Here is a 113,785-nt window from a genome sequence, read left to right as displayed (position 1 = left end):
TGGTTGTTGTATGTTCAAGATCCCACTGATACTCTATTTCTGATACTATATATTTTATCTTATATCAGTTCCTACCTTATAATATTTCCAAAGTAAAAACGAGAAAACTTTACGCTTGATACATTAAACAATTGCAGTAGGCAACATCCACTTAAAAAAAGCATATTTTTTACTTTAATAAACATTTTCAGGGATTTTCACTCCTAACCAACAGTTCAAATAATAACATTTTTAAATTTTGCTTTCCTTATATAAAATATAAAATATTTTCCAACTCTGAGCTATGATGGATCAACAACAAAAGTAAAAATTAGTTTTTGATCCTGTGCACAATAGAACATAGTAAATATTATTTGCTCAAAGCGTAAACTGCACCATTTTAGGAAAAATATTGTAATATTTTAATAATACTAAGTTAACGGGCTATAACTCTGTTTGTTTTGCAGGATGTTGCACAAAAAACCAAAAAAAACCCCATAAACGTTACTTCATGTACAGATCCAGTATCGGAGTTTAAAAAATTATGACTTCCATGTAAACTTTAAATTTCCAGTTTGTGTTTGCTGATATTTGTTAAGTTGAGAGAAATGCTGAATTTGATATTACCTGCCATTAAAACAACTTTACTGTCTCTATCCTTGCTCCTCATCTGTAGCTAGCTAGATCCTGAAGTACAGTGACCGCAACTTATGGACATCTGTACTTGTTTCAGTGTTCTGGCCAAAAAGAACCCTCCCCCAAAAAACAACCAGCACACTTTAACCCCTAACTATGGCGCAATAGTCACAATCAAAATAACCCATGGTGATTGTTACACCAATAGCATTGTCTTTTGTGTGTTAATATTTAGTCTCAAATCAGTTTAATGTTGGAACGTGTGGAGTGACTTCCCTCAGATGTCTTAAACTGAAAGTAACAAGCCTGTTTTGAACATGTAAGGTGTACAGATATCTGTTTAAAAAATGTAGGGAGTAAAACTAAAGTACAGATACCTGAAAATTCTACTTAAGTACAGTACACCTCTTGAACTAATGCACCCCATACCATCAGAGAGGGAGATTTTTAAACTGAGCACTGATAATAAGCTGCATGGTCATAGATGTCCACTGTGAACAACAATCATTGAACATATAACCAATTGTCAGCTATCTACAATGCAATTTTGAGATCCCTTCCTGGTGCTTCAAACCCAACTTGTCATTTCAGCTGAAACCTCTGGTGGTCATGACCCATGCCTTTTTTCACACCTTGACTTATGTGATGAGGCTCATGATCATTAGTGGGTCAATGACCACTCCAGTCGCTTTTCTTTCCAAGCTCCTTTGAATACAATGACATTGATGACTTTGAACCTACACAGACACAAGCTGGGCAGTTTTTGTCTCTTCAGTCCTGAGAATGTGGCGTCTTTTCAGAATCTGAATACTTTATTTGGTCACTATGTGGTCATAGTTGCTCCAAGACAGTAAGAACTAACTAAACTAAATTAAATAATATAATATATTACAAAGTTAAAATCTAACAAAATGGCTCTAATAGATACAAATAGCTCTAATGATAAATATCCCAGTATTTAACACAAATAACATATATATATTTGGCATTGAGGTGCGCTTTTTATCATACTGTATGTTCTGTTATCACTTATGGTGTGTTCACACCAAACGCGATAGACACGACCAGAGCTTCAGGTTTACATGTAAAGTCAACGGAGGAGCGCGATGAAGCGCGACTGGGGGTCGCGCGAAACTTCAGAAGCAGATTTGCGTCGCGAAAATGCTTCTCTGCCTGATTTGCGCAACCAAGTAGCGCGACTGACGTGTTTCAAGCGCGAAGTAAAATACGCGTTGCAGTTTGTGTGGTGCATTTTGTGCATTCGCGCTTTATCGCGTCTACCGCTCGAGTTGGAAAAATCTGAACTCCAGCGTCAAGTTGCGCCGCGACAACCAATCAGGAGCCTGGTGATGTGATGCTCTGACCAAGTTCAAAGGGGCAGGTCCAGCCAAAGCCATTCATTCTAGCAATCAGTAGTTTTCTGATGAGGCAGCAGGCTCTCCAGGGCAGAAACAATGTTCTTATTTTTCTCCTCCTTCTCCCTGAGGCTCTTCCACTTTAAGCTGGGTTCTTTTTATTCCTGTCTCTCTGTAAATAGTTATATTTTCTATATATAATGTTTTTCTGTTTGAGCATCTTAATATTATTTCAAATAAATTTTTGTAATGACTAATGTGTAAAGCGTCCTTTACGCCGCTGCTCTGCTCTCCACAGTGAATAGAGAAGGGAGACTCTGTCTTCAAACGCTAGATCGACAGCTGCCATCTTGCAAACATACCGTCTGGCACTACTTCCTCCCACATTTCCGCTTCACGCGCGTGAAAATTGCATATTTAAAAGCGCGACCAGTTCGCTTTGGACGCGCTTTGAGGTGCGAATGTGCACGCGACCAGCTAGCACGCTTTTTCCCTGTTGTTTTGGCATTGGCTACGGCCCACAGTAGCCCGTGTTACTATTCTGAATAAACACCAGTAACCGGAACGCCGATTGTCTGTGTCTTCTGTCGGAGGGACGCTACTCTGGTGTCAGAAGTGAAAGTGAAGCTTCGCTTTCAGAGTTATCTGCGCTCGTGCCGCCCCGACTCACGGCATCGGCTGTGGACGCTGGAGATTTTTGCGGGACTTTGCGGAATGCTTCCGATGGATTGCTTCAAGCTCAAGCGTGAACCTACAGCAGAAGCTCACGGACACGACTACTCCGCCGGGGACCGGAGGTTCGCGGAACACAGAGAGCGGGTGAGACAAACGACCGCGGATATGGCGAGAGAAGCCGGCTTTGCATCCTCTCACCGTTCGGGTGGCCAGCGGAGCTCATTGGGGATTTCTGCAGCGGCTGAGAGTGTGGAGAGAGACACGCCGATGCATAGAGGCACTTTTCACGCTTCCATGAAGACCCCCAGGTATGATGGCAAGGCTGACTGGGAAGCTTTTCATGCACAATTTGAACTGTTGGCCAGGGCTGGTGGGTGGTCTGCTGAAGAGAAATCCCTGCAGCTAGCTATGTGCCTTACTGGCGATGCCCTGTCTAGCTTGCTGCTTTTGAGCCCAGAGGGCAGGGGGGATTATGATGCTTTGGTCAGGGCTCTGAAGAGGTGGTTTGGTTCTTGCTCTGCTCTGAGCCTGCTGCGCTCCGAACGGTGCAGCCGCCACCGCCGACCAGGAGAATCCATTAGGGACCTAGCTAATGACAGTGAGGGGCTGGTCCACCGTACCTATGCCCACATGCCCCCCACCATCCAGGGTGAATTAGCTTGTGACCACTTCCACAGATGCAGGACTGTGAAGGACTGGCCCTGCTTCCTGATGAGCTGCGGATCCAGACACTGTTAGCTCACCCTAAATCCCTTCAGGAGGCCCTGGAGCTGGCTACAGAGAGAGAGTTACTGTGCGCTGGGGCTGCTAAACCCCTGACTGAGCTGACCAGGCCACCGCAGACGGGGGCTACAGGAGGGACTGCACCGGGCGCCGCAGAACCCGCATGGGTGGAGTGATTGACCCACTTGGTGAGAGCTGTCACGCTACGTGGGGAACAAAGGCCGAGAAGAGGGCTGAGGGTCTGCTGGGGATGTGGACGGCCGGGTCACCTAGCCCGAGACTGTCCCCACACCCACCCAGATCAGGGAAACGACATGGGGTCTGCATAACCGGGATGATGCAGGACCCTGGGGCTGCTGTTCCGGGAGGAACAACCCAGCTCAGGGCCCACGGGGTGGACAGGTGGAGCGGCTTGTTTTGTTGGGCAGGACTTGGGTTGGCAGCTGCTGGTATGCCCCATTAGTTGTGAATGGACTATGCTGCTCAGCCCTGGTGGATACCGGGTCTTCAGCAACAGTTTTAAGACCTGATGTGGTGGGAAGGGGGGATCGCATCCTCCCTACCATGGTGAAGCTGCGGACTGTGACGGGAGAGCGGGCCCCCATGCTAGGGAAAGCACTGCTCACCCTGAGTGTGGGGAGGAAGTCAGTCCGCTGCTCTGTATGGGTTGCAGACCTGGAAGACTGTATACTGGGGCTGGATGTACTCAGGGCACTGGACTGCGTTATTGACACGAGGGGGGGGACGCTCTCGTTCCCTGACGGTGGTGTTGTTCGGATGTTGAGGCGGCCACCCCAACCTGATCACCCTGCAGCCCATGCCCTTTCTGAGGGCATGGGCCAACTCCTCCCCAGACCTGACTGGTAGTCCGGCCGCCCCCAAGGACCCACTTACACTGACCTCAACTGCACCCCATGCTGCTTCATGCCCTCCCCTTCTCCCTAAGGAACCGCCGGACAAGGGCGGGAGAGTTTCAGCTGTGAGGAGGGTGTGGGAGGAGAACTGCGATGGACTGACTGCTAGCGAGCAGGGCCTGCTCTGGCAGCTGCTGCTGGATTTCAAGGACTGCTTCTCCTTCTCAGAGGATGATATGGGCCGCATTGACCTCATTCAACATGACATCGATACTGGAGATGGACAGCCCATTCGGATGAGGCCTAGACGCCTCTCCCTGGCCAGACAGGCTGCAGCGGAGAGGGCTCTGCGAGAGATGCAGCGTGCTGGACTCATTGAACCATCCACCAGCCCCTGGGCCGCCCCGGTTGTTATGGTTCCTAAGAAGGTGAAGGATGAATGGCGGTTCTGCGTAGATTTCTGGCCTTTGAATAAGGTGACAAAGAAGGACCCATATCCTTTACCGCGTATAGATGAGACCCTTGACACTGTGGCGGGATCCTCATGGTTCTCCTCCCTAGACCTACGCAGCGGGTACTGGCAGGTACCCCTCGCACCAGATGCCGGGCCAAAGACTGCATTTATTACCAGCGGAGGCTTATGGCAATTTAAAGTTCTTCCTTTCGGCCTCTGCAATTCCCCTGCCACATTTGAGAGACTCATGGCTAAGTGCTCACTTCCAGTGAGCTTCCAGTGCTCACTGGAATTCCCCGCGGAGAATGCGTGGTGTACCTGGACAACATCTTGGTCCATGGTCCTTCTTTCCACGCTGCCCTTGGGGCCCTCAGACGGGTCCTGGAGAGGGTATTGGCAGCAGGGTTAAAACTCAACCTAAGGAAATGCTGCTTAATGCGACGTGAGGTTGCGTTCCTGGGCCACCGACTGGGGGTCGGGGGGGTCGGCACCATGGATGATAAGATCCAAGCTGTGAAGGACTGGCCCACCCCAAGATCTGTGCAGGAGTTAAAGAGCTTCCTGGGCTTGGCGTCGTACTACAGACGATTTGTAAGGGGTTTCTCCTGCATAGCCACGCCACTGTTCCACCTGCTCCAAAAGGGTGTGACCTTCCAGTGGACAGCAGGCTGCCAGGTAGCTTTCACCTCACTGCAGGAAGCCCTAGTTGGGGCCCCAGTGCTCTCTCCGCCTGACCCCACTCTGCCCTTTGTCCTTGACACAGATGCCAGCAGTGTCGGATCTGGTGCAGTGCTAGCCCAGGTGACACCCGGCGGGGAGAAAGTGGTGGCATACCATAGTCGGGCCTTCAACAAAGCTGAACGCCGCTATTGTGTCACAAGGCGGGAGCTGCTCGCAGTGGTATGTGCCATACGCCACTTTAAGTACTACCTTGGGGGCCTCCACTTTACGGTCAGAATGGACCATGCTGCCTTGCAGTGGCTCATGTCTTTTAAGGAGCCAGAGGGGCAGCTAGCACGCTGGATTGAGGAGCTGCAGGCTTATGATTTCGAGGTTGTGCACAGACCTGGGGCCCAGCACAGGAACGCAGATGCGCTTTCCCGCAGACCCTGTGCCCAGGACGGATGCTACTACTGTGAGAAGAAGGAAGCTCAGGAGGAGGACCAATTGGTGCCCAATGTAAAGTGTGCTGTGACGGGGGTGGAGGAACGACCATCCTGTCAGAGGCTGGTTGCTGTGGATGCAACGGAGTGGCGACATCAACAGGAGGAGGATGCTGACATCAAGCCAGTGCTTGGGTGGATTGAGGAACAGCGACAACCCCAATGGGAGGAAATCGCCATGTTGTCACGGGCCACAAAAGGACTCTGGTCCATGTTTAATGCCTTGCGGCGGCACGATGGAGTGCTGCAAAGGGGCTGGAAGGAACCGGCTACGGGCGAGATGAGGTGGCAGTTGGTTGTCCCGTGGGCCTTGCAGGAGATGGTGCTTCACGCAGTGCATGGGGCTCCAGGGTCTGGCCACTTTGGTGTCACCAAAACACTCCGCCGCCTCCGGCAGGGGTTCTATTGGGCCCGACATAGACGGGACGTAGAGGACTTTTGCCGCCGCTGTGACAGCTGTAAAGCATGGAAGGGACCCACAGCCAAATCCCATGCCCAACTGCAACAGTTTCCGGCAGGGTACCCTATGGAGAGGGTGGGGATGGACATCCTGGGTCCTTTTCCCCGCACAGAAAGGGGAAACCGCTATATCCTCACAGCTATGGATTATTTCACAAAGTGGCCAGAGGCATACAGTTTACCTGACCAAGAGGCCGAGACAATTGTGGATGCTCTGGTGGAGGGGATGTTCAGCAGATTTGGGGTGCCTGAAGTAATCCACACGGACCAGGGCAGGAACTTTGAGTCTCGTGTGTTCGCGGCCATATGCGAGAAACTAGGCTCCCATAAGACCCGTACAACACCCCTCCACCCACAGAGTGATGGACTCGTTGAGAGATTTAACCGTACACTGGCAGAGCAACTGGCGCTAGTGACGGCTAAACACCAACGTGACTGGGACAGTCATGTTCCCCTGGTCCTCATGCCATATCGTTCGGCGGTCCAAGACTCCACTTCGTGCTCCCCTGCCCTCTTGATGTTGGCCAGGGAGATCAGGACTCCAGCGGAGATGATGATGGGCCGACCCCCCGATGCTGATGGTGACCAACCAGGTCCTGACTATGCGAGGAAGCTCCAGGATTGCATGGAGTCTGCTCATGACTTTGCTAGGAGGGAACTGATAAGTGCGGGGGCGCGGCAGAACAGGAACTACGACGTCCATTCCAGAGGCCGACATTTTAACATGGGGGAACTGGTCTGGGTGTACAACCCCCAGAGGAAAAAGGGCAGATGCCCTAAGCTGAGCAGTGACTGGGTTGGACCCTGTAAGGTTCTGGAACGTCTGGGGGAAGTGGTGTATAGGGTACAACTGCCCCCAAGGGGACGGAGGGTCGCCCTGCACTGGGACAGACTGGCCCCCTATCGGGGTGCGGCCACTGCACTGACACAACAGGGTGGGTCGCAGACAGACCTGGACTCCACCCCTGCAGACGCTGCCACCACCATTGTGACAGCCCCTACTGTGAGCCCTGTGAGCCCTGGGCCCACAGCCACTTCGGACATGGCCCCTCCCCTACCTCCGTCCGGGCGCCTTCGCCCAAGGAGGCACCATAGACCACCAGGCCATCTGAGAGACTTTATCCGCCCTCGTGGGCGAGGGACCTTGAGGGGTCGGGGTCGGGGTAGTGTAACGGACTGGGTTACAAGTTAGTTGACTTTTGTGTTATCAGTGTTTTGTGTTCAGAATTGCCAGTTACTTATGGCATAGTTGGACCACACCCGCAGCATGGTGATTTACTGAGGGTCCTTGAATGTGCAGTAGTCTAGAGGCCGGTTGGCCTGTCAATCAGATCAGCTACCAATGACAGAGAGTCTGGAGGAGAGCATGTGTGTGGTTGGCTGAGAGTGTTCGGGGGGCGAGGGTTAGAGAATGGTGTGTGTGTGTGGCGAAAAAAAGGAGGAGAGAGGGGGATTGTTTTTGTTGCTGGAGAGCGCGCTTTTTCCCTGTTGTTTTGGCGTTGGCTACGGCCCACAGTAGCCCGTGTTACTATTCTGAATAAACACCAGTAACCGGAACGCCGATCGTCTGTGTCTTCTGTCGGAGGGACGCTACAATATCATTCTGAGTCAGTTTATTATTCAGTATGTGTTTACAGCACCCTCTGTGGTTGCTCCAAGTAATGCATTTTAGAAACGGCATTATTTTGAAAAAAAACTTTGAACAGGAAGTCAGCTCAGTAAAGCAAAGCAAGTGAGGAAAAAGAAGGGAAACATACCAGCACACAGTTTATGGTGTCTTTTTTAGAGAAAATACTGTCTACATCTTCTGTTTATGGTTGTATCGCCGGTATGTACTTAAAGTATAAGTTCTTACTTTGTTTTTGTGCAATATGTTGCCCGCTAATGGCTGTAAAGCTAGTCCCTTTGTTAAGCTACTTACCCGCGATTTTGGAGGTCGTCTGGGATAGCATCGATAGTACAAGTTTACATAATTAGACATATGACATATGCTATGTAGTAGCAATGTGGTATATAAATGCATATTATGCTGCACATATGTATATCATGACTGTATTGTTTGTCTTGTTTTTAGTTTCATCCTTTTGAATGTCAGTAAACCTGTTGACAATGTCCATCGGTCTTCAGAGTGGTGATATAAGAAAGGTGTTAACGCCTCTGCATCAGACATGCACCCATAACAGCATACTGTATAACTTGTTATTTTATCTATAGAGGATGTGCAAATATTAACGGTGTGCAACTATTGCATTCTGTACTTGTCCGCTAGATGGAGTTCAGGCAGGAATGATTTCCTGTGTCGTTCAGTGGTCCTCTAGTCATCCACTTTGTCCACATTGACCCTGCTGCTCGCACCAGGTGACACAGGAGTCCACCACAGCCTGCCACTCCACCTTATCACTCTCACTAATGCAGTGGTTCCCAAACTTTTTTTGCCAGGCCCCTCTTTTTTTACAAGAAAATGTTCGCGCCCCCACCACCTAACACCCCCGCACAAACACATCCTCCAAACACACACACCCATATTTTGTTTACAAACTCCATTGCGGTTTATTTCACACCTCAAACATTTAGTAAACAATTAAGCAAATACAAGTAAACGGCAATAAATTACAGGTAGTAATAAAATATACTACTAACTCTTTTACGCTACATCCACACCTACACGGGTATTTTTGAAAACTCAGCTGTTTCTATGCGTTTGGGCTTTTCGTCAACACATAAACGGCGTTGCGATTCACCGAAAACGGAGATTATTTAAAACTCCTTTTTTGCGTTTATGTGTGGACAAGGATTACAGAGTTTGTCACGCAACGTCAAAGGTATGTGCCTCTTTTCACGTCACGCTGTGCGCCACGTTATTGTTTACATGAGATGAATTACAGAATGGCAGATAGAGACAAAATACTGTTACTGTTAATCTGACTAGTGATGCGCGAATCATGAACGAATCGTTCAATACTCGAGAATCACTTTACTGACTCGTGAATCATGATTCACAAGCGCAACTGACTCACTGACTCATCCCTGTTGCTGTTAGCAAACTAATTTCACTAGTAGAAATATATCTAGCTTATAATTCAAATTGTGAAGAAAAACACAACATCCAGTATCTTAACAAAAACATTTCTGCTCTGAACTGGAAGAAAAAACCTTGAGTAGAAGCTCACATCAAGACAATAGCTCCTCGGTTTACAGTAGCAACGCTCTGCTAACATGCTAACAGCACATTTGAGCTACTCACCCCCTCCATTCCTGCGCTGAATCGTAGGGGAAGCAAATCACTCATGACTCACTAACCCCCTCCCTCCTGTGCTGAATCGTAGCGTAAGCAAATCACTCAGGACTCACTAACCCACTCCCTCCTGTGCTGAATCGTGGTGTAAGCAAATCACTCAGGACTCACTAACCCCCTCCCTCCTGTGCTGAATCATAGAGCTAGCGAATCACTCATGACTCGCTAACCCCCTCCCTCCTGTGCAGAATCATAGAGCGAACGAATCACTCACTCACTCACTCACTCACCCCCTCCCTCCTGGCTCGCAGCTACTTCTTCTTCTTCTTGGTTGGCAACCAATGTTAAGGCGCACTACCGCCCCCTGGCTCACAGCTCAGTGGACATTTAGATGAGAAAATATATATTTGACACATGTAAGGAAAATACTAATAAAATAAAAATAAACAAAAGAAATGTTCCCTTTAGAAATTCTTTTGCTCTTTTTTGCTATATAAAATAGTTGTTTTCTTTAAGAATCACTCATCTTAGCAGTAGGATTTACATTAAAAGAGAAACAAATTAAGTTTGAGTGAAAATGTACATTTTTTGCACTCTCTGGTCAACTGACTCAGTGACTCAAATGACTCAAAAAACCCGATTCACTTTGGTGAGTGACTCATTAAAACTCGATTCAGTAAAAAGAATCAAATTTACCATCACTAAATCTGACTATCTTCAGGTTTTACACGCTTACATATACACACACAGTTACTGTCCCTCCGTTTAGAAAGGCAGAGGCGTCACGGTGTAATTATTTTACCTGTAGTTGTTTTTTTCCTGTGTAATAATATTCAACATTGCTGTCAATACATTTTTCAAAAAATGCCTCTCTGTGCAAAATGGGTTCAAAAACAAAAACAGCTGTGGGAAACTGTTTGTCCGTGATTTGAACCGGGGGAACAAATTACGGCAGGATCAGCCTGATATTATTTGTATCCCACTGTAACTTTACTGTATAAAGAGCTAACATGTCCAAAATGTCAGGAGTAGTTAGTTATTACAAGAAGTGTTTGTGAACTAAAAATCAAGAATGTGGGATACTGTTTGTCCATGATTTGAAGAGCCCAGCGCGTGCTCCCGACGCAGGGAAACTAATTTTGCAGGGGAGACCTACCTTGGCACTTGTGCAGGTGAAGCCAAAGGGAAGATATGCTTCACCATATTTTCTAGTCTTTGGCTTGGAATGAAGTTGATTTGGAAACATATTTGGCGATACTTCATCTCCTGCTTTACATTTATGTGGGAGCCCCGTCAAAAACCTGTCCACAGTGTCCAAGCGCTCTTTTTTTTTTTTTTCTTTTCATACCGCGCCCCCCCTGCAATGGCTCTGCGCCCCCCCCTAGGGGGCGGGCCCCACACTTTGGGAACCTCTGCACTAATGCATCAAACCACCGCAAAATCGTCAGAAAATTTCTGAAGATGGCAGGTCTCTGTGCAGTGGCTGAACTCTGTGGTGTAGAGGGTGAATAGGAAAGGGGAGTGGATCGTCCGCAGAAAGACTTTTAAGAATTCTAACAGTTCTAACAATCTATTTAAATTGAGCTTTGGTCCAGAGAAGATGGATCATGTTCACATGAAGCTTCTACTTGCATTGATTTAGCTCTAACCTGTGTTTGTGAATCTGACAGCAAACTGTTTCGATAGAAAGTCATTTCTGGAACTGTTTCTGAGCACATGAAGTAATTTACATGACAGAATTATGCCTGTTTTTAATGCAATGCTGCCCGAGGCCCTGAAGCTCATGAGTATCCAGTATTGATTTTCAGCCTTGCCACATACACAGAGAGGTTTCTCCAGATTTTTGGACTCTTTTGATGATATTGTCTATACAATTTTATATGCCCAATACTTTTTGAAAATTCCCCCCAGCCTTCTTCAAGTCCATTTCCCAGTGGAGCTGAGGAGTCGCCATCATCATATCCCACTCACTTGTCTCTTCAAGCTAGTTAATTCCTGGAAATTCCTCCACTCCACCACCTACAGGCCACAAAGAAACCTGTTAACCTCTACTGGACCAGATAACCTTCCATTCACAAGTAAGCCTGACATACTCTTACTCACCATTTGGAACCACAACTTCTTTTCCCTCTGGATCTAACGCTCATCTCCTCTCTCTTAGTGGATCACCCTCCTGAGGCTCAGTTTCTGCCCCGACACCCAGCCACTTCCCTCCAGAGTCTCTCAGTCTCTCTTATGTGTTGAAATCAGGGTTTTCTTGTGAATCGAAAGTCTCAGCTCAGTTGTGTGTAAGAGTCCACTCTTTTATCAGTCAGCACCATCCTAACGTTTTTGACGTGTTGCTGCCATCAAATTCAAAATGAAGTAATATTTTCCATGAAACAGTAAGATGTCATAGTTTAAACATTTGATATGTTTTCTATGTTCTATTATGAATAAAATATGGGTTTATTTACATTATTTACTTCAAGTTTTTTTTGAAAGTGGGGTTGTTTATAATGTATGTACTGTATATGGAAATATTATCGTTATTATCACAGTGTTCTGGGATGGTGCAATGTTATTGATTTATTGATTCAAAGATTTATTGATTCAAAAATAAAAATACCTTACCTGATGTAGGGCATATTCATGCCCCCATCCACCATATTTCACTTTCACGTCACTGATCTAGCTCACAGCTTCACACCGAGTGTCCGACTTTAGGAGCATTGAGGAGGAATGAATCTCGTCTTTTGTCTTCCTCCTGTCACCTTTGTCTTTGTCCTCGGTGTCTGACAAGCTGACACCAAAGCCTTGTTTCATCCCTGCTCCTCAAGCTGCAGATGACACTTCACTCAAGTAGAGAATGAAGTGAGGGAGCAGGTATGATGTACATGTATTTCATCTGGAGGCAGAGAATGGGGCTCTGCAGAGACAGAAGATTGGTCGTTGTGAGAACAAAAAACATTTCAAATCTCCACAAATTAGAACACTGTTCCTATTCTTAAATTTTCCCACTGGCTAGTTTATAAATTATTCATGAGCCTTGGGCCAAAATCTAATAAAATGCAAGAATATAAATGCATTAGGTCCCTTTAAACATTCAAAGACATTAAAAAGACAGTAACTAAACATAGTGAAACTGCTTGTTATACCTACAATAAACTAGTTTCATAATGTCACAATTTATTCTGTTTTGAGAACTGAAGCTGTACCGAAAAAGCACGTCTTTAGATTATTAGTATTAGTGTTAGATCTATTAAAAAAATCTATGTTTTTTTTTAAAATAATGTACTAAAGTATTGCAATATCATTTTAGTTAACAGTACATACTGTATATAAAAGACGGATGTAGCTACCATGATGTCACTTACTGGTGGCTCAAGTGCTTATCAGTCCTTACTACTACTATTTTATCATATTGTTTTTGGAGGTAGACAGTATTTGGATGAGAATTAAGCTGTTGCTTAATGCTAACAAGGATGCAAATAGCATCCCTAGTCAGGGTAGACCTTATAGATGCTAAATGCTAATGCTAATGCTAAAAGTTATAGAACTCGCTTTTATTTGACTTAAGGTCTGTGATTGCTATATCCCAGATTATTTTAGCACACTAATTTACTGTTACTTGTAGAAAGTCTATTTTAGCTCTTTGCTAGAAACTTTGCCTTATATGTTAAGGTACTATCATATTTTTTGCAGGGCTTTTTTAGAGCAATTGATTAATGAATTTTGACTAACTAATCAGTTTATGATGTCTAATTATATAGACATATATAGCATATTAAATGTTTGGTTTTTTTCCCATTTCACCTTTCATTGATTTGAAGCTTCAACATTTGTGATCATTGTTTTTTAAAGAGAGCATCTAGTGGGTCTGTGGATTCTTTACCTTGTTTTTTTTTTTTGTTTAAAATGCGTTTGTTATTTTTTTTCATCTATTTTATTTTAGCCTACATAAATGAAATTTGGTTGGCAGCTATTTGTTATGTAAAGCATGCAAAATTGAATATTTCACAGTAGCATGCCGTGCACTTTAGTGAAATTGCCAGAGTGGCTAATTGACTGGTTTAATACAAGGCCATACTGTTACAGTGAAAGAGTGATTCAAAGAGCATATGTAAAGGTCAGACTGTACCACTGCTGTAAATGGACATCTGCTAACAAACATGCATAAAGGTGAATTTCGTTACTCAGAGCAACTCAAAAGGCTGCAGTTTACACGAGAACTTGCTGTGCACTCAAGAGGAAAATTACCTTAACAGTTAATTACATGGTGAAACATGAGCACCAATCTTTAAACAGCCCACTAAGTTAGAGATAGCAGATACAGTGTGGTAATGTACATTAATTAACTGCCCCTCACACTTTAATGCAGTTTAAAGGTAATAGATGTCCTCAGGTGAAACGTCTCTGCTTTGACAAAGGCATATAAATTAACTTTAATATATTAATTCATTTAGATTTTTTTTCTTTATCGTAAATCTCACAAGAGGATTTTATTACACTGATACATTGGGTGGTAAGGAATTAGAGCAGGAAGGTTGAACATTATCAAGAGGGGCAGTTTTTAAATTCACGCCTCTTCTTTTCATGAGGTAATGGGTTTGAGTGAAATATCTCTCAATTCTATTTAACTCTAGGCTTGTTAAGGAGGCGAACAAATGGAAATTATTAATCTTCTGACAATGTGGAAAGAACCACTTAGACATACACTCTGGAGATATTAATTAGTATTTATAATTAAATACTAATTAATATCTCCATAAATATCAATATAATCTCTCAGGAATTTTTTATGCTAACCTCTGAGGACCTTTAAGGGAATGGACAAACCAGTAATTCATTTCAGTTCAATTTTATTTCTTTAGTGCCAATTCACAACAACTGTTACTTCAAGGCATTTTATATTGCAAGGTAAGACCCTGAAACGAGAGAAACAATCATACTCCATTCTGACAGGAAGAAACTTTTGGCAGAACCAGGCTCAGGGAGGGGCAGCCTTCCACCACAGCTAAAGGGAACAGAGGGAGAGGGGTTATAGTAGTGAGGGAATAAGGAAAGCCAGTGGTCTGTGCATATCAGGAAACAAACGTGGTCTAGAGGAAGGAAGAGAGGAAAAGTAGTCCAGGCAGCATTTTCCAGTAATCACTGCAAAGACGTTTTAAACTAGTGAGAGGGAACCTCAGAGTCTGAATGCTTACTTGGAAGTCCAGGGTTATTCAGTCACAGGGGGATGTTGAAACTGCCACGGTCTGGGTTTGTGAGGGAGAAGGAGCCGACAGAGGGTGAGCAGCCAGCTGAGTAGCAGTGAAGGTTTGAGAAGGAAGTGCTGCAGAGGAAACTGTTGGGTGAGTATCCAATCCAGGTATGATGAGAGGTCACCAGTGTTCTACGGAGGAAGGTGGGCTTAGCATGCTGGAACTAGTCCCATGACCAACAGTGGTATACACTGGAGACAAGGAACAAAGCCATTAGTTTATGAAGGAAATTTTCACAAAAGGATAACCTAACCTTACAACACAGAGTTAGCTGATAATCTGGCAAGGTTTGAGTGGCCAAGCTGGTCCATTTGTACTGAAGCTGATTAGAGTGACGATACACAAGTGGTCCAGCCAGGGAGAGGAAAAGGTTCAACTCAGTTAAACTTTGATTGTGACATGCGTGAGTATTTCTCACCAGCCCACTTGTGCTGTGCTTTCTTTTGTGCTAAGAGGATAATAAGGTAAAATAAGATCTTTAAGGTATAATGGGGCTTGATTATATATTCAATTATGATTTTAACAAGGCAATGATAAGATGCTAATATGGAAGAAATATCATCTGTCTTTCAAGTCCCAGTCAATACTCTCGCTACAGCGTTCTAGATCAAGGGAAGTTTTTGGGGGAAGTGTTAGAGTAAAAGTAACTTCAGTTTTGTCTGAATTTAGAAGTAGTGCCATTTAGGTCTTTATGTCTTTAAGACATCCATGTAGTTTAACACATATATTTTCGTCATCTGGGTTCATAGATAAATAAAGCTGGGTGTCATCTGTGTAACACTGAAAATGTATGGAGTGTCTTCTGAAAATATTATCTATTGGAAACATGTAATATTGGTCCAGGCACAGAATCCTGTGGAACTCGTGAACTCGGAACTCGCTGTGACTAGCTTTCGTGTGATAAGAAAACCGATGTAAATGCACAAACTGGAATCTGATACATATGATTCAAACCACTGCAGTGGAATTCCTTTAATACCATTTACTACAGACAAACCATGTAATGTCTGTAGCAAAATATTGTGGTCAGCAGTATCGAGTCTGCACTAAAGTCAAGCATAGAGATGAGTCCACTGTCAGAGGCCTTAAAAAGATAATTCTTAACCTTCACTACTGGTGTACAATGTACTCTAAATCCTGACTGAAAGTCTTTAAATAAACAATTTCTCTGCAAATGATCAGTGACCACACATGCTAACACCCAGCAAGCTCATCAAATGTTTCTTACTTGCATAGCCCCAGTAAATTTAATGGTAGGTGGGTTTTAGCAGAGAGTATTTTTAGCCTCTATCTTTGTACCACACAACCTTACCGTACTGTTGAACATAATGGACATGATGATGATTAACGCTTTTAATAATTGTGTAATAGGTCAGTTTCTATCGATCTTGACTAAATTATTATTAAGTGAAGCGTGAGTCTATTACTTATAGCTGATTTTGTACTTTAAGTAATTTTAACTCCAGAATATATTTTAATGATACACTTACTATTTCACTGTTTGATCAAATTAGCCTTTGTTTTTGGGTTGGTCGTTGTTAACATAAATAGTATAAATCATGGACTTATGGTTTAGAAAAATGAAGCCAGATTTGATGCTAGGCCAAAAAAGCCTTAATATAAGCCACACAGACTGCCAATCAACAGGCAGAGAGGCATGCTCTGTTGCTAGGAGACTAGAGAGAATACTTGCCCAATGAGATTCTGATTGGTCAGTCATTACAGGCCACTTATATAACTGACACTGAGGTTTTTTGGTGAGAATGATACATTTTTGAATCAAACATGTTATTAATTATGCAAAATAGGTTAAACTTTAAATGCCTAACAGGAGTAATGCTACAAATAACACAAATATATGTATACTGAAAAACCTGAGTAATTGCATCAATTAGGTCTGTGTAGCACCAGCTTCTCTCTTGCTGTGCGTCATTAAAAAGGATTTTTGTTGTGAAGAGCTGGCCTTTCAGGAAACACCTAATTGCTATTGGCTGTTACATTTGCAGTGACATTTATGAAAACTTTATGGACAGCAATCCCTCCAGCTTGTGACATTTTGGATTCCTTTTAAAGCGGTGAATATGGCAGTTTCTGCTTTACGGGCCACAGGACTCAAAATGAAAATGACTTCAGCTCCCAGTTTCACTGGCATAGATCACAGAGTGATGAGAGAAAAGAGATTGACGGTGTTTTCATCCTGTAAAAAAAGGTCGTCAATGTGTAGAATAGATAGAGACAAAGGGTCTTGTTGGGTTTTTCAAAAGTTGTTGAACTGCAGGTAATTGAATTGATGAAGTAGAAGTAAATAGATGTTAAACTCAACATGTAACTGTTACATGTGATAGTGTGGTGCCTTTGGACTGGTGTTTGATTTGGATGTATGAAAAAAAAATCACTTCCAAGGGATTCCCACCTACTGCTCTTTGTGGATTTACACAATGAATTCAACATGATGTAAGCAGATGTTTTATCAGCTATCCTGGCTGAATTTCATTTCTTACTCTAATAATATACTGTATACTGTCTTTAGAGTAGACTGTATACAGTTGGTATAAAGGTGGAACTCAGTAAATTAATCTAAGTATCATCATTTTAAATGCAAATTAGTCTAATTACACTTGACATAACCCAGCACGGACCAAAAGCACCACATCCACTGTGCACCAGTCCAACACAGTCCTTTGCCACAGTACTGCAAGCTAACCTGTTTATCCTGCACAAAACTGCAGAATATTTTCATACAACATTTTAATAATACAGTTAGTTAATATACTTAGTGTGTTTTGCAGGATGTTTCACAATATAAAAATACATAATTTATCTAATTAATTTATTAAATAAATCTGCAGTTGATCAAGTGTCAATGAGCATTCGCTACCTTTAAATGCAACTTTTTTCTTCTCCTGTCCTGTCTTTCTTACATCTTTCACACTCTTTTCTCTTCCTGGAAATACAGCAGCTGGACCTTTAGCAAGCAAAACACTGCGTGACAAACTGTACACAAATAGTTTTTTTGTTTGCTGATATTTGTTTAGCTGATAAAATTGCATTTGAAATTACCTGACAATCAAAAAATGTTACTTCCTTTATCCTCACCCCTCTTCTGTAGCACTAGCTGAATGCCAAAGTATCTTGGCCACAACTTACAGACACCTGCACACATTCCTCCCCACTTTAGCCCCTGGGAATATTTGACACTGCTGAACCAAAAGTAACACGCCAGTATTGAAAATGTAAGACATAGAAAGTGCAGATATTTGTGTAAAAATATAGGGAGTAAAAGTACTTTTTGTCAGAAAAAGAAATACTCAAGTAAAGTATAGATACCTGAAAGTTCTACTTGAGTCCCACCTTGGACTGGGATAGTTACAGTTCAACAAGAGGAGAGCAGAGGATAAAAGTCATAAAATATGGTAAAAGTTCTAGATTTTGTGTTGTGTGATGTAGCAGAGTGCTAGAGGGCAAAGCTGTAAGCAGACAGTGAGGCAGTGTTTTATAGACACTCTTACAAACCAATCTGGGGATATTTAATCAGGGAAACATTTTAAAATTAATATGGGTCCTGGCAGATACACATACACAAATCATATTGATAGAATTCATAAAAACTGTTTTAATACAATAGTTAATGAAAATGGGCATTAATTTGCTTTTTTCCCCCTTCTGAATTCTTAATAGCTGATGATATTTTGTGCTGCATTTGAACAGTGTAATGGTTTCATAGGAAAAACGTTGCCAACTTAGGACACAGAAGGCAGAGAAAGAGTCCAAAATCACTGTCTTGCCACATTCTCATTTCTCAAGTTGATTCTGTTCATGTGGACGTAGCATTTTCAGTGGGGGAAAAAGATATATCATCCATCACTTGACTTCTTCAGTCTCAGCTGACTGCAGGTGTATGTGGTTAAATGCCAAGAGGACTGCAGTGAATTACACATCTTGAAATTCAGTCAGCCTCTGGTTAGGCAGATGGCACAACACAGAAGAGCTACCTCATCAGACCACGACTCCGCAGCCTATTCACACCTACAATCCAGTGGTCACTCTTTCAATGATGAGGAATTTACACGTTCTGAAAAGAAAGGAAAGCTGGTTTAAACATTTACCATTTACGTGACGAGGGAGTGATCATCTCTGAACAGAGGAAGGGGCCTTAAAGTGCATATTTCACTATTGCAGCCATTCCCCAGCTCTCTGTGAAAGTTACTGTATTCAAGGCCACTGATTAATGATCATAGCCATTGTTAGTCAGTGGTGCTAATTTCAGTTATTATGCAAATGTACTGTTTATAACGTTGGAGAAAGTCTCTAATCCTGTCAGTCAAAGGCTAAATACAGAAACCCTTCCAAAAAATCACAAATGAGGAGTGAATTAACAAAATAGAGAAGGGTAATTTGATACAAAAGAAAAGACAAAGAAATCGCTAAGACTACTAACTAACAAACTGTCTTGAAAGCTTGACAGATGAGAAAGGCAAGTGAGAATGGCAACTAACAAGAGTAAATGGGATTGTATAGAGTGAGAAGACAGTTCATAATTCAAAAGAGGTGAAACTGATGAGGACGGGACAGGCAGTTACAAAGTAGAGATGGCACGATGCCACTTTTTTATGTCCGATACCGATACCGATATCATAAATTTGGATATCTGCCGATACCGATATGAATCCGATATAGTGTGTTTTTTAATCAATAAAACTGTTTTTTTAATATCTTGCTGCATTTTGTATAAGTTCATACTCAAGTTTAAATAAACAACAACACTAAAGCTATTCTGTTATACCTGTATGTAAAAAATACACTGCACCCAAAATATTTTATATTTCAGCAAAACTGATCAATCTAATAAACTTAAACCTACTCCATCCTTCCTCTTCTGGTATTTTAAAGAGTACTTAGCAGAAATATTAAGCAACCTAACTAATAGGGTTGCAAACTCCCAACAAAAAAAAAAATAGGGAACCACCCCCACCCTCCACCTCATGATGCTTAATCGATGTAATCAACTTTAATTTGATGCAGGGTGAAAAAAATGCACAGAATTAAATTATTTTTCAAGAATAATTAAATAGATTCAACATCTTTCTTCAACAGAATTGCAGACTGCACAGATGGTACTTTCCCAAAGGAAAAAGTACTATAGCTTACTGGGTATATTAGACTTAACAGTTACTATATACAGTAATGGACTTCTATACATTTTACATCAGATTAAAACTTTGGGTGTAAGATTCAGATAATTATTTATTAAAAGCGAGACATTTTAAATGAGAATAAGAAAGAAAAGTATGTCTTTGTGCCCCTTTTTCCTGTTCATGCCCTATCGGCCCCCTGGCTAAACTTTGCTAGATCCGCCCCTGCACAGTTACCAGCCGTCAGCTACGTGAAAAAGGATCCTGGTGTAGAAAGTAATATTAAATACATTCTAACAGCAGCTTATCAAGGTTAAACGTGCTGCTGTTGTTCAGCCGCTGGTTTCCTCTTTCTGGTGCAAAGTGGGCCAAAAACAAAGAGAGACGGACTCTGGACAGAAAAGCCGATCAGCTGATCATTAAGCAGTTTCACGATTGAAGTAGCAGCAGGAAGGTGAGGGAGAGAGAGGCAGTCGCTCCATATATCGGTTGTTAAGCTTAACATGGGAACGCTTTACAAACATTCAGAGATGAACTTACACACTTGCTTTACTTCTCTCTGGGATAACTTCCTCGGAGATGAAATGCTGGTTTGGTAGGGAGGCTACAAATACACACAGCCGCTCTATCACATGAGGCATACTGCTGCAACGTGCTACGGTTATGAGCCGAGTTACGCCGTGTCGCAAGTTTTGTGAGGTGTTTTTTTTTATTTAATAATGTCGGGATTACATTTTAATTTCTCACCGATATCCGATCCAGTAATTTATGTCAGTATCGGACCGATACCGATACGTAATATCGGATCGGTCCATCTCTATTACAAAGTAGGGATCTTGGCAATGGCATTCTTGACAGGAAGATTTTTAGTCTTGTCATTTTCCTGGTTAAATAATAATGATATGGGTCTTTAAACGAGAGGTTATTGTGAGTTAGTTAAGAACAGGTTTCTAGTCAAACAAAGTTACAGGACATGAAATTTTTCTTTTTTTTACCTCAGTTATGAAACCAGGCTTATTTTCTAGCTAAGATTCGTCCTAGATTAAAATAATTTTCTAATCATCCAGAGAATTCCCAAAACATTGAATTTGTTCAAAATTTCCATCACTCATCCAAGTGACTTCTTCAGTCTCAGCTGACTGCAGGTTCCCCAACCTTGCAATAATAATTTACTGTTCAGTTGTTCTGACAACCTGCTTTAGTCATAATATTGTGAACAATAGAGATGACCTTTAATCTTTGCATCAAGGCAAGGGAGACAAGGGTGAAAATGAATGAATGATGAGAAGGTGTTGGACTTGTTGGCTTCATGCTTTCTACTATAGATGGACAACTTCATTCTCAACATTTAGAGCTACTGCAAGGTACCATACATTCTTTAGTCTTTAAAATTTTGTGGCATGAATTTGTCTCATCATTTTATATAGAAAAACTTTGATATGTTTGTCAATGGAGACAACGGCTCACATAAAATGGAGCATGAGGGTATGTAATCACTAAAACATCGTATGTGTTCATGTACATTTAGAGATGTCTACTCTGGTGTCAGACAATCCATCTAATTAAGTTGGCGTGACAGCCATGGCGCATTAAGCCAGTGGGACTCTGGCTTAAGATATATGTTCCTGCAAAATAATGTAGTTAGTAAGCTAATTTATATACTGAAACAGTGTCACTTTCTGCCCTTTTAGTCTATATTAGTGTTTGCTTTAAAGCGTCTAAGGACTGTAATCTGACATCAGATCTGCAGTTGGGTCTTCTTGCTTTGCTGGGCAGGTGGACTGTTTTCTCTGCAGTCACCCCACTGCCTTCATTAACATACTGGATCAGATTATCATTACATTATGTATTCCAAGGACAGGCCTGAGCATGATGGATGATTGGTGCAGTCTAGTAATCTTCACCAAGGTGCTTTGTCCAGCCTTGTATTGCTGCCTCGAAATCTAGCAGCAGTGATCTACGCACTTCTCTGCTGCTCCAGGGTCAAAGGCTCAGAGATGTCTTCAGTTTACAGAGTCTTAAATATTAAGTAAAGGTACAGATAAAATATTTTTATACATTCTGCAAATTTTATACAAACATGTGCATGTTTGTTGTTTTCCAAAATAATTGCAATAATTACTTATCCTAAGCTTAGGTGGAAGTATGTAGGTATGGATGCTTGTTTCTGCCACTGGAGATAAATCTTTTGTGGTCCATAAGTCAAAATGTCTGGTTAGTGTCTTAAAAACTTTATATTTCAGAACTGTGATTTGGGTATCTCAATATTTTGATTGACTTTACTAACAAGATGTTCATGGATCAAGTGACTTAAACGAGCTATATGTAAGAATTTAAGCATATGATAATCAACATTAAGCAGAAATTACCAACAGACTGTAACAGTTTTGACAAGATGTCTATGTATTGTGTTGCAGAGATAGCTACTGAAGTTAACTCTTACCCGCTGTCATGTTTCATAATCCCTATTTACAGGAATTAAAGTGGGATAGAATGGTCCCAAAAGGCATTCCAGCGACTGCAGCTAATAAATACTTCAAATATGTAAAACTCTCAAGCAAATTCATTTTTTATATGTTCCAGCCTGGTGGTCCTTACAGCCGATACCATGCACGAGTTAAGCAATCCCCATGCCTGCACACACTGCAGATCCTTATTGTGATGTTTACAGAGATTTTATTTTGAAAGGTCGAATGTAAGGGAGAGAAAACAGGAAATAAACAAGTTACCGCTGCAGATTGGTTACCGCTGCAAGCCTGAGAATTAAAGAATGTAACTGAGAAATACTGAAGGTGTCATCATTAATGTTTGAGGCATGCAAACATTACATTGGCGACGAGAGTAAAGGCTACAACCAAAACAACACGAAGGAAGTTTCCCTACCCGGAGCTTAGGAGACAAGAACATGGCTGCACACGCTACTCCACTTCCACCCTTCGACACGGAGACCGACCTCGGTTCCGTCGGACCTCGCTGGACGAAATGGCTTCAGAGGTTTGAAAACTATACCACGGCAATGAATATTACTGGAGATGCGAGATTAAGAGCATTACTGCTGCATGTGGCTGGCGAAAAAGTGCATGACGTATACGACACGTTAGCAACGGATGGCGACAAGTAGGCAGATACAAAGCAGAAACTGTCAGCATACTTTGCGCCCAAGAAAAACGTGCAGTATCAGATTTATCTGTTCAGGAAAGCGGTGCAGGAATCAGGTGAAACGTTGGACAACTATCACACCAGGCTGAGGATTCTAGCCAAAAACTGTGAGTTTGCAGACATGGCTGCAGAGATTAAAACACAAATTATCCAAAGCTGTACATCATCACAGCTGCGTAGAAAAGCACTCAGAGAACCTGATTTAACGTTGGATGATCTATTGAATCATGGCCGTGCATGTGAGTTGTCAGAATTGCAAGCTACAGGGATGGAAGCTGACAAGACAGCTGCAGTTAATAAAGTACAGCACGAAACAGGCCGTGACGCCACGACTAGAAACAAATGGACACCCTCATGGCAGCCGAATAACCGTTGTCGAAACTGTGGAGGCAGATATCCTCATGAGCAAGGCTGCCCAGCCAAAGACAAAATCTGTAATGCTTGTGGCAAATTCAATCATTTTGCAAAGCAATGTCGCTCAAAGAGAAAAGAGACACATTATGGAAAGAAGTATAAGAGAAACCTGCCACCGCAAACTGTTCATCAAGTAACAGACAGCGCTGCACATGTGGAGACAGGGCACACATCCAGCAGTGATGACGCTTATGTATATGTGGTGAACACAGCTCAACATCCTAAACTCCCACACACTGAAGTCAGAGTAATGGGCACCCAGATACCGGTGCTAATCGACTCTGGGGCCACTGCTAACTGCTTAACTGAAGCCACCTACAACAAACTGACACCACGTCCTATGTTAACTTCTACAGACATCAAAATCTACCCATACCACTCATCTACGTCTCTCCCTGTGTGTGGTGCGTTCAGGTGCAGTGTGGAAAAACAAGACAAAACAGTTAGGTGTTCCTTCTTTGTCATTAAAGGAGGAGGTTTCAATATTTTGAGTTTTGAAACCTCAAAAGACTTGGGACTCCTTCATATTGTCACTGCGGTCACTTCTCAGTCTCAACGTTCTGTTGCAGACAAGCTAGTGGAACAACACCCAGAACTTTTCCAGGGAATTGGGAAACTCAAAGATTTTCAAGTGAAACTGCACATAAACACAGATGTAAAATCAACCTGTCAACCACACAGACGTGTTCCTTTTCACTTACGTCAAAAAGTGGAGGACGAACTTCAGAAATTGGAAGCTGATGACATTATTGAAAAAGTTACGGGACCAACACCATGGGTTTCACCCATTGTAACACTGCCAAAACCAAAGAATCCAGACGAAGCACGGATATGTGTGGACATGAGACAAGCAAACACTGCAATCGAACGTGAACGACATGTCACACCCACGATTGATGATGTAATCCATGAGCTGAATGGATCTACGGTGTTCTCAAAACTTGATCTCAGGGCAGGATACCACCAACTTGAACTACACCCTGACAGCCGCTACATTACGACATTCACTACTCATCTGGGACTTCGGAGATATAAAAGACTGAGCTTTGGAGTCTCTTCTGCAGCTGAAGTGTTCCAAAATGCTATTCATCAGACGCTGCAAGGACTGAACGGAGTCAAAAATCTCAGCGATGACATTATAGTTTTTGGCAGGGACCAGGCTGACCATGACAACAATCTTACAGCTCTCTTTAAGCGACTCTCAGAGTCAGGTCTTACTCTGAATCGAGAGAAGTGTGAATTTAATAAAACAAAACTTGAGTTTTTTGGTTTCATCTTCTCTGCAGGTGGCGTTTCAGCAGATCCTAAAAAGGTTGCAGCAGTTCAACACGCTCCCAACCCGAAAACACCTGCTGACATCAAAAGTCTCCTTGGCATGGCCAATTACTGCTCGAGGTTCATCAGGGACTTCTCATCGATCTCTGAGCCACTGCGCAGGCTCACACACAAGGACACCCCTTGGACCTGGGGTCAGGACCAAGAAACTGCGTTGCAGGCACTCAAGGTCAGTCTCACAAGCGACACGACGATGTCCTACTTCTATCCCAGCAGACTGACTGAACTGATTGTTGATGCTAGTCCAGTAGGACTGGGTGCCATTCTCTGTCAACAAGATGAAAAGGGGATGAAGCACATTATTGCATATGCAAGCAGAGCACTGAGTGATGTAGAAACGAGATACTCGCAAACTGAGAAAGAAGCGCTTGCCATTGTGTGGAGTTGCGAACATTTCCACTTGTATGTTTATGGACATCCATTCACACTGGTGACCGATCACAAGGCACTCGAAATCATCTGGAATAACCCAAGATCAAAACCACCTGCCAGAATAGAAAGATGGGGACTGAGACTTCAGCCATATAACTTCAGAGTGGAATACAGAAAAGGTGCTGATAATCCAGCTGACTTTATGTCACGTCATCCAGTGCCAACACAGGAGAATGAAAGTGCTCGTGCATGTAAGGTTGCAGAAGAGTATGTCAATTTCTTCTCTTATCACTCCACCCCAAAAGCCATGACACTTCAGGAGATAAAAACAGAGACTCTGAAAGACCAGGTTCTGCAGGAAGTCATCGGTCACATCAGAAACAACACGTGGCATCTAACAGATAAATCCCAGCATGCTGACATTTTGAAATCATTCAAACATGTTCAAAGTGAACTAACAGTAGCTGACTCATCTGACTTCATACTCAGAGGCACAAGGATAGTTATTCCAACTGTCCTGCAAGAAAGAGCAATACAACTGGCACACGAAGGGCACCAGGGTATCGTCAAGACCAAAGCGCTGCTACGTACCAAAGTATGGTTCCCAGAGATCGATCGGAAAGCAGAATCTGCAGTTCAAAACTGTCTGCCATGCCAAGCCAGCACACCTGTCACACACACTGATCCTCTGCAGATGTCACCATTACCCGAAACGCCCTGGCACAGTGTCAGTGCAGATTTTTATGGACCGCTCCCTACGGGGGAATACCTGCTCGTTATCACAGACGAGTATTCTCGCTATCCAATCGTTGAAAGTGTACGTTCAACATCAGCATCTTCTGTTATCCCAGTCATTGACAAAGTGTTCTCTATGTTTGGAATCCCAAGGACAGTAAAAACTGACAATGGTCCTCCTTTCAACAGTGAGGCGCTTTCACAGTTTGCAGACTACCTGGGATTTCATCATCGCAAAATCACACCTTGTTGGCCTCAGGCGAATGCTATTGCTGAGAGGTTTATGAGAACCCTAGGCAAAGCACTGAGAGTTGCCGAGACACAGGGCACACCATGGAAACAGCAACTAAACATCTTTCTTCGTGAGTACAGATCTACACCTCATAGCACAACGGCGAGCTCACCAGCTGAAATATTGTTTCAACGCCAGCTATACACCAAGCTCCCTTTCTTTAACACCACTCCACAGAAGTGTTCAGATGCTGAAGTGAGAGCGAGGGATGATAGTGCAAAGATCAAGATGAAGGCGATCGCAGATGCAACCCGTCACGCCAGACCACACTCACTAAGTCTAGGTGACACAGTGCTGCATCGCCAACCCAAGCACAACAAATTATCCACACCATACAATGCAAAACCCTACAACGTGACCAAGGTTAAGGGTTCTGAAATTACAGCTACAAGGGATGGACACTCGATTGTCAGGAATGCATCATTCTTCAAGAAAATCAGACATGGACTTGAAGATGCCCCACCTGTACGGCATGTCGACCCCGCCTTAACAGACAAGCCCAGATACCCAGTCAGATCAAACAGACGCGTACCTATGCATCTGTCTGATTACATCAGATCTAAGACTTGAATATCTGAGTGACCAGTTAAAGGTTACGCTGTGTGTAACATGTTTGATGTTCCTGAATCTAACACTGTAACCTGTATTCTATTGTTGAATGTTGATAGTGTTTAGTCAGAGATCTGCGAAAATGCAGTGCTGTTTAATTGATGTTTCGGTGTGGAGGAACTCAAGTAATAAGAACGTTCAGTAATTTCATTGGGTGTCGTTGTCATAGGTTCAGATTAGTAATTCACCTCGCTGTGTACCTAAGTTTGTTAAAGAAAAAAAAAGGAGGTGATTGTGATGTTTACAGAGATTTTATTTTGAAAGGTCGAATGTAAGGGAGAGAAAACAGGAAATAAACAAGTTACCGCTGCAGATTGGTTACTGCTGCAAGCCTGAGAATTAAAGAATGTAACTGAGAAATACTGAAGGTGTCATCATTAATGTTTGAGGCATGCAAACATTACACTTATGAGATTTGTTTATGTGTGCAGATGAATATTAAGTAGCAGTCACACAAAAAAGAGTAGCTAGCATAAACAGAGTAACTAGTTAATAGCGAACCATTTCTCTTCTGATTCAATGTGTTTGCTAGCTAAAGGCAAACTGGCTGCACTGTCTGCACAACAAATAAAATGTTTATGTGTGATAAGTTGATTCTCAGAGATAGAGGAAAAAAGAGGGGACAGGAGGGAAGATGTGACTTAAACTTGATAAACTGGAAATTTAAATCACTATCATGTAATGTCCTTATATATGCTGAATCTGTTTATGATGTGTTGCCTGAGTTGTCTGATTATTTCATATAGCGAAATAGCTTTAAAAAACAATAATTTCATGTTATTCCAAGTACTGGATGGCAAGTGCAGGATAAAATGGACAGTTTTCATTGTTGTTGTACAGTGCTGTAATAGACTGTTGCACAATACAAGGCAGAGTGTGGTCTCAGCAGTGTTGGGACTAACGCGTTATTAAGTAACGCGTTACAGTAACTACGTTATTATTGTGGTAACGAGCACGGTAACTAGTTATTATGCCAAAACCAGGAACGCGTTACTCGTTACTGGGATTTAGATAGGCTCGTTACTCGTTACGTCGTGTGGTGGATATCGCGGAGCTTCCACAGATTCAATAACATTAGCAAGTGGGGGAGGCCAGCAGGTGGATGAAGGAAAAGGGAGGCAAGAGGAGAGACCCGAAGCGGCCGCCGGTCCGCGTGTCAGGTGAACTGAACGTCAGGTAAGAAGTTATGACCTGCAGTCTGTCTGGGTCAGATATAAACCAAGTTTAGGTGGAGTTTATTTTCGGTATGCTGACATTTTCGTACTGCGTGCTAGCTAGCATGACGGAGTTTCTATACAGCTGTGTGGGTGCTATGTTACTGATGTTGAACTTTATTTTGTTCATACGGTTAATTATTAGAGTTGCCAACCGTCCCGTAAAAAACAGAATCGTCTGGTATTCAGAGAAAATATTACGCGTTTCGTACTGAGGTGAAAAGGAACACAGTTTGTCCCGGACTTCAGCTACAATGAAAAAGACACAAAGCTGAAGCTGCACAGCTGCCTCTTCTCTCATTCTCTCCTCTCCCGTTTCTACTTCAATCACGAAACTGATCAATGATCAGCTGATCGGCTTTTCTCTCTTGTTTATTTATCGCCCACTTTGCGCCAGAAAGAGGAAACCAGCGGATGTCGCGTTAAACAACAGCAGCACGTTTAAGCTTGATCAGCTGTTGTTAGAATTGATTTAATATTAATTTCTAGTATCAGCTGATGTTTGCTGGAGCCACAGCTGTAAAGCTGCTGGTCATGATATCGGTTTGGTTATCTGGTGAGAGGAAACATGCAGATGAAACCAGGAGATGTTCTTACTGAATCATCAGAGCTGAACAGGTGATGTAGAAACAGGTTTACCTTTTAGGTGACATGAATGAGTTGAAGGGAAGTTATGAACTGTTTCTGAGAGACAAATAACACCAGGATCCTTTTCTAAGTAGCTGACAGCTGGTAACTGTGCAGGGGTGGGTCTAGCAAAGTGTTGCCAGGGGGGCAGGTAGGGCATTAACAGGGAAAGGGGGGCACAAGGAAATAGTTTTCTTTATTATTCTCATTTAAAATGTCTCGCTTTAAAAAAAAATAATTATCTGAGCCTTGCAACAAACAATTGATAGATTGATACATATATACCATCAGAACAGTGTACATCACTGTCACAACAGCGTTTATTTTCATTCAAAGTCTTTATGATTTTTCCTATAATGGCGGGCCGGTCTCTAGTCAAAATGCCCAGGATGATTTTTTTGTCCCAGTCCAGCTCTGTATGCAGCTCATCTGCAGTCTGGTGTTACCTACATCTTCCTATTCAGAAGGCAGAATTTCCAAGTTCTGAGTACAATCAAAAGCACCACGTGTCACGGCTGGGGCAGCAGTCGTGTTGAGGATGAATGAGGACCCAAAATGCAAGCAGCCGACTGGTGATATGAGTGAGGGTTTATTTACAGGTGGCAGTGGCAGAACAGGCAGTGAGGAATGACAAATGACTAAAGAAACCTAAACTGGGAAAACTAAAGAGCAAACCTGAAGTCATATGAAACGGGGAATGCAGAGAGACGCAGATTAACGCAGAGATACACAGAAGAACGCAGACAAATGCAGACTACACAGAAGAACGCAGACAAACGCAGACGAGCCCACAACGAGCACAGACCGACACCCACTAAATATACACACACCAGGTAATCGGGTAATCACACACAGGAGGGGAGAACAGCTGATCCTAATACACACGATGACTGGAGGACAGACACAGGTAGGGCTGATAAAACACTAAACTTCAAGTTCAACCCTAAACTAATACAAAATCAGAATAAACACAAGGCACAAAAATGAACTTCAAGGAAACACAAAACGCTGGGTCAAAATGACCCAGGATCATGACACCACGACTGCAGTTTTTGTGTTGGATGTAAAAAGTAGGCTAGAATCATGGCGGCGGTCAACGACGGTCCAGGCGTGGGATTTCTCTCGTGGAAATGTGCACATTATTTTTTCCTTTCTGTTGGTAGGTGGCACAGTGCACTTGTGGCAAGTAAGCAAGCTAGAAGACTGGCAAACTTGCTGGGTATCCAGTTACGGAAGCAACACATTAACAAGAGAATTCTGAGTAAAACCAAAGTTACTTTCCCTAGTAACTAGTTACTTTGAAAGTAACGAGTAACTTGAAGTAACTGAGTTACTTTTTTAGAGAAGTAACTAGTAATGTAACTAAGTTACTAATTTAAAGTAACTTACCCAACACTGGGTCTCAGTGATCACTGCTTATCAGAGAGACATGCGACAGAAAGAATTCTAAGCTGAAATTTACGGGACAATTTTGCAGTTGCCACAATGGTATTAGAGGTATAGCGTCCTTTTTTGTGAGCTTTTAGGGGATTTTTTTTTTTTTTTGACACCTTTATTTATGATTTTACAATATGACAAAAGTACAGAAAAATATAACTCGAATTGGAATTGCGATTACAAACACTGCCATTGTGAAACCGGTTGCGCCACGCAGTGGCAAACCAGTTGGATACAGGAAAATGTATAATCTATGGGCACAAACAAAAAATAAAATACTACCATGAGAACAAGGCAAAAAAAAACAAAAAGAAAACAACACCCCCAAAAAACAAAGCCCACCAAGAAACAAAACAAACTAAAATAAAATAAAATAAATACATAAATAAAAGGGGGCTGCATTGTGCGCAGTTCTTTTGGCTTGCAACAGATAGTAGGTGGCTTTAAAGAAAGAAATAGAAAAAAACCCCAAACACAGATGAAAGCAGTAATACATCATACTTCAGTAAATGACAACTTCTCCACATATTCAACAAAGGATGACCAGGTTTTGTAGTATTTGCTTTGAGACCCTCTCAAACTGTATCTCAAATGCTCTATCTGCAGGCACCTCATCACCTCTCTCACCCACTGAATAAACACTGGCGGACCTGAATCCTTCCATTTAAGAAGAATTAGCCTGCGTGCCAGTAGGGATGAGAAAGCCACTGCATTCATTTGATAAGAAGTTATACCGTGTTGGTTTGGGAGTACACCAAAGACTGCTGTCATCGGATTAGGATCAATTGTTTTCCCACACACATATGAAAGAGCTTTAAAAACTAATTCCCAAAACCGGTTCAAATCAGAGCAGGTCCAGAACATATGGCTAATATCGGCGGGTGATTGCTTGCACCTCGGACAACTATCATCAGAGGTATTGTATATTTTAGCTAGTTTAGCTTTGGTTAAATCGCCCGGTGAAGAATTTTAAACTGTATTATACAATGCCAGTATACAGATTGAGGACTCATGGATCTTGCTAACACTAAGATCCCATAGGTCGTCTGGGATCTGGAGGTTTAAGTCCAGCTCCCAGGCATTTCTGGCTTTGGACACAGAGTCTGCCTTTATATGCTGCAATGTGCTATATATTTGAGAGATGTGGCCTCTAGCAATAGATCGAAATTGCAGACAATCCTCAAGTGGACAGTCAGTAGGTAGACTTGGATAAGAAGTGAAGTGTTTGACTGCATAGCTACGCGCTTGTAAGTATCTAAAGAAGTGAGTCTTTGGGATTCCAAAATCTTTAGATAATGTTTCAAAGGATAAAAATGATCCGTTAACAAACAGATCAGAGAAACAGATAATTCCTCTGCTGTACCAAACCTTGAACCCTGCATCGCTCAGAGCTGGTAAAAAAAGATGGTTTGACACAATAGGGGAGCAGACAAGTGACCGCCTCAGCCCGAAATGTCGTCGACACTGAAACCAGACATTGAGAGAGTTCTTAACCACAGGATTTTAAAATTAACATTGCGACTGACTGGTAGACCTGAACACATTATTGCAACAGGGATATGGTGAGATTACCGTCTAGCTCCATTGTGGACCAAGGCGGCCCTCTGCCCTCCCTAAAAGCCCGCATCCAGGTGGATAATTTCGCAATATTGGCAGCCCAGTAATAATACATAAAGTTTGGTAGGGCCAGGCCGCCTTCCGACTTGGAACACTGTAACAGGGATTTACGGATTCTTGGAACTTTTTTATCCCAAATAAAAGATGATATAAGTCCGTCTAACTGGGTGAAAAAGGTTTTAGGAAGAAAAGGGGTATCATCTGGAAGAGGTACATGAATCGAGGCAAGACTACCATTTTAATCATGTTGACCCGCCCAGCAAGAGAGATGGGTAATACTGACCAGCGTGCCAGATCTGATTTTGTTTTCTCTAATAAAGGGGTAAAATTTTGTTTAAAAAGATCCTGATAAGTGTCTGTGATTTGAATACCCAGATAGGTGAATGAGGAGTGTTCCAGTCTAAACTGAAAGGCTGAGTAGTCAGCCTCTTTCGCCAGACTGTTAATAGGAAACAGTGTGCTTTTAGCCAGGTTCAATCTGTAACCAGACAGGCGGCCAAAGGATCCAATGAGGTCCAGAGCTGAAGGAATTGATACCTCCGGATCTGTAATATACAGAAGGAGATCGTCTGCATACAAGGAGCACTTATGAATAGTGTTTCCCCTAGTAATCCCCCTTATTCTGGGGTCCGCTCTCAATGCTGCCGCCAGCGGCTCTATTGACAGATTGAATAGCAGGGGGCTTAAGGGGCATCCCTGGCGGGTGCCTCTATGTAAGGAAAAGTATTCTGAAATAGTGTTATTGGTGCGGACTGAAGACAGGGGCGCTGAGTACAGAGTCCTGATCCATGAAATAAAATTAGAACCGAAGCCAAATTTTTTCAAAACGGAGAACAGATATTGCCAATCCACAAAGTCAAAAGCCTTCTCGGCATCTAGTGAGACTATTATCTCGGGGCGATCAACTGAATGGTCAGAATATAGGATATTTAACAGCCGTCTGATATTGAAATATGACTGGCGGTTCACTATAAAGCCTGTTTGGTCTTCATGTATAATAGAAGGTACTACTTTCTCAATACGAAGTGCAAGAGCTTTTGTGAGGATCTTATAATCCACATTCAGTAGACTAATGGGGCGATAGGGTCCACATTTTGAGGATCCTTGTCCTTTTGAGTATTACAGAGATTGTGGCTTGGGACAGAGTTTGAGGCAGCATGCTTGTTGCCTGGATTTCTGAAAAACCTCAGACAGTAAAGAAACTATCTTGCCGGCAAAGCGTTTATAGAAATCACACGAGAAGCCATCTGGGCCCGGTGCCTTGCCATTTCGCAAAGAATTAACTGCCTGCAATATTTCCGCAGAGGTAATAGGTCTTTCTAGTAGCTCACGTTGGTCTGGGTCAATAGTGGGAGTATCTATGTTCCTCAAGAAGGAATCCAAGTCAGCCTCTGAATAATCAGTGCGGGAAGTATATAGATCCTGATAAAATAGCTTGAAAGCAGCATTAATTCCGTCAGGGTGTGTTACCACCTGACCGGAGTCTAACTGTATGTCGGGTATAGATTGAGCTGTGGCGGATTGACGAAGCTGATGCGAAAGATATCTACTTGCTTTTTTCACCATGCTCATATATATGATGTCTTGATCTAAGTAGGAGCTTCTCGGTTTCTTTAATTGAGAGAGTGTCAAATTCAGACTGCAGCAGTACCTTCTGCTTATATAGATCAGCGGTTGGACAGGTAGCATATTGTGTGTCAATGATAGCTATGAGCTCTGTCAGCTCTCGAAGCCGTTCGTTTCGCTTTTTATTCTTGTAAGACGAGAAAGAAATAATTTGGCCCCGCAGATATGCTTTTAGCGACTCCCAAATTATAGATTTTGAAACATCTGGAGTGTTATTTGTTTCTAGAAAAAGCTCAATGTGGTGTTCAATGAACTTGCAAAACTCCTCATCTGACATTAATGCTGAGTCAAATTTCCAGAACCGCTGCCTTGCACATACATTTGGAAATGCGATATCAACCTGCACTGGTGCATGATCAGAAATTACAATTGCATGGTATTTACACATGGTGACCCTCGGGATAAGGAAATTATCCAGAAGAAAATAATCAATCCTGGAATACGAATGATGCACGGGGGAGAAGAAGGAATAGCATTTTGCTAAGGGCTCAGTGACACGCAATGGATCTGAAATGCCATAGTTTTGAAGAAATGTATTCAGAACAGACACTGATCTGGAGATCCCAGTAGACTGACGTGGTTTAGACCTGTCAAGGTTGGGATCGAATACCAGATTCAGATCCCCGCCCATAATCAGGTGATGCGTATTTAAATCTGGCAGCAGGCCAATTAATTTTATAAAGAATTGTGGATTGTCCCAAGTTGGTGCATAAGTATTTACCAAGATAACTGAAGTGTTGTGGAGCTTACCAGTAACTATCAGAAAGCGGCCATTCACATCACATTTTACATTTGAGGTGATGAAGGAAAATTTTTCTAACAAGAATGGCAACCCCCGCGATTTAGAGTTAAATCCAGAATGGTAGATCTGGGAGACCCAACTTTGTGTCAGCCTATTGCTTTGCGTGGAACACAGATGTGTCTCCTGTAGAAAGACAATGTCCGGTTTGAAAGTTGACAGATGAGTAAATATCCTTTTACGTTTTTTAAAATTATTTAGGCCTTTCACATTCCATGTAATAAATTTAGTAGAATCAGGTGTAGTTGCAGCACTGTTGGTTACATTGTAAGCCATATTCACACTTTCAAGACAATCATGACAGGCAAGCCAAACAATAATCTGAAGTAAGTATACGCACAGAACTGCAGCCAACAAGAGAAAAAAGAAATAAAAAATAAAAAATAAAAAACAAAAGAACAAAAGTAAAAACCCCGAGTAATTATAAACGTAACTCCCACAAACCGGGAGCAAACTACGCCCTCCCCCCCAAAAGAGCTTATATCCAACATGTCTCTTCACTCCCCAAAACAAAAGTTGCCCCTAGCAGGGAACGCCAACTATGATATAATGTTTAGACATCTGGCAGATTGGAAGGCCACACGTGACTTCGCTTGGTCGATTACTTCGCTCAGTGATAAACAATTATATGCAGACATATTAAATTATGAAAGCAGCAAAAGTACAAACCTCCATCTAAGGTGCAGTCTGACTCAGTGAACAATAGAGAGTCAAAAAGCAATTGAGGTCCCACAGTCCACTCAGTCCGTGTCTTGATTCCCACACACCGGCAAGATGCGATTCTTGACGTAGTCTTTAGCAGCCGTTGGATTGGTAATTATTTCCTCACCAAGAGGGGAAGAAATCCTCAGCTTCGCTGGGTACAGCATCCCGAATCTCACACCCCGACATCCGCGCAGGAGATCTTTAGCTTCTTTAAAGGCCCCCCGTCTCTTCGCGACTGCAGATGGCAGGTCCGGGAAAATTAGGATTCTGTCTCCATTATGCGTCAGGGGACTGTTTAACGCGGCCCTGCGAAGTACTTCCTCCTTTTCTTGAAAGTAGTGGAATTTGACAATAAATGGCCTGGGTCTCTGGTCTCTCGCAGGGATGGGCTGGAGGCTGCGATGTGCCCGATCCAGTGTCGGAGCGGTATCTAGGGCCAAAACCTCCTTTAGTAGCTGGGCCACAGAGGTGACAGGGCGCGTCCCAGTCTCAAAGTGCTCCCTCACGCCAAGTATTCGAATGTTGCATCTGCGCTGTCTCCCCTCAAGGTCTTCAGTCTTGTCCGAAAGAGCTGACACAGCTTCTTTCAGATCGTGAACTTGCTTCTCCAAGTCCACAACCCGGTTCGAATACGTGTCTGCACCTTCTTCCAGGCTAGTTAGCCGGCTATGGTGGTCAGTGCAGGTAGTAGCTAAAGCATCAATCTTAGCACAAAGTTCAGTCCGCACTTCATCTATTTGGTCAGAAACATTGCTGCGAAGTGAATCGATCAGCTCATTGAGAGCTTGGCACTTGGTCTCGACTTTCGCTTCCAGCGTAGAAATTTTGGCGACTACGTTCTTCTCCGAGTTAGCTATGGCAGCCATTAGCGCGGCCGTGTCCGGGGATGTAGCATTGCTATCAGTTGTCTTGGCTCCATCAGTCTTTCTGGTGTTCTTGGACCCTGACATTGTTGCAAAGTTCCCTTGGGTGATGCGCACGTTTGCAGTAGTAACTCAGCTGACGACAGATAACGCGTTAGTGCCCAATGTCACAGTATTTATATGAAAAAATAGCGTATCCCCACAGAGCAACTCAGCCACGCGTCTTTACATGTCGCTGCTCCTACGTCACCCCCTTTTAGGGGATTTTTTTAATATCAGATTTCACTGAGCGTGATGTACATGCAGTTGTCATGTCCCATTAGCCATAATTAAAGTTATTTAAGATAACTTTAAGGTAAGATATTCATTATGGCTGCTATACTATAGGACTTCTGGGAGAAGATTTTAGTTTGAATTCAGGTTTGGGCGGTTCTTTGGTAACACTTACTAAATTCCACCTTTATACTGGTTGACTGGTTGGAAAGCAGCTATAATGACTCCTGTAATATGGGATTATATGTTGCAGAATGTAGATGGGTAAATGCAGAAAGAATAGTAAAACACAAAATCAAGAGCAGCATAGGTCAGCTGACCCACAAAATGATTTTTGCAAAACTCGATTTCATAGGGATTTCAGACCTTGGCTTTTAGTCTTTTGATCCCAATTGCTGAAAAGGAAACCTTAAAATGTTTTCAGTTGTCATTTGTTATGTATAGAATTTAGCATTAACTTAGCTTGTGATACCCCTTGAAAATTATAATGAACAATGAAGATGCCACATCTATAAAGCCATTTACAAAAGCAAAACAAAACAAGAAAAAAGAAAAAAGAGGGTCTCACTGATGATTCAATATTTTTACATTCCAAGCTGTGATATCATGACTTTTTTTTCTGTCCCCATCACAGATGGATAACACAGAGTCAATAGCTTCACCAGTGTTGCAGCAGGAGTGGAATAACAGGCTGGTCCACACGGGATATGTGTGATTACGTGTGATAAGGTTTATCTGTGGTGCCAGTCACACAGATGGTGTTACAGAAATATGCTGTTGGCTGGTTAAAGGATATGTTCTGGCCGACACAGGAACAATTTTCTTGTGTTGAGTGGCCGAAAAAAAAACATTGCCTCAAGTAGCAATAAAAGCATCTAGGACTAAATACACAGAGATACCTCATAAATATATGTGGCTATGCATTGATGTGTGACTGATGGACAGCTGTGAGATTTTGGAGATGTAAGTGATGATGTCACAGGAGACTGAGAACAGTTAAAGAAGATAAGCAAGAAATTTTTCAAACAGCCCAAGGTGCAATGAGCCTAATAATAGAAGTCCAAACAGTGAAATTAAACCAAGGGAAACCAGCAAACACAGGACAAACACCGACAGAACAGAGATATAGACTAATTACACACGAAATAGAAGGTTAATGGTGTACAGGTGAACTCAGTCACACACTATAAAGGAAGGGAAAATAACAAAGGAAGGAAAAATAGGGAAAGCCCCATGTGGAACTAACAGGAAAGGGAAAAAACATTTAATACACAATAAAGAGATTCAGAATTTACAACAGGAACCATAAATAATAACAAAAACCACCAACAGGATCTCACTGAAAAAAATGGTAGTCTGTACTAATAACCTGGCACTGAGTTTTTCTCTCTCTGAGCTTCAAAAGAAAATACAAACAACCAAACTTAATTCTAGAAGAGGTCAAGTCATTTTCAGATAAGTGGTGGTGTTTTTAGGTACAAAAAAACAAGCTGTGTGCTGTATTGCATGAATGGCTCTACCTTACTACAGTTTTCCTTGCTTTGCCTTGCTTTTCTGAGGTTACCACTGGAACACGCTCAACTTGGGAGTGATGCCACTCATACCTCTGACATCTGACTCCCGAGGCAAATGAAAAGTAGCATTAGGGGTTCATTTGATGGTAAACTTATTTGACATAGACGGAAAGTGTTTATGTGACAGTCTACCTGCTACTATAGAGTTCGTCTTACATTATGGCATCACCACCTGGTTTGAAAACTAGTCAAGTATAAAGGTGACATTTTAAGTATGTGCTGTACTCTGAGTTTGTAGTAATACACTCAGGGCCCCATTCTGTTAGCATAACTGCTAAAGGCATTCACTCTCTAAAGGCATCTTCCCTGTTTCAGTAAATCTGATAACTGTTTTGTTTGTTTGTTTGTTTTTTACACATTTACACATTTCACGCTCTTTTTTTGTGATGTTTGCAATCGTCTTTTTTTTCTTTTTTTATGCAGGAGTTGTCTGATTTAGGATGAAGTAATAAATTTATTCTTGGCTAATGGTGTAGCAGTCAGCAAGTTACACTGACAATGATACCGATTATGCCGTTTAGCTTCCTTTTTTTATACCACCTTCATTTCTAGTTCAGAAATAAAGGTTTGTAAGGAGTTAGAAAGAACTCAATGATGGCTCGTGTATAATCTCCTGTGGATATCCACAAAGAGCAGTAGTGGGGCAAGTCAGCTGACACAGCATATGACTTATTTTTAAATGATTCTTTTATGCTACACCAGATCTGATTGTTCCTCCACCAATCCCACTTTAACACCTGCTGACTATCAAGATTATAATGGGGAGGGGGTTGTTTTTTTGTTTTGTTTTTTAAAATCTTCCTGATGCTTCATGCCCATGCTTGCTGCTGAAAAGATGGAATCAGGAAAGGCTAAAATATCAAAATGAGCATTGCACGACGTTAAAATAGCTTCAAGAGAAACGATGAGTTCATTCTGGAGATCATTCACCTGGAGGTTGTTTACTCGTTTGAGTAAACGAGTAAACACACGTTTGCTTCTTTGTTTATGAGGGTCTTGATATTCAAATTCAAATTTCAAATTCAAATTTATTTGTCACATACACAGTCATACTCAGTACAATACGCAGTGAAATGCTTAGACAACTGCTCGTGACCTAAAGAAAAAAAGACTATGAATAGGATAGGAAATAAATATGAAAATTAAAAAGGGTAAATTTAACTAGGAAGGAATAAAATAAAATATAAAAATTAAAGTTAAAAATAAAATAACTGTACAACAACAAATTAGAATGAAGGGTAAATTTAACTGGGAAAGAATAAGATAAAATATAAAAATTAAAGTTGAAAATAAAATAACTGTACAACAAAATACACAATACACAAATACACAATATAGAAATATATAGGAATATATGAAGAAATATAGAACAATAACAGCAGCTGTACAAGTGTTAAATGGAAATGAAGAAATATAATGTCCAGGGTTGTGCAATCCACATGTGTAAGTGTCTTGTGCAGTGCAAATATGCTTAAAGTGATTTAAGTGATAAAGTGATTTGATTTGATGACCACGCAGTGTAGTTGTGCAGTGGCCACTAGTGTAAACAATGTCCAGAATGTCCAGTGTGTGTGTAAAAACCATATGTGTGGGTCAGTATTATGTGGTGGTGTGATTGAGAGACCCTATCGCCTGTGGGAAGAAGCTCCTCCTCAGTCTCTCTGTGTTGGTCTTCAGGGAGCGGAATCGCTTTCCTGACCTCAACACAGAGAACAGCCCGTTGTTGGGATGGCTGAGGTCCTTCACGATCTTCCTGGCCTTGGTCCAGCACCGCCTGCTGTAGATTAAGTGCAGGTCAGGGAGCTCGGAGCGGATGGTGCGCTCAGCTGATCGCACAACCCTCTGTAGAGCTCGTCTGTCCTGCATGGTGCTGTTCCCGAACCAGGTTGAGATGTTTCCCGTCAGGATGCTCTCTATGGTGCATGAGTAAAAGTTCCTGAGCACCTTGGAGGGCACTCGGAAGTCTCTCAAGCGTCTGAGGTGGTAGAGACGCTATTGGGCCTTTTTCACCACGGTGTTGATGTGACAGGACCATGACAGGTCCTGCGTGATGTGAACTCCGAGGTATTTGAAGCTGTCCACTCTCTCAACTGGGCACTCGTTGATGACAGGGGTCCGGTAGTTCCTCTCCTGCTTAGTGCTGAAGTCCACTATCAGCTCCTTTGGCTTACTGATGTTTAGAAGGAGGTTGTTCCTCTGGCACCAGTTCTCCAGATTCCTAATCTCCTTCAGGTAGGCCAACGACGGTGTCGTCAGCAAACTTAATGATGGTGGTGGAGCTGGTAGTGGCCACACAGTCATATGTGTACAAAGAGTACAGCAGGGGGCTCAGAACACACCCCTGGGGGGCTCCAGTGCTGAGAGTGATGGAGGCTGAGACATGTCCGCCCATCTTTACTGCCTGTGGTCTGGATGGGCGGACATGTCTCGGCCTCCATCACTTACTGCAGTGTTGTTGAGTAGGTATCATCAGACTACTAAATGAGGATTTATTAAAAAATGATCAAGTTAATATATTCAAAGTAATTCAGAAAACATTCTCATTTTCTTTTGAATAACAGATGAGAATGAATTCCAGTCCAAAACCACACCGGACCAGAATAAGTTGAAGTTTGTTGAGAAACTTTCACCACATAATCATTAAACTAACTGAAGTCTGAAACGAGCAGATTGGAGGAGCGATGCTGCCCAGGGAGCTTAAGATCAACGATTAAAAACAAACTGCGATCCAAGTAATCCATTATCTTCTGTGAGTCCCTCTCTCTTCACACAAAGATAAATAAAAACTCCCGAAGTCATCTTCTCACACATGTCAATCTATTTTTCTTCTCTGACTTCTCAGTTCTTTCTATTTTTTCTTTTTTAAATATCTAAATCAATCTCAAGAAACAGCTAGTGTATATTTTTACTCTGATCATGCTGAAGCCTCATTCTATATCATTTAATTCTTTAAGATTCTTTGAAAAAAATGTGATTATGTTAAAAGATGCTTTACTACAGCCTCCTGCCTTGTATCAGAGGCCAAAATAGATGTAAATAATGAAGGGAAGTGCTTCCATGTTTCTTTGTTTTTTTGGCACATTCAGAAGATTACGGAAGCGTAGAGCTGCCACCCAGGCAACAGAAAAATAGAAGTATATCACGTTATAATGTGAAAAGTTTATTGTTCTAACAAGATACTTTTCATGTTTGTACAATATACTATCATGTTTGTACAATGTACTTTTCACGTTTGAACAACATAATATCACGTTATTACAATATACATAATTATCACGTTCGTACAATATAATATTTATATTGTACGAACGTGATATTTATATTGTACGAACGTGATAATTATGTATATTGTAATAACGTGATATTATATTGTTCAAACATGAAAAGTATATTGTACAAACATGAAAAGTATTTTCTTTTGCCTGGGTGGCAGCTCTACGCTTCCGTAGAAGATAAATAACACTTGTACAAAGAAAAATTTATGGGAGACATACCCAGGATGGCTTGGTAAGCTTTAATATGATGCAAACTGACACTTTATCATCAGAGTATAACACAAAATCAGTTAAACTTAAGACTTATAAATCTGTCAAGCTATGAAGCTTTGAGCCATTTCACCTGTTATGATCCAAATGAAAGTGACAATAGATGCACTGGGGAGACAACAACAAGCTAACCGCCCAAAAAGGAAGATTTTTGAAGGTGATGGCCACAGCCCATTGTTCTCTGTTCTCCCCCTTGACTTATTTTTCTCTATTTTTGCCACTGCTAGTGTTCTTGTCACTATTGGTAGCACAGATAGGTACGATGAGGGAGTTATTACACGAGGAGATCTGGACAAGGCCATAGAAGGGCATCATCCCCACAGGATGTGTGAGGAGGACCAGGAATGAACAGGAAGAGTACTACTGCTTCACTACTGCTTTTATTACTCTGGTCACTGTTGTATATTACTGTTTACATTGCTCTGTTAAATTACTTTGGCCATTTTGTTTATTCTACTTGCACTGCTCTGTCAATACATTGCTGTGCTAATATGGGACAAAGCACTTTAACATTCCATTTGCAAATGTACATTTTCAGTTTTTAATTTAAAATTTCCAATTTTTTAATTTAAATTTACTTATTTTTTATAATGTTTTGCACAGTCAAGGAGCAGTTCAGGACACATTTCACAGTGTGTTGTATTGTATGGCTATGCATGTGACAAATAAGGAATCTTGAATCTACCCTATAAAATGACCTCCATTCTACAAATGTGCGATTTTCTTACCAGACAGACATAGTAAAACAGTTTTTAAACTGCCAGGGGTTTAACTGGCAATGCCCAACACCTATCCATAGCTGAGAGCACGGCTAGGACCAATGGTAGAACCTAATTAACTTTGGTCACTCAAGTACAGGCTTCAATGTACTTATTTTAAAGTAAAAGCACTAATTATATAGAATAATATTAATTACATTATTTTGTCTTAATTCATAAAAATATTATATATCACTAAATTTATACAGTAAAAACTACAAAGTAATGAGCACCCAGCTTTAAAAAAAAAAGTTATGACGCATAAAGTAAAATATTTAGATTCAAAATAAGTAGGAAGTGGCATAACACAGCATATTTAATTATTAAAACTTTTTTATTATTACATAAATAAGATTAAGGGATCTTATATAATTAATAATAAAAGGGTTTTCTTTCACCACTTTGTAAAATAGTTTTTCAAAATGCTTAAATGACTGCGTAGTACCACTTTTCACAAAGTCTGCATCTGAGAACTTAAATGTATTACATTTATTTTAATTCATCATGGTATTGGCAGATGGAACAGGAACTCTTGGTATCTACTGGCTCCACCAGAAGCCTCAAAAAATTGCCCATTGCCCCCAGAGACTATGTCAGCAGGTTGGCTTGGCATGTGAATGGATAAACCATCTTTCTGTATCCATCCTGGCTGACTTAAACTAATCAGATAAACAAACCATTTAATGCAATTGGTAAAACAAAATCCTGTGGAAGTCAGTCAAGAGTAGGAAAATATTTTTTCTATCATTATCATTTTTTTTGTCTTGTAATTATGTATTACTAATTAACAACTTAATGGACAATAAAAAGAAGAAGTAATGAATATTACTAAATGAAAAATTAATTATTTAATAAATACTTCTCTTTACTTGTAAAGAGATTTACAGAGAGAGAAAAGCAACTCGGAACAAAAATGTTATTTTAAAAAATAATTTTAGATTCACAAATAAAAACTGTGATTTAAAAAGAGAAATCTATAGACCTTTGACCTTTGACTAAGGTCAAATTAAGAATGCAGATTATTTTCTGACATTTAAAATGGTGAGCTCCTTTTCAATTCAATTTCCTTTTCCTATTAGCTTCTGGATTCATTGTTAGATAAGCTTTATCATATAGCAGTTCTGTGTTTTTTTGGTCCCTGGAGAAAAAGCTGTACTAACTACATATTAGCACTAACATGAATTACACTAGCATCACTGCATGTAGCGCCAGCTTTTTTTTAGGCTTATGTTTGCTTGTGAATGTATAGCATCCCAGCAGTACCAGCTAGCTAGCTAGCATTTTTGGTAAACTAATGTGCTTGTCACAAATAAAGTTTGAAGCAGTTCAAACTTTTAGAACCACTACCGAGCCCTGTTACATTTATACAGTAAGATCAGTGGCTGCCACCTACAGCGTTTAATATAATGATTAAATTGCTGTAGGTGGCAGCCACTGGCCTGGTTCTGCTGGAGATCTTCTTGTTGGTTTTTGCCCTATATTAAAGTGCCTCGAGGCAACTGTTGGTATGATTTGGTGCTGTCTAATTTAGCATTAAAAGAATTGAGAGAGGATTATTAAAATGATAGCTTACAGTTCTGCCGTTCATTATATTTTACGGTTCTCTGTTTTAGCAATTACCTTATGCAGAATTTTACTAAAGCTTTCAGCAGCACCAGTTTAAGTTGTAATATTATTTTTTAGCTATCCCAAACTAAAAATCTACTTTCCCGATAAAGTCAAAATGACACTGACATACTACGGCATCTTATGTTACAAACTGGTATTTTACCAAAGCCCAGCTCAACTTAAGTTGATATCTCTTTAACACAATACATAGATCTTTTGGAAATAAACAGGAGTGTTTCTTTACATTCTGAAGATAGCTATAGTGGCTGATTATAAGCCATTTAAAAAAAATCGGAAATTACAATATGTACCTTAAAAGCAATAATAAACACAAAGACATTTTCCTCTCAAAAATCTAATTTAATTAAAGCAAAGTGTTGATTCATTAACAACTTTATAAAACAGTGATTTAGTTACATAAATAAATCGATCAGTGTATCAAATCTTAGTTTTAACTTCATGAGCATGTTGACATGGTTGTACAATCATTTACCTAATATAATAAATAAAAGGGCGCATCATTCATTTCTAAACAAAAGAGCTACTAGTAGACCTCTAAGAGACGACACTGAAGAAGATGAGATGAGCTTTTCAAGCACAAAATACAGAGCCAGTTCAGCTACAAATCAAAGACACTAAAAGGCCATCATCATGGTCAGTTTGCGTATGAAAAGAGTTTGGTAGTTAGAACTCCCATTTGGTTATTTTAAAGCATTAAGACAAGGCAAGAAAGAAGGCTGTTCTTGTGTGAGGAATTCTAGAGACATGAAGTTGAAGAGGAAGAGACAATAACATTACAATTAAATTAATTTTTAAAAAATGAAGTGGAACAGTCAAGACCTGTTGTACAGAGCAACTTTCTGTCCTGCACAAAGTCGAGATGTGAGAAAAGGCATGGACTTTAAAAAAAAAAGAAGAAAAAGCAAAGCTTCATTTTGTGAGCGAGTCACTGCAGAAGGTGGAATGAGGCAGACTTGACCACGATGAGAGAACTGCAGCAGCTGGCAGCTGTATGTTGCTGCCGCTCTGCCTCCTTCAATGACTTGTAAAACCCCTCAGTACACTTCTGTGCTCCGGATAATACCCACTCTGCACGTCCACTTCCTGACGGCCACTTTCTGCAGTTCATTTCATGTCTGCAGAGCCCAAACAGGGCCCGTAATGCAATGCCAGGCCAACGTTTAGAAGTCCTTCTGATATGTTTTGCTTTTCGCTTGTTTCCAAAATTACTGCAGCTTCAAGTATTGTGTCTTACATAGAATATTCTGTCATAAATTAGTTAACATATACATTTTTTCAATATTGAGACATATACTTTCATATATACACAGGACAATAAAATGCTTTTGTTCTTTTTTCTGCTTATTTTTGTTTGTTTGTTTCGTTTTTTTTGGAGAAATCCCTGAGAATATACATCGTTTCCACGAGGACGAGAACTGAGATGGTTTGTCGTCGTGCTATCGTGGCAAATGTGTCCGTCAAATAAGCATACTGAATGTTTGCGACAACACTGCAAAGCCAAAACAACCAGCCTGGAAATGGCAGCGAAATGAATTTTGATGGTGGATTTAGAGCCTTTCTTGAGCAGATGGGTGAGGAGGCCTGGGGGGAAAGAGTAAAGCTGGATCCTTTAAAAGAGGTACTCGTCGCTTCAAATGGTCCATTTGGTTTAAAGCCATTTGTCTTCTCTTTGAGGCTGTGAGCATTAGCCGAGGGAAGCAGGAGCAGTGCAAGGCAGACATTTTGCCACTGGACAATACAGGAAATACTCAGCATAAAACCCTCTCACGTTTGTATGTAATGGAAAACACAAAATCTTCAAACAAAGTGACAGTTTTGCAAACTAAACACATAGTTTTTGGGGTTTTTTTTTTGACACATCAATACCAGGGGCCAGATGTATAAACAGTGTGTACACCACTCCCACAGATAAAGTGATGTTTAAAAAGTCTGGTCTATTAAAGGTATCCTGTGGAGTTTTCTTAGAAATGAAGGTAAGTGTTTCTTCCCCCATACAACATTGCAAAATCATTACACTTTATACATTTACGTTTGTTACTTAGCGGTCTTATTCTTTGCTGCCTTTGAAAGATAACTGCCAAGTTTGTTGGTGTGTTGACACAAAAAATCATGTGAGCTACATTTAAAAACAAAAAAAAATCTGCTGCATAATGCTAACAGTGGTCAGCGGGGTACCTTCTAAACATCAGAAAGCAGCAAAAAATAAATAAATAAAAATGTTTGGTATTGGTGAACAGTCCAAGATTTTCAGTGTCTTGTACTGTTAAGACACCAAAAAGCAACGGATTTATATTTCATTTGAGCTGCATACTTGGTTTTTTATGCCATCATAAACCACAATCATTTGAAAGTGCTTTAAGGAAAAGACCCTACAACATTGGAGAAAGAACTCTACCATGATCATACACTTGGTGTCAGTGGGAAGGAAGAACTCCCTGAACAGTCTGAACAGGAACTCTAAAATGTAATTCCTGCTTATCTTTTAAACATTTCATAAGAATTATGGTTCAGCGCTACAATATCATGAATTAGTGGAGCTGTTATCTATAATTTTGTGATTATATTGCAGTTCAAAGTAATAAATTTAATTAGAGATGCAATGACTTAATCTATCTGTGGATCAACAGAAAATAATAGTTGGCAACTATTTAAATAATTAAAAACATTTTCAAAAGAATGCTGTCAAATAAGAAAAATTGTTGCTTTTCTGTGTCTCTAATATGATGATGCCACGCTGACTCCAGGATGTGGTGATGAGTGGCCATTAAAGGTAAATTCCTTCCTCTGGTTCTCGAAGGCTAAATATAATCAGTAGCAGATAAAGCTTTTGGGCATTGCTCTTGCTGCAGTTATGACTACGGTTGTAGCTACTGCCGATGGGGTGAAGATGATTTACAAGTTACATAAGGTCTGATTAAAGCCCTGATGGGAGTGTCTGTATTTACAGTACTGTCTTGGCCGGCATCACAATTGTATGTGTTGTAGAAGCAACTATTTTGGAACAAACATAGTCACAGTGTAGCCATTAGCTATCCACCAGTAGCAACTAAGTCTACATTCAGAATTATTTATGTGACAAAAGACTCGGTGCATTTGTATATCTATTTATGGTGAAAAAATCTGGATAAGAACAGAACCGGTATGAAAAGCCTCAAATCTCCCAAACAAAAAAGTGTGTACACTCTGTTTTAGTCTTGGCCCCGGGTGTTGCTCATATGGTTTACAGTCTTTTTCTTTCCTCTCCAAATTTTAAACTTTACTCTAAAACCTTTTGGGCTACCCAACACTAGAATCTGTGTGTGATCATGCTTGGTAACGTTTTAACCTCACAGTCTTAAATATTTGCCTCGAAGAAATTGTGTTCGTTATCCATCAGACCCAGCAGTCCTAAAGCACAGGAATAAGATTCACATGAAAGTTGTTTTAGGTGGATTTTCACTTCAAGTTAGAAAGGATTAAAAAAAAAGGAGACAACTAACAAAACAACAACAACAACAACAAAAATACAATTTGGTCATATGATCGTCTTTTAACCAAATCTCTCTCGAACAAGCATCATGAGCTTCTTCTTGCCCTTGTATATCTGTTTTAGGTTGTCTATGAACTGTGTGAACTGGATGTGTCCGTCGTGTGCCATGAGAAATGTTTCTCTGGCTTTGCTGAGGAACTCGATAAACTCGCTGTAGTGGCGTGGGCTGATGTGCGTCAGCCGAGAGTGCGTTGTGTTGATGTAGGCCCCGATTGTGGCGTCCAGTAGCTGCCTGAGTGGAGTTTTGTCCAGAGACATCAGCTTTCCAGAGTTTCTGCGACTGTGTAGTGCCACCATGCCACCTGGTGTTGTAAGAGTGCACCGGCGTAAAATGTCCGACAAGACAGTGGCACACTTCACACTCTTCACCACTAGAGGGATGACGGCTGCCAGTTCGTTTTTACCCAGGGAGTGGCTGAGAGCACATGCCCAGAGCACATCATTAATGGCCGGGTGTGTGTCTTGGTTGTAGCTTAGGTTCAGGTGAGTCATGGCTAACGTTGCTAGTTTGTATGCCCTTGCTGGATAACCACGGTGCTCCATGTAGCGTGCTATTGTAAACAGCTGTGTGTAGTTCATTCCAGTGGCAGCTGCATCCAGTACAATCTTATAGGCTGTTTCAAAGGCATTGTGGTCCTTTTCACAGAGTGTCAAAGCTGAGAGGGCACAGTTTTGGGGGTCCTTCATGGCACACTGCAGGGCTAAGGTGCGGGCAGAGTTGGCCAGGTTCTCCTGCTGATGGCAGTCCAGATGCAGGCGGACAATAGTGCTGTTGGACATGACAGTGCTAGCCACAACGCTGGTTGCTTCAGTGGGGGTGAAGAGGGTGAACCAGTTCTGCATGATGCTGTCCAGAGCAAACACACCTAGAAAGACAGAAAAAGAAATCTTAGCTTGACAGTTAAGAGGTTTTTAAAATGAAGCCTTCAATCGCAAATGTCACTAAGTATGCTCTACATTTACCATATTTCCCAATGAAAGTCTAGTACCAAAAGTGTGTAAAGTGTCAATTATAAGACAGGAGATCTAGTGATGCTGAAAACTGAAACATTACTTTGTTAACCATCCTTCCATGCAAAAACCTTGAACGAATCCAAGCAGAAATTAAAAGGCAATCTAAAATGACTACTACAGGGTTCCTTTAATGTGATTAGTGTTTGGAGTTGTTAAAAAGGCTTTTTACATTGTAATTGGACAGTTTGTTGGTAATTCCTCTGACATTATATGATGTGGCCCCCCCACTCTGCATCACCAGGCTGGCATTTTCTCAATGAATCCATTCAAAGTCCGCTCACAGAAACAGGGTCCCCTTGTCACTCCCCTGCATTCACAAGAGATCATCTGGAAGGAGGGTTTTCCTCTGTAGAGCTCCTTCCCTCTGGACTTAGCTTCCTGTCCACTTCAGGGAAATCAGCCACTGGGTTTCAGTATTCAAGGCCAAACATAAGGCCCACTTAATCAGCCAACAGCCCACAATCTCCCATAATTACTGACCTTCCAGTCATTCCATCTCCCTTGCAGAGAGCTTTCCAAAACCCACTTAAGAAGTCTGACCTGCTGTTTCTCAAAAGTCCCTAAATCTCTAAGCATTCACAGGCACAAACATCTTTACAATCTATTTGTAGCTAACTGTTTGCTATTCCCTTCCCAAAACAGGGCACAGCAGGCCTGTCGAGCTTTTCTACACATGTATGAGTAGACTCTGGTGCAATGGAAAGACAAACTGAACTGCATTGTACTTTATACAAAATTTAACCACAAGCATAGCAGCAGTGTAAGAACTGAAATAAACAGTGTGCTTAAAAAAAAAACAGTCAGTTTATTGCCGGTTACTCCTGATAACAGCATAACATAAATGATACTCTTCTCCAACTTCATGTCTTGGACTCCTGTTTTAAGTCCACGCTTTAAGGCCAATCCTCCTTGAAGTCAACTCTCTTCTGATTGGCTGTTCCTTCCAAACATAATTTTAGTTTAATTACTAGACAGTGTTGACTGTGTTATGGTATGTTAAAGTATTCAGATACAACCTGTTACTTTTTAAGTCGCATAACCGATTAGATGTTATTGCATGACCAAGATTTGGGATGATTCTGTCTCATAGGTGGCAGGGGAACAAACAAGATGGCCTTTATATTGTGCTTTTCACACTTTTTGTGCCCAACTGATACTTTTTTGTCAGCATCTAAAGGCCATAATTTAATTAGCACCACAACAGCTCCAAAGCAGTTTAGGCAAAGAATGATACCCATGTTACAACTCTAAACAACCAGCTTTCACAACCCCATTTCCTCTGTGAATGAGCGGAACTGGCATGTTGCATATATGGAAAAGCACCATCAATGCTGAAAGGTGTATACAGGTTTTAGAGCAACATGTGCTCCCATCCAGATGACATCTTTTTCAGGAAAAGCCATGCATCTTTCAGCAACACCATGTTAAACTGCATGGGGCATCTGTTCCAACAGTATGGCTTTGTAGTAGAAGACTCCAGGTGCAGAACTGGCATGTCTACAGTTCAGACTTTTCACCAACTGAAAACATTTAGCCCATCATGAAACAAGAAACATGACAAAAAATAAATAAACAAATAAAAACCTGACTGCTGAGAACATACAATCTCATATCAGACAAGAATAGGACAACATTCCTAAGCACACCTAATGTACATTTAGCAAACAGTGACAAGCTAAATGCAAAGGAGTGTTAATTTTGTCTACACAAAGGTACTCAATTAGTTTTCTCAGTACTTCATACTGTAATGGTAAGGGGCCATTTTTTTTATTGGCAGTAATCTTGTAACAATTACTTTATGTAAGGGTGAAATTAAGAATTATTGACCTAAATTTACTTTAGCTGAAAAAGAAGAAAAGAAAAAAGAAGTACTCTTTTAGTCTCTTATTTAGCACTAGAAGTGCTAAATATATTTTACTAGTCCAGGTGTCTACTGTGACACGGGACAGCCGTGTGTTTTTTTACCAACTGAGGAACTGAACCAATATCATGCCAGTCTCCATGCTAATGTTTATCTTATTTTATTTGTTTTATTTGTTAATCTTAACAAATAAAAAAAAAAGTCACACTAACACTGCTGCAATGCTCTCACTCTTAAACTTGTGCATGGTACATATACGTTTTTATCCAAATATTTCACCATTAGATGATATTAATATCCAGGCTATAATATGCAGAAACACAATTTATATAAAAAGACACCACTGACACCTCTGACACGATTAGCACTGTAAAGAGGGTGTGTGCCACGATTTCCTCTGGTATGAAAAACTCACCAACTTCAGTAGCACAGGTGACAAGCCAGCGCACCATCTCTCTCCGACGCCAGTTCAGTGTAGACAGGGTCATCCTCATCACCTTTACAAAACACAAAATTAAAGTCTGCACAATGGAAACTCTGTGTGTGTGTGTGTGTGTGTGTGTGTGTGTGTGTGTGTGTGTGTGTGTGTGTTCCTTCCTACCTGAAGGCCCAGCTCCAGGGAAACCTTGAGCAGCGTGAGGTCAGGCAGGCTGTCCATGAGAGTGGCGATTTTGAAGGCATCCTGGGCCAGTTTAAAGATGTGGGAGGAGGAGTGGATGTTCTTCTGGATCGACTCTAACACAGTTTCTAGCTTGCGAGCATCACCTGGTAACACATCAAACAAAGCAAATGGAGACAATGAAGCAAAGTCACTATCATCTTCTCTATGGAATCTGGTTTATTGGATTCATTTTAAATTTTTACAAAATGCGACTCGTTTATATCCACACAAACGTCTGATGTTATGTTACAGAAACAAGCGTATCACAAGAACTAGACAGACCAATTCTGAAAGTGTCTGGAAGTATGACCCTAATATAAATGCACTTCAGAAAATTGCTACTAAGACAATCTTGTTGTTACCAAAACATAAACATTTTGCGATATATCCCTTTGTCTAGCTAGCCCATCGAATAAAAAGTTATTTAAAGGGAATCTTTTTTTATTTCCATCCACTCTTTTATATACTCGTTTTTAAAAAATTCCCTCTATCCCTGCACCCTACACTCTCTGAAATGAGAGGTTTTAGTCACCGCCCCTTAAGCTAACTTGCTTTCTTTCTTCTTTCTGATTGGCTGCCCCTCGTCAATCCCAGGTAGTACTCTTAAACCAAATCCATGTGCCTGATAAGATCATATACATATACAAAATACATAATGTCACCAGGCCCTCTAATAATACCTGGGTAGTTTCAATTGCCTTCTTCTGCCAAGTACATCCAGTGTCACATCTTTTAAACTTTCTACATTTTTGGTAACGTTCCTGAACAAACATTTCAACATTCCCACTTCACACAGCAGCTGCTCCGGTGTGCAAAGTTCTTTACTGAATAAATGCCTTCAAGCAAGACTTGCAGTATTTGAACATTTATTGCCTGTTCAACACTATGTTTCTGTTTTTCATGTGCTTTGATCACACATTTCCAAAGGATATTTAAAGTAAAATCTTAATTAATGTAAATGGGTGAACACAGCAGAAAGTGTGACCTGAATTGTGTATTGTTTGCATGCAGCTCAGTTTGACACAATTATCCTCCTAACAACTATTTAGGGTGACAGGCTTTTTGCACCTTCTTTCCATGTGGTGCTTTGAAGCAGCTAAAAACACTTTCCCTTCAGATGTAATCAGAAACTAATTTATTTTGAGGGTACTCTAGCTCTTACATGTCCTGGGTACCTGCAAGTTTTGTTTTTTTTTCCCCCAAAATAGTTTCTCTCGCTTGCCATAGGTAGTAAGATTAACTTTAGTCTTGTATGTGGTCGCACATGTCAGAAAACATTAAATACCTCTAAACTAAAGGCGAGATTGCTCTGACAGGAGGCTGTTCAGTTTTTTTTGAGAAGTCTAAGTTGACACCATCAGCCTGAGTAGATGCAGCATCTCCTCAGCTCACTGTGCCTTCCATCCAATTTCCTGTTTATCCTGGTTGAGGCTGTTCTAATTTAATTCATTTTATCATTGAAAATAATTCCCACATACTGTGGGGAAGTACTGAAATTGGTGATAAGCAGCATAAAGGATATTACCATCAGAGCGATATTAGGGCTGTCACGGTATCAGATTTTCACTTCACAATTTATTGTGGAAAAAAAAAGGTTTCCATCGTTTCCATGGTATCAGTTTTTAGATTTTAAACATTTCTTCTTTTTCTTCCCATTCCTTCTGTCTTCTACTCGATCATCTTCTTTAGTCTTTATTGTTTCCTGCCTTTGTGTTTAGATGTTTGGTTTGGTTTTGGTTACTTCCTGTTTAACTTTCAAGGTTGGTTGGTTTTTTGGTGCTGTTTTGTTGTTCTTTTTCCCCTGTTTTTTGCATTGGCCCTGCCTTCAGTGCTTTTCTGTGTTTCAGTGTTTTCACCTATCTGATTACCATATCCTCCCTTTGGGCGCACACTTTCTCAAAATCAGCCATTTCTTCTCCCTCATTCCATGTGCGTCAAGTGGCCCCTTTTGTTTTACTTATTGGTTTTGGGTCACTTTTGGATTCTTTTGACAGTCAATAAAGTTTTTCCTTTTGCTGTTTAACCTGTATTTGTGTGTTGCATGATGAATAAACATCACCCCAAAGCCTACAGGTGGATGCTGGGGTGGTGTAGGGGTGTGTTTGATGGAGTCATCTACCTGAACTCTACAATAAATAGTAGTAGTAATTTCCCCTATATTGCAGGACTGTGAAATAAAAGATAATATTTTTTCATATGTGCGTTACTGACAGTATTGATGTTTCATTTTGAAATTTGATGGTTATCATGAATATCAGGTATTTCTCTGCCTCATCATACCTATCTTGCCTTGAGATCTGTTTTCTGTATATATAATTCTGTATGATCATAAAATACCTCAAAATGCACTTTTCCAATTTTGAGTCAATGTACGTTTGTGTACCTTTAGCAGCAGTGAGCATCGTGGAGGCCAGTTCACACTGTTGAGTCTCTATGTGGCTTAGAGTGAACCAGCGAGGGTATCGGTTGGGCACCACGGACACTATGTGGTGAGGCCGAGACAAGTCACTAGAGGGGTTTGTGGACTCCAGGACCGGCAACCTGAGCGCAGATGGAAAAAAAATTGTATTAGTTCTTTATTAGACAGGAAGAGATGTGACCTCTCAGAAGAACACTTCATGGAGGTAAACAAGTTATCAGAGTGTAATGTTCCACTTACAGGATCAATCAATAGTTTTTCAGTGCGTGTCCGCACACCTGAGCTCAGGTGGATCTTTGCCTCAGGCTATGAACACTGAGAAAAGGATGGATTTAAAAATAACTGTTCCTTTTCAGCCAAACCACAGAGATGTTCTACCCAGATAGAGCTGATGTACTTTTATAATCATCTTTTGTTTTTAGGTCTGGGGGGGAAAAAAAGTCTGATCGATTTACATAATATAAAAATCAGAGAAGTTTAATTTAAACAAGACGAAATAAAGGTTCCCGTGGTGGTCTAGAAGCAAACCAACAGTGTGTATTTATTATTCACACATTTTCTAAAACTCCTCCTCAGCATTCTTGAATTATTCAGTGAATATTCCAGCAAAAGGAGGTTTTATCATTAAACAGTGTCCCAGATAACTCCTCAGTCTGCCTCTCTTCTTTTTCCATCTCTGCATCATGAACCAGCGGAGACTTAAAGCGGGCAGAGAGGCAGGTTATACTAGGAGGTGGTGTTAAAATTCCAGCCTTAATCTGTCTTTATGTAAATGCACATTTTCCTTTCTCTTTCAGGCATGCAGACTAAAACTGATCCTCTTTAGTGAATGTCTAGAGGATGACTTGGATGATGGACCGCCATCATTAACCCCCCAACTTACTTCCTTCTAACATGAAGGAAGTCTGAATGAAAATGATCGCCTGAAAATGTTAGCTTAGCTCCACTGTCTGCATGTTTTTTTAGTTTCTCAGCCATTTCGTCTTGCCTAATCTGAACGTCTATTTTTTACTATGATTTATAGATAAAATATTTTTTGTTTCTTTTTTGCTAGCTTCATTTCCTCAAGAGATTTTGCCTTTTGTTGGCCCGTCATTTTAAATAATTTAAGAGTCACGTTTCTGCAGTAATTCTGTAGGTAATAACCACAAACCTTTCTAAAGTTACACTTCAACCTGACGTACACTTTCTTATGTGCAGGCACATGCTGTACAAGTATAAATGGTGGCTACTAACGTAGGCTTAATATAGAAATATGAATCATGTATTGTAATTTTTATGACTTCCTCAGTTAAATAAAGGTGACGTTGACTTACTGCATCAGCCTGTGGTACAAAATACCATTTTGTACACAAGCCCTTATAACACAACACGCCCTCAGTCAGCTTCAGTTGATATGGCTTCAACACAATAAACAGATTTTTTTTGTAATTTTTTTAATTTCTTTTAGGTCACTTTGGTGGTTTGTTCACATTCTGTTAACAGCTTCAGGAACTTACAATAAGTACCTTTATCACTGATGTTATACAAGTACAAAAGGTACTGTATCAGTCGTGGATACTAGTATTCTGTCCTTTTTAAAAATCATGTTCTCAGTGGTTGTTGTACTGCCACTGAAATCACATGAGTACTTTTCCATACAGGATATTTAGAATTAGGTCCTAAGACGATATAGTTTGGAGGTGGGGAAAAATAAAAGACAGGAGATAAAGGAAATGACCTTGAACTGTCACCTTGTCTATCCATTCAAAAACAATCAACTGGAAAGTGAAACATCCTGTTTTCAGAATGTTGTTGGTTTTCTTGTGATGTTTTCTCATGTCTATATTTAAACTACATTTAAAGATAGACAGCATGGAACTCACCTCATAGCCCTCAGTGCAATTCTATATGCCAGTTCGGCATCGTGAGGTAGCAGGGAGGTGAACAGAAACTTGGCAAAAGTGTGCATGGGGACACTCTCTCTGTAGAGTATTTCCCCCAGACCACTGTAAGGACCAGCTGGAAGAAACAAGACACAACACATGGATCAGTTCAGTCTGTAAAGAGTCGACGTGAATACAGATGAGTGCAGAGAAGAGCTTCACATATGACTGGGTGGTAACCCTGTGTACCAGATTGTTTCCCAGCCTGATGTTAACAAGCTTGATAGTGCTGATTAAACCCACAAAGTAAAGCCGAAGTGTGTGAGTCAGCTCTGTATCAGAGGGTTGATCACTGTGTTGGTGAAACAGAAAGCAGAAACATCTTGCTTTTAAACTGTGCAAGAGGACATCCTGAAACATGTCAACATGCATGTAGTTCTAAAGAAAATTAAACAGCTTCTAGGAAAAGTGCTGGTGTGGTGGCACAAAAAGGGCTTATTTAATATAATCGCTTCTATTAGTTTCAATATTGTTTTTTTCTAAGACAATAATTCAGTTAAATTAAAGAAGTTATTGGATTTAAGAGAAATACTGGGGTCAGTCTCAATTTTCTCATGCTTTATTTCTTTATACTTTATAAATAAAAGAGTTAAAATGTAGTAAAAGAAATAAAGATTTACAGACTTTGATAATATATATTAAAATGATTATTTCCTTCACTTTTTTAAGCCTTGCAGCTGTCAGTGGATAACTGCCCTATTCTTTGTGGAATATATAATAAGCCTTTTTTCACTCACACACTCAAAGCTCACTGGTTTTTACTTCGTATTCAAGTCTTTTTTTTAAAAAAGAAAAAGAAAATCACAATTATGTAGTTTCATTTTTAAATTCTCAGATCACCTGGGAACAGGTTTTTCTACACTAAAATAAATAAACCATTTTTAACTGTAAATGAATGTACATTTGGTACTTCGGGCAGATTATGGTTTTGAGTGAAAGTTTAGTTTTCTATTAGAAATTACGCCTTTTAACATCTTAACCTGGAATCTAAAAACAATTCGCATGAAAGTACTAAAAACAACAGTGAGTTAGGTTTCTTCTGCTGTACGTGAGAAGTAAACTAAAACAGACTACAATGTGTGTCCATAGCAAAGAAAGATCATGTCACACAATCCAACAGTGTTGACTCATGGATATGCTTTTAATATGCTTTTGGAGAACAGCGGAACTTTCTGGCACAGGAAATGTCAGCTTTTAGTAGGCTTTTGCTGACAATAGAATAGAGTAGAATATCACAAGATTATTTTGTGTTAACATTTTTTTCATAATATAGGGACAGTGAATAATTTTACCCAATAAACCATGGTGTGCAAAAGCCATATTGGCAGGAAAACTAGAGCCCTAAAAAACATACAAACACAGTGACAACAGACTGACAATGCAAACAAGTCCACAATTGTAAATACGGGACTCCAAACAAAGTGTAAACGTACATGTACAGCACAGAACCTGCAAAGTACACAGAGTTAACAACCCTGTACACACTGAGTCTGTTCTTTAAGCTGTCTGTGGGTCAGGGTGTGAAATGGAAATTTTCTTCCCACCACCTTTTCATGCACATCATTATGAAAAGGTGGTGAACAGCAATTTGGGAAATCTTGCCATTTCTTTATTAACCTGAGTCCAGGTTCAAAGAATTTGATGCACAATTATTTTGGATTTTCTTCAGTAAAAACAAGGTCATATTTAGGACACTTAATATCCTGGACGAAACCCATTGACCATGAGATTTGAACGAGGAACCTTCTTCTTGAATTTTTCACTTTTAAAGATCAATGTTTTGTAGTCATTCAGCCCAACATTGCCAAAACATTCACATTCACGAAGAGTGCATCTCAACTTTTAACCTAATGTGTAGGGTAAAAGATGCTAGAGGGTTGCAGGCTAGCTTAGCTTGGCATAGAGGCTGTTTTTGCTTGCCTGGTCCAGTCCAAAGGCAACAAAATCTCACTAAGTAGCATTGTGCAATCTATTAAAAAAATATATATCTGTATTTTGGGAGAAGAACTTACTCAATTAAAAAAAACAAAAACAACGTATTACAGCAGTGGCTCACTGTTCGAAAAAGCAGCTTAATGTTGTTAAAGTTGGGTCCAACTCACCCTCTAGCAGTAAGACAGCTTGCTTCCGGAAGATCTTCACCAGCATGTCGTTTAAATCAATTTCTTGAAGCTTGCCCAATAGCTGCTCTTCATTGCGACACACTTTCTCCTGAGCGTAAAGGCCGTCTGGCATCACTCTCTGCTGCCCCAGTCCAATGAGAGCTGTCTCCACGGCCAACGACAGGAAAGACTCTCCTTCTTCCAAGAAACGCTGCGCTGGGAAAACCGGATGCTCCGTCCATCTGCCTGAACCCAGCGAGCCTGAGGGTAAGAGAGAGAGGTGGGAGGAGGACAGGGTGAGAGATGACTTAGCAAGGACAATGTACCCTTTGGGGTGCAGATTGAGCTGAGTATTGATAAATCTACTGATCTGTTTGTTCATTCTCGTGTTCCATTTTCCTCACTGTGTACTCTCCTGATGGTAATCATGTGTTTTAATGGTTTAATGATGTCTTGGCAGACCTTACAGTTTATCCCAGGAGAATTGACAGTCCCTAATGAGCACACACACACACACACACACACACACACTCTCAGTTATAAATAGCACAGGTTTAATTGAAAACCTTCCCCCCCCCAAAAAAAAAAAAAAAATCCCTTATATTCACTATAAAAAGTTCCTTCACTTCTTGAACTCATATTGACAATTTTTACCCATCAATCTACACTCAATAAACCTTTCCTAAGTAAAGGTCCCAGAGTCTCGATGCAAACCACCACAGCTGAAATGTGTATGAGCAGTGTATGTATGATACCAAACACTTTGGTATCAAACTATTTATCTTTATAGTTGGTGCTTTGATACCATCGAATCTTTTCATAGAGTTCATCATCCATCTAAACAGAGAAGCCCTCTGCAGAGAAGGAAAACATGCAAACCAACTCAACAGCACTGCACCAATTAGACCTTTACAGTAAAACAGCTGGATGAAAGTAAGTCTGAGCGAAATATTTATGACTGCTAAGAGCTTAACAAACTGTACAATAAAGGGCTGAGAGAACACGAGGAAAAAAGACAGCTAATTGAAGGATGGTGGCAGTAGCTTCCTGCTGTGGTGGTGCTTCTAAGAAGGGGAAAAGGGAAAGGGAGATCAGTTAGGACTAAGAGCCATGTGCAGCCAAACAGAGAATTTCTTGAAGAAAACCCCCTCCAGAGACCAAAGACTGGGACTACAGTTCAGCTTTCAGCAAAACAAGAATCTAAACTGGCGAAGATAATAATGGAATGGTCTCAGGACAAGTCTTCAGGGCTGAAGTTGAGTGTCTCAGCCAACACCCCACAGACTACCTTTGGAAAACTCAGCAGTTCAGATGCTTGCCATCCCATCCTGCCAAGCCTGACAAGAGGTAGAAAACAAAATGGGAAGAACTGCCCAAATCTAGGTGCTGCATCTTGGAGACCTTCACCATCGACAGGAAAAGCCTGCGGAGGCTTTTCCAACATGACACAATTACATAACTGCAGCTAATGGTACCTCTACAAAGTACTGAATTAAGTCTCTGAAAACTTCTTTTAATAAGGAGATTTCAGTTTTCATTAAGAATTCATTGTAGATTGATGGTGTATAAAATCAGGGTTATGTATTTATAATTAAATCTAGAACATAAAAATGAAGGGCCCTGAGCAGTTCCTGAATAAACTGTTCTTTACAAGCAAAACCGAGTGCTAATGTGACGTCTGTTCTGGCTGCAGTACGCTGAAATTCGTCTCGCTGAGCTCCCTGCATAATTAATGCATTTTAATTGGAGTGTTTTTCCTGCTGCATTTCTTATTCATGAGCTGTTATTGGAGGATGACTGGAGGCCAATCAGCATGTCTGTGTCATTTGTGCTGATTGCGACCTGAGGGCCTGCAGCTCTGACAGAGAAGATACAATCACTGCAGTGTAAATGTTGGAGGCACACTCTGGAAAATGAGTGTGTGTGTCTGTGTGTGTGTGTGTGTGTGTGTGTGTGTGTGTGTGTGTGTGTGTGTGTGTGTGTGTGTGTGTGTGTGTGTGTGTGTGTGTGTAACATCTGCAGCAAAGGAAAGCAACCATACATACATAATCACTTGAGTATTTTCATTTTCAGCTACTGTATATTTCTATATCATTGCATTCAGAGGACAATATTGTACTTTCTATTACCACTACACTTCTTTGACTTTGCATCCTATGGTAACATTACAAAATCCAATAAAATGTTAAAGCTCATCAGTGACTCACCATACTTTCGCCCTATTACCTCTTAAAAATCTGTGCCTTGTTGGGTTCTCTAGGTAATTTCAGCAAACACACATCTTCCATACATATTATCAACTGTCCAAAAAAAAGGACATAGTATGAAAATATCTCACAAAAGAATTAGAGCAAACAAAGGCACCCCTCTTCAGAAAGAATTTTGGCACCAGAGGATGTGAGCGATTCTACAGCTATGTGTTCATCTGCACGCACCTGAGAAATCAAGTAGAGTTCCCTCCTCGCTGCCCCTCCCCGTCTCCATGAGGGTGCTGAAAAGAGTGCCGATGGGGTCCAGAGGGTGGCCCACCCATCCTTCCAGGTTGGTGACTGATGTAATTCCTCTGTTTAGCAGCTCTGCAGTAACACAAAGACACTAAGTATTAGTTTAAAACATTTGTTTAAGCAGGCTAGGAAGACCATGTCATGATGCTGAATAAGCCTAAAACATCCATGTATCTCATACAGGGCATACTATTTAACTGACTTAAGCCTGCACACATTTCTACCACACATTTCCTGTTGTTTTTATATTGTTGTTTTTTTTTATATTTGCACCAGAACAGAGTGGGATATAAATTCCTGCATATTAAATAATCTTTCATGGTCGTAAATTACTATTAATGAACTGTTGACAGTCTGGTGTTAAACTGATAGAAAGTGTCACAGAAAACTAAATACAGCTTGTATGCAAATCTAAAAAGGGTCTCCAGCAACAGATGGTGTGATCCCCACAGAGCCATGGTGTCAGTGTCATTGAAGGAATACATAGATAGGAATATATAGATACAGATACGCAGAGACACCTTAATCTACTCCAGAAAAGCACAAAAAACAAATAACCTGTGGTAAAGGTCTCCAAGATGCAGTTCCACTTAATCCACACATGCAAATTTCTAGGTCTGTATTTTTATTCTACAGCTCTGTTGGCATAATTTTGCATGATTTACAGTTAATAAAAAGCACCTATTTATGTTAGACCAGTTTTTCATAGAGAACTTTAACTGACCCACAGGGCTCCACAAACCCAGTAATTGAGTTTTTTCCCCCATTCTTCACTCAGAATGACTATCTCCCAAATAAATGTTCCTCATGAATGTTCAAGCCCAAATTTGAATTATACAGTCAGATAACACCAATAACCTTAACAAGAAAAACAAACAAAAAAACAAAAACAAGAGCAACCGAACAGATGGCTGTTTGTAAAGATGCGTGAACATTCGCGCTTTAGTTCAATGCAAAATAATGTCTTTGCATTTGTTCCATACGTGCTTGACCGGTCAAGTTCCTGTAAGAGGGAAACCTAAATAAAAGCAAGTGAGGATGTTCTTCACGGGTGAACAGATGTTGTGTATACAGATAATACAGCAGTAAAATGAAAACAGACTTTGGAGGGCACTGATTAAAAGTAGGAAAGCAAAACTAAAGAGCACATTAAAGGAGAGTACACGGACCTTTTTTGTGGGAACGAAAGAGCTCCAGCTGTTTCTTCTGCTGCCGCCGCAGTGTGTTGACGATGGTGATGGCCAGCCTGAGCGCTTCTTTGGGGTAACCGTGTGATCTCAGGGCATCCACTCGGGCACACGCTGTAGGGACGTGCTCTGTGGGAAGGAGAAGTTATTTCATTTGTGTTCCTTCTGCCTTTTTTTTTTCTACATTTATTTCTTGTTATCTCTAACCACAACTCTTCTCTCTCACCATGCCATAAGGGCCACCCTCGGGTGTCGAAGAGGGACGAGTCGAGGTTCTCATGGTAGCAGTAGTTGGTGTAGTGGTCCTCCGTGATGATGTTTTGCAGGTGGGGGTCCTGCCAGTGCAGGTCGCAGGCCTCGATGGCTCGCGTGAAGACCGTCCGGTGAGGCCGAGTCAGCGAGTCTGTGAGAGACGTCAAATGTTTTTAAACGTCAAGCTGCGAGGTAGTGGAGTGTGGTGGTTTATTTTGTGTGCCTAATTAGACTATTTAATCAACATAGTTTGATGATAAAGGCAAAGCATTTATTAATTACATTTCCATCTGAGAAATTTATTTGAAGCCTACATGATACAGGTTCCCTTCGGGTTCCTCTTATGGCCACCTGAGGCTGACTCTAAGGTCAAGCGCAAACTTTTTTTTTGATTTGATTAATTTTGGAATGATCAGGGGTTAAAATGACCAGGAGTTAAAAGGCATGTTTACAGCCTGGTACAAAAGTCCTGATGGATGGTTTCATTTTCGTGACACAGTTATATTTCCAGTCTTAGATTTCCCAAAGTGCAACAAAAGCTGAATACAAAAGATTCAAGTTTCAAGATTACTTGAAAAATGGCACAAAAAAAAATCATATTTTGCATGGTTGGATCTTAACAAGGTTCCAAGTAGAGCTTCAACACGCAACAAAAAGAAATGGGAGTGAGAGAAAACATTTTTTTGAGCATTCAATTTATTGATTGGGAGTGTATATGAAAAAGACAAAGAATAAGAGTGACAAAATGTATAATGAATAAGTTGAATAAGTTGAACTGAAAAAAAGGTCAGTAACATAAGTGCAGCGCTGTTACAGGCAAAAATCTCAGCAGTAATAAAAGGTCCTTTCAGCTCATTTGAAACATTTTTATTACTGCCTGAAAGAAACATTCATTTCTCTTTTCCTCCGATTTAGCTAAAGCTGAGGAGAGAATAGAGCCAGAAAAAGCTTCAGGACCTCAAATGTGTTATTGGGATCATTCTATTAGTAAAAAGGTAATAAGGCTCGCAGCCGCTGAGATTGAAAGGAGACTTGATTTTTTTTTTTCTTTTGGGGGGCAGAGGAGGCGGGAGGGGCAGTGCTGCTGGAGATTGGAGAAAGACATGATGTGAGGCAGGAGAGCATCTGGAAATAAAACAATAGAAAGACATATTTCCACCTGGTGTCATCTCACCTGGGTTACCAGCAGGGCCTTGGGGCAGAACGTTGGTGAGATTGGTCAGTTCGCTACTATGGTTACCATCCTCCAAGGGGCAAACGTCCACGCTGTTCCACCTGCGAAGCTGTCGTAGCCAGAAAGCCTTCTGCTCAGGTTTGCAGTGGGGGTTCAGCACGATGCACATCCACAGGGCCCCTGCACACACACATCCAGATATATTACACTTACAAACTTTGCTCTCCTCTTCTGAGACTTACAGCAAGAGAACAGAATGAAATGGAATTTAATAACCCATAAAGTTTTGTAGCCTCATGTTAACTTGTTAAATAATTGAGGGCTGCTGCTAGCCAATACTTTCATTATTGATTAAAAACTGTTGATTATACTGGTTTATAAATCATGAGATTGTTTTGTGCTCAGTTGAACCGGCAACCTTAGGGGCTAAAAAATGAAGCAAACATGGAAGTGCCAATAAAAAGAAATTCAAGAAAGGATCTGCAGTTCCTCTAATGGCCACTTGAGGCTGGCTGCAAAAGCAGACCATTTACCTCCCCTGTTAAATTCAGACAGCAAATTTCAGTTTTTGTCTCTACAGCTAATTTCCCGTTACAAAACATCAGAGAGGTGTTTTTGTTTTAATAACTTACCCTTTTTGATACTGATAAAGCTTAAAATTTGAGGTGACTACTTTGACTGATGGATATGCCGACACTGGCAAGTGTAGCTAGTAGCCTCACCTGCACCTTTTCATGTAAATTATAGCATTATAGCAGATTATAGCATTTAATGAAGTTATCTGTCTATGCTTTGACCGCTAAGTGCTAATCAGCAGCTATCCATGCCTGTGTGGATATATTTGTATACGTTTTAGTTTATCAGTGCAGCTTGCTGCCAGCTTGTCAGCATTAGATAATAATTAAGTACATCATAGGCTTCTCTAAATATGGTTATTTCTAGCTCTGGAAAAACTAACACCAACAACCAAAAGAATAAAGGTGAATCCTACAGATGATTAGGCTCTGTCTGTCATGAACTCGCTGTGTGGAGGCAGATGAGGACCCAACCGCAAAACTCACGGAGACAGGAACTGAACTCAAAATCACTGCTTTATTGCAGGCTATACAATGAAACAGAACTAAACTGGGAATGCTAACAGAAGACCGAGGAACACGGAAGGCACACAGGTTCGGAAAGAGACGCGACGAAGCGACACTGAACTGAGAGAGACATGCACATAAATACACAGAGGGTTAACGAGGGAAGTGGGGACACACGGGGAACACAGCTGACACAGATAATCGTAACAAGACATGGCAGGAGAAACGCGACACTGACGGGAGACTGTCAAAGTAAAACAGGAAGTACAGAGGTGCAGACAGGAGGAGAGAGAGGACAGGAGAGCACGGGGAAAGCACAGGCGTAGCGGGCTGGGGAGACATGGAATGAAACACGAGGGGAAACGAGGGCTCACAGATACACAGAGGAGCACACAGGGGGTAACCAAAATAAGGGACATCTTAACAGAACCTAGGAACCATGGCATAAAGAACAGTACAAAACACATGAAAACTAAGAATACTGGGCCAACGTGGCCCAGGACCATGACACTGTCCATCTTCGATATACAGTCTATAGGCTTGTAACGTCAAGTCAAGAATCAGTTTGCTGTAATACTAGATCAAGGAAAGCTAAAAAACTGGAACAAAAAAAAGGCTTTTTTCCAAACAAACAAAAAAATAACACAGTTGAAAGAGAGTTTTGGACCAGCATTTTACATATTATTATTCAACTCTTTGATGAAAGCACCAAACAGATGGATATATTTTTATGTTATGGACTAAGCAATCAAAGCGGAAACCTGAATTGATAAGACAGCAGGAAATATTCTTATTGTTGTTGTAACCAAATCAGAGAAAGTGCCAATTCGTTCTGAACAGTCCAAGCATGGTCATTTTAGTAAGTGATTATGCCAATTCAATTCCTGATGCTGTATTACTCAACTAATTGTTGCAGCTCCATAAACAATTGAGAGATTAATTGCACTGTTGGCTAAAACCATGAAGACAGTGGTGAAAAAATAACACACACACACACACACACACACACACACACACACACACACACACACACACTCAAAGAGGCTGAAGAAGGATGAAGGGAATAATGAATATGTTAGGGCAAAATGAAATTGAAGAAAAAAAAGATGTCCAAATAAAAAGAGAAGACAAGTGGTGAGGGGAAGGAGGGATGAAGTGAATACAGGAGGGACGGAGGGAGGCTCACAATGAGGGGGAAGGGGAAGGAGGAGACAGGCTTTATCCTCTGTCTCTTTGTTAGGGCTGCACCAAGGACAACACGGAGGAGGGAAAACAGCAGGGCGACGTCACACGTGAGTGACGAAATGCAGAGAAAGAATCTTCAACAGCAACACACAGGGGAAGGAAAGAAAACAGAAGATGGGGAAATAAGTAAAACATTAAGATTTAAGATTTAAGATTTAATATTAGAATTTTTATCAAGGACTTAAATGTTCATGAAAACAGGATTTTGAGTTTGTTTTTAAGGGAAATCTGAGTTGTCGTTGATTACAAGCAAATGTGTCATTTGGGTCTAGCTGGTTTTGTTTCGTTTTTGGTCTGTTTCTGCAAAAGGAAAAGTCACCATCTGGGACAAGCGATTGGAATCAGCCATAGACTGTATATAAAAGATGGGCGAATCCTGATGTCACCTATCAGCAAACTCCTGTTATGAGGCCTCAAATGGACCATCACATCAGTCTTGATTTGATTTGTTTTTTGTGTTTTTGTTTGTTTGGGTTTTTTTTAAACAGGATGTCACTTGCTTTATCCTGGAGCATAATTTACAAAATTCATATGACACTGTATTCAATAAGACGTAAAACTACTGATTGAGATAATAAACTTATCAGGAAAGTGTTTACTGAGGTCATAGAGTAGGGGAGACAAAGAGTTATTTTTCTATAGACTTCTACATAGCAAGAGTTCTTTTTGCAAACAGAGGAGTTTCCCCCTGCTAGAGAATAGAAAAAAAAAATCAGGTTTCAGGCAGGGTCCACACTGGCTTAGCTTTAGACATTTAGATATTGAATACATATTTATATTTTATGGTCTTGCCTGCGATTTGAGGATTTCCTGTATGTTTGTTAATTTTCTTCAATTCATTAAGAATAACCCAGTAAATAAGCTTATTCCTCACATAAATGTATAAAAACTAGCGGCGGATGAATACAAAGGATTTCACATTCTTTATCTTGCAAGATTTTGAATCTCAGAATTTCAAAATTTATTTCTGTAATAAATAGTAATAAACAATAGGACACCTAAGTGTTAAGAGTATCATAAGAAAAAGACAGCTGGTTGAAGTGCACTGTAGCCGCTCACACACTAAAGCTGCTACAAATTGGTTGAAATTCAGTTTGTGTGCCTGTTATCACTGTACCTAGTTCGTCCCACAGCTGCCTGTACTTGTCAGTCATGGCCGTCCCCTGTTGCCTCCACAGCGCCAATCTAGGGTCACCCATGAACTGCTCTGTGATCAGTGTTAACATGCGAGCTCCATTGGAGTCCCTCATCTTCAGCATCTCTCTCACCTGCAGAGACAACGTCACTGTGAGTAAACGGTATATATCACTTTTATTTAATCAGGTAATAGGATCAAAATCAAGATGACAGTTCCGGATTATTTTAATTTCACCAAAGAAATAAAACACTTTTAATGTAAATGATAAAAGACCAAGCATGGATCATTCTGGTACCCCTTTAGGTATTAAATTTGGAAGGTTTTTTGACCATCAGTGCAAATAGCTTGTAGAGTATCAGAAAAAATATACATAAAATCAACAAAATCACCATACATATAAGACATGATGTGATTAGAGGGTCAGTACCTTGCTGAACAGTAAGTTGAGCTGCTTTCCTGAGCCATGGTACCCGCCCTGGGAGAGAAAGAGCTTGACCTGTTCCTGGACTTGCTCCTCGTCCAGATGCCAACAGTTCTCGTCATCCACACTTGCCCCCGCTGTTGGATCAGGAGCTCCTGCAGTGAATGAAAATGAATAAGTCAGTAACTCTTAACAACAACTAGATGTCCTCATAAAAAACTGATTTGATGCAGTGCAAAAGAGTATGTAATGTGAAAGCGTCAAAAGCACAAGTACTAATATATTCGTATGTCCATTAATGCATATGGTCTTATTATTTTTAAACAATGCTTAAACAACTTGCACTGATTTCCAAACAAGTGTCTTTTCAGGGAAGAGCACAAAATGAATATGCCACCATCAGCATATCTACTAGTTTACCTTTTGCATTAAAGCATTAGTGCTGTGCAAGCTTAAATGCTGATCAATAGTGAAAATACTGCAAAATCTGCAACAATAAGCATTCTACATGAGCAAGGAGTGCATCCTTCATTTCTAACGCTTAACACCCAACTCCAGGGAATATATAATCCATAAGGTTTATGCTAAATATGTTCCACTATATGTACACACTTAGTCACCCTCATATTCTGATAACCAGTCATTTAAATCATAATTTAAACATTCATATACTGTATTGTAAAATACTTAAAAGATTTACTTTGTCAACCTGGGATTCAGGAAGTTAAAATGGACAATTTCATGATGTTCTGACATTTTAAGGGTAAAATGATTCATCAGTACAGGCAACAGTTTCAGCAGTAAAATTAAATCATAGTTAGCTGCAGCACTACTTTAAATTTTTTCTGCTCTGTACAACAATGTACATAAGACCATTAATACTAATGTAATTCAAAAACACACAGGTACATTTTCAGGCAGATAATTTGTTCAAGAAGGTAATTTTCAGTTTAATTTTAAGATACTAAAGCTACATATACAAGAGAGTTTTTTAACATAAGATAATGTATTCAGGCAGAAGTTTGCTCAAATATATATGAATTGGTGAATTATGTGTCACAATGTATCACAAATACACACAAAGAATGTCTCCTTCTTGTATGCTGTAGTACAGGTGCACTTACATACACAGTACATATGGAGATGACAACTGGACATCCACTGACGGAAGATGAAGAAAATCTAATCTAATCCAGGTACCTGGATTTATTTGTGTCTGTTTCTGTGTTTAGGGTCAGCCTGCTCTTTGTCTAAAATCACAAACCACCCTCAGAGCAGTGCCTCCACTCACCGTGGACCTGGTTGATCTCTGAGTTCTGTGACAGTATTTCATCTGCCAGCTTCTGTGCTGTCGGCAGCACATCTGTGTGATGCACTGTGATTAGGTACTGAACAAACTTCTGCAGTTGATCTCTGTTCATTTGGAATAGAGTCTCTGAGATGGGCAGGCGCAGTTTGACCTGCTCTGGCTTCCGTACTCGGTACAGTGAGAGTGCCACAACGTGGGCACAGTAAAAAATGTCCTTGTTGCCGCAGCTGCATGTCACTGCTGTGATTTTGCAGCGGTCGAAGCTGACGCTCACATTGCAGACTAGCTCTGGCTCAGAGGGTGTAGCGGGTTCCCTTACTGTGCCACTGAGGTGAAAACCTGCAAAGAGACAGAAATGACTATTAGAAATGAATCGCACCATGTATTTTCATGTACATAATTTCACCATGTACATAATCACAATCCACGGCTTAAAATTAAAATAAGAGATGTACTTTGTTTATTTATAATTTCCAACAAACCTGCATCCAGCATGGAACTCAAACCCACAATTTCGAGATTAAAAGTCTCGTGCAACATCTACTGAGCTACCCAGAGCACATTGGTACAACAGAAACAAACTGGTATCTTAAACCTTTGGAAGTTAAACAAAATGACTGGCCAACATCTTAACAAAAAAACAAAAACAAAAAAAAAAACATGTTCCTTACAATATACAAAATAATGGAGTACCACAAGGATCGGTGCTGGGTCCTTAACTGTTTACACTCTATAGGACTTAAAATATTCATTTTTATTTTTTTTAGAGAAAAGGCCAGTTGCCCTTACAATATAAGGTACCTTCAGACAAATATGTGTTCTAGGACTTTTTAAATAAAACTTAAAGTGAATTGAAGCTTATTGTTGTTATAATTGTATCCAATACAATAATATCATATAATATATGTTTGGTAACATATTATACTATATAATATAACTACTTTTTGGCATTAAGGAGGTAGTGAGAGTATTCCAAAACAGTCAGTTAAACAATGAGTTGCCAGATTATGGTAATAATTCACTACAAATGTATCCCTTCATACAACTATTTTTATCTTTGGATGTTGTTCAGAATGATCCTATTCTCGTTCTTTGGTTCTACCTTAATTTCACGTGATTGACAAAGTGCTGCCCAGGTGAAAAAAAATGGACACAAAAAAGGTAAAGGGCACGACTGAGTGCAAAGACCAAAATATTCTCATTTCCTTTTCATTTCCTTTCCACAACACCTTTAGTGTTTACCTTACCCTGAACAGCACTTCAGCAATGACAGGATCATTCACAGGCACTGAGAACTGTTATTGTATTCTGAACCTATGGCCCTCTCATGGCCAAAATGTACAGGCCTCTGTGTGTTTGGGGAAAAAAAGAATTAAAAAACGTATTTTAATGTGAATGTGACCTTGAACTTACTCTTCCCAGCTTAGGGGTTTTGACAGGGAAAAACATAAATAAAAGTCAAATGTGACAAATACAGCTTTAAAAGAACAGCAACACTACGTGGGAGTGAGTTTTAAATATTGTGTTGAGTTTTGAGAGCCATAACAGATGGACATGTTTTGGCAGAATATGACAATGCAACAAGTACTTTATGGGTAAAATTCTTCTGTAATTAGAATAAATGGACAATCTGACCGAGTTAGTGGGTTATCAGTTGATGACAGATGGTTTCATAAGCTCAGCCAGAGCTAAACTGATATAAACATTTTCATTTAGTCTGTACTGTTTTAATCTTACAACAGGGAGCACATGCACAGCTCATTTTACGATACACGAGCAGAACAGTGGCTTATTTAGACCTCGAATCGCAGGGGCATGATGTACGTCTTGCATCATGTTGTCATTCAAACTGAAAATCATGTAACGTGGCCAACTGGGAGGCTGATAAGCCTCCATGCCAGACAGTGACAGATGACAGACAGCATTATTAGATGGTCGCTTGAGCCAAGGAAAATGGGAAATGCATCAAAGAGCCAACCTTCTGTCAGATGCTGTCTATGGGGGAGTTTAAGTAATCGTTTGAAAGAGAGAGAAAGAGATTTAAATCATATCTCTTTAGAAATGAGACAAGTGATATTAAGATATTCAACGAAGACTCAAACACACACAACCACACACAACCACACACACACACACACACACACACACCATTATATTCCTTATTCTAACTGTATCTGTATGATATCCGGTCATCTCAGGCATATATCTCTGACTGTGAGGACAGAAGCCCCACGTACGAACTTTCTGTTTGTCAAGAGCAGGCAGTCAGTCAGAACAAAGTTGGCTTTAAGATAGAGGGAACAGAGCTAAAAAAAAGCTTCTTTTTTTCAGACAGAGGATGAACTAATGGGATACATATACATATTTCAATTGTGAGTCAGCAATAGAGTCCAAGAATAAAAATAGTGAACTGGAAACTAGCATTATAAGTCTGCTTTAAGCATATTAGGGAGATTCCAAAACACTTTCTGTACTGTCAGCAATCATTTAGCTTGTGCAAAGGCTGCATGAGTTGAAAAAGAGCAAGACCAGAGGCTAGCTAACTTTAGCTAACATTAGCTAACATTAGCTATCAGCTCCTGGTCTTTTCAGGCCAAGTAATGGCACACCAACAAAACCCAGAGTACAGTAAGTGAGCACGAGTGTTCTACTCCCTGCAAGTTCACTTTTTGTCACCAAATCTCATAGTACCAATTTGTTTACTGTTAAATAAATGCAAAAATGTTTTCAAAGCCTTTCTACATTGAATGACATCATAAATGTAAAATTTGCGGCTCAACTTCTTTGAAACGAGAGATTAAACTAAAAAGAAGAGAGATTGAGAGAGGCGCAAGTGTTTTTATGGACAGCACTAAATCTGTGTCACAGCTATGAGTATTTGCAGCAATATCGCTATGACGCATGTGGTCACATATTTATAGCTATTAATGTTAGTGCTGAATACAAGTTCTGCAGTTGCAACATCAAAATCGGATGTTCCCTTGCTCGGTAAAAGAAGCAAACAAGAGTAGGTGTTTGTCTGCAGATGTGATGGTGCTTTGTGAGAAAAAACAAAAGAGGCGGAAGGACTACAAGACAATATCTGAGAGTGAAACTTGTATAGAAATAGAAAAGAGAAAAAAAACTAAGGTGTTTCAGTTCTTTCTGCTTTTCCAGCTGAGCAGACACTCAGTCAACCACACAACCACCAGTCCACATCCTGTCTTTTTTTTTATACAGACACACACACGCGAGATGAAATGTGTGGTGCTCTCTGTTACGCCGCCCTGCCCCAGTCATGCCTGGCCTACAGCTGAACCACTGACGTAACAGAAAGAGAGTGACTCGAGAGGAGGGAGGAGGCCACCACTGTGCTGCTGGAAAAATCGGTATGCCCTCAGCTGAGTGTGTCAGTGAGCACATGCAGGAGTTGCTTGGCGGCGAGCCAAAGCCCTGAGCTCAGCATTCTGTAATGCACTTCCTCGCTCTCTCTGTCTGCTCTTCACAGCTTGCATAATACAGCTCTGTACACCACATAGCAACCAAACTTAACTCCTTCCCTCCCGACACATCAGGAAACTAGTCTGGAGCATTTTAAGAACTAAAGCTGGAGATGTGACGCAGGAGAAATGCACAGTTGAAAGACTTTTCATTCATGTTTCCTATGCGTCCATTTAGGGGGGTGATAGTTACTGTTGTGGTAATTTATTCCACTTTGACCACTAGAAAAGTGGTTGGTACATTTACCCCTAATTCTGCGCTGCTAAATATAAGAGCTCTCCATGAATGAAATCTCAAGGACTGCTATTGGTCTTTGGGGCACTTTAGGAACCCTGGAACTAAAGCATACTACCAGTTTGTTTTCTGTGTAATGATTCTGCAGTTTGCCAGTGTCAAGTCGTAATTTCAAGGTAAATGCTGTAATGGAGGTCTTCTACTGTACAAGTACCCAACAAGCCCTCGACGCCACCACTGGCTCATCTTGAGGTTGCTTGCTGACCCTAGATGAAACTGGTTGCAACTCTTTGCAAGAGAAGTCACAAACAGACTCAACCACTCTTCATTTCCTCACAGTTGTAAGTTGCAACAAGGTCGGTGCGTAAGATGTCGATTTATCTGCAAATGCTCACCAACTACTTGCTAAGTGTTAGTGAAATTAACACAAACCAGAAAGAGAGTGCATTTGTTCTTAAAGTAAAAGCTGCTCCTTTTGAAACATGTTGGTTTCAACAATAAGACAAAACTTTTACTTTGAATTTCCCAATTCTGGTTTGCGACGCACTTTTTCAAGTTTCACTATCACTCAGTGACTGTTGGCATATATGTGGGCATCTTCTATGAAAACTACAGGCAAACACCACAATCTGCTGGTGCAGCACCCCCTCTGAAACTAATTTCACCCAGCGACAGCAAGGAATCTCCTGCAACCACACGCCAACCAATCGGGAACAAATTTTATTTCTCTAGAGAAATGTGGTTTCTAGGGGGGTCATTAACGAGCATCTAGCCTTATATGAGTGAGGCCTCTGGGGCTTTGTTTCAGGAAGACGACTGAAAGAGCTTGACATTAAAAAAAACAAACAAACAAAAACAAAAAAAACGATGACCAAATTAATAGAAGTGTTGAGATAGAACCTTATTTTTCCACCACTGTCTGAAATCCAGCAAAGATTAAACAGCTTAATCTAACTAATTGTTTCAGAACAATTAGGGAAAAATAATATTTAATACTATATTTTCATTTTATTTTGTAATGTTTATGTGCAGAAAAAAACTAAAGCAGGACCAAATAATAATATTGTGGGAGGCTGTTAGCATTATCTGCAATGTACATTCCGCACATAATGCTGGTTTAGTTTTCAATAGTAAGCAAACCTCTTTTAGCAAGTACATACTGCATACGTGCTTGTCATATTAGTGAAGATGCTTTCTTTGTTTGTTTTGGTGCATCTGAATACGCCTCAGTGCATTAAGGGCCATCGTACATGCTGTTTAAAAAGAAACTTACTTTTAAAAGAAAATTGCTTCTTCAGATATAAATAGAGCTGCAGATACCCTGAATACACTCGCTCGCAAAATTGAGGTTTAACACTTCACCCCCTGTTAAGCTGTCTCTATAGGATTCAGTGAATCCTATAGAGACGGCTTATACAGAGGAGGGGGGCAGTGGTTGAAAACAGGCATAGGATGTTAGCCCGTGAAACAGCAGTAGCTCAGCTCTATGTAGAGTTCAGCCTCAGAAGGCGTTTGTGCCAGCAACTGTGAGCTTTGTCGCGCACTGAAATTGTGGCTGTAAGGGGTAAGTCACCGCAGTGTGGCCAAGGATTTCAGCCAAGGTGGTATCTTGACTTTATCAGTGTGTGCATTGTGTGTTGGTTCTGGTGACAATGGGGAACCTAATCCCTCACCCATAGAGATACCGAGGTGCCTCTGGGGCTGTAGGAAGGAACAGTAAACAACCAATCGATAGTCACAGTGGACTCATCACATTCTGTCTTTAATTACTGGTTTTAGATCAGCTTGTACTTTCAGAGCTTTATGGTATAGCCACTAATCCTAATCGATTTTTGTGATTCATTATTTCTAGCAGTTGATTGGATCAACACATTTTTCTAACAAATTCATGATTTCATCATTTGTTTGTTTTTTTTGCAAGACAGAATAAAAATGTTAAGGGTAATGAATGGGATGTTGTGTTATTATGCAATTTCCTTGCATTATGAGTGAAAGCCAGTCTGATTTTATTTCTTATACTTAAGAACTTGCACTACAGCACTTATTAACAAGCGCTATAGTGCAATACCATCACAATACCATTTCTTTTTCATGTTTTCCATATGAATCATAAACAGGTGTGGGTGATGGCTTTTTACTGGTTAATGTAATCCTTATGAATGTTGCTATGCTTGAGACCACTGCTACCTAGCAAGTTACCTAGCTCAAGCTAAAAAGGTTGTATGTAGACAACAAAAATATTAATTGCAGAATTTAAATTAGAGGCATTTTTTTTATCTTCTTTTTTTTATTTTTTAATATACACTTCCCACCTGGCAACATCAGTAGCTGTCAGCGATATATTTATGGTTTATCCTCCTAGACCCATTCTTGTGAATTTAGTATCTCAGGAGAAACTTAGAGAAATGTATTTAAAGATGAACTTGTTTCAGATTAAATTATATGTTAAATACACCATAATATCACACTATAGGTGACAAGATCAAAGGTCAACAATGCTGAGGCATAATATTTTCTGGACTGAGAGGACAAGAAATACAATCTATGTTAATTCTACTTTTTATTTTAATGCAAAGTTAGTATTTAATATGTTACTGTACATGAAAGAGCCACCGTTTATAAGGTATTCTTCTTTTCTTTAACAGCTTGATGGTGGTGGCAACCATTAAAGGGAACTCCATAATCAACATTCTTTGTCAAATTTATTCAGTAACCTTCCTTTACACATGCCCAAAACCTGAGCTGTCCCTCTTATAATACTCATACATACTCATACTACATACCCATTTCAACCCTTGCCTAGCCTAGCATTCCCAAATCCTTCTCTCCATCATAACAAACATCTCTTTCCCTTTACCAACACAGCCCTTACATTTGAAGCCCCTTCCTTCTCTTTAACTGTCTTCAAACATGCCTTTCCCCCTTGTCCTCTTCATTAGTCTGTAGCTAATAGGAGCACAGTTTCCACTGGCACCCCATTGGCCAACAAAACTGGAGGCAGAGGTTGTAAGCCCGGGCCCAGACCAATCCGGTATGGAAATCTCATTCTTCATGATTCATGTTTTTAATTTGGCAAAATCTTTATGCCAGGTGGCCTTCCTGAAGCGATCCTCCCCACTAAGACTGGCTGTGTCACTAAGAGTACACTGCCCCCACCCCTTGTGACTGGGTTAGCCACTGTCAATAAGTTAACCTGCTAGAAAAAGGGGCTTGAAAGGAGCTGATGGAGGCAAACCTGAAATAAGGTCAATGAGGATTTGAGTTAACTAGGTCAATCTGTGTTCCTCTTAAGTGAACACCAAAAGCTCCTTCCTCACACCGTGAACCTACTAATCAATCTCACACGCTAGCCGATAAATGTCATACCTTGTGCCAGTTCTCATAGCCCTACAGTGACTAAAAGGTAGTTAGGGAAAACAAGACTATAGCCAAAGCCAGTGATCTCCTTCCTTGTATCCAATGTCCTGCTTTTGAAACAGAACTGTAGAAATAGCAAACTGCGATGAAATACTACACAGCTAAATGAGTCCTCCTTTGACTGAGCAGACAGAAATTCCTCAGCACTGTCAGAAAAACAAGAGGCCACCTTCACCATGCATGAGAAATTGCATACGGTCTCATCACTCAGAAAAAATAAAAATAAAAATAAAAAAACAAACCCAAAACAACTCTTCCAGTAAAAACCATGGAAGCCCAATTTACCATGCAATAAAAAGGGGACATAGGCTGATATTTGAGTTTAACTGCTGCCATTCAGGCTCCAATGAGGCCTGTCTGGCCTGTAGCGAGGATGGGGAAAAAACTCTTATGGTTTTGAAAGAACCACTGCAGTTGGAATTACTTAATCTGGCAGTGAAAGGATAGAGAGACTGGCCTTTTAACAGCGACATACCACTCTAATAGCAGCAGCAGCAGATGAATCGATTAAGAACATAACTATCAAAGCACTTAGAGATGCTGCACTCCTTACTGCCTTCATGTAATGCCATTTGAGGACTATGAGAGCAGGTGTCACACACAACAGTCAAGCATTTTTCCAAGTCTTGAATTGCAAAAGACTATATTATTATTTTGATTAGAGTGCAAATGATTTCTTTATTATTAAATTAATTGTTTGGACTTTAAAAGATCCAAATACTGAAAAAAAATAAACATATTGATATCTAGAATAACTGCAGAATATTGTTTTTTGTAGATTCAAATCTTTTCAAATTTGATAAATCAAGCACAGTGTTCCTTCAGACCGGACTTAGACAAAGATCCAGGAAAATCCTGAGATCAGTAGATCTCAATAGCAGGTCACATCAGCTGATACTCTTCTACTTAGCAAACTCACCATCTTAAATAGAGCGTGCTACTTAAGCTGTTTCAGCCTGTCCATATTTGTTATGCTTCTACAAGCCACTTTGCAGCTGATATGTATTTACCACTTTGTCACATGTGAATTGACAGCACCCTTTCTTCTCAGTGAAACTCGCTTCTCTGCTGTCAAAGTAGAGAAAAGTTTAATTCAGGGCCAACCCATTTTGCGTAGCCAGCAGTTATTTCAGCTGTCGTCACCAAATGTCATTCACTGTCAGTGAACTCTTGCAAATCCTAATATTTTAATTAAATTATCTGTAATTGCAACTGACATCATCATTTACTAGCATTCTTTGAGCTAAGGGTAAAATTTGCTTCCTGGTCCCGATAATGTCATAAATCTACATTTTAAAATGGAATCCCTTTTCAAGAGAGGGCCTCATCAGGTTCTGTCAAACGGCTGCTTGCTAAACTTGTATTGTTGGAGGCCCCTCTGGGGAAGTTACCGTTTCTCAGCCTTGGTTTTACTGAGCTGCTGAAGAAATTTTTTTTTTTAAATCAGATACAGAACATAGATTTATAGACACATGGTATTATATAGTACTTGTGTACTAGGAACGCATGTTAAATTAAGCAGGACATTTCTTTTCTTATATATAGCTTACACAACATCTCAACTTACCCGCAGTAATTAATCCTGAAGTCTAAGCCATCATAGTTGTAACCGTAACACCATCACTACCTTCATTTTGAACAAAATGACCTTTGATAGATGTTACAAACTAAAAATATTACCATATAGTTATAGTTATTATTACCATATAGTTATAGTTATTAATCCAAAGGTTCCTAGTTTACTTAAAATAGTGATTTTTTAAGGTCTACTTACAGCCAATCATCTGTGTAATGAGTACCTCTACTTTTGATACTCGAAACTGATTTTCCTGATAATGCGACAAGTTAAATCTTACACGGTGTTAAATCAATTCGATTAGTTCTGGTGTTTGTTTATTTTAGAGACTCTTCTTACACAGTATAAATGTCTAAAGTCACACAGAGTACAGGGCACATGGTGCTGTGAGTTGAAAATACATCAGAAAACAACCTCCAGTGTTTCACTCCCTGATTAAACTAGCTCCTCCGTGGAGGATCATGGACAGACAAACATGCAGTTTCACCAGCATTTTAAAAGTGTGCCTCTTCTAAGATGAAAAATAATGGCCATGAGAGGTTTGAAAACAAGCTTCTAAAGGGACAGAAGAGGATCTTTGCTTCCCCATCTTTCCCCATTTAAAAGCATTTGTTTGAGTGGTGTCTGTTCCCGATGTGCTGTGCAAAAGTCATTTGTTTAGCCTCTGAGGACCATCAGCAAGGCAGCCAGAGCTTCTTCTCTCCAAATCCATTTGTTCCCACCCCTGAGATACTGCATGGTCTCCACAGAGATCCTTGCAGAACAGCGTTGCTGCCACTAATGAGCTCAGGAATCCCATAAAGACATAAATAAAATCAAATGCAAGCTTTTAGTGTTTGCTTACATGTTGATCTGATTGTAGCTGATCAAATCTTGTTTTCCAAGATGTGATTAGTGAATATTCTGTGAATCATGTACGTGAGAGGACTTGTTTGACACTTTGAGACATTGAGAGCTGGTAGCTAGATAAGAAGATCAATACTTCTTTTATGTGTGTATGCTAAATATGAAGCAGAAGCCAGGGCATGGGTAGCTGACACTGCATCCAGTTTCTAATTCTAATGTTTCTCTCACCTGTTTAATCTTTGTTTTAAAAAAGCAGAAAGTTGGATATTTAACATGCTGCTACATATTCATACATATGTGCTGCACTCAAAGCGCTTAATACAACTTGCCTCATTCACCCATTCATACAAGCACTTTTTGCTATGCTTGTTATATGTAAGTGCTCTCTGTCTATCATTCACACACACTCATACGCTGATGGATGCATCAGCAAGTAACTTGGGGTTAGTATCTTGCCCAAGAATATTTGGTATGGAGACAGGGATCGAACGACCAACCTTGTGATTAGCAGATGACCTGCTGTACAGCTACTGAGGTACACTCAGTCCTCTAAAATATTAACATTGTATCTTTGACCACATGTGCCATGACAATGACCAAAAATAACCGAAGAAAAAAACGTCAATGTGGAAAGAGGCAGTAGCTCAGACTATCTCTGAGTGGATAAAGTTAACTTAGAGTTAACTTGAATATTTTCTGCTCCGGTGGGACTGTGCTGGTGCAACTCCAGCTGTTTCTGCATTTTGATTTCTCTTTAATGTCACCATATCCCTTAACTGAATCAGTACAAACCATCTCCTGAGATTATTGTCTTCGTCACTGCAAAAGAAAATAAAGAGAGAAAAAAAAAGACAGCACATATACACTACATGTGTAAGCAATGCCTTAGTTTAAAAAAAACCACAACATGTGTCATGAAATTCTAGTGCTCGGTTAAAGTACGAGGCTCAGAAGTATATCTAAAAGTTAAAATACTTACATTATTCTTATTTTTTTTATACAGTTGTTAGGAAAATTGTAACAGATGTCATAGAGGATTCAAATTTGGTTGTGACTGGTTTATTTTGGAAAAAATATAGCCCTTTTCCCACGACCATCAACGACACTCATGGCGTTCTTCAACCTCAGTTACACAAGCCTAGAGACCTGTCAGGGACCATCTGGCAACCACCAGTCGCTCAAAGTTGATGTGAAATCGACTTGCTGGTAACCACAGTTCACCAGTAAAATGTGTGTATTCTGGGACCAGCTGGGAAGTGATTGTTGGTGGTTGCTGGAGGTCGGGGGCTGTTACGAGCATGAAATTGGTCACAAAGAGATATATGGCCCAGTACCAAAGACCTGCTTGTGACTGTTCTGGTCACTAGCAGGTTACCACAGTATGTTTTTTTTGAATAGAAGACACCTACTTGTTTCCAAACAGTCACAATCTATTCAACAAGCAGTAGTGAAACTGTGACAAGTGTGAAAGTGTGATCCAAACTGGAAATGAAGAACATTAGCCTTCAAATTGAAAGTTGCACCTTTTGAAATGTGCTGGTTGCAGCAACAAGGCCATAACTTTTATTCTCCGTGTCCAGTATGAAAGTACGGAGAGAAATAACCTTTTTGATATCAAAAATTAAACTATCATTTTAGTGTTCTAGTTTTATGCTGAACAACTTCTCAACACCCAGTTGTTTGTCAGTTTTGGAAAAATAATAATAATATGCTCCGTTCCACTTTCCTTTGCCCAAACACAAATAAAGAAAACAAAAAACAAAAACAAAAAATACTGGAAACATTGTGTTTTTCTATATCCAGGAATTTCCCTGCTAGAATGTTGTTAGTACACTATAATATTGAAACTATCATTACTTCTATTTATACAGTACTATCAGTACTAAAGTACTATCACCAGGTGCAGCCTATAACCAGCTGAAACATTTCAAACAAATACAGAATTATCCCTCACATTTCCCACTCAAATCATTCAGAAGAAACTCAGCCAAAAAAAATCATTCAGAAGAAACTGACTCATACAAAAATAATCCTTTTGTAAGGAATACTCGGAAATGAGCAGTTTGTGTCACACTTCAGGCCCGCTTATAGAACAGAATGTTGTGGTTTGCATCACAAGTTAGCGAGGGTGGTCTCTGCCCATGCAGCTACCCTCGGAAAATCCCGGAAACTATTCTAATGGCCATCGAACCACATCTTTATTGATATATGCTGAGGTGTTAAAAGTCGTCATTGGGGGAGCAGGGGAGGTTGTCTATTCTCATCTTTATATACACCACTACACCAATAATGACTCTTTCTACTCGCTACGGTGAAAATGAAATATGTGGGTGGTGCAAAGCTTTAAAGGGTGAACTAAACCAAAAGTCTAACATGTCCACAAAAAACCCCAACAAAAAACCTTAAGGTATACGTGCAAAGTCCAGTCTGCCAGATTCTGCAGCACCAGCAAACAAGGTTTTCTTTTCTAGAAGCACTGTGACCATTGACCTCTGCACTAACACCAGTTGATTCCTTGAGGTTACAAAAAGCCTGACGACAGCAATATAGGTTGTGCGTATGTATGGCAGTAAATTTAAAACAGATCTTGGCTTTGTCAGGTGCTTCTTTTAGAATGTATGCAACTAAGACTCCTTGAGTTTTACTAACATTTGCATCTTGCAAGTCAAAAGAGCATCACTGAAGCGGCGTCACATGAACAATATAAGTGACTAAACCAAACCAAATGTGGCTGCGCCAACCCTTTCCAGTAAGCGTATTTTCATATCTCACTTTTCACACACTGTGTTTGCATACATTTCTACCAAAGTAAACCCGGAGACATCAAAAAGAGAGAACTAAAAGGGCACAGTTCCCTTATACTGTGTGTTCAAGTAAATGATGACTCAGAGTTTCTGAATCATTATGACCGTTGTGTTCTTTAAATGCTGTTCAGCTGATGCAGATGTTCTCTGGGTTTGCTTGAACTTTTCTCAGTGGGGGAAAAAAAAAACCAAAACAAAAAAACACACACACACACACACACACACACACACACACACACACACACACACACACACACACACACACACACACACACACACACACACACACACACACACACACACACACACACACTTCAGCTTGATGTGCTGCACTACTTCTGTTCTACAATTTAGAAGTTTAGAAGTTCCTATAAATAAAAGGAACGTTCACTTGAAACATTGCAGACAGCCTTGAGACACTGGTTTGTAGCCATACTGTACATTATATATAAGCTCTATGTATACTGCTGAGTTCAGTGTTTCAAGCTTTAATTTATTCCTTTCCTTACTGGAGATTGTGATTTGTGCTTGAATATAAAAAGTACACATTGGTGTATGTGTTGTTGTGCAGTTTAAAGGCCCATCAAAAGACAGAATGGCAAACCAGGTTGTGCTCTTAAAGCAGTGGTTCATGCTCTACTTGTTCATATATAAATAAATAAATCAACACTCAAATCAAAAACTGTTCGAATGCAACACGCGTGCTGGACTGTTAGCCTGACGACATGCCCTGTGCTTGCCTTTGTCTCAGACCGACTGTTTAACTGTCACAGTGTAACGTCACAAACGGCGTGCCTCCAGGAGGAAAAGAATGCTTTCCTACAACGTCACGGCAGAGGAGGGGCCCCTCGCTGTCAAAACAGGATGCGGGTCACACCTTATCATGGCAGCACATCAAACCAGAGTTACACACCCTCAGCCTCATTTCTGTTTGGGCTAAACACACTATACGGCTTGCTCAACATTTCTGGAGCAAGAATATCTGTGTGCTTAAAGAGCAGGTGTGACAGGACTGTAAAATAAACAACACTATAATCACACTGAGCTACTGTCCAACTGATCACTCTGCAGGTATTTTGGTTTCTGTTGTCTCGCTGTTCCTCTGTTATCTGTCTGAATACCTCCTCTTTCTGTTCTGCATCTCAGTCACCAGCTGGAGCAGCCTTGCTGCTCACTGGCTGCTTAAACTAGTACTAACTCACTCTCCTTTAACAAAATGAAGCGTTTTACATGAGAATGTTTTCTTTTGCAATTCTACTCCGCGTCATTTCATTTTATTCCATTGCTACATCTTTGGTTAGTGGCTACGGTTAGTTAAACGGTTAATTGGAAACAGACTCAAATGGCAAGTGTTTTGGCAATCAATTGATTATTTAGGTCATTTGGCAAGAACAGAATGGCAGACGTTTGTCATTTACAGGTTCTAAAATCAATCGTTGGGGTTTGGAACAACTGCTTAAAAGAAACAAAACAAAAAAAACCAAGCAACACACACACAAATAAAAAAAAAACCCAAGACTTTTAACCCTCAGAGATGTAAGACATCATCAGCCACAGCCACAAACTCTAGCTGTAAACCTGAGCAATCATACTATATGTAATTTTTGTAACACATCAAAAGTATTTGAACCTACCCCCTAAATACATTTTGAAAAAAAGTTCTGTTTTGCCTTTATCCAAAATACAGAGTTAGGGTAGGTTAAAGGACCAATGAGTGTTCACTCCGAGGCAATACCAAACTACTGTATCTAAAATTACTCTAATGACTCTAGGGCTAGTAATAAAGTTCTATAGTGCAATCAAAGAGTGTGTCCAAACCTCACTAATTAATACATTACCTTCTGGTCAATTAAAAAAAAAAAAAAAGACGGGGTTGAATTTAAGAAAGGAAAAGATAGATAAGTAAGGGGAAAACACAAGAGCGTGAATTTAGGTAAATAAGCAAATCTTGTAGCACCAAAGAAGTATAAAAGAAGAAGTTTGGTCATCTTCAAATATCAATAATTGTATCAGAATTAATGATCTAATTTTTCTTCAGGACTCTGAGTGCATTTTGTTGATAATACTTCTGTGCTTTTACTTTAGAGGGAGTTGGAACACTTGAAACTTCCTCCAGCGTGCAGTTGCACACATTCATCTAATCAGCCCTCCCTCCCTGCTCTGCCGCCGCTCCCTGCTTTAAACTGCATTAAAGCCCAGTCGATGCGGTTTTCAAGTGCATCCCGTTTCCATCACAAGTACTGACATTACTCATCTTTAACAGATGAAAACAATGACTCAACTTGTAGACGCATGCCAGGCATACCCAGTTTGTGCAGAAATAAACTGGATGACTTAGCAGGGCTTGTGAGAACTTGTGTCATCCCTGAGGTGAAGTCGTATAAGCAATTAAAGCAACTGATAGACGGGTGCATTCAAATTATTACAGTTTCATCATATTGCTATCACTTAATGGCACGCTCCGGTGTTTCTAGACATAAAAGAGCAGTCTCATGTAGAGCACCACTTCAACGGTTGTATGAAGCACCCAGTGACTCCTTTATAGTTCTCATGTTTGACAAAAAACCTGCAGTACAAACTGCTTTTATACAATTTGATGGTCTAACAGAAAGAAAAATATACTATGCAGTATTAGGGCATGGATGAACAAAAAGACTCAAGAGTTTCTTTCTTAAATTAAAAAAAAAAAAAGTCTTAAAAAAAAAAAAAAAACCACACAAAAAAGTGAAAGTGAAAAATACTAAAGACCACTAAAACTGGTTTTAGAATCTGCATCTTTAATCAATTCCCTTTTAGCTTCTTAGTCAGTCTTTTTAAATGGCTTTGACTTCTTCCATAATACAATTGAGGATCATCAGTAGAATACTACTTTCAGGAGGCAACATAAAAGAGAAAAATCTTATTTCTTTATATAAAATTTATTTTAATGTATTACTGTGAAATATATGAATGAAAAATAAGTCAAACAAGCTGAAAATAATTGGGTTGTCTTTGATTTAACTGTAACCAATAGTTTAAAAGTCAATTTATTAATCTATCATAACATACAAGAATATAAAAATGCCAGATACTGTATTTAATGATTTTAACTTAAAAAATTTTGAAGTAGAAATGGTGTAAAATTTAATAGTATAAAACAAGAAAGAGTTTAGGGAAACACATTTACTAATTAAGAATATGAGAATATGATTTAGTTCTCCCATCCCCAATTCAAGTAACAATAAAAGAACATTTGTTACTTGAATTGGGGATGGGGCTCTCAGTATACAACTCTATGAAAGACACCTGAGAGCGTAAAGAATATGTAAGATTCTGTATGTTTGAAACTGACATATGAGATATTTCAGCTTCTACTGATTTCGTTTTTGTTGTATGCTGGTTTTAGAAAACAGCATACAACACATAACAATTTCCTTCAGCACAAAGTACAGAGTTCATATAGCTAGTTTGGTCCAGCGAACACTGCACCATCCAAACAATAGGCAGCCAATCTTCATAATGATTGGTATTTCTGGTTGAAAAGTAAACTGTTTGTTCAATGTTTTTTCATCAGGAAATATTTTCACATTAGATCAACAATAAGCTCAAGTCCTCAGACAAATAGTTTCAGGACGAGCCTTAAAACCTGGTTCTACTTGTCCAAGTTTCAACATGACATACTTTTAAAGCTCCAAGGCACTCGTATTTATGAGTCAGTGAAACTTGGGAGCTGTGATGAAGTTTGGGGAAAAGCAAGAGATGACAGTTGGACCAGGAGAACAAGATCATTTGCTTGTTATTACAGATGCAGACAAAAGTGCCAAGGTGGAGCATGCAAAGAGGCGGAATAACAAACTGAAAGTAGGCGGTAGATCCCGAGTAAAGACAGGAAGTAAATAGTCACGGGTACAGCAGTCAATGGTTTTACGTTATTTCACACACAGTCTGGGTACTTTGTGAATTTGACTAAGCAAACACTTTGACAACTTCTCTCCCGGAGTCAAACATGCACAGACATATAGATAATGAGAGCAGACGGTAAAATCGTTATCTAGCAGAGCAGGTTCAAACGCAGGAAAGACACACACCGATACTTAAATTTGAATCCGCCCCATCATTCCTACATATAGACTAGAATGATAATCCAGCTAATCTGCATGCTTTTACATTACACACAGGGCATATTTTGAATATAATTTTGGAAACAATGCCGAAACTAAGCTTCAAGATTCTGGGTGGACATTTGATGGCTACTAATGAGAAGAGACCTACTCTAAATTTCCATAACATTTGTGTATTAAGTGTTTATAATCACTTTTTTTGTAGAAGTCTTTCCTCTGAGTTTATTAAACACTGACATTGAAACAATGGCACATTTTAGCGCTGCACCAGTGGGATCTACATTTGTGCCACCACCAGTGAACTAGGGTGTTACTTTTATTAAGTCTATTCTGTTTGCTAAAGAGAAAAATACTCACTTAAAAATTTTTTCAATTTCAAGTCAAAGTATTTGCAGTAGTGATTACCCTCATCATTATTATTAGTTTTATTATTGCAAGGCCATCTCTCTAATCATCCATAATTTACAAAATAAAACATCATTTTATGATATCCTGCAGTAAAGATGCTGTGCTTAAATAAAGTAGTGTAACACCTGGAGAGATTAAATGAACAATTACAGCAATTACATAGGAATTTGCTACTTAATTTGACAAATACACAATGATCCCATCATTTCCCTTTTCAGTACAACTCCAATAGGTTTATACCTTATGCATTACAAATGAAGCATTAGCAGTCTCTCTGACAGTTGTAGCACCTCCATACACCAACACAGATACTGGGTCAGTTACATTACCTCACCTCCATGTGAACCAGGACATTATTGCTGGGGAATCTTTTACTGCTTAAAAAAATCAAGTCAAATCAAATCAAATCAAATGCACATGTCTTTGTCCAGATAAGTGCACAAAATAACTCCAAGGCTACAAAAGGATATATTGTATAGGTAGAGGAGAGGAGCATCAGTCTTCATTAAGCATGCTCTGGTTGTGAGCTAAGGTAATAGCCTCTGATTGATGATAGCTTTAAGTTCCCATTAAAAGGTAAGCATTGCTCATAAGCAGTCTCTGATCAGGGCTGAGGCTGTGAGAGGTTAGTTGCCTGCTCTACAGAGACAAAAGCTTCTCTTTGGTCTGCAACACTGATCACGAGCCCCTTGGCATCCTCTTTATGAGAACAGGAAAGACTGTTTTGCTGTGATGACCTCAGAAAATCCTGAGTTTGAAATGCTCCAAGCACTTCACCTGTTAACTAAAGTGCTCTGTTTGCAGATATGCAGTGAGCCAAAGGGCCATCGTCTTCAGGGACCACTTCACGCTGGTGCCCCATGTTCCCATACAGCTGTAGCAATGGCAGGCTTTGACTTGCTGAGACAGTGTGAGGTTGAATAGCACTCCCCAGACACTGCCAAGAAAAGACACCACTACAGACTGTGGGAGGCAGAGGCTGTTCTACAGCTGAAACAATTAGCTAATTGACAACGAAATCTATTTCCCAAGAAAACAAAAAAAAAAAAAGACAGATTAGCTACTTCTTAACAGTGTGCTGCATTAGGGTTTCACATGATAGAACTGCAAATAACAAAAGAATAATCCAGCTAACCATTTCTTAATTGACTGATTATTTTGTTTATTAAGAAGACAATTTTTTTAATAACGAATAAAAAAAATATTGCAAACCCTTCAGTTTACCTTTGTTTGCTAGACAGAGGTAACAAAGCTACACATTTGGCCAAATAAATGTTAATTCAAGCTTTTTTCTCTAAATAAATTGATTTATTAAAAATACATGGTTATAAATATGAATGGGACTAAACATCAATCACTGACGCTCTAAATTGGAATAAAATATAACTATAACTACCGTAAATAAATTATGAATTTCACAACTGTAGTCAGACAAAAGGAGAAATATGAAGATGTCACTTTGGCCCCTAGGGGAAAATCGTGATGGGCATTTTTCACTATTTACTGACACTTTATAGAGCGAATGATAAATCACTACAATAATCAGCAGATGAATTCCTAATGAAACACTAGCAGCAGCAGCAGGGGCATGATATGGACAGGTGAACATGTTGGGCTACAAGAATGACAATGAGAACAAAACAGGATTTATTGAGCCAATCGAGTCAGGCGGAGGTAAACTAGTTACTCCCCTCCTCCATCCGCTGCTCTTCTCCGCCACCTCTCCTCTCTGACAAGCTGAAGGTTAATGACGAAGGGATGCAGCAGAGGAATACAGATCAGAAACACTAAACTAGCCGTAGTAAGAGATTTGCAGAATTAACTATATACCAACATATTTATATTACATACCTATGGACATGGAGTGTTTTTTTTGTTGTCATCAATATCTGTTTTGAAAAGTCCCCCAAAAATCTCTAAAAATTAGCATGTAATTACAGCTTGTTAAGATGCAATGTTGTTCAAAAATCTTAGCAACTATAGGCTGTATATAAAAGATGGTCTACACCATGAGGTCAAACATTAGCTAAAAAGCTTCCACCAAGTGTCTTGATGTATGTTCAATCATCAAGGTTAGGAAATCCCAGAAAGCTGATTCTGTTCATCTGGATGCTGTGTTTTCAGTGGGAGAAAGGTTTTCGTCTCTCATCCAAGTGACTTCTTTGGTCTTTCTCTCGTCCATATAAACAGAATCAAATTTCTGGGACTCCCACTGAGTGTTTTCACCACCACCATCTTGTTCTGAATAATAGTTAAGTTTTTACTGACATCAAGGCTTTTTTCCCTTAGTAAAACTGGCTGTTTTCCCTTTGAAACTAGAGTCCCCTCCTGCTGAAATGCAAGTTTAAGATATTTTCTTGGCTTAATTTTTCAGACTTGGAAACAAGTCCATCCTTTATATACAGTTTATGAGAGAAACCTCAATGTAAATTCAATCTCATTCAGCTATTCCAAATCCTACTGAAACACCAATTGTACATCTCCAAGAAATGCACTGTTTCCTCCTGTTTCAGTAATGTTAGCTAAAAACTTCCAACATTCAGCTGAGCTACAAATTTGTGATTATTTTGCTTTTTTTTAAGGTATAGCTCTTCCATAGAAAAAAAAAAAAAGATATGCTTGGCCAAAAACTATTTTTGGTTTCTCTTCACTGGCAGTTGCTGATAAATGGGAAAAATACAGTACTAAAAGAACAAGCCAAACAAAACTCTGCATCAGCTGAGCCGCTGCCATCCATGTGGAAACAGAAATGACCTGAAAAATACCTGGGCACTACTCCAAGTCTTCAACCAGCAACAACAACTCCACTGAAACCAACTCTGCTGTAGGACATCAACACCCACTGCTCGACGCTTTGTTTTTTAATCTCACGCAGGTAGGCTCACTATGCTGTAAAACCATTTTTCAAAATGGCAAGTTTTGCCAGTGGCTGCTCTCACAGCATGCGGCCAATGTTGCTCCAATAAAAATTGATCTTGCAGAGAAGAAGCATATTGAGGTCCTATGCACAGACTATTAATGCTGATCAACAAGCTAAAAGGCTGAGTGTGGTCGTCCCTCGGCATACTTACAAGGCTTTGCATCATTCAGTAGGTGTGCCCCAATTCATTGATTCTTCATAAAATTGCAGATGAGAGCAAGTAATGATTGAACACGAGAAAGGCCCGAGGCTTCGTGTAAGCATCTGCATATGTGTGTATGTGCACGTGAAGAAAAAGCAGTGCTTTCATTTATGACAGCACGCTGGATTTTTAACCTTCAAAATACAAAAGTTAGGAATAGGTTTGGAACCACTGGACTACAGAGGTTCAGGATCTGTACCTAGCTGCATCCACCTCTACCGCCTTATGCATCACTCCACTGATAATAGCTGTGTAATTTCACTTTCAAAAGGGTTCAAAATACAGAAGTGGCTGCAGGATTTCTGCACCTGCTTGCAAATGCACAAAGCACAAAAAGAACAAGCACTGAAATTACAAAAAGGAGGGGAAAGAAAAGGGAGAAACAAGAGGCAAGTATATAAAAGGACCATTTCTTTGAACCACTGTGGCTTTCGGGGGTAGTGTGAGCTGCCTGTACTTCGTCTGAAGGACCTGGGCACTTCTATCACCACTGACCATCAGCAGGAAGCTGCACCTCCTCAGAAGACTGCTGAACTAGAACAGGCAAAGTTTGGGCTGGACTTCGGCCGGCTCCAGTGATTACAGAAGTGCACCAGTGATGTTCGAGTGTTAATGCTGCCTGCAGACTCAAACCTTACCCAACATCTGAGCTCAGAAACAGAGCTGCCTGAATATCACATGATGAAATGTGAGGAAAACTACATGCGCTCACACGAGCCCGGTGGACATGCTGGCAGTCATCACTGCCTATCAACCCTCCTGACTATGAAGCAACAAGCCGGTGACAGACTTGAGGGCTGAGTCTCAAATTCTGCACTTCAGTGTACAAAATGACAGTAATGTTGACATAAATGTCAGGAAATGGTGGAAAATGCCAGTTTTCCAGAAGCCAGGGTGACAGCTTCAAAAGTCCAAAACCTAAACAACTTTTGCCATTTTTTGCTTGAAAGATTATTAATCAGTTATCAGATAAGTTGACTCAGATCCTGTTCTTTTCAACATCAACACTCTTGTATCTCAATAATAAATGAACGTTTCATTTATTATGCAGGAAAAAGTGGTTAACTAAAGATTATTTACAAGCTTCTGCATTATGAAAGTGTACATTAACATGCAGTTCCAGCTGCTTGTAGAATGATATTAGCTAGCTCAAACACACAGTATCTAGTGGTTACATTTTATAGTAAATATTGCCTTTTTTCATGTGCATTGCTTGACTTTTTAAATGAACAAAAAAAAAACAAAAACAAAAAAAAACAGCGTGGCACTGTGCTGGACATTTATTTGTCGTTTTCTGACCATGAGCAGCTTAAACATTAATCAGAATCATCTTTATTTATAAAGCTAACTCTCGATTTTCTTTCATTCCAGGCTGAGCAGAGAAGCAAGAAGAAGAAAGAGGGGGGAGGTATTTCCATTTTCCCATAAACAACAAGTATTGAATACCAACAGCATCGATATTTCAAAGACCTCTGACCCAATGTAGTTCAAGCAGATGGAAGTAAATCAACAAAGGATCAGGGAAATAGAGAAGTGCTTCTGAAGTCTAAGTTCAGTGTAAGTTATGAACCTGACCTCCTGAAAAGTTCAAGCAGCTTAAATGCAAGCTAATAACTGGGAAACACAGGTAGCAAACACAATACAGCACGTTTTCTCGCCATATGTAGAATTTGACATACACATATACATATAGATGTATCTCCCTGCCCAGATAAATGTGATGCTGTTTACAGTCCTGATATTTTTTCTACTCCCTAAAATAACCATGTTCAGTGCAGACGCAATCACTGCAGCCTATACTTCAGCTCAAAGCTATACTTCAGCTCAGACTTGCACTCTGTGAACTGATGTCTATAAAATGCTCTACGTCATGTTTACAGTGAAAACCTCAGGGTGCAGGAGGCAGCAGCCATTATTATTATTTAGCAGCCATTATTATTTAGACACTTTCATAAATAAGCAATTAGTTCCTTCAATACTGACCACGAGACTGAAATCTTGTCTTCATTTCAACATCAAGGAAGTGTTATTGAGAAATGCTAGCAAGGAGGTTCTACAGATATCAGCAGTTCACAGGAAGAGCCCCAGTGACGTGACCCCCTGATCCCTTTGTCGGGGTACTCATATTATATTTTTTCCCCTATAGGATGATCTATAAATAAATCTGCTGAGCCTTCAACTTGATCTAATACCATCACAAGATAATCTATTAATTTGGCATTTTAACCCAAATTATTAACTACAAAACCCATGAAAATACTTTCAGCATTCCTTTATGTTTAGTTCTAATTATACAACGTTAGCATACAATATCCGTAAGCTTGCTTTACAATGTTGGCATGTAGACACTACTATTGGGGGCATTTTCAGGGCTCCACTTTACAGTGGGTACCTCCCAGCATGAAGAACTACTGGATGTGATGTTGCTAACTGGTTAAACTTGAAGAAGACAACAAGTAGCAATAGAATAAGCAGTGTGACCTTCTCGAGAATTGCTATTAGCATCATAAAATTAATCAGCAAAGGCTAACACAACAACAACAACAGCATTACAGCAGCTGTGGCAGTTCTCGGTTGTTTTGCTGCTTTGGCAACATTCAGTACTGACATTGCAGTTGAAGCTATCACCAAATTATTATATCAACTCGTTAGTCTGATTAATTTTACATCAAAACCAATGAAAAGAGAACTGGTGGTCATTAGCAACATCACCCTCCCTCTGAACCCTCTTTGTGTTCCTAGAGAAGGTGCCTACAGCCTCTAACGATGAGAGATTTCACCAGTCAAATCAAAGCTAGTACAGGCCAATGGCAGGGTGTAGACTACATATTGGCACAATTTTGGCTGGTTGTGTCGAACAACGGGTATTCACAACGTTTACCCAACAATACTACTTCTAATGTGTTCTACTTTCTGTTCCCTTTCTGCTTCTATTTTCTTGTTCCGTAACGACTCAAGAAATCTTTGCACAAGTTGTCGTTTCTTCACACAGGATGCATTTCTGACTTTTGACCGCAAACTGAATTAGACCCTGACCCTCATAGCCTACTTCTAACAACTAGCCTTCAAACCCATACCTAAACCTACTCAACCCTCAAACCTAAACCGTAACCATAAATCTAATCCTAAACAGTAACCTGAAACATTGACCCTAAGCCTAACCCCAACATATCAGAATATCTTATACTTGGTTTTTGAAAAGCCAAATTAGGGCCATTTTTCATCACTGATTAAATTCTTATCTTGGTGAAAGTTAACTGTAATTTACAATTGGGAATAGAAGATGACCTGTTAGGCTACAATGCAGTTATCTGGAGCAGTTCAATAAAATGACCACAAACTACCATATAGACTAAAAAGGTAATAAAGCAGTCATCAGGTCTACACGTGAGAAGCTACACTGTCTGTTTTATCAAGAAAAAAATGTCTAAGTTGATCTTTGCTCAGATTAACAGTGCAGGTCTATTGTGGAGCGTGAGGCTCCGCAGCGCATGTGTGCCAATTCATTTCCTCAAGGTCTGCTGCAAGAAAACCTTCCTCCTCCTGTGCAGCCCACATGTGGGGAGATTACATCTTTTATTTATCACTTCTTGGCTCTATTTTTCCAGCAAATTCCAAGCTGGGGTGCAATCAGCCAAGAAAGCCTCCCTGTGTGTGTGAGCGTTTGGGATGTGCGGACTACTGTTATTCCTCTTTGTAAGAATGCACATCGAGCCCAGATTCAGTTTCATTCCTGCAGAAACATTTCCCAATATCTGGGAACATAGGCCTCTTGTTTTGGCAGGGGAATGTGTTGTGAGTGCGTATTCACAAATACACAATGCCCACATGAACCGCCTGCATTTGATGGTGGAGGGGGGGTAGGCAAGCGATGGATCATGCAAGCACTCAGATTGCATTACAATTCAAATTAAGCACATGGAGTAATGGGATTACAGCCCTCAGAGATTCGTGAACTCACAGGTGACAAACTGTAGCACGGTCACAGCTTCCCCGCTGACCAAAACTGAGGGCTGTCTTCATTAAAGTGAGATCTTCAGATATGCACAAAGACACAACCCAAACTGGCTGCAGACTGGTGTGAATCATGGCCCATTTAAGAAGAATCTCCGTGCCAGTATACCTCCTCTTTCCAAACCTCTTCTACTTAACAAGGGAGTGAAAAGATGCTTTTGTTTGCTCTTCTTTTGCTGGCAACGGGAAGCTTGAAAGACACAAATGAACATGTAAATAGGAACAAAGTGCCAAACTCACAATGGAAATGCTGGGCATTTGATATGTGTGCTGGGTAATTAAAATCTCAAAGAACCTCTTCAGAGAGGGGGAAAAATGACACAAAATCAAGCACTGATTCCTGCTGCTGGTGGACTAAAGTTGTCAAGCACAAGCACACAGGTGTCTGTTCCTGTTTCACTTGCTCTCAGTGGGTTCTAAACAAGATCACCTACGGTAATTCTCAGCTTCTTCTCATATATATTTACTTTTTTCTTGCCTTTTGAGAAAACAGAACTCTAAAACCATCCCATCACTCCTCTAGATCTAAATATAAAACATCAATAGTGCATACTTGTCTCCTTTCCAGTGCAGCAGGTCGTGTTTATCAGCTTCTCACTGCTGCACAATGCTGATCAAACTGTATGCAGGCTGTCAAAGCCACAATGCATGCTCAACTATCATTATTATTCAACAGCATATCAATTGTGCCACAAAGAACAACTCATTCAAATGTAATGTGTGTCAGTTGGGACCCAACCCAGCTGAGCACTTCCCTTATTACTCAATAGTTTTATGTAATCTTTTAAAACTGATTTTAAAGGTCAGACGGTATTTGAACAGGCTTCTTTCTCATGATATTTGATACAGAAAAAATAAAGCTTTAACGCAACTAAATGCTTCTTCCCCGAGTCACGTCAACGCAGTCACCAAGTGATCCAAGCCACCCGGAGGACAGTAAAATCGCTTTATTTATCATTAATATGACAAAGTTTCGCCGTCATTCTGACGCTGTGGGGGAAAAATCCTCTTTTGTTTTATTTTCAGCGCAGTCTGTATTTTAAGGCTTTTTTTCACATTCAAACTAGCCCCGAGCTAAACAGGATTTAAATGCCTCAGTCACACATTCCCATTCATGCACCCAGCAGATTTAAAGCCCCATTGTAGCCTCTCCGCGAGTCTGTCGCCCTTTGTTGTCAAACCCTGTCACTTTACCTCCTCGTGTTAATCGACACATTCACGCGCACCGACATTAAATCTCTCCTCTTGTTCTTTCTGTTCTCAACTGAAATTGTCTGGTTGTTTCATTTTTGTCCGTTGAGCCCAGTCTCGCCACATCACTCACCGACTTGGAGTACGTTGTCCACGCAGCCGCTCTCCAGCAGAGCGATGCCCCGTCGGAAAGGCAGCCGCGTCTCGTCGCCGCTCTCCCCGCTACTTCCGATCTCCTCCCCGCCAGTGTTGAACGACGAATACATGCAGATCTCACGCTCGCTCCTCGGGAAAGACCAGTACACGATCCGTCTCTGGACGGGCTCCGGGATCCGCTCGAAACGCTCCTCTACCCTCTGAAACGGCCACTTCTCGGCGACTTTCCTTGCCGCGATGTCCAGGAGGGTCTCCGGACTCTGGGTTCTGCTCGATTCGCCCTGGGTGGCACCCGAGCTGCCGCACGGCGCCCCCGCGGCCCGCTGGCCTTGTCTACATGTTGAGCCGTAGCCCGGTCTACAGCAGAGCCGCTTGGCTGGGGGCTGCTGTACGCGCTCCGCCATGATAGCTCCGCTTTAACGGCGACGGAGGAAGTCAACGCACCATATGAACGGGATGGGGAACGGAAAAGGTTACCCACGGTCTGATTGTTGGCCGTGTATGGCCAAATCATCCTTTTATGGCAACATGGGGCAGGGCTTCGGCGAGCTTGTCAAACCCCTTTGTTGACAAATTAAGAGAAGGCGGGGTCTGCGGGGCAAGCTCCGTGCTGAGGACTTCCAGGGGGGCGGAATTCCCGTCCGGCCCTCGTCCTTTGAGAGCCAGATTTCAGCCCAGAATGTTGACTTTGGAAACGGTGTGGTTGTATTAAAGAGCTACCTCAGACGGTGGTTTTACCGGCTGGCGTTCACATTTACTAGGGACTGAGAGAGGGGGCTTTGTCTTTCGGTGAGGTGGATCAGGCGGATGAAAGCTAGGTGCCAATGGGCGGTTATTCGCCTGTCAACACTCGAGCCTCGTGGTTTTGGGGGGGGGAGGGGGCAATGAACCCAGCACCGCCCCGTGTGACGTTTACGGTCCGCTGGAATGTGGGGCGTTTAAAGGAAACGTAACTGCTTCGTGAGATGTATGGAACTCAATTTTTGACAATGAAAGAAACACGAAATCTAGTTATGAAAAAAATAGTAAGGCTTTGTCACAAAGCATGATGAAAGAAAAATCTTTGAGTTATTAACTACTAGAATACGATTTTTAAGATGAAAACATAATTAAATATGTGCATTTTGACGTAAAATGTTTACTTTTACATAACCTCTCATTTTCCACACCTTTCCTGTTTTCTTACATGTTTCTCAATATTTCTGAATAATGTTAAACATTAGCATTTTATTTATTTATTTCTGGACTTCACCAACTGTACCTTTAGCTGCCACGGACGCTTTGCGATGAACTGCACAGTATGTTACGTCATGTTGCATTTGAAATTACCTGCTGCTGACAAAAACACTACTCTGTATGTTTGCTTCTAATCCTAACTAGATGCTGAGAATTGTGACATCTGTAACATGAATGCAAGAGAAGAAAAAAGGGTTGTGGTGATGGTGTAAGTAGGCAATGGGTTGCCATTTATTCATATTGAGTAAGACTGCACCAAAATAAAAAATAAACTAATTTAAAAGTAGTCTGCTTATTAGATGTAACTACTCGTTAATTGAAGGTGCCAGAATGCTATTTGAGATCATCCCAGCTAATTTTAACGCCTGAATGGAATAGTATCATACATTGGCTTCACCAGAGCCTGGACCTCAACATTACTGAAGCAGTGTGGGATCATCTTGATAGAGAATGGAACAAAGGGCAGCCAACATCTGAAGAAGAGCTTTGGAAGAGCTTTTGTCCTTTTTAAAGACAGGAGAACTATTTTTGAAGACTGGTTAATGACATTTCAAGACAATTTGCTCAACACAGCCTCAAATCAAATCAAATCAAATCAAATCAAATCACCTTTATTGTCACATCACATGTGCAGGTACACTGGTACAGTACATGCGAGTGAAATTCTTGTGTGCAAGCTTCACAAGCAACAGAGTTGTGCAAAATACAATAACGTGCAACAAGCAAAATATAAAAATGGTTAATCTAAAAAGTAATAAATATATGTACCATATATAAAGGTATATACATTACTGAATGTGTGTACTAAATATGTTTTTCTACGTGTGTGTGTGTGTGTGTGTGTGTGTGTGTGAGTGTGTATATACATGTTTTACAAATGAAATAGAGTAAACAAGCCTAACTGTGTTGAAGAATAATTATGTTCATATCAAAGATTGACCTTCAAGCTCATTAGAAAAAAAAAATCAGTAGACTGCTGCATCTCTGTGAATTTTTTCAATTTTGCCAGTAAAATATAAAGAAATGAGGGGTGGCTTAAGACCTGTGTACAGTACTATACATAGATAGATGTGCAGTGTGAGAACACATATCTGAGTCCCAGTTATGACTGGGAGTACAAAGTACAAAGACCAGAACCAGCTTGAACAAGTTTTAAAGCTGCAAAAAGAGCAGTTTTTGTTTTTTTGTGTTGTTGTGTTTAAAGTATTTAAATAATCATTAAGGCTTGTGCAAATCTTTTAAAAATGTAATATCTGTGTTTCTCTATTATTCGTTGCTGCCTTTCTAGGACAGTACAGCATGTTATACTGAAATGAAAACTCCTGGCAGCCCCATCCAAAGATGTTTGATATCTCCTTTTGATCAGCAACTGGGGAACATTTAAGACACAAATTTAAACAGTTTTACTTGAGCATAAACACACTATTTGTCACCGTAATGGGCTTATCTGTCACTTTTCTCTTCCAGTTACAGTACCACCTGCTGCTCCTGCAGGACAGAGTTATCAGCAGCCTCATTTCAGCACACTTGCTCCATGCTGTGTAAATGATTTAGGCCCCCTGGTTGACAATCTTGAGTATTGTCTCATTTTACCCTGCAGACAGCACAGAAGAAGCACAGTAATGGCTGAGTCTATTCACTCAGCATGGTGGGAACACAGTGGGTGGGCTGGGAAAGAGAGACAGCAGCACAGACCATGGCACACTCTGTTGAATAAGACAGTACAGGCCTCTAGCATTTGACTCTGTGCTCATTTTTCAGGCATTTGACCAAATCTATCTTTCACTGTATTCAATAGATTTAAGGCAAGTACATATATTTCATTATATTTCATTAAATTGTCTTTTCAAGAATCTCTCAGTTTCTTGACCCATCTGAGAGAGATATTTTAAAACCTTTTTGATGGATACACTGAAATTTGGTTACAACATTATTGTTCACCTATAGCAGGGGCCTCAAACTTGCAGCCCGGGGGCCACTTGCGGCCCACATCACCTCTACTTGTATATTGAGGTGAAGAAATAAAATGCAATTTGGCCCTTAAAGTTACTTTTTTTGTTAGAGAGGATTTACTTGTTGTTGAGTGCAATGTTAAAATAAGTTATTTAAAAAACAAAAAATTATTTAATATGAAGGCAATATGAGAAGAGAGTACAAACACGTTGAGGGACTGGCTGTGTTAGTTCAGTGAGAGAGTTATTTGTAGAGCAAACAATTTTCACTAGCAAAAACTAATGTGTACACTTATGTTAGCATTTTTATTTTGTTAAATATGAACAAAATTATAGCAGAAGTGCTTTGCTTTGCTGCCTACTTATTATCAGTGACAGTATTAGTCTACTGATAAAAAAAAAAAAACATTTTAGCCCAGAAAACCTTTTTTGTCATAGACCACCATTATAAAAATGCCATCTGTAAAACTGTTGATACAGCATATCACACTGCAGACATTGTCTGCTTTTACACTTTCTAGTATAAAAGATTCATTCAAGTTTTCGTATCTGTGAAACATCCAAAAAAATATAGAAAACAGTTTATTTTTGCAGTGTAATTACACTACTGGTCTGCACCTATTTGCTGATTTGGAACACTTGTGAGCATATGCAGTGGGCTGCACACAAACCTTAAAACAAAACTAGAAGCTAGAACACTGTTTTGGTTTATGAGCAATTTGCAGCTATTATCAGTGAGGTATGCGGCTGCCATCTGTTTCTGTATATCCATGCTCAGAACTCTGGAAACCTCTAAATTTCCAGATAGCTGACTGTATTGGGACAGTCACTTCAGTAAGCAGATTGTGGTCCAGTGTTCATGCCAGGGTTTACTAGGTTTGGGCTGTATGCCCTTGGCCCTATTTGGGCTGAGACTCAGTCACCACAAATGAATTTAGGTCTGGTTTAGTTTCCAGTAAAGGTATTTGAGCTGACTCAAGGGCATGATTCATTAGCCCAAAACTCATAAGGTAGTACAAAGAAAACATAATCAATTTCTATCAGCCCAAGCTATAGCTCATTTTTGTCTGATGCTAAATATCAGAAGTTAGCATCTTAACGTACTGAGGACGATCAACATGGTAAACATTACTTCTGTTAAACATGCATATTGCCATATGTGTGAGCATGCTAAACTAAAAAATTAGTTTCATTTCATGAGGCAAGCTACAGAGTTACCAGGAACATTTTTCATAATCTTGTGCCCAAATCTGTTATGAACTCAGAAAACTACAAATCCAATAATTATATTATAGTTGAATATAAAATTCAAGATGGCTGCTTTTATACATAGAAACATGCTGTTTGTGGGGTTTTTGTACAATGGTGTGCAAAAGTCTTGAGCCACAGCCTGAATTCTTTTAGGCAAGCTTTCTTGTAATTTCTTCAAACATCCTTCAGGAATACTTCTTGAAGGCCATTCCATGACTAGTAATGTTCCATGTGTGCTTTTCTATCCAGGTATACTTGTATTACATTTGGCAGTGTATTTGGAATCATTGCTCTGCTCAGAAATGAAGCTGTTGCCAATCAGAAGCTTTCTAGATGGCACTGCATGGTGGAGCTCACAGTAATTTATTATTCTTAAACTGCAATAAACTGTGTTTAATGCATCCAGGAAAGAATCATTGACGTCAGCTGAAAGAAAGTGTTGAAACTAGGCTAAGCAAAGCTAAGATATGAACCTAAGATAGGGTTTAAGCATTTTTAATTTAACTTTTTAATACATGTAATTTAAAAATATAATTTAAATAAACCTATGTGGAAAAACAATGTAGTTAGTAAATGTTACTGTTGTAATTATGTCTTTAACATAATTTAAACTAACTGAAATAACAGAATTTTATGATGATGACACAATGCAATATAACTCTTTTCAAATATCAGAATGTACAAATACCTTTCTCACTACTTTTACTGCAGCATTGAATATTTTGTTATTAAATTTGACTGTAATTTTTTTTAAAGTATTGGCTATATATGTCATATATTTGGCAAAAAAGCTAGAAAATTGTTGTTGGTAAATTTACTGTTTTGATAAGTTACACTATGCCTATTTTATTAACTAAAGCTACTGCTGAAAAGCTGCTTTTTATGTTGTTACTCATGCGCGCACACATCCACAGTAAACCTTTAATTTCAATTTTCAGTTTCATTATTTATTAGTATCTACATGATGTGCATGCCTCCTTGAATTCATTGTACCTCAGTGAATATTTTCCATGCAGATCATTGGAAATATTCATATATTAAATACTATCCAGGTATTCAGCCACAAAGAATGCTTTAAGACTTCCATTAACATGATTTCTATGGGTGGACTCTCCCCGCTCAGCTAAAATGGCTAGTAAGGGTGATAATGACACTCTGGCTCACTCCTGGGGATAATCACACACACACACACACGCATATACACACACATGCACAATACAAACCATAGTATCTGTTCACGCTGGGCTCATTTGCATTCTCATCAGTATGCATGAAATTTCTCGCTGAACTTTAATACCCTAACTGCTGCATAATACACTTTAATGAGCATAAGAGTGAGCATGACAATTAAAACTCGCATTAATCACTAAATGCTGAGGGGTGGGGATGTGGGGATGAGATGAGAGAGAGTGGAGGCAGGGAGGGAGGATACTGACTGAGGACTGGGGGCACAAAAAGCACTCCAGAGAGGATGGGGTGAGGAAGAGAAAAGAAACTGAAGTGAAAAATGAAGAAAACATGCAGCCAATGGATGCAAAGAGGATAAAAAAAAGTAGGAGGGGGCTGATGAAAAGAAGATGTAAAGGAATAGAGTTTACTGAGTTTCTCATATTAAGCGCAGTTGATCTGGTGGGGGCATCTCCACATGAGCAGCAGATGAATGGTGAAGTTTGCAGACAAGCGAAACACCCTCCCCTCCCTGTTAGTCCTCCTTATCCTTCACTCGCTCACATTTCCCCAATTTCTCCTTTTGTTCAACGTCCTCTTTAAAGGGTGACAGCGAGTATTGTTCATAAAGGGGATAGTGTTCCCTGATAATGAAAACCTTTACCTCCCCCCTTTAAGGTGCTCCTTCCGTTACTTTGATGCTGATGATGAGATAATTTAAGGGTTATGAATATTCATCTAAAAGAAACAAATACAATCCCATTTGGTTGTCTTTTACACCTCTGATCCCCCACCCTCAACCCCCTCCAGTCAGAGCAGAGGCACAAATGTTCAGAGGTAAACGTTCTTCTGCTTAATACCTCTGTTTCATGCTTTTGTGGGTTTTTTGGTTTTTTAGGGGGGTTCGCTGCTTTATAGGGTAAGTAATACCAAAAAGATTGCAACTGTTTACCCATTATCTGTATGCTTTTCTTTTCTTTAGGGCGAATCTGCATTTCTAACCTGATGATTGATGTTTAAATGTTTTAGGGCTCCACAGCTAATTCTGTTATGGCAATTACTTCTGTCTTGCTGTGAAAACACAAGAAGAAAAATGACATATGTAGTCATAAACCAGTAGTGGTATGTTATATGTAAGTATCTGAAATGTGTGATGCTAGTCTATATCTCTTTCAGAGGAGGAATATACTTTCAGGCTAAAAGTGAGGCTACAAGTTACTTGCTAGATAAAGATTTTATTGTAATATTATGTTTTATATTTAATTTAATATTAGATTTTATATCTATATTATGTTATGTTTATATTAGGAAAAATAGAAATGAGAGACTGGCAACCGTCCAGGGTACTGCACCTCTCACCCCATGTCAGCTTGGATAGACTCTAGTCCCCTGAATTCTATAAGCAGAAGAAAATCGATGGCTGAATTAAAGCAATAACGTCTGGTCCAAAGATGGTAAAATATCAGACTTTATTAAATGTATTTTATGGGTAGAAATAGGAGGTAATGTATAAAGCTCAATAAAAAAATAAAGCAAATGTCAGAGAAAAATAGAAGCCACTCTACTAAACTATCTATATGTATGTGTATAAAATAGTTCAAACTAGCTCTTTTGGAGGCAGCTAGGATGGTTAAATGATGTTTACATGTTGATCCATGACTATTAGCAAAGGAATATTTTTTATAAATGAATTTATTGTGTTTGTTTCTTTAATAGGTAATGTATCAGGAGATATTTTTTTTCTGCAGACAAAAATCAAAGAATGTCCAAACTGTAGAAAAGCCATGGATGGAAACGTATACATAAATATTAAATAATACCTACAGACAACACACTGAGCTGAGTATGGATAATAGCTATAGGAAATACTTCATAATTTATAGTAAATGTGGGTTACAGTTAATAAATATGAAGACGTCTTTATGCACAGACAGATGTGTTTTCATCACTTCAGAAGTGGCAGACACTGACACAACACACTAGAGTAAACATATTAATGCTTCCACAACATGCGTAATACAAGTACACACAGAGGAGATGGGTTTTTTATGCGGAGAGTATTCACTTTTCTTACAGCATTTGACCCTGTTTTGTCCTTCTTTAAGTTGAACACAACGTGTGTGTGTGTGTGTGTGTGTGTGTGTGTGTGTGTGTGTGTGTGTGTATCTTGAGGAGGCGTAATAAAAATTCCATCTGCATTTCCATAAATCAGACAGGCAGGTTTGTTGTCACCCAGTTGAGGGGCCTTAGAGCGAGGCCCCAGGGTCTGCTGGGATTATAGGTTGTGTGTGTGTGTGTGTACATACAGTAAAACACATTACACATTCGCAGTAACAGTACCCACAGCTCATCAATGGTTCATCACTGGTGCAGCAGTCCTAATGTTTAAAACATATTTCTGTACGTTTTTCCTTCTGTCTGTGCTTCCTTTCCTGTTTCTGTCCTCCCCTTTCTTTATGCAGCTCACTGTCCTTTCATCACTAATATATTTCTACAATACGTAGGGCAGACCTGCTCTGAAAAATGATATGAAAATGATTTTTTTAGAATGTAAATTCCTGTTGTAACAGCAAACAACAGGCAGGTTTTTATTGAAATTTAATGCAAATTACACCCAAATTTAAAGAAAATCTGCAAATGTAAATGCAAATTAATACCTACTTCTGTGTCCTAACTATGTGGGTTTTTAAGGTTGGTCTATTGAGATAAACAGCAGATAGTGCTTATTCTCCCAGTTAGTGCCTTTAAATTATATGGTTTAAAGGGGACCTGTGATTCTCACTCTATTCTTGTACACTACTAGAGCAGCTTTACATTTCTCACATGTCACCACCTTTTCACTTGATTAAGTCAACTGAATAAGTGGTTTGTTCTAAATGTTGTTTAATTTTTATAAGTCAACTTTTCCTTAAATAAAGTTAGTGCCTAATAAACCCCACCCTGTTACAGAGAGTGTTGTAATTGTTGAGAATAGAGTTCGATCCCAGACTGTGGAGACATTGGATTGCTACTGATTCCAGAATCTCATCTCCATATCTCTCTGCATTGAGATTACCTCCGATGATGACCGTGGTGAAAAAGCCTTGTTTTTACAGTGAGGGAGTTGTCACCACACACCATCACACTGCCTCCACAAAAAGCTGTTAGCCTGTCAGTGCACCATTCAGCTTAGCATTCTCTGCATTTTTTCCATACTTTGACCCTATGATCGGACTTCCATAGACAGAATCTGGACTCGTCGCTGGACATAACATTCCTCCATATGTTCAGTGTAAAGGTATCTGATGGTGAATGGCACTGATGGCAGGCCTCTTGACAGCCCTATGAGACTGGAGATTGCTGCTGTCTGTTCCAGATTGTCTGTGTAAAGAGTCATCAGCCATATTACCCTGCAAACTTTGACTGCAAATGTGTAGAAGGCTGCCTACAGTTCCTAAGTGCAGACAGGGCGAGGAAACAGTCTTCTTGTGGCCCACTTCACAACCAGTCCCTGACATGAAACTTGGCCTTCAGTTTGGAGATGGTGCTAGGGCTCATTCAAATTTTTCTGCAACGTGGTTTTGCTAAACAGCTTGAAGTTCTCCAGTATCACAGACGATATCCAGATCAGTCAAGTATTGCATGCTTTGAGCAGACACCAACAGATCGTTGTAGCTGGGTCCATGCTCACAGGTGCTGCTAATCACCTGTTAATCAAGCACCTGATTATCAGCACCTGGGTTACCAGCAGCTCAAAACAAGAGTAAATAACAGAATGAGTTGGTTGGCATTGACAGAGAACATTTGGCAAGTTTTTAATGTGCACAACCCACAAATGCATGTTCCTTACAAATGTGGCACCGTTTAAAGGGAAATAAACTGGCTTTCCAATAGTATGAGTTTTATGGTATACGCCAACGAAATAATCATTCAAACACAAATTTCCTTACTTTTGTTTACTCAAGTTTCTTTGCTACCTAGTTTAAGGTATGGTTAACACAATTGTTTGTGCACTGTGTTGTATTTTAAAATGTATGTTTGTATGTCTTTATATATACTGTTTGTTGTTCATTATTATCATAATTATTATTGTTGTTCTTGTTGTTGTTTGAAACAAACTATTAGTTACTCTTCTTTTAAGTCAACTTTTATCTGATTGGCTGCTCACTCCCAGAGTTGTAGGCTTAACCATATTAGAGATCTGTATCTGGAAGTCCCACAGGATCTTAGCTTGGTCATTCTCGACCACCCTAGGGGGAATCTCCCATTTTGTCCTCAGGACTTCCAGGCCATACTTGGCACAGATCTTCCGTTATACAATGCTGGCAATTTGGTTATGGCATTTCATACATGCCATGTACACTGACTTCATTTAATTGCCCGTGTTTAATCACTGCTGTAACAGTATATCACAGAATACTGAAAAGTATAATAGGTCACCTTTAAAAAGAACTATACTCAGAATGCTGCAATCATAAAGGAACTGTTTTCTTGTTTGTTTGTTTTTTGCTTCATCTATTAATGTGATGAGAGTGTTTTTATTTATCCAAATACATATCTGATGTTTGGGTGTAATATTTGATGTCTACTCCCAGTTGAAAAATAGTTTGGAAATGAAACATCAAGGTGCAATGTACTCTATGAACATTATCTGAAAGTCATTGTTAAGCTTTCAATCAAGAGGAAGCTGTTCAAGAATTGTTGCATGGAAATTGCTGTGCTTTCTCACCTGCTTTATCTCTGCAGATCTCCCATGAAGGAATGGGAGATCATATTTCTTACTATGTTATTGGTACAGCTACTCTTTTATATCAATATTATAACAATATGAGCTGAGCTCATATTGAGCCCAGTTAAATGTAATGTGTTATTAAGATTAGTTTCAATTCAATTCAGGTTTTTATTTATTGAAAGCTGGTAATTGCCTGTATGTGCTATTCAAGATGGGAATTTGCTAATTAGTGGACCAACACCACACACCACAATACACATGTGCCAAAGTTATTTTGACAATATAATCTGATAAATGTAGCTATGTGATTGACTGGCGTGATTGACATGAATCTAAACCAGGACTGTCAAATTCGTTTTATATCATGGGTCCCATATAGGATACTTTGATCTTAAGTGGGCCGGACTAGTGAAAATAAATAGTAGTGATATACATACTTGATTAGAATATACTTTTATACACTTTAATATTTCAGATATTTTATTAAAATAGCAGCTAATCACCATTATTGATACTATCAGGAATGTGCACATATTATTAAAACAATACACTTTTAAACAGTCTCGTAATATTATTTGGTAACACTGTTATTTGTCCTTAAATGGTTATTAATAATGCTAAAGAGTTGCAGCTTTACAGAAGCCACAGATGATGCAGATGTTTGTAAGACACGTAGAAGTACGCAGAATTACTGCTTTGATTGGTGCTGTTTCTCTTGGTTTTATTGTTTTTTAAAGCATTTGGTTAGGTTGGAAAAAATGGTTTATGTTAAAATACATCAACTATGACTGAGATGTGGCAGGCAGCTGTTCATTTCAAACAGCAATTGTTCCATAACTTTAATGTCTTTATTGTTGTCCACATGATTCTGAAAGTTTTCTCTTTTTAAACCGAACCCTTATTTTTCCTACATCTAATCCAAGAGAATGGTTTGTATTCACAAAGATAAGACATGTGGCGTGGACTTACTCATTCGAAATGACAATTAGCACTTATTTTCATTGTTGATTCTCCTCATAGGTGGACGAAAGTCCTACCGATGATTACAGTAACCTCACATATCAGCTCTGAAAGTGTTATTTTGTGATCAGTGATGTATTACAGTATTACTCCACCCCCACTGCCTTTTGATTACATTGTGAAAAAGCAATAAGTATTTAAGGCAAAATTCTTCCATAGCTGTTTTCACATGCACCGTAGCCCTGATGTTTTCTCAGTATTACCTTGCCCAACTTACTGGATTTTATTTTATTTATTTAAAGTTAACCTGATGGCCGATGTGAAAATAATGTAGGTGATAGTGTCATGTGTTCTGCCTGCTATGCAGTCTTATGGAAAAAGGCCAGGGAGGGATGAGGAGGAGTCTGTCTGAGGGATGATGCAGAGGCTGACAAAGCAGCATCTTTGCCCTGATCAGACAAACTGTGTGCATTAGTCATGGGACTATGGGCTTTGACATGTTAAAATGGTTTATGTGTGTAAAATAAAAAAAAATAAAAAACATCCATCCATTGATCCATCCATCCATCTTCTCCCACTCAGGGTCCTGGTCACAGGGGCAGCAGTCTACACAGACACCAAGACTTCCTTCTCCCCAGCCATCTAATTCATCTTTTCCAGAGGGAACACCAAGCCAGCTGAGAAATGTAATCCCAACGTCCCGACTCTGCCCTGAGGCTTTCTCCTAGTAGGACATGCTCAAAACACTTCAGCTAGGAGGCGCCCGGGAGGCATCCTGGTCAGATGCCATAACTACTTCAGCTGGCTCCTTTTGATGAGGAGTAGCAACTCTACTCTGAATCCCTATTGAAGGACCAAGCTCCTCACCCTGTCAAGACACCTGTTGGATTTTTTTTTAAACTGTTGATTTATCAGTCAGTCTATGTTGTTATATCCCTATGATCACAATCTCTGGGTAACTTAAGACTTTAACAATCTAATGGGTGCTGAAATTAAAACTAAAAACTATCAAAAGTATGCTTACGGTGCCGTTAATATTTATTAGCATTTGAAAAACAACACTGATCAAAGCTGGAGTCTCTGTCATGACAGCCTAAACACCAAAAACATCACACATTGACACATTTCTCTTGACTGACTGTAGTGTAATGGTTGGATATCTTATACAGTTTTATTTTAAACAGGAAAATAGTTGTTGTTGTTGTAACAACTAATGTAGCTCTAGATAAAGAATAAAAAGCACAGCTTGATGTTATCTTATTTGACCACAACCTAAAGCAAATACACTACTGTTAGCCTGAGGACATGAATCTGACTCAGCTACATCTTTGGGTTCATCAGCACTGGACTCAAGATGGCTGCAAAGAAACGTCCTCCTGAGATGGTAAATCAACTGGTTCTTTTCTACTAGAGCACTCAAAGCTTTTTATACTACATGTCTCATTCACCTACTCAAACAAGTGCTTTCTAACATTGACACCCATTCATCCTCCGATGGACAAATCAGAGCAACTTGGGGTTTAATATCATGCCCAAGGATATTTTGACACACTTCTTATATGTTTGCATCACAGCATGTGGCATTTGTAATTCAAAACAGCCAAATGAAAATTAAAAAGGCTTTTCCCTTGCATCAAATTTGAAGGTAAAAGAAGGTGCTGGGTGAAATTAGCCTTACCACTAGTTGCACTTGCAGTCTATTGACCTCTCTCTTTAAGAAAGAACTGAAACTAAAAACTGACAGAGAAATTGGAAAAGGTATCCACAGAAGAGACAGACGAGTCAATGAAAGGCATGGATGTTGCAATCAAATGTAGTCCTATTGTTTCATTTTACTGTATTTGTTAAGATGCACTGACACAAATTTGATCCCGATCCTTTTTTTAGATTCTGTCCAACAATCCAAACACCAAAAGGTTTGCAAAAAAAGACATAAAATAACATTTAATATAACTTCTTTTGACTTTTAATACCAATTATGTTCCATATTTCATTCTGAAGTTTTATCTTCAGATCTTTTCAGTTCTGTGTTCTTTAGTTAAATAGTACGTAAAACAGGGACAGAGAAGAAGACAGAGGGAGGAAAAAAAAGAAAAAACTGACCCAGAACCTCTGGGCATGTCACGAAGCCATTAAAATTAATTTGAGACTCAAATACGTCTCCAAGCCCATCATTTAACTCTCATTGCCATTTATGTTCTTTTCAATTACATGAAGGAGTTTTAAACTGTTATTAATCTAGAACCTCTTCTCCTAAAAGTTTTTTTTATCTATTTCAGTGAGAGGAAAGCTCCCCCAGAAGATTTCACCCTCAGAGGGCCGGTACCAAAGATAGCGAGGGCGTTTTCAAGCGTGTACCTCCCATCTGATCTGATCCAGCAGGTTTGCAGTGGTGAAATTGATCCCAGTGGTAGATGCACTGACAGGCCTGAGGAGCCAGTGTTCAAATGAATTAAGAAGAGGAGAAGAAGATGGCGAAAGGCTTTCTGTTGTTCGTCCTCTAAATAATACAGCGCAATGATAGCCAGCAAACAAAAGCATTTGTGTTGTGAAGGAGCGATACTGGGGATAGGATAGAGGCAGAGGAATGCTTGAATTACAGATGAGAATGGAAACATCTTTTTTATACGATTTGTTGTCTGTTAAACATTAATGAGAGAGGATGGCGACAGCGTTCCAGTGTCTGACCATCCAAAAGAAAAGCTAGTGAAAAGACTGGAAGCCACTAGGGTGCGTTCCCAAATGGCCACTTTTTTAATATTTGCAGCATAAAATATATATTTTTTATACTTAATTTTATAGCTTGAGGGTGAACACAATAAATGAAAGGCGAGCGATTGTATCCAAATTCCCTAAAGGTGATTAAACTTAAATGTGTAAAGTCTCGGCAGGGAGATTTAGCCCTAAATAATTAACAATGCTGTATTATATTGCTATAAGAATAATTCTGCCTCGAAAATGCTGCATGTGTTTTTTAACATTCATGCATCTTAAAAATAATTGAAGGGCCTGTGCGCTACTTAATATTTCATCCCCCTCTGCCTTTTTCCAAATTTTCACAGGCTGAACGATGGCTTTTGCACCCCAAAAAAAGAAGGATATGAATTTTTCAGGCTTTTTAAATAATTAAGCTCAGAGTGTTTGGGGGGGCAGCAAAGCCCTGATAAACTAATCTGAGATGGAGGAGCAGGAATAAGGTCTGAGAGGGACATTAGAAATTTATTATTTTATCAGCAGCTATTTATTATTAACATAGAGAGATCCCATTAGCATTCATAGACAAAGGGACTCCTGGGAGGATGCCCTGTGGATTTCAAGGTGATACATTAAAAGAGAAAAGTTAAAGGAGGGGAAAGTGTCTGCTCCAGCCCCTGATCTGCATATTAGCCAACATCTTTCAGTCAGTGAAGTCAGCGGGATTTCTCTGGGTGGATTTTGTGAGTGGATGGCAGATTTGAGATGTGGAAATGAATCGTTCTGACTTCACAAAGTCAGCTACTGAATACTTGATGGTAGAAACTCAGAAGAAGTCAAGAAACAGTGCACAGAGCCCAGTAGGTTTTTTTCTGGGAAATTGGGAGTTTTTGCAATGTGGCACGGGTAACTTTTCAGACTCCAGTGCAAGAGCATGGCAACTTTCAGATCACTGCCATCACAGTGTGTACAGATGTTTTTGTTACTATGATGATAAACCCTAAAGACTGTAGTGAATTTACTCCACCACTACCAACAGGCCTCCATTTTTTTTGCTAACATTTTAGCATGTATGTATGCTAGCGTTCAGAGTTGTTCTAGAAGACACATTTCACCTTCTCTTAATCCTATTACACCCAACATTGATTGCAGTTTAACTGGGGTTGCAATAGAGGCCCTCAAGGTATGAATGGAGTCAAATGACTAAAATTATTATTTACGCCTGCATCTAGATGAAAAACCCCTTATTTTGTCTTTTGCACATATATTATTAATAATATATGCAAATGTTTGATAAAATAACAATTATGTCCTTCAGTATTTTTCTTACAGGGAAACTGATTTTGCTCATTGCATTAAGCATTTAAGACAGAACACACTAACATGATGGTTCAGATACAATAACTAGATGTTAGAAGCCTGATTAGTTTAACTATACCTATTGTTTATAATGTTTTGCACAGTCACTGTGTGTTGTACTTGTATGACTACGCATGTGACAAAAAAAAGAACCTTGGATCTGATTAAATCAAAATACTCATTTTATTGGAAACACCTGTTCAACTCCCGATTAACACAAATATCTGTCAACCAATCAATCAACCAGGAAAGGTGAGTTAAGTGACTCTGATTATGACGTGGTTGTTGGTGCAAGATGAGCTGGTTTGAGTACTGAAGAAACTACTACTACTGATCTAGGATCAGGAACTGCAACCTTTAGGGTGGCTCAGCCTTAAATCATAATATCATGCATACATTGTCTTGCTATTAATATTAATGGAATAATCTGCTTGCAGACATATTCAATCCCTTTCACCTTTGCAAACCTAAATTCAACTGGGTACACATTAAAATGTTACAAATATTCAAAAGCAATCTAATTAGTTGACCTACTGTAGTGTCTAACAGTGTTTCAGAATGAATAATCACAGTTTTCAATATAGCACTAATTTATTAATTTAATTAAGAAAATACGCACACATACATTGCCACTCCACCTGGACAAAATGCAAACTAGTAATAGAATTTCTTTCACATTAAAGTTTTGTAACTCATATAAATCCTCCCTTTAATGTACAGAATTAACACGGGATATCAGATATGCAGATATGGGGTGAAGAATAGATTTGTAGTCTGTCACTTCAACATAATGGAAACTATCCTGTTCAAGCCAATGTATACAATGAAATGGATCCTGTTAAATGGTACCGTTCATATCAATTCATATGTTGGGTTTAGAGTGTGAAATGATTGTATCTTTATAATTTTGTTTTGATTTTTTTTGGCCACTTGTACCTGTTTCTTTTGCTCTCTCTCCTTTTGCTGTCATCCAGCTCTCTTCTAACCTTTTCTATCCTCTTCTTTCAAGCTTTGTGTTGACACCAAAAGGTAAATGCAACAGTGAAACAGAATTTACCACCCAATAAAAGGCTCATTTATAATCACTTCATAAACATATTCTTAATGAACTGGACTGCTGCTGGCCACTGACAGGTAACATCCCTCTGACTTGATCTCTGGAACTCTGCTGTAATATAAACAAAAACTGAAGCTCAATTTGAGCAGAACAGGATGCTAACAAAGTACACCTACTCCTTGGTTTGCAACTAGTGATATACCAGCAGACTTATAGCTCAGAAAGCTAAATTAGCTAATAATCTCTAACAATCTAGCCTAAATTACATTTTTGGTGCTATTTATAGAATAAATATATATAACAAAGACTGGACCTGCACTGTTTCCAGTGGACACGTTGGGAAAAGATAATATTAGAAAACAATGTTATTTTTCAGGATGCTATATATCTAATTTTGGGATGCTTGAGCACTCACCAATGTCTATTGGGATTTTTCCATACAACCATCTCTATGGTTGACAGACAATGTTTGGTAAAAGAGGAAATATCCAGTAAGTTCTCTGGGATCTTGTTGATGCCAATCATAACAACCAAAGTATCGAGAACAGCATCTCTGAATGCCCTACACATCAAAGCTTGAAGCAGCAGAATACTAAATCATCCATTCTTAAACTTAGAATTTACAAAACAGATTCAATATGACTTGAGATGAGTGGCACACTCAAAAAAATAAGTCATTGGATGAACGTAATTTTATCTTGCCACTTATATTCCATCTAAACAAATCATGTTATATTAATCCATCTTGGTTGTGTTGTGTCAACACGATATATGTGTGTAGGTTTAACATAATATTAACAGTAACATTCAATTAATTTGACTTTTGTTCAACCAACATGTTTGTACCACGTTAGTCTAATTAGATTTATTTAAATTCATCTTATATTGTTTAAACACTTTGGCACATCAAAAGTCAGTCTTGTTACATGAACTAGTAAAATATTTGTTTGTTACACCAATGATAATCTTGTTGAATAGATGAAATGTAACTTATGTCTGTAGCACATGTATTCATATTACATAATGTCCGACAAAAATAAGATTCAATGGATTTACAGCAACTTCCAATCCACCCATCTTCTTATCTTTATCTGGGCTGCAGAAGTGATAGGGTAACAGGGGCAGGGTACAGACTAGACAGGTCGCTATCATACAGAGACAAACAACCATTTGCACTTCAACACCTTTGGGTAATTTAGAATAACCAGCTACCCTTACAACTGTATGACTTTTAACTGTGGAGGAAACCAGAGTATGCAGAGAGAACCCACTGCAAACTTCGCCTCATTGTGGATTTGAACCCAGGATCTTCTTGCTCTGAGGCAACAGCACGAACCACCATGGCATTAATCTGTCAATACAGACTTAACAAAAGTAGGAAAGCTATGCTTGATGATGCTTTATGTTGTTGTCCTTGACAAGTTAAACCATATGAAATAATAACAGCATACACGTGGTGTGGTTGTCTGCCTCTTGTAACCCCACTGATTTTCCTGTGGTTTGACATCTAATGTGATCTTGTGGATTTCGTGAGCTGACTCAAAAAGTGAAATTGGGTGGTTGTTATATGCACAAGATCCAAACTTGTAATTTGAACTAAATAATTCCATGTTTCTATGGTGAATGTAATTGAATCATGTAGCATCTGCATGAAATTCAGCAACTTATTTGTTCCTGTTGAGATGACATGATACAATCCAGTAAGAGTGGCTGGATCCAGGCAACTAACCACTCTTACTAGATTGTATGATGTCATCTCAACAAGAACAAATTACGTTGCTGAATTTCATGTAGATGCTACATGATTCAATTACATTCACCATAGAAACATGGAATTATTTAGTTCATATTACAAGTTTGGATCTTGTGCATGTAACAACCACCCAATTTCATTTTTTTGAGTGCAGAGCTCATGAACTCAACAGGAAAATCTTTACAAGAGAGAGGTGAAGAAGAAAGTGCAGGAAGAGCGGAGTGGGTGGTGACGAGCGTCAGGGGTGACTTGTGAGATAAGGATAGCAGCAAGTGTGAAAGGGAAGGTTTACAAGATGGTAGTCAGACCTGCTATGATGGATGGTTCAGAGATGGTGGCAGTGACAAAAAGACAGGAGGTGGAGCTGAAGATGCTAAGATTTTTGTTTGTACTAATGAGAATGAACATGATTAAAGGGGAGTATATTAGGGGTACCGCTCAGTTCAAGCTGAAGAAGAAGGTGATAATATTGGCAGGGATGGCAAAAAGTACATTCTTCACTTACACAGAAATATATATATACTGTGTTAAAAATACTCAAGTACTTATTCAATGAATCAATGTCCTATTCCCTACATTTCACATGAATGACTTTGCCACCCTTAACATACAAATGAGCACAGTTAGGCGTTAAAATTGGATTTGTCAGGTCGAATCCAAAGTTTAGCTGCAGTGGGTCAGCCAGGTAAAATAATCAATTAGAAATAACGCAAACATTTCTATTTTGAGCTCCAGCAGCATTTCTTTGTATGCAGGTTGTCATCAGCTGACATGTGCTGCTACCATTCTGAGATTTACTGCTCTTTTCTGGATTTAGCCAACTGAATTTAACAAGCTATAAGATGGCAATACATGAGCTATATCATGACTGCTTTCCAAACCCTAGTATAAAGCTAGTGTAAAAGTGGAATTCAGTGAGTGACTCTAATCAACATCATCAGCTTACATTCAAATTATATGTCTGCTATTCCTAATGTAAGCTAACATTGATTATGAATACCACAGCTTCTCTGTACTAGACCGGCATAATGCAACCAAAGTACAAAGTACAGTGCAGTGCAAACCAACCTGTTTGGCCTGCACTAAACTGCCTAGTATATTCATGCAAACTATGAATAACACAGAGTTCAAATACTTCAATTTGTTTTGCAAAACATTTCACAATATGAAAAAAAACCCTTCAGCAACATATCATGTGTAGATATACGTTCAAAAACCTTTTAAATCAATTAGGACATGTAAGCTTTAAATTCCTAGTTTATCAAATGTCACTGAAGGGTGTTTACCTTTAAAATCATTTCCTCTTTTCTTCTCCTCTTCTGTCTTTCTTTATATTTAGAAACCTCGCATTCTTTTTTCTCCCTGGGAAACAACAGCAGCCATAACTTTAGCTAGCAGACATGATGTGTGACAAACTGCACACACTGTGTTTGTGTAGTGTGTTGGCCGAAATTTGTTGATCAGTTAGACATTTTGCATTTGAAATTACCTCCAACTTTAAAAATGTTACTCCCTTTATGCTTGCACCTCTTCTGTAGTGCTATTTAAGTGCTAAAATGCTGCAACCACAACTAATGGATATCTGCACTAAAGACGATGTTCCACATCATTGTGGAAGTGCAGTATTTCTGCATGTCTGACTATTAGACATAAACTACTGCAAGTATAAAAATACAATTATTTGCTGAGAAGTTTACCTTAATAAAGTGGTATTAACAAATATCTATTAATCAATGTTATGTTTACAGTTTTTTGTGTTGTATTTTGTTTATTGGGGGGGGGGTCTGGTGACGTTTGTTGCTTTCAAATTATTCATCATCTGGCTTTGCAATAAATTTGCCATACTGTAAAATTTTAAATTCGGAAATACATTTATAATTAAACTTCTATTTTCATTTTGTAAGCTTCTGTGGTGGTATTTGGAGACTGGGACTCCTGGCTTCCTGGCTTCTATAGAATCCTCCTAGAGCCCCGTGTGGTCAATTAAGTAAATTCACACTTGTGGAAAAGCCTCTGGCGTCTTGTCACAATGTGCAAAGACCAAGTAAAGTCAAGTATAACCAGAAAGAGGTCTCTTTAAAAAAAAAGATACAAAATCTGTGTGTCTGCTTGATGTGTGTGAGAGAGAGATGGTTGGAGAAGTCTTCCCATCCTTTTGAAAATCCTATAAGAGACCAGCTGAGAAAGAAATCCAAGTCCTCCACCTCCAGCTCAGCTAAAACCAGCCCACATATGCCAACACACACACACACACACACACACACACACACACACACACACACACACACACACACACACACACACACACACCATACATATGGATGGCCTCTATGAAAATATCCTACAGTCAATCAGGATCTGCAAATTTCATGAGCTGCAGCGGTCCTTTTCCTGAATATCTTAGCAGGTTGTCAAAACAATCAAAGAGCTCTGAGCGCTGAATCAGAAAATCAGCTATTCCAGACTGAAACCGTCTCGTCTCTTCTATCACCAAGCCAATCTGTTCTTATCTCACACCCTCACAGCTGCTGTCCTTATACTGTAACCTTGCTGTGTGTCCAGTCCGAAAAATCTCATTACACTTGAAATTTGAGGGGAAAATGTAGCACCATAGGATTGCCTCTTATCATCTGCTACTTGGAGGGAAATCGAAAAAGAGGGGGAGAGAGAGAGAGTCTACAGCCATGCTAAGTTTTCTGCAAAACTCAAAACATACCTCTGTGCTGAATGCAAATGTTAGTATTAGTGGGGATGGAATTAAAAACCCAATAGAGTCAGTCAAACCCAATAGAGTGTCATATTAAAATCCAGTCTATAGTTCAAAAACGGAAGCTCAAAATCCTGTGCGGGATGCTATAACGGCTATGTCTGTTTTTAGCTGGACCTCTGTGGAGAGGTCCAGCTCCTGCTCATTACTGACCAATTTAAAGAACACAAAGTGACTATCTGGAGAGGCCACACGCAGGCCTCAAACCACTGCCTA

At 39.9% G+C, this 113,785-nt stretch overlaps 1 protein-coding gene across 1 annotated transcript; it reads right to left on the bottom strand.

The window, feature by feature from the left end:
- Window positions 1–44,375: 44,375 nt before the first annotated feature.
- zswim6 (zinc finger, SWIM-type containing 6) lies at window positions 44,376–93,448 on the bottom strand. Its single transcript, XM_031734331.2, has 14 exons — window positions 92,640–93,448; window positions 67,297–67,653; window positions 66,012–66,160; window positions 65,564–65,714; window positions 62,120–62,299; window positions 60,920–61,096; window positions 60,676–60,822; window positions 59,438–59,578; window positions 57,003–57,263; window positions 54,841–54,976; window positions 52,940–53,097; window positions 50,497–50,660; window positions 50,311–50,392; window positions 44,376–47,886 (listed from the first exon to the last, which is right to left on the bottom strand). Exons 1-14 carry the CDS (start codon window positions 93,064–93,066, stop codon window positions 47,021–47,023), a joined length of 3,396 nt encoding a protein of 1,131 aa, XP_031590191.2. The 5' UTR covers window positions 93,067–93,448; the 3' UTR covers window positions 44,376–47,020.
- Window positions 93,449–113,785: the final 20,337 nt, after the last annotated feature.

The sequence above is a fragment of the Oreochromis aureus genome, linkage group 7 (genome assembly GCF_013358895.1).
Source record: "Oreochromis aureus strain Israel breed Guangdong linkage group 7, ZZ_aureus, whole genome shotgun sequence".
Lineage (NCBI taxonomy): Eukaryota > Metazoa > Chordata > Actinopteri > Cichliformes > Cichlidae > Oreochromis > Oreochromis aureus.
This window is presented reverse-complemented; position numbering and strand designations above follow the sequence as displayed.

Bases quoted from the DNA above. Each gene is read 5' to 3' on its own strand.
- zswim6 (XM_031734331.2), bottom strand. From the start codon at position 93,066: ATGGCGGAGCGCGTACAGCAGCCCCCAGCCAAGCGGCTCTGCTGTAGA. The intron at 57,264-59,437 runs GTGCGTGCAGAT...TCTTACCCTCAG, and splicing joins AACTCTACTTGATTTCTCAG to GCTCGCTGGGTTCAGGCAGA. The intron at 50,661-52,939 runs GTACACAAACGT...ATGTGTTACCAG, and splicing joins GATGCTCACTGCTGCTAAAG to GTGATGCTCGCAAGCTAGAA.